At 40.6% G+C, this 141,852-nt stretch overlaps 3 protein-coding genes across 4 annotated transcripts; 2 read left to right on the top strand and 1 right to left on the bottom strand.

The window, feature by feature from the left end:
* The first annotated feature begins 13,674 nt into the window (after positions 1-13,674).
* Positions 13,675-50,808, top strand: FAM124A (family with sequence similarity 124 member A). The gene is made up of 4 exons (XM_052670860.1): positions 13,675-13,786; positions 24,522-24,553; positions 41,070-41,809; positions 48,635-50,808. The coding sequence occupies exons 1-4, from the start codon at positions 13,722-13,724 to the stop codon at positions 49,436-49,438; spliced, it is 1,641 nt and encodes a 546-aa protein (XP_052526820.1). The 5' UTR covers positions 13,675-13,721; the 3' UTR covers positions 49,439-50,808.
* A 24,188-nt stretch (positions 50,809-74,996) lies between these two features.
* On the top strand, positions 74,997-92,271 carry SERPINE3 (serpin family E member 3). The gene is made up of 7 exons (XM_052670864.1): positions 74,997-75,268; positions 79,859-80,092; positions 81,832-82,029; positions 87,296-87,494; positions 88,023-88,123; positions 89,560-89,646; positions 91,974-92,271. The coding sequence occupies exons 1-7, from the start codon at positions 75,013-75,015 to the stop codon at positions 92,168-92,170; spliced, it is 1,272 nt and encodes a 423-aa protein (XP_052526824.1). The 5' UTR covers positions 74,997-75,012; the 3' UTR covers positions 92,171-92,271.
* Positions 92,272-94,769: 2,498 nt separating this feature from the next.
* Positions 94,770-136,921, bottom strand: INTS6 (integrator complex subunit 6). 2 transcript variants are annotated; one of them, XM_052670829.1, is made up of 18 exons: positions 136,516-136,921; positions 136,246-136,323; positions 135,496-135,645; positions 117,555-117,644; positions 111,083-111,266; positions 110,033-110,158; positions 109,328-109,482; positions 106,484-106,636; positions 106,211-106,343; positions 105,634-105,728; positions 105,119-105,229; positions 103,329-103,544; positions 103,094-103,220; positions 101,746-101,888; positions 101,110-101,344; positions 99,985-100,353; positions 99,442-99,535; positions 94,770-95,340 (listed from the first exon to the last, which is right to left on the bottom strand). In XM_052670829.1, exons 1-18 carry the CDS (start codon positions 136,624-136,626, stop codon positions 95,247-95,249), a joined length of 2,664 nt encoding a protein of 887 aa, XP_052526789.1. In that variant the 5' UTR covers positions 136,627-136,921; the 3' UTR covers positions 94,770-95,246. The 2 variants fall into 2 exon arrangements, with proteins under 2 accessions (XP_052526789.1, XP_052526790.1); XM_052670830.1 differs by lacking the exon at positions 103,329-103,544.
* Positions 136,922-141,852: the final 4,931 nt, after the last annotated feature.

Raw genomic sequence — 141,852 nt, 5'->3', positions numbered from 1 at the left:
ACTCTGTCCCAAGCCTGTAGTGTTGCCTGGGGTTGCTATGGCCAAAGTGCAGAACTCAGCACTTGGTCTTGTTGAACTTCATCCCATTGGCCATAAGCTCAGCTATCCAGCCTGTCCAGATCCCTTTGTAGGGCCTTCCTGCCTCCATTCCAGGGCAGACTGACACTTCCTCCCAACTTGGTGTCATCTACAGACTTACTGAGGGTGCACTCAATTCCCTCATCCAGATAATCAATAAAGGTATTGAACAGGACAGACCCAAATACCAATCCCTGTGGAAAACTACTTGTGATTGGTAGCCAGGTGCATTTAACTCCATTCACCGCCATTCTCTGGGCCAGGCCATCCAACCAGTTCTCTACTCAGCAAAGACTGCACCTGTACAAGCCATGGGCCCCCAGCTTCTCTAGAATACCATGGGAGACAGTACCAAAGTATCAGCAACAATACATCAACAGCCTTTCCCTCATCTACCAGGTGCATCATTCAATCATAGAAGATTGTTCAAACAGGACCTACCTTTAAAGAACCCATGCTGGCTGGGTCTGATTTCATGGTTGTCCTGCACATCCTCTAGTTGTCCCAGAGAAATGTATGTATCTACCTAAAATTCTCCTTTTCCCTCTGAATGTCTTTAATGCCAACTGGAATGATTGCCTGCACACTACTCTCTGTCACTGCCCAAATTGTGATGGGTACTGTTTGATGGAATTCTTGTTAATACATGCTAAAATTGCTGACACAGTGCCGTTGACCCATTTCATTCACCAGTACAAACGCTGCCCTTAGAGTGAAGGCTCAGAGCTGATATAGATAAGCTAATTCAATTGATATACATACTTTTATTCTCATCAAGGATTTTGTCAACACTAGTACAAGGTTAGGAAAGAAAAATTCTGTAGATTTATTTTCTTTACACTGCCGTTTGCAAATGATCTGTATGTGATAATAGCAGCAAAATCAATCCTCTAACAGCCTTCACAGACATCTCTTTTCTCTTGAGGTTTGCTTGGTTTTAGGATTATGCTCCCATTATTCTAGCTGGCATTAATTCATTCTGTTCATTCCAGTCAACGTTTCACAGTCCTTCTTGGTTGTATTGGGTATCCTTTCTGTGAATTGAGGTAGGCAGGGGAAGACACTCCATTACTGTGAAGCAATCCATTGTTATCAGCAATACTAATTGTTTACAAGAAGAGAAATCTCTCCTCTACGAGCTAGTCCACATCGTATATATGTATTTCTCAGTGGTACAAACTACTTAATGTCTAAATGCAGTATGCTTGAACTTTAAAAAGACACTGTAAAAAAATTACTTTTCCTGGAAAATTGCTTGTTTGGTTACCACAAGTAACACTGGAGATTATTGTAATTGAAAGGAATAGAAAATCTTGGGTTTGGGCATGGTTTCATTGTGCATTTTGTTCCTATTTATTCCTTGTGGGGTATACCATATGAGTTAGGATGTGGTCCTGCAACAGCTGGAGGTTCTGGCTAAGATCTCAACTTCAGCATTGAAGGACAATAGCCTGAACTAATAATATACAGCTTATATTTATATTTTATATGGTAATGAAGAAGAAGAATCTATAGCAAAATCAAAAAAAAAAAAGCAATAAAAGCACAAATTGGCAGGAATCTTTGGTAACTGTACTAGCTTAAAATATTTTGAATTTATTTCCCAAACCAAATGTATTTTAGATTGCCAGTATTTTCAGAAGTGCCATCTAATGTGATTTGGAAAAAAGAAGAAGTCTCATGGATAATGGTATCAACATGGAATAAAGGATAATGTCACAGCATTTCATCATTTTATTTTTTGGTACTGCTAGTGTTTATCAAATAGAAAGCTGCAAACAGCAATTATGCACCATTTTGTAATATGAACCACTTTCTGTTTTTGTGACTTGCAGACTCCTGTGATTTTGTCAGTGGAAAATTAACACACAGAGATTGTAGACTGGTGTATGGAAACAGGCAAGGATTGCAATTTGATGGCTGAAATTTAAATTACTATTCAAGTTGAGTTTTATTCTAAACTATAGTTATAACACAGTCGTGAACATTCATTTTCCTGGCCAAAATGTTAAATGTATTTTCTTCCATTAATGAGCCAGCTGCTGCCTAAAGATATTTATCATATTTGGTATATTCCAAATAAGTCCAAATAAGTCCAAATAAGTCCATTCCTTAACTGTTTACTAATAACGGTTGCACAACTTTTTTAGATTGCTTGATTTTTACATAGTTTATACTTTCACTAGTCAGAAATATAACTCAAAGTCTGAGAAACTTGCACTGGTTCCAACGTCTGATACAATTAGGTTAATGGCATGAAGCCATTGGAGTGTGGAGATGCAGGCAGACTGTTCTGTGCCCAGGAGCCAGAGCCAGGATCGTATTTGTCCTTGCTGTCAAAGAGAAGAGAAGGGCAGTGACAACAATGGCTGGAGGCATCTTTCTGGAAATAAAAATTGTCAGCCTCCCCTCAGTTTCTCATGCCCATAGGCAGCTATCCTACAAAGTACTCACACTTTCTAGAAATTTCAGCAGGTTCTGCTGGATGTGGGGGAAGGGAAGGGAAGGGAAGGGAAGGGAAGGGAAGGGAAGGGAAGGGAAGGGAAGGGAAGGGAAGGGAAGGGAAGGGAAGGGAAGGGAAGGGAAGGGAAGGGAAGGGAAGGGAAGGGAAGGGAAGGGAAGGGAAGGGAAGGGAAGGGAAGGGAAGGGAAGGGAAGGGAAGGGAAGGGAAGGGAAGGGAAGGGAAGGGAAGGGAAGGGAAGGGAAGGGAAGGGAAGGGAAGGGAAGGGAAGGGAAGGGAAATCTTGGTCTAAAGAAAGATGTGAACAGCTGTGCTCCTTAGGCCTGAGTTCTTCCTTACCTGAACAGAAGAAGAACATAAGGAGATGTCAGAATGAGGCCTCCCTGCTAGTGAGAACTCATTTCAGTGTACTTACAAATTCCCAGTATAGTCTCTAACATCTGAAACCTCCTGAGACAGTCATCCTAGTTGTAGGAGATTTCTCCCCAGTTCTGTCCTGCTCCTTGCCTCCTTTTTTGTGGAATTTTTTTTCCTAGTGTCTACCAGCTTGCTTCCAAGCTAACTTTTAATTTAACTATACAAAATAAGTACTGAAATGAACAGCATACCATCCTCCTTATCCATTGTTCTGGCTTTTCTTTTCTGTGGAAAAGAGCTTTTGAGTTGCTGCAGACTTTTGCTGTAACTTGAGTGTTTCCACAAGTCCTGAAACAAATAAATTCTAAAGATTTTATTTTATAAATGAATTCAGATAAACACAAAAGCATCTCATCACTCAAAACCTGCCTTCTTTGCAGCACTTTCCTGTTTGCCCCAGCCACCCTGCTGGAATAGATCAGTGACCAGTAAAGATCAATAAAAAATCACACAGTAATTGCATACAGATTCACAAATCAGCATCTCAACAAACAGCTTATCTCGCCATTATAGTGCATGTCTTAATAAAGACAATTTCGAGATTCCGAGGCATGAAATCAGCCTTGCAAGTCAATATAGGGTCTATTGATTTCACCATTTCAAAGCAGTGAAATTAGATGTTTAAGATATCAGTTACTGTCAAAATAAAGTTCAGTAGTGTAGGTGGAAGAGAGCAGAGTCCTCTTGTGCTGATTCAGAGCACCTAGTTCTCTTCACTGACTTTGAAGGGAGTCCAGAGAGATAAGATCCCTAGCCTGGGCATCTAAACTCCAGCAACCAGACCACTTCCCAACAAATCTCCAAAAACCTCTGTTATGTGGGAGGCCAGGGTGATCTCCTGGAGCACAGCCACGATGGCACCATATCTCCAGAGCATGTAGGGCAGCATGGGCAGACAGATGGAGAAAGCGGACAGGCAGCCTGTGGGTAAGGGCCTTACTGGAACAGCTTTAGAGAGATGTAAGGACTACCTCTAGTGCATTTCTTTACTGCATGGAAATAGAAAAGAATTCCAAGCTGGAAGTGAGGAACAGCCCTAAAAGTAGTTCAAAAAGCAATGGAATTAATTTCATGGGAAGGTTTCCTCTTATAATCAGAATGGTACAAATGTTGGGAAAAGCACATCGCAATGCATTTCCATTGCAGCGTAAGTAAATACTCAGCCACAGAGGATGCTGTTGAAAGTAGAGCTTTTGCTTAGCAGATAAAGTAATCAGATTACCAGCAGGATTCATTGCTTTCAGTTCTACTAACATACACAAAATAACAGCCAACATTCTTCCAGCATTTTGTATTATCATAAAACTGTGTAAACATAATCTAGTCATAAATACCCCTACAAACCCCAATAGCTTCTCTGTGTCCCAGAAAAACCTGCCTTTATCCAGACACCTGCTGTGTTCCCCTCTTTTGCCTCCCCTACAGGATGAATAGATGTGGCTTTGGTCTTCTGTCACTCACACTAGAAGGGGAACCTAAAGTAGATGGATCTCTGTGTAATTATCAGACTGTAAACCACTAATATCTTTTGTTAGCTGGTGAAATGATTCAAAATCCACACTCACTTCCCTAAGCCATCCACAGTTACTGCAAAATTGGTCAAAGCTCTACCATAAGCTTCTACCATTATCACCCATTGAAATTCTTCCACACTTACAGAATGTTTAAACGTGTTATTATATCATGGCTGATATAATTATGGCTGACAATGTGGGTGGGGAGGTGAATAAGACTTTTTTGGTCCATCTACTTCTTCCAAAAGCCAAAAGCTTTGCCAAAAATGCAAGAAAGGAAGCAATCACTCAGACAGTCCAATAAACATTTTCTTCATGTGGTTGATCTCACAATACAGCAACCACAGTAACTAAAATAATTACGAAAGGAAACTTCTCTGCCCCAGATAAACGATCTAATCCCACAAGAAATGTTTGTCTGGCAGAAATAGTAAGCTAACACAACTACACTAACTACAGTATATTAGTTAGTATTACAAGGTTTCTTCATGAATGAGGAATTTGTAGGTGTTAGTCTACATAGAAGATTAATGTTATAAACCTGAGCACAATTTCCCTACCACCCATGTGCAGATTTCCTCTGTAGCAGTGTAGAAAGACCATGAGTGGTGTGAATCACTGTGAGGGTGCTTATCTTTCCCCATTGACTACAGAAGGCAGCTGACTAGGTCACGTAAGCTCCTCATCAAGCAGTGCTCAGAAGAGTGCCTAGAATTAAGCAAAATGCACCCCATACCTGTTTGGTGTCATCGCTGTTCCCTTGGACTACAAAATGAAGCTGCACAACAGGCACTGCCCTCTGTTTTTATGCCTAGACAATCTTTATTTTCCCTTCTTTCAAAATTTTCTTATAGATAAATCCGTCCATTTAATCTTTTCAACAAGTAAAGACAAAATGCAGATAAAAGTAGAGGAAACCTCTATCCTATACTTGTACTCTGAGCTGGTGACTGCATCTGCCTTTTGTTGTGCGTAGAAGTGAAGATAATTAAACTACCTTGGCAAAAAACTGTCTTTTTCTCTCATACATTCAGCACAGACTCCTGAAGAATGAGTCTGGAAGGAAATCACACTGCCCATGTTTACAGCAGTACTGATTTTTACTTGTGCTGAGTAGTCTCTAAACTTCATCCGACTACTTAAGGATGTGAGGCAGATACTGGAAGTAAGAGAGTGAGGCATTTTCGCTATGTTTTCTTGTGAGCGCCATCAAAAAGAAGTGGATTTTTGAGAAAAAGAACAGAGAACCTGAGCTAAAGAAAGTTAGTCTGTAGCAGTTAATAAAACATACTTTCAGAAAAATAATTGCCTTATGGAAATTAGACAAAAAAAAGGAAGGACAAACGATGACAATTTATGAATGAAAAAGTGAGGAAAATAAATGGATGTTATAACCTTGGATAACAAGAAGATCCTCTGTGCTTTTTCATTAATCGCTCCATCCTGTCTTACATGCTTGAGCCCTTCCTTATCCTCTGTAACCAATATTTGAACCAATGGCTCATATTCAGAGCAATGAAAGAAATGTGATTTTTAAGGAAGGCTGAGTATGCACTGCCCATGGATGGTAAGCTCTGAAAACCTTGTGAGTTTTATGTGAGATCCTAAAGAGGGATACCTAATACAGAACAGATAGGCTTGAAAGTGATTGACTAAATGCAGGATAAGATTTTATTTGACAAATCCCATGTTTATAAACTTGGCATCTGAATCATTACACTAGGCAAAGAACTTCTGGAGAGCAGTTTTGGGATCAATTTCTGGACAAGCAGAAGGAACTTGTAAAATGTATTTTCCCATTATTTGAACAAAGGCAAGTGCTTAAAGTAATTTATTTTGCTGCTTCTTTTGACAGACTTGGAATAAAATTTTTATAAGTTTTTTAACCCTCAGGTATTTCTTAAGGGGTTTTGTATCACTTACAGCTATTGGTATTATCATGGAAAATAGACAGAAAGTATTTAAAAGATTTTGGAAATACAGAATACTGTCTGTGGTGCATATCCAAATAATACAATGCACATCTATAAAATACCATGCAGTAATAGGCCACAATAAATAGTCTTAGAAATGCCAAAATGCACACATACATGTGAGGGTATAAAAGATGTATGCGTTCAAAATTAAACTCAACATTTTTCTTATTAGTGCCCATTTGGTGAGCAGACAGAAAACAAGGATGAGGGTGGTTAATCTTAACAGTGTGTTTTCAGACAATGAAGGTTACTGTTTCATTGATTTCATGCATTTCTATTTTGCCCAGAATCCACGTCTAAACCATTTCATGACAGTCACACACCATTTCTTCGAGCATAAACAACATTCCCCTCTCACAGACAAGAATATGATGACCAGCTTTCCCATGAACAGCTAGATAATGATGATGACTTTATTCCCCATTCTCTGTGGATTGGCTTTTTTTTTTTTTAACATGCTGACATGCCGTGATAAGCACTTTATGATGCATGGCTGACTGCCTTTAATGCCACTTGATCCTTCATAAATTAAGAGGCAAGAGGCTGCAGCCTATCATGTAACTCCATTACTGGGATTTGGATTAAGAGTCTTGCACATGCTATTGTCTTTCTTTTAGCTGCTACACGTCAGGTGCCTTGGGAATAGCTGTAGAATCCTTTTCCTGCACATTTCGGCCCTCCTAAAGGTTGGCCAAGGATATATTTGCTAGAGAGATGTGCAGACCCAACTCTGGGGAAAAATCCAGCAATCAACACAGAAAAAGAGTAAGTTTAGAAATAATGTTTTCCATTTCATTTCCATCTGTCTTGCAAAAGCCCGTCCTATTTAGCAGAGTAAATGCTTTCAATTGCATAATAATTTCTAGGTTCATCCTGTAAATATTTTACCTATTAGCCTGTGGAAATAGCTGTTTTTCCAAGAGATCTGTTATTGCAGTATCTGTTAAATAAGTATCTGGCCCATACCTTGGGGGAGTATTTCTCCTCCTTGTAAGTCCCACTGCTTTTCATGGTTTCTGTACAAGGCTGTGCTTTCATTCCTTGCCAATTTTTAACAGAAGCTGACATTCATATCAAGCAGGATTTATCTTTCCCACCTGCCTCTCCCCACATTGATCAGTAGAGATGATGCCTTTGAAGCAAGATGTTCTTGGCTCACAATGCTTCACTGGACATCATCACCTCCTAATGCTTTTAGCACAGGTAGAGGCTTCATGTATACAAGATTACTGCACAAGTGAGCGAAAGGATATTTTAACATTTCTTCTCCCACCACACCAGTAAAGGGAATGGTTATAGACTCGGTCTAATGAGGGTGGGGAAAGGAAGTCTGCACACCCAGCAAGACACAGCCAACGGACACTGGATCTCCTGCAGCATCAGCCACTGCAAAAAAAAATTAATGTTCCCCTCAGCATCCATAAATCTACTTTAGGTTATAGATGTCAGAAGTAGAAACAGACACAAATATCTTCTAGGAAAAAATACTTAAATTTTATTTATGTGATCTACTTTGTGATGTTTACCATGGCTTAGATTATGCACTAAGCAGGCACTCCTGATGTTTACTTGATAAACCAGTTAGTAAATCCCATAACTACTGAATGAAGAGTTTTAATAAAAACATTAAACCCAATAAGCCTATCTGATTATTAATCTTACGATTAAAAATTCAAGTCACAGGTAATTCAAAACTGGATTTTTCAAAATGTGGTAAAGCAATTCAGAAATAAAATCTCCCTTGGAGATCCAACAGTTTTAAATGTAACTGCCTTACAGGATGTTTTATTGTCAGGACCAGATGCAATAGAAGAAAAAAAAAAAAAACCTGAAGATCATTTTTCCCTTCAGAAGTGTCTACACATAAAAGCTGCTATAATATTTAATACTGCTGCCACAGGGGCTCAGTCCTTGGTCTTTGAACACCAGCGGGTACAAAAGTGGTACTTCAAAGCAAATGTTTCCTCTGCCTTGTAAAACATGCTATTTCAGGGAAAACTTTGTTCAATGGAAGTCGCCATGGTTACCAGCATAGGAGCGCATTTGTCAATACTATGATCATTTCTAGTAGGGTAGTGACACTGAATATATGTGAAAAGCTCTAGACGCTCCCTAGAAGCCACAGCTATCTCACTGACCTCAAAAACTGACATGAGGTCTGATGTCTGCTAGACTGTGCTGATGCATTCTCTTTTGTGGGGCACCAAAGGAGAGGTGTAGTGTAGCACATAGCATCTCTGACAGCTCCTGTCCCTGCTTTTGAGCTTGATGCCTCTTAGCAGGATCTGGTGAAAAAGGGGAATTCAGCTGCACACAACCTGACTTCCACATCCCTTCACAGAGCTGTAGCAGGTAGCTGATCCTTGAGCCTAGGGAAGGCAAATCCACTGATGATTTAATCCACAGGGAAGATCTGGCTGACTGGGATGATGTGCAACATAAGAGCAACAGGAATGTCTTCTGATCCAAAACTCCAGCTGGTTGCTTACGCAGTGATGGGTGCATTTCTGCTCCCCTTGTATTCCACACTCATTGAGCCCCAGGCTTTGGGATGATACAGAAAAGGACTTCAAAACACTCAAGTTCTTATAGCAGTTGTTACTGAGTGCTAGAAGTTTTCAATAAAAAAGTAATGCACTAGAATTCAAGTTAAAAAAGAACAATTTGCTAATAAAATACATATTTTCTGTGCTTACTGTGAACTTTGGTAGGAGTGCATACTAGGAATTTCAAATGAAAATTAAAGTAGTGGGACCTGAAACCAAATTCCCTTAAACTGCACTGAAAAGCCTTGCTGGTGCTTTGAAGAAACAACTTTTTATTGCACAGTTGTATTTTACCTTAAAACTGTAGAATTTTAGGAGGTTGGGTGTCTTGAGACCTACCACAAATGAACCTGACCTCATCATAACCCTTAAAAAACCCCAAGAACCCAATAGCCTATGTGAGAAACTGCCACAAATATTTTGGCATCATTTACCAGTCTGAAAGTCAGCCTTTTTGGGCTGACCTAGCATGAAGACAGAGCCACATGCCAAGTTGTTACTCCCCTCCTCCTTCCAAAATTGTTATTGTCTTTATTTTATTTTTAATCTACGACCCAGCACCTTAAGTCTAGTGCAGAACGTTAACAAGGTCTTGACCTGCAGGGTGCTTATTTCTTCCGGGACCACTGAAGAAGGAAACCTTTTCTACAAAGGCGAGATTCTGTAGACTAAAAATTTCCTTGCTGCAGCACCTAAATGGGATGGAAGGTGTCAGGAATGGAGTTCAGAATTATTGGTATGTTTTTTCCTGTATTAAGATCAGGATTCTGTGAATGGAGCAAGCATGGGTATTGTCCATTTTGAGAAAATTTAGTTAGGAATGAAAAATCTATTCTTTAGTATCTTGCCTTTATCAGCAGTCCAGAATCCTCTAAGCAAGGTGTCTTTTCTTGCTTTCAAGAACAAAGACTCTGTAATTTATGATATAATGCCAGAAGGAACTGCAGTGCCAACTGACCCTTTTCTTCTGGAACATCAAAAAAAAAAAAAAAAAAGAGAGAAAGCCAAAATGCTGCATGAAAAGAACTGAATTGAGGACACTTCTTCCCAGCAGAGTGCCCCTGCATCAGAATTTACATTACATCAGATGAGACATATTTTTGCCCTCTCTCTCTACCCTGTAGTAAAGTTCTGCCTCTGTATAGAAAGAAATAAAAGGTAGAGGCTAGAGATATCCCATACACGATACCCTGATCAGTAGGAAATCCATATGCATGTGAACACAGTGCAGCCACCTCTTTTTCTCTTACTCTTCTTTGTGCTGAGAGCCAGCCTTGAACCCTACAGCACGCACTCCATCCTTCCAGCTCCTGCAGGACAGATGATATAGCCCAGCAGGCAGAGAGTAGAAAAGAGATTGAAATCTGAATCCAGGTGTGGATACATCAGGGAAATTGATGCTTTGCCTCTTCCTCTGTTTTAGCTTGCGTATGAACTGATACGGGTCAGCTTTCAGGTTCCCACTCTGCCTTCATCTGGCTGCAGCCAGCGCTATTCTGCACCCTGCTCTTAATTGCTCAGACCAGTGCATGAGCAATGAGGAGGAGGTCTGCACATCCTCAGCATCACTTTGATTTCAACAGGAGAGGGTTTTACTTCTTTGGTTTCTTTGAAGAATTCTGCTGATATTTTGTGAGCACTGCTACTAAACCATTCTAATGAATGGCTTTTATTATTATCTTTATCTTATTTACCTTATCTTTAAACCAATATCACAGCCACATAAGTGCAAGAAAGTCATTAAAAATTAACCTCTCTTTTCAACAGACCATACAGAGGACCTAATGTGAAACATAGGTAACACAGAAAAGCTAACGAAAGGCTAAGACTTAGCACCTCATTCATTAAAATCTCTGAAATGCTTGGAATTCGATGCAGAAAAGTCTCCTTTTCACCATGGCTATGTTAGAGACAGAATAAAACAGAGTTAAATGAGGGAAGTGTATAAATAAGAGAGCCTGGAGTTTGCGGTAGTTTTACTTACTATCTTAATTATATATTTCCTTAGAATGATTCTTTTTTCCCTTTCTGGGACAGATGGGATAAATTAATTTTAAATGCAGCATAAAATCTATTCCAGATCCTCTCATATGCCAGTGCTCAAACATTACTAACTAGAATAATAAAAGTCAGAGATGGAAAAGATCTATTAGCTGACCACCTAAAATTTAACGTACAGAAATGTATCCCTTTAACTAAACCTATTTCTAAATATTTAAGGAGGTTTGGTTACATCTTAAATCAGTTCAACAGTGGCCACAGTCAATTTATTTCACTTTGAAATCATGTTTAAAAGTGAGTGGAAGTGACCTGCTTTTAAACACCGTTGCATTAACTAAATAAATGTACGTGTGTAGCCTAAGTGACAGCAAAGTCTGTTCAGCCCTGGTAATAGAGAATAATATAAATGCCTCCAAAACACGTCCTAAGGGGGCTCAGAATCCTCCATCCCTATCGCAATTATTGAAGAATAAATATTTAGCTATTCCCAAAATAGAGGCTCAAGATGGGAATCAAGATTCACTGGATTTTTGCATCAGTTCTGCCAGTCTCTTTCCTTGGATGAATCATTTAGCCACACACAATATCTGAAAACTTACCAATGCCTCTTACCTGAAAACAATGATTCGACAAGCTGAAAGTACAGCATTTTGGTCCCAATCCTAGAAGAAATTGGACGCATTTAATTTTACGTATGTGAGTAAATTGATTTAGATGGAAGGCAGTCTTGAAGGACAGAAGTTTTTTCCCTATGTTCTGAAGGACAGCAGAGTTGTGTATGAGTACTTTTTACAGCATTTTGTCCAAATAACTTCAAGTAAATTGGCTGGGAAAAGACTGAATAAATACTCTAATCAAAGGCGTTTATTCTATTACATAAAACCATATATTTATTGCAAAATTTACATGAAATCCTTCATATAAAGAATATTTTTTACTGCTTTCAAAACGACATGCATGCAAATCAAACCAGATACTCAAAATTGTTTAAATACCAAATTTCCTATACAACAGACCATTTTATTTTCTAACTGCTGATGAACTGTAGAGATTGAAAGTTTCTTCTAAAGACCATGGAGATGTGGTGGATTGACCTGTGATTCTGAGAGGCCACAAGACTGCACACAAGCTCTGCAGCAAGATTTGGTAGAGATACCATCAATTTCACAGTGGGCAATCTGGGCTAGGTATATTGCTCCTACGGCATGCTAACCCAGCTTTGCAGCTATTCTCAAGCTGTTCAATCTTCCTCTAATTTCACAGAACTCCCACCTATGTATAGATTATTTTAGAGAACCATGGGCACAAACATCTGGAGAAAACAGTTGCATGAACTATGCCCTGTATAAGCCCTTCATTTGATCACTCTTCATTTGAACTACTACATGCATGCAGTATATATGACTGTATACTTGCATCACTGGCAAGCACAAATGTATCAGGGACATTAATGTTGTACAAGTATAGTATAACTTAAAAAGTACTAATGGAAACCTAGCACTTCTTACTCCAAAATAAGATTTATTTTGTGTGGTACACTTCTTCCTTCTGGTCCACTCTTGTATTTTATGATTTTGAGATTTTCACAATTTTTCTACTTTAAACCACGTGGATTAAAGAATGATGGATTATTTTGCCAAGCGAGATCTCAGTTTATACCTACATGGGTGAATATTTGCACTTCAGTGTGAGGGAAAAACAGGGAAGTGTTCCCCTCCAGATATGCTGGATGTGGGGAAGATGGGAGCTGCCTGCAGTGAGGTGATCCTTCTGCTCTACTTAGAGTTGGTGGCAGTGCATCTGGAGTACTGTTTCCAGTTCTGAGCCCCCCAGTACAAGAGAGATCTGGATATATTGGAAAGAGTCCAGCAAAAAGCCACCAAGATGAAGAAAGGCCTGGAACTCCTCTCCTGTGAGAAATGGCTGAGAGAGCTGCGGCTGCTCAGCTGGAGAAGAGGAGGCTCAGGGATCTCATCAATGTCTGTAAGTACCTGATGGAGTGTGCCAGAGCCTGGAGCCAGGCTGTGTCAATGCCAGGACCAGAGGCCATGGGCACAAACTGGAGCACAGGAGGTTCCCTCTGAACACCAGGAGCCCTTCTGTGCTGTGCAGTGATGGAGCACTGCCACAGGCTGCACAGAGGCTGTGGGGTCTCCTCCTTGGGGATCTCCCAGAGCTGCCTGGACGTGGCCCCGGGCACCCTGCTCTAGGTGTCCCTGCTGGGGCAGGGGATGGAGTGGAGGCACCCAGAGCACCCAGCTGTGCTGTGATCTGTGAACTTCTCACTGCAGTCCCACCTCAGTGCATATGGCTGCTGGTAGCCTTTGCTACACCGCTAGCTCTTCACAGTACTGGTTTTGCACGTGGTTTCACTCCACGTACTGGTTTTGCACCGCCTCACTTTCTCATCGTTACTGCCGCTCGGACAACCTCTGCGCGCCTGTCTCCACGCGCAGTTTCAAAGCGATCACACGAACGCGGCCACCGAGCGCCCGGTAAAGGCACTGAGGGGCCCCAGCGAAACCGCGCGGCCCGCCCCACGTAGGCCGCAACCGCCCCCAGCCCCGTGGCGGCACCCAGCGGGCAGCCCGGCGGCGGGAGGCCGGGCCGAGGGAGCGGCCCCGAGCCCCGCGCGGGCGGGCCGGGGCGGGCCGGTGCCGGGAGCCACCGCCTCCCACAGACGGCGGCGGAGCGGCGACGGGAATGGAGCGAGCCGGGAGCTGGCAGCATGCAGCGGCAGCAGCCCCGCGGCGGCGAGGAGGACTGCGGGGATTCGGGAGCCGAGACGGGCGGGTGAGCGCGGGGCCGGGCCGGGGCGGCTCTGCCTTGTCCTGCCGGGGGCTGCACTCGTTGGCCGGCCGGGGGAAGGGCTTTGTGTGCCGTACGCGTGTTGCCTTCTTCCACCGCGCCGCAGGATGCGCTGGGAAGCCGGGGAGGGCTCCTCCTTCGGGTGATGGGGAAAAAGTCCCCTCAGTATACGCGTGGGGAGGAGGATAGTGCCAGGCTGTGGCCGTGAGCTTTCGGTTGAAGCCCCGCAGCTCTGTGTTCCCGGAGCCATCCCTCCTTCCCGGGACAGCTCGAGATGAGGATAGCCGGCAGCGTGCCTTGCTGGGAGCAGTGACACCAGACAGTCAGCTCCTGGGAGGGATCACCACAGAGCCACGGAGGAGCTCAGATTTGTGGGTGCTCACCATACCGACCTATGAAGTGTTGTAAACTTTGCAGGTAGTTAACCAACCTATGTGTCCTGTAAGTCCTTTTTACCTGAATCCGTGACCCAGCAAACAGAGGTGTGCTCTGCTTGTGAGCTGGGTGACTTCGAGCTGCAGGCATTGCCCGTGGGATACTCGTTCAGCTCCTACTTCTGCAGGACAGCAGGAAACTCTCTGCAGTCATCCCACATGGTACTGCTGGCTCATCTTGTTGGGAACAGCAGTGAGCCTGTGCTCGTTTTCTGGGTTCAGAAGGACAAATCCCTTGATGCTGTTCTCTTCCAGGTCTGTTCCCTGCCTTCCAGCTGGATTCTCCCAGCTCCTTGTCTGGGATATCTTCACCTTATTGCATGGGCTGTACATACGCGCTGGTACTCCCCTTTGTGTAATGTCATGGAATTATAGAATATCCCAAGTTGGAAGGAACACACAAGGATCACAGAGGTCAGGCAGACTTCCTATTCTTATTGACTTTCTCCCTTATTGCTACTGTAGCAGCACGTGCTGAAATTCAGGGAGAAAGACAGTATCTTGATCTCAGACTGATTCTGGTGAGTAACAGCCCCCACTGGGATGCACCATGCTGGTGGTGCATGAGACTGAGAGCGTAACAAAACTGTAAAGCTAATGGTTTGCAGAATGATATCAGGTGTTCAACACCCAAACTGAACTAGCAACATTGCAATTTAAAAAAGTAGACATCAAATATGGCAATCTCTTTCATTTATCTAGCTATTAATTCGAATATGTGTGTTTTAATTCTTCTGTGGTCGGAGAAGTGAAGGACTTTCTCCATCACCTTACATAGTTGTCGTATTGCAGACACCTGACAGTGAAATTTTTTAAGTATTTTATAAGACCTGAGCTTAAGGACAAAAATCCACACTTTTTTAGTTCTTGGGACAACAGGTTTTCTGTTCATCTTTGAGGAATGTGGGTAAAAAGGAATACAAAATAATCATGGCTGGTTCAAAGCTCAAAGCATCCTTGATGGGCCAAGTCACTCTTAATTTACTGTGCTTATCCAGAACAGGAAAACCTGCATTTCCTCAGGAGGGGCACTCAAAAGGATTTGCCCCAGATGGTGATGTGAGCCTTTAAACTGCACTGAGCAGCATGACAGCTGCTAATGCCTGATGCCAGTGATGTGTTGATGATTTTGTAAAGCGTCCCTGTCACTGGCTTGACACTGGAAGGTGCAGCTCAGCATAAAAGTGTCTGAGAAACTTTAACAGGAGCATATGGCAATTAATAGCTGCAGTGCGTTGCAAAGGTGTTCATTCTGAAAAGCAGTAGGTCCCTGCACTTCTATTCTTATTTTTAGTTCTGTTTAGCATCTATTTCAGTCTGATAAACACTTTGCGTATGTCTCTTTCACAATGTTTATGTTTCAGTTTTCTCACCAAGCCAACTGCTCCCAGCACTTGCCTTTCTGACTTACCAGACGATCTGCTTTGTGCTTTGTCTCAGTCCCATCATAGATATTGCCGAACTGCTACATTGAGCTGTTTTCCTTTTTCTCTAACTACTCAATGGCTCAAAATAAAATTAACTATTTTGATGTTCAGCCACGGTCCTATGAAAGTATGGAGAGCGGTCAAGTGATTCAGTCAGGGGTTTACATGAAGCCTCCCTTTCTGTCTCTGAACAATAGTGTGCAGTGACTGCGGTGAAGCCAGGTGCTGCAAGACACTGTCATCTCCAAAACTGTATGTATTGTTGTGTGAGCCTGTACCATGGAAGTTGTGTGTAAAAACAGGCCAATCTCATACATCAGGTATTCCATATGTCTCGTAAGGTTTTGCTGTGGCTTTCAGCTACAGAAAAGCTCACTTACAGTTTTAAACCTTCATTTTCCTAATCTGCTAGAAAATCTCTCTCTCTTACTGCATTTGCCTCAGTAAACACGGCTGGCAAAGAGGTCACAGAACAAAATAGTGTATTTTAAGTGACTGAATCCAATCAGAATGGATTGAGCTGTTGTTATCAAGTACCTAAATAGAGTGAGGAGAACGTGTAAGCCAATTAGTTTATATTGGCTATTTATTAATGAGATTTGAAAGTATTTGACCATCCCTCATCTAAGAGATGTTATGTACTAAGTGCACCTTTTGGGGAACTGTGTTTTGGAGCTTTCTAGTAAAAATATTTATTTCATTTACTGAAATCTTTTAGCCCAGAAGTACAGGGAATGAAGAATTTTCTGCTGTAATGTTTTGCAGTGGTTTTGTACTCTTGAGACCTGAAATTTTAGGAAGAAGAAAAAGGTCTTTTGAGAGGGAAAGTGGTCTGATTAGAAAGCAAAGAGGGGGGAAAACAATTGGAAGAATTTGAAGGGAGGAGAAATCTTAATATTTAAAGAACTTACCAATTATAAAGAAAAGCAAAAAGGATGGAAAATTCATACTAAGCTGTTTAAAATGAGTTGCAGAAAAGTACATTGTTCAATCTTCTTGATTTTGGAGTCTTAAATTTTTTGTTCCCTAGATTTTTGTGTTTGGTTGTTGTGTTTTTTTTTTTCAAACAGGAGGAGAGCCAACTCTTTGAAAGGGTAGATAATGGCAGGACAAGGGGAAATGGTTTTAAGTCGAAGGAGGGAAGATTTTGGTTGGATGTCAGGGGGAAGTTCTTTACTATGAGAGTAGTGAGGTGCTGGAACAGGCTGCCCAGAGAGGTTGTGGATGCCCCGTCCCTGAAGGTGTTGAAGGCCAGGTTGGATGGGGCCCTGGGCAGCCTGGTCTGGTATTAAATGGGGAGGTTGGTGGCCCTGCATGTGGCAGGGGGTTGGAAATCCATGATTCTTGAGATCCCTTCCAACCCAAGCCATTCTATGATTCTATGACTCTATGACTCTATGATTCTATGACTCTATGATTTGTTAGGTCCAGTTAGCTGTGTTCAGGAATTGCTTCAACAGGAATACTTCCTCCTGTTCATTAAGTGCATACACCCTAATTGAGCATAACGCTTTAGTGAGATCAGTGACATGAGTGATTTCAATATATGTGACAGTTCCCATCAGAACTTTACGTGTTCCCTCACACAGCTCTAAGGGTTGATGCTGTAAAGGTTTCACACTTTAATCGTTAGCCTGCTAACAGTGCCAAAGTTTACCTAAACTCTTCTTTTTTCCCTTCCTTAGTAAGTATTCATTTAAAGTTTTGAAAAGTTACAGCTTTTAAATGATTTGGATTTGCAACTTGAGCCTTTCCTTTTATACCTCAAAAGGTTTATTCATCTTTTTAGAGAAAGTGGGAAAACCTGACGTTTTCCCAATACACCAAAATGTGGAAGAAGTTTTTTCAGTGTAAGTTAAAAACCTAAGTATTGAGATTTTGTTAATGATGCAGACTTCATCCACTGGTAGTTAAATGCTGAGTGGGTGATGAATTTTAGGAAGAAGGAAAACTGTCCTGTTTCTTTGGTAGTAGCAAACTGTCAAGGAACAGTTCAAAGATATGTAGAGAAACAGCCAAAAGACTGCATAGGCTTTGGACTCTGTATCATCTAGCAGCTATCTGGAATGTATATTTAGCAAAATCAATTACTATTTAGTTGAAGATATTGTCTTGGGGTTTGATCCATTCTTTTCATTTTCTTCTGTCTATCTTCCCTAAATTAATTGCTGTAGAGGTTGTCCTAACTTCTTGGGTGTGCTATACGCATTCACTGCTTTTCCTTGTGGCTCTCCCTGTTTGCCCATGTGACCCTAGATCAGTCACAAACTCTCTGAGCCTCTTTTTCCTTATCTGTTAAGCTGATTAAGAAAAAAAATCTTTTTCTCATTTATTTATTTATTTTTTGGTTGCAATTCTGTAAGCTTTGTGAGACTCTGAAACAGCAAATACAGTTGTTAATGAAAGACAGGACTGTATGAAAAAGAGGGTGTTCATAACTTAAAAATATTAGGAATATTATAGTCCATTTGTGTCCTTGGTGAGAATGGGCTGCTTAAATTACCAAATGAATAGATGAACTGTTTATTTGCTCAGGAGGAGTTGCTGTTTATATGTCTGTGTCAGATGGTTCTAACTTAAAGGGTTTCAGTACTTAAGACTTTGTCATTTTTGTCATCTGTCTGGGAGTCCTTCAGTATGACAAGTCAGTTTCCTGTCCCAGATTTCATCCATGTGTGACAAACTCACAGAATACAAACCACTGTTGCTGAAGCCTATTTGTTTTGTTTTTTTTTAACCTTGGGGGCTTTTTTTTTTTTTTTTCCTGAAAATTTCACTTCCTATATATCCATCACTCTAGATATGTCAAGCTACAGAATTTGCCTTATTTGACATTCAAACAATGTAAACTTGAGTATTTTGTCACAAATTGAGGCTGAAACACCATTTCTGATCAGATTTGAGTGAAACTATTTTGTTGAAGTTATGGTTAGATAGACCTGATGGTTGGTAGATAACCCCCTGACTGGGGCTGGGCACTGAAAGCAATTCTGAAACAGATATGGATGTAAATCACATTCTGCTGACCAGGAGAGTTGTACTGATACTCACAATGGCTAGGTTGCAGTATGAGATTCCTTTCAAGTAACTGTGGCTTAACAGGAACAGAACCCCAAGAAGATGACTTTGTACATCAAGCCTCATCAGGTGCATTTTGGAAGGTTTGACGCAATAATTCATCCTGATATTTTTTACTGAGAGAGTGATGAGATGCTGAAAGAGGTTGCCCAGAGAGGCTGTGGGTGCCCTGACCCTGGAGCGTTTCAGGCCAGATTGGATGTGTCCCTGGTCAATTTGATCTAGCACTTGATCTAGGAGCTGGCAGCCCTGCCTCTGGCAAGGGGGTTGGAATTTGAAAAGATCCTTGAGGTCCCTCCCAACCCAAGCCATTCTATGGTTCTATGGTTCTATGATTCTGTAATATGCTGATATCAGCAGTGATGATGATGATGACAGTGAGAATGATGACAATGCTGATCTCTCTCAAAAAGGGGCCTTAAACATAGTTCTTGGAAATAAGCTCTTGAGTATGAGCTGAGCTGTGGGAGTCCATCCTCTGACTTCATCACTCTACTGGGAATCCAGAGCAAGGTGTTTTGTGATGAGTTGCTCCCAGTTATTTCGCTGCAGCCAGCTTGATTACACAAGTAGAAGTACAACGAAGGTAATGGGTTTGTGTTGGATCGATATTAGTGAAACAGATTGCAATCTGACCCACGGGAATTTGGTGAGAAGAAACCCAAGACAGACTAAAAACCTAAATCTGACTCACACATTGTGCTTTAACTGCTATAAAATCCTTCTGAATGCCCCGTGGAGCAATTTCTGGGGGAGGAAAGGCAAAGAAGCTGTTAAATACAGCTTTTATATGGAACAGTGAAATTTGAAACAACTGTAGGTAAGGAAGGCAGGGAAAAATGTGACTACAGCAGGCACCATACCATCAGTTGTAGGCAAGCTAAGGATGTAGACAACAGAGGAGCTACTAAACTTTACAGAGCGGTGGTTTTTGGTGGGTTTTTTTTTCTGAAGATTTAGGACTTTTGGCAGTGGAGACCTTGGGCAAAGCATAGTGTTAAAATAACTAGAGAGGTGTGTTCATTTGTTGAAATAGCTTGAGTGGTATGTTCATCTGTCACAGTAAACTGCCTTGTGGAAATGTTGCTCAGCTCAAAAACTCTAGTTCTACCTACACTAGTCTATTATACAATATATGAATGTGTTCCTGAGGTCAGGGTTGTCTTTACTCTTGGATATTTTAGATGATAGATGGCATCAGTTTAGATGAGGCCATCTTGTTCTCCCGTGGGATTTCTAGATACATTTAACCATGTTAACATGAGCCAGGGGCCATTGATAGAAGACTGCTTACTAGGCTGGATATCATGAGGCTTGAATAGTACAAGTGCAGACTTACACAGCAGTTGGCCTCGGTCCCACACACTTCTTCTGAGCACATCTGTTTATTAGCATAGATGTTGCCACTGTTGCCCTGCTGATGTCTTTCTGTGATGCAGAGACATAACACAGCAGCTCTTCTTCCCCAAATAAACAGACTTACTGTGTTTTTATGTATTACACTCAGAAACTTCAGGTTGTGCTAGCAGCTACTGATATTCAGTGTCTCTTTCCCCTTCCTGGGTATTGTAAGGCTTTGCATTAATAATCATCAGTGAATAATGCAGTCTGACCTCGAAGGCCTGCTTAGGATCTTTTATACTTGGGATGGTCTTACACTCCTTGATAATACACACTCCTAATGCTTCAGCAGCTCTGGTGGGAATCTTAGTCCTGCATTTATCTCAAGCTTCTGCATTATTACTTTAATGTCTCTTGACATGTTCACAGCTCCTCTTTGCTGCTGGGCTGACTGCTGGACATGGATTCTTTGCCCTCCTTTTCAGCACCTCCTACTGTTTCAATGTCCTTTTTGATCATTTTTCCCTCATTATGTGCCTGTAAAAGTAACAGTTGTCCATTTGTTTGATTTCTGTCCTGAATGTCTCTTTCCTTTTATCTAAACTGTAATATCTATTGGTAGCACAGAGGAAATAGCTGGTTGCAAGATCATGTAATTGTCTGGGAACCTCTGGGCAATATGGCTCCAGTCTTTCACCATTAAAGTCAGAGAGTGCTTTACTCTTGAGTTATCCAAATGGGAGAGTTTCTCCCAGGGGAATTGGTAGGAGCAGAGACTCAGGATGTTTATAACGGGGATGGAAAGAATGGGGAGGGATAAAATTGCTTTGTGTCCATGGAGTCCACATGACTCAGGAGTTGTTTATTTCTGTAGTCTATTTAGAATTCAGTATCCTACAAAAATTACTATAAGAAAAAAATATTTTCTATTTTATAAGTCACTAAACCATTACACACCATGAATCTGAGTGGTTTGTGCTAATGTGCTGAAAATATTAAAAATTCTACTCACTGTCATTTTTGCTCTCAAGGACTAGATTCAAGATAAAATAGATTTGGGGAAAAAATGGAGTCAGAGGGAGGACAAAAGGCAACGTGTATGGTTTGAGAGTACAAAGAGAGACTCATATTCATGCCGTTAGGTTTTAGGCAAGTAGCTGGGGGTCCTTCAGTATCTTTTCCATACAAACATTAAGGGAAAGACACACTTCAGACGTCTCATTATCAACCATAGGTGGAGCTAAGGGAGAGTGCAGCCCTTATTTTGTCATGTGAGGTTGACATAAGCCTTTGTGCTTAATTATCTTTTTTAATTTTTTTAATTCCATGCATGTCAGTTATGCAACAAACATGAATTAAATACTAGCTTGAACCATATTAGAATTACAGAAGGCCCCCAGTACAATTCTGAAGCCTATTAAAATGCATCTGTGCAATTAGTCTCTGAGCACACTGTTGTCTCCTCCCTTCACACTCCCCATCTTTTTATTTTTCCTCTTGTCTCATTTTTCATGGCCTGCCTGTATGCAGAATGCCAGCTCCTTGGTTCGGGACTCATTAATTCTCCATGCCCAATAATGCGCCTGCAGCACTTTGGGATAATAAAATAACAGTGTGAAGGAACAGAAAGCTGCTTCCACTTGCAGTAAGTGGAAGACGAAGCATTGTCTTGCTCCTCTATGAAATACAAGCAACGCAGATTCATATGGAATTAGCTATGAACTACTGAACACAGACACATGCAGGGACAGCCCTGGGCTGTTTACTAACAGGAGTGCAGATTAAATGAATCCTTGCTCGGGACGCTTGGAGGCAGCTGGATGGATATTGCTTGCCTCTGGGCTTATGAAGAAAGAGGGCTGTGTTAAATTAACGGTTTTAACACCTTCCCAAATATACACGCTGCCAAATGATACCCACATGATTTTCTTCTGAAAATACCCCACAGCTTTATGCCCCACACAGCACCAGCCCCTGCAATTGTCTTATCCACTTGGAAGTTGAAAAAAGAGCATCTCCCTCTCTGCCTGTGCCATTTCTACCCCCACCTTTCCCAGCTGTAAAAGGGTCTGGGGGAGGTGTGGTTGAGAGGTACAATTTATTTGTGAAGGAGATGCTGTGCAGAAGGGGTGCATGGGTATTGTAAAAAATTCAAGGGAGTCATTTTTTACTAGCCCTTCAGGATGGGGTAGTTCCTTGTGCACCTGCTCACCTGAACAAGCAGACTTGGCATCTGACCTTCAGGTTACTCAGTGCTAAGCATGGGACTGTGAAATAGAGGGATGACTGTTTTTGCTTTGTTTCCTCTGCAGAGATAAGTTCATATCAGAACCCAAATCAACTGCTATAGATGTTGGGGATTTATTGCTTATATTCCCTTGGATGCCTGAGAGCCTGGATTGTGAAGGTATCCTGAGAATATGCTTACATGGTATCAATTTCCAGAAAAATATCTTAGGAGTCAAGGCTCACATGCTTTTTTGATTTAAAGAAATATTGCAAACTTGTTGCAATTATTTATATAAAACAAGCAGTTAGATTTGGATTCAAGAATTGTGTTTTGGTTCCCTAAACAGTTTGCAGGGCACTGCAGGGTAAACATGCAAGAAGGTAATAGTGGCAGAGCGTTCTGTGGGGCTATTCTGGGGCACTTGGAAAATAAGGGAGTGGAGGATCCATGAATGAGCTCCAAAATCTAAACACTCAGAAGTCATCTGGAGGGACTCGGAAATGAATTTATTTGTTTGTTGGGTTTTTTTAAGTGTATTCAGTGTTGACATATTTGTTTTGCTTCATTATTTGTGGATCTTTGGGAAACAAATGGGTCATGTTTGTGACTTTTAAGCAGCACAGAACAGAGCATTCAGAAGTTGGGTGTTATTTGTACGCAAAGTTTTTTGCACTGTTGCTTGAAATACTTAACAGCTCTGACACTGGTGTATGAGAAGTGGCACATGAGCCAGCAGTGTGCTCTTGCAGCCTGGAAGGCCAACAGTATCCTGGGCTGCATTGGAAGAGGGGTGGCCAGCAGGGAGTGGGAGGAGATTGTCCCCCTCTACTCTGCCATCGTGAGGCCACATCTGCTGCCCCAAACACAGGAAAGACGTGGAGCTGTTGGAGCATGTCCAGAGGAGGACTACAAAGATGCTCAGAGCACTGGTGCACCTCTACTGTGAAGAAAGGCTGAGGGAGTTAAGCTTGTTTAGCTTGGAGAAGAGAAGGCCCCAAAGAGACCTTGTTGTGGCCTTCCAGTACTTTAAGGGAGCTTATAAGCAGAAGGAGGAACAACTTTTTACACAAGTAGATAGGGATAGGACAGAAGGAAATGTCTTTAAAATAAAAGAAGGTAGATTTAGATTAGATGTTCAGAATACATTTTTGACAGGGTGTGATGAGACACTGGCACAGCTGCCCAGATAAGCTGTGGGTGCCCCATCCCTGGAGGCACTCAAGGCCAGGTTGGATTGGGCCCTGGGCAGCCTGAGCTGCTGGGTGGCAGCCCTGACCACAGCTGGGTGTTAGAACTAGATGATCTTTAAGAACCCTTCCAACATAAGCCATTCTATGAATCTGTGATTCTACAGCGTTTTCATGAACAATCCTATATGCACTGACATACGACCTCTAGCCAATGGTTTTGCTGAGAGTTGTATTGAAGAGGGAAAGGGTTTCCTAGAGCAAAAAGCCTTATAATGTGTTCAGAGAGGTGAGGTGAGAGAGGTGATCCTGCCTCTCTGCTCTGTGATGGTGAGGCTTCACCTAGAGTATTGCACCCAAATATCCTCAGTACAGGAGAGACATCGAGCTGTCGGAGCACATCCAGAGGAGGGCCACCAAAATGATCCAAAAGATGGAATTCCTCTCCTACAAACATAGGCTGAAAGAGCTGGGGCTGTTCAGCCAGAGAAGAGAAGGCTCCAGGAGACCTGGTTGGCCTTTCAGTATTAAAAGGAGGCTGTAAAAGACTGTATGATAATCTAAATGCTCACAGTTCTCTCTTTTGGTGTTCACTGCCAGTTGTATCCAAAGAACAATAAAAATTCTACTTTGCAAATAGAATTCTCTTCAAAAAATACATCACAGCAGCTTGAGAAGAAAGATGAGGAATAGAGTCAGAAGCAGGTGGACTTTTGTTCCTAACCTGCCTCTGAAATGGCCTATTTATTTCCTCAGAGGGCCTCCTAAACTTTATCTTTATACCTGAAGAGCAGTAGAATGTTTGCCACTTCCATTCCTAAAAAAAACCTCAGTGCTTTAAATAAATATTTTCAAAATTCATACATAATATTTGTTTTTCTGAGGCCATGTTCAAAACTTGTTCCAGTTGTTATTACCTTAGTGAAAAACAAAACCAAAAACAAATGGTCTCAAAACTAATTTAATATGAAACGTGAATTAAATTTGGTACATTTTTAGTGATCTTTTCTATTTGTCTTGCAGGTCTGAGTACAGCCGCATGTCCTCTACCAGCAGTGAGTACAACTTTCAGACTTTTTTTGTAATGGAATCTCAGCTTCTTGTTTTCCTAACTGCTACTATTTATAAATATCAGCCTTATGTTATGAGAGAGTTCATACTGACACCGTGAGGCCCCCATTCCAGTTCTTCTTGGATCTATGTCTAGAGGCAGCATATAAATTAAGCTAATGGGATGTTCATGACTAAAATACAAGCCATGTGTAAAGTCATAAATATTAGAGGTGATACGAATGGAAAGCAAAATGAGAACAAAATCCGTAAATATGGCTTGGCCTATTTGAATGGGTCCTGCAGCCAAATGAGTCTGTACTGCTGAATGACATTAGAGCTGGGGGATGTAGAAATAATTTAATGCTTTTTGCAAGCTGATGCCAAGGAAGTACTTGAGAACAAATCCTAGGAAGCTTTTCTTTGATTTCAAAGGCAATAGATAATCTAGTGAGTGTCACAGTCTTTCTAGGTGTTTAGGGTAATTGAATTTCAGCTTATCTTAGTATCTGGATTATTTTTCTTTCTTTTTTCACCAAAGCAAAATGGTGTTGCGAAAGCAATATCAAGTGGCACTTTTTCAGTCCTCTGTCTTCCCACTCAAACCATTTTCTTAGTTGTAGGACATACTGTACCTCACACCTGCATACAGTGCAAGATGATACCTGTCTCCCTGGTACACACATAGACTACAATTTTATTTATGCCAAGTAAGCAAATGAAGAATTCAGAGATGACAAATTGCATTTTATAATCTGGATCTTTATGCACCATGAAAATCAGAGGAGAAGAAAGCCATCAGTTTTTTTTCAATCACACATTTGTGCTGAAGCACGGGGAGGTTTGTTTTCCATCTCCCACGATCTTCAATGGAGGGCTTTTATTGATTTCAGCAAGGGCTGGATCAGACAGTGTTCGTAATGTCTGGCTCCTGAGCTGATGTGACTAGCAAGGAGCTTGCTGCCTTTTCCCTATCTGCTCTGTTTGTGTGCGTACATCTGAGAAAAAGAGTTCAATGCAGCTTTTTCCTGAACTTTGTTGTTTAAATACATTTCTGGCTTCCCGCTGGAAGACAGAATTTGTGAAATGATTGAGAGGTAGAATCCAGCCAAATAACTTTTTTTGTATTTTTGGAATTTGCCAGGTTAGCGCAGTTGTGTGCCCTTCCTCTCAAATCACACTTTTGGCTGATCATTTGGGGCTGCCTAGTAAGCATGTTTATTTGGCAATTACATTCAGAAGACAAGGCTTGAGAAAGTCAGTTATATCCCATCAGGTTTTGTCCCTTACAATTTTAGTGTGGCTGCTATGTGTTTTACAAATAAAGGTAACACTAAGTTTGTAATTCTTCATTTTTATTAAATTAGCAGTTTGCACTTGTAATGTTTAGTTGTATGGCAGCTACAGTTTGCTATGCTGAATGTTGTCACCTCAGTGTCTTGCTGACTGGACCGAGGCTGTCCATATGAATATGTGAGGATTACAGTTGCATTTCATCACTGGTGATTTGTCAGTACAAGGATGTTTATCATTCCAGTACAGACATAAAAGTTCAGGAGACAGGGCTGTCTCTTTCTTCTTCTTTTCTGCTTCCAAAGCAAATTATATTGTTACAACTTCACAAGTAGCAGTATTTAACTTTGCATTTTGTGGTGTTTGTATGGTCACTTTGGTCAGACAGTGAGAGAGAAACAGTAACATTGATGTAAAAGAAGTTAAGCAAAATACAAGTGCTTTTGTGTTGGAGGCTGGAAGACAGAGAATGCATAATGCATTTGAAGAAAGGATTACTGGGAAACAGATATTAAAAAAAAAACACACCATGATTAACCATTTTAATTTATGCAGGGAAAAGACAGATTCAGAAAATGGCTCCTCTTGTAATACAGAACCAGTGTAATCCATGGTGCCATCAGAATCTAAGTTAATACCAAATAAGCTATAAAGTTAAAAGGTGAAGAGTCTCTATTATCTAGCTGCTTCATTTGAAGTTCCTATTCTAATGAAGTGGAGTTTATCTGAGCTGGGAGCATTACAGGTTCACTTGGTTTTGCAGAGGTCTTATTCTCTGGAGCCAACAAGGATCTGATTTCAACATTTAATAAATGAATAATCCTGTCTTGTGAAGTTCTGGATAAGCTCCTCTGTACAAAGGTTTTACACAGATATGCCCAAGGAAAGGATAGGAAAGCTCTGGCAGGTGAATTGATAGATGCCTTCACTGCTCCCTGCAAGGACAGCAGCTGAGCAAACCAGTGCCGAGGCCCATGGGAATGCTGAAGCTGTGGGAGAAGGCTCTCCCAGGTCAGAAGTGAGTATCTTGGGCTGCTTTGTGGCAATGGAAGAAGCATTCTGTACAGGCATTATTTAATTTTTATTTTGTTTTCCTCAGGCAGTTTTTGTGAGAGACATTTACCAGTTTAAAGGCTTCACTGGTGTGCTGTGTCAGCCTTTGGTCTAAGGCAGCATCTCAGTCCTTTTGTTCTTTGCCATTGCGATCCGGCTTTGGGTAACCAAAGAATGCTCTTCAATTGTCTATCGTTGGTGTTTTGTATAGCAGTTACTTTGGGACAGAATGCTGAAGTTTGTAGAGCACATCTGAGGTAATTTCTCTAGGAAAATGGGCCACTCGTTGCCCATGCCGCTCCGGCAGCTCTGGCTGTAGCTGCAATGACGGTGGGCCTTTTCCCTTTTCTATTCATTGAGCAGAATAAATAGTCCAAGAAAACCTGCTTACTAGATGCTAGATTGTGAGGCATTATGAGGCTTTGAAAGGTTCAGCAGTGTGATTTCATAGAAGGTAAGTGCTAAATTAATTCTAACATTCTTTTCCTTTTCTGAATTGTAATGTGCATAACCCACGTTTTCCTTTGTTCTTTAGCAGGAGGTGTGCTACATCTCAATACGATGTTTTGCCCGTTGGTGTGCTCTTCCTTAATCTAGCAAATGCAATAAGCTTTTTTTTGCTCATATTTTCAATTACCTTTTCAATTACAGTTTTCAGTTACCGTTAGGGGATCCCTAATCCTATATAAGAGGCAATTGTGTTAGGCATTTTACAAACACAGAATAGACTTATACCCAAAGTGCATAATAGAGAAATATAAAGGCCATTGGCAGCTTATGGATGCAGGTAGTTGAATCACAAAGAGATAATTAATTAGTGTTGGTCTGCGCAGTGAGGAACAGTCTCTGCACATCAACACTATGATTACTTTCAAGTTGCTTTCATCTGTACATTTCAGGGATGACTTTCAAGCAGGAAGAAGGCTTCGATGGAGCCTGCTTACCTGCTCCTCTGGGCAGTCTTCACTTTTATGGTAACAGAACTTCAGAAAGACTCAAACCAGAAGTAGGCATTTTGAAGAAAGATTTTTGTGATTTGTAACATTAAGTATTCCACACTTAGGGAGATGTGGGGGACAATTTAACCAGGATGTCTTAGAAATAACAGTAAAAGTAAGTAGTACTTTCTACACCACTGATGTTATTCACCTAGGCAATCAGTAGGGAACTACTTAGATACACTTTGTGCTGTTTCAGCTGAGTCATAAATGAAGCACAGGCTGGCCCTGTGGGAAAAGACACAAGCTTGTAGCAGATTGTAAAGCATTTGAGATAACAAAACCATGTAGCAACACAGTGCTTCATGCTATGCAAGGTAAAAGAGGCTTGTCACTCGCCTGCTTTGCTGTTGGAAAGCTGGTAATTCACCTTCCTCTGCTCCTTTCACTTAGCAGCTAGGAAATAATTCAGTGTTTCTGATATAGTTTAGTGTGATTTGTATTCCACCTATGAGCTGGACTAGTATTATGTTTTTTCATGGTGCATTATTAGAACCTGTGGTTCTAATAATTAAGCACAAGATAATTTCTTTTAGCAGATTTACAAATATGTGGGGTACCAAGCATGTTGCAGTTTTTGTAAAATTTACCTTTACCACATTTTCTGTTTGTATTTCATTCCTATGCCAGTATAAATTCAGGTATCTGTTTTGGGATTGAATCAGTGTTTTCTAATCTCCACCTGTATCAGCTCACCTGGGCTGTGTTTGCTCTGTTTTCTCTATAAGTAGCAAGAGTGCTCATCTGCAAAACTGCAGCCTTTTGTGTGAGGTAGAAGTGGTGATGTTTCTCCTATTCTTGATAGCAGAGGAGGTGGCTGAATCTTACCTCCACGCAAAAGAAGTGCATTGAAGTAGGCTGCCCTACTTGGACAGCAGATTTTAATCCCTAAATGACAATTGCCTGAGAATATTTGCCAGTCCCAATACTTCATCCTTCTCCTGTCCTGCTTTCCCATTACTGGTTTACAATATTACAGGGCCATAACAGAGTGGGTAACATTCTCCTTTTGTTACTCTTTTTGCTTTTTTTCACCTCTCAATCATTGCATTGGATCTGGTTATAGGGAACAAGTGATCTCCAGCATTACAGAAAAAGCTGTTTATGAAAAAAGCCTTGAAACCTCATGTTGGTGCACGTGCCATTCATTCATCCAAGACATCATATTCAAATCAGTGCTTTTTCCTTCAGACTTATTCCCAGACACCTAACAACTCTCACAAACGACAGGGTAAGTTAATGGCATGCAGTCAAGTCACAATTTCCAAACAGGAAAAAAAAAGGATTGCCCAAAAAGTAGTGCTGTTCTGAATTTGAGGTAAGCTGTTATGGTTTTTCCCCACATTACCTCACTGATTCAAAGCTCTACCAGGCTGCTTTCATTTTGAGCAGCTCTATCTTGAACCCTGCAGTGAGGCGGCTGCACCCAGGATTAACATCAGCAGTGAAATTTAGTTGTTGCATGTGCTTACATCCTAAGGACCTGGCAAGTGCTTCTTGAGTACAGATGTCATTTATCAGAGCGTAGGAAGATAGTATGAGGCCACCTGTCCTCTCCACGCCCAGAACTTCCCGAGGCACAATTTTTATACCATTTTCATCCCATATGCTTATAACAATATGCTACCTCTCTTCTTTGCTCCTTCCTTTTTTCTCTCTTTTTTTTTGCCCCCCATGTCTTCTGTATCTTGATGTCACCACTGAATAATCTGACTCTTCCATCTTTGTTCATGTTCTTAGACTTTAACCATTGTCAGAAGGAAATGTAAGGAGGAAAAGTACCCCTAAATAGAAAAGAAAAAAAAGTGTAATATCCAGCCAAAGGACAAGGTCCTTTATACAGGAGAGAAATGTCAGTGTCATCAGAAATTCTTTCATTTCTAATTCTTAAAAGTTTTTATTACCAAACACTCTAGGGACTGAGGGATCATATCATTCAAAATAGCACTTAGTGGAGCTTTGTCTAAAGACAGTAGCCATCCTGGTTGCAAAGATAATGAGAGCTAAAGGAGTGTGAGGACCTATAGCATTGTGCAGATTTGTAGGTATCTTCTAGCAGTAGCATATGAAGAAATGCCTTCTTGCTACTCATGTCTCATTTCAGTATCTGCTTGCCTTCACTTAACTGTTAAAGCTAGTGAAAACTAGCCAGGGGCAGGAAGGGGATGAGCTATATTTGGACTTCTAAAAAGCTGTCAGAAAGATAAAAAATAGCACTGAAGTTGTGTGCTTTAAGTTCAATTACTTGAAACCAGTTCTGTCCAAGACACTGCTGGACTGAGTGTATTGCCAGTATACGTCTCCAACCAGTGTCATGTAATATGTGTAAGGACATAACTGAATTATTTTACAGCAATATGAAGATATACCACAGTATTATTTCCATAGAGAACTGAGATGATTTTACAATGGCTGGCAACAGGCTCTATTAAATATTAAGACCAGTTTATGATGGGCTTTCCAGCATCATGCTGTATTTCCAGAAGGTGTCATAAAAAGAGTGCAAATCAAAGTGTAGGGTAAAATTAAACTGGAAATTGGGCCCAAACTGTGTAGAGCTCTTAGCCTGTAGCATATGCCAATGTTGCAAATTCAGCTGTTTTTTATAGTGGTGAAATATAAAGTGGCAGCTCCATGGAGAAATACAGGGAGTAGCTTCTGTGTGTGTTGCCTGGCCTGTATCATGTTGCTGCCTGCTGTGTGGCAGCCAGTGTCATTACTACTACATGCCACATGGCAGTAGTCAGCTGTGTGAAACATGCTGGTGCTACTGCTTGTCATCCTGCAGTGAAGGAGCAAGAGCTTGAATATGAGCTAAAAAATGTGGCACAGAATCACAGAAAGCCGAGGTCAGAAAATGTTGTTGGAGATGATCTGGTCCAAGCCTGTTGCTGAAAGCAGGGCCAGTTAGAGCAGGTTGCTTAGATTCAGAATATCCCCACAGCCTCTCTGGGCAACCTCTTCCATTGAAAGACCACCCTCGCAGTATAAAAGAAAAAAGGAAAATGTTTTTTGTTATGTTAAATCAGAATTTCCTGTATTTCATTTTGAATCATCTACCCACAGCAATATTAGCAGGCCAGCAACATCTTCAATCCCTAGTTTGCCATCTCCACTGCATAATGCTTAATCAACTTAATGGCACACACTCCAAGACCCACCAACATCACAGCTTCATCCACAAACATCCATTTCTGTCCTAGAGGAGGTGCCATTGGAGCCTGGCCTGTATTAGTTTCTGCATGGGGTCATCACTGCTGCTGTACCATTACCTGGAACCACAATAGAGATGTTCACCTTTATAGAAGCTGTTAGAGTGCTGCTTTTGTAGTCTAAATGTTCTATATATTGAGGATGGTCTTACTGCATGTGGTCATTTAGAAACATAAGAATTAAGAGGAAAACATATGCCTGTAAAGGTACAATTAAAAGAACTGAGACACAGTTGTGTAAGGGCACACACACATTTGCAGAACTATGCTTGAAATCAGATCAGATTTGATTTTTGCCTGTGAGGTATGTGGTGTTAACCACAAGCCACATGTAAAGGCTGAAGTTCCTCTTTAAATGTTGGAAAAATTCATGTTCTGGGTTAAGATCAGAGTTTCACTCTTTAATATCATTTAGCACACACCCAAACATGTGTTCCATGTTTAAATTACTGACTACTGGCTTAGTGCTAGCTTGAGTTTCAGTATTGAAAAAGTGTAAGCATACCCTACACAATTACTAGACCAGAGTTATCAGAACTCTACTTCTGTTGATGCTCATATCACCATTGTGTATTATTTTCTTACCACATCCAGTCAGTTCTTTTTCCTGTCATATAGATATGGCAGAATAAAACTGGAAAAATTATAAAGAAAAAAATGGGTTATGAATGACAACCTGACTTCTTTTCTAGTTCCTGTTTTAGGCACACATAGCCATAGCCAAAACCACATAATCAAATCTTTCCTCTTTCTCTTTTCCAGATGCCATTCAAAAGCACAGGAAAGCTTTGATGAATACTGAGTTGTCAAGTACTGCACGGTTCTAGTAAAAAAATTACAGGAAAAATTTCAGAGAAAGTTGAGTTTGATTATTAGGTGTTGTGGATTGTATTTCTCTGTGTGGAAGTGTTATTATTTGCTGTCCCAGAAGGCCACAAGGAGCTCGGCAGCTGTTTAGTAGGTCTTTCATTCAGAGCAATGGGTTGCAGGAAAGATTTTCTTGCTCCAAGTTCAGTTTGTACACAGTGATGAAAATGACCTGAAAATTGTCGAGATATCTACCTAAGATGTTAAAGCCCAAAGAGAGAAGATAAAGAAGTAAATCTTTCCCATAATAACTTGGGAAGGCAAGTTCTCACTCAAAGGCACTAAGAAATAGAAAGGGAAAAGCTATCTAATTCATTGAGTCAAATGACAAAACACACATGAAGGATGAAGGAGGCAATTTCTACTGCAAGAACACCATGTTGACAATGCCAGCAATTCATTTTCTCATTGTATTGTTGCCTCATTTTCTTTTACTTGAACTCTTTGAAATAAATAAATAGAATTATTTTGCTGGTTCAGTGGGGATCTAGGGCATTTGCTAATTGGTGTGGTACACATTCCAGAGCAGTAGATATCAAATGCCTGCTTTATTTTTGTTGGTGTCTTTAGAAAAAAGCAAATGTACTTCTGTCCATAATTTCTTAAATGTCCAGAATTTTTGCCATGTTACTTCTGGCTGTCACTGTATGGGATCAAAATGAAATAGTGACCACGAGAAATGCTATCTATTACTGCTTCCCTACTTTTTCCATCAGCTGGCAATTGAATGACACCCTCCTGTCAGCTGAAAGGATCCTGACAAAATGTTTTTGAATTGGAAAGTCTAAATGTCCTTTTGCCATGAAGATGATTGTCTAGAGAGGCACAGATATGGCAAATGATTGACCATGCCTCAGAGCTTGATCTCATGTTTTTATGAGATGCATCTCAATTGTAGGTGCTTTGTCATGGCTCCTAGACAGGTTTCCCTGCTACCTCCTTGCAATAACAAGCTGATTAAAAGAAGTCTTCCTGAAAATTAACATTGCTAGCCAGATCAGTTCTCTGACTGCCACTAGAAGACAGCGTCCCGATTATTCTTGTCTGAGTTTTTCTTTCCAATCTGTACAGCAAGCTGTTTCTACTTGCATCTAGATCTGACACATGGGAAGCAGTGGAAACACTTAGCTGGGAATAGTAGGGGGAAGAGTGCCAGCTGTGAAGTCTTAAATTGTCTTAAGCCAATCATAAAATCACACTCTCAGTTGACTAGAGTACATTGTGTGAGGTATGGAGCTCACTGTTGGACCAAATTTGACAGCTGCTCAAGTGTACAGAATTTCTTGTTTTTCAAACACTGTGTTCTTTCTGTTCTTTTATAAAAAATGTATTTTTGAGAATCTCAGCTTTATATAGGAGTTGGATTTTAAGAAAATACAGTGCTTGCAGTCATAGGACTTTGAACTCTGTGTTGTTGCTGGATGCAATTTGAATGTCAACATACACAGTAGTGATTGCTGATGAAACTTTTACTGAATTACAGCACCTTACAACTCTGTCCAGAGATCTGAAATGAACACCAAAGATCAGCATCTGGGTTCTTGCCCAGTGCAATAATCCATGTCTTTATTTAGGAAAATTTTATCATCAGAAAGGACTTATATCTTTGTAAAGCTTGAACTGTCTAAGCTGGAAATCTGGAGTCATCTGGAATATTATGTTCAATCTCCATTTCAGTTTCACACCCTCTTCCCTCCTCTGGCCCCTTCAGAAAGAGGGGGAACTCTTTTTCAGTTCTATATGTGGTGTAAAATAATGATAAAACAAATTCATGTAATGGTTGAACATTAATAGTTAATGCACTTTTCCTCTATTTCTGCACTGGAGTGAATGTAATACAGGCTGCTACGTAAAGCTCCATGCTTTATCCTAATAATACAGGCTCGTGCCAGCAGCATCACAAGCTCACTTGGGCAAATCTTGTGAGCAGAGCTCACTGCTACGATTGAGTTCCCCACAGGGGCTTTTCTGATTGTTGTTTCTGAGAGATGCAGGATGACAATTGCCAGCTGTTTTCCACAGATCGGTAATATTCTGTCAGTATTCAAAAAAGAATTTACTGAACATTTCTTCTGTGGGTATCAGGTCTCATGTAACAATCTCTATGAACTGGAGCTGTTTGAGCCCCTAGATGGAGAAATGGAGGGAGATTGTGGCTACTGAGTGAAGACAGGTAATGAAGATGCCAAATCACGAGAATCCGTTTTGTGGTTTGAACACACATGCAGTGCAAACTGGGCTGAGACTCTCAAGATAGCTTTTGAATTGTGGTGAACAGTGTGGGAGGGAAGAGGGGAATAAAAATAATTGGCTTCCAGGAGAATACCCTGAATTCCTATAATAATACTTTGTGCTAATCTTCCCATCCTGGCTTATGTAGATGTTCAGTGAGCAGTTGCTGTAGACTGCTTTGTGTGCTTTGCATGCAATGAACTACAGATAACAACTGCAGAAGCTCAGCACCTCAAACATCTCTCTTCAGGGTGATTTTTCCTCAAGCACTGGGTTTTGTCTGCAAACTCTAAAATGATTTTTATTCATTCTGATTACACATAGCAAGGTGAGGATGTGAGACGTGCTGAGGAGCATAGTGAGTGTGGGGTGAGCATAGATTTGATGCCATTGAGAATGAGAAGCTGGCATCTCTGACCAGAATGAGGGTTTTGTGCTAGGTTTGGGTTCACCTCAGAGTGCTCATGAACATATCCAAAAGTACAAAAAGCTGTTTTGCTTCAAGTATCAGCAGTAGGTAAGTATGGGTTGAGGACCGTGAGTTGGGCTGACAAGTACTCTTAGAAAAATTGTTAAGGAGATCCTGGCACCGTCATAATAGATGCAAGTGTAACCAAGCTGGGCTGGCTTAACAGTGTTGCCAATTTCTGCCCTTTTACTGCTAGCCTTGCTTTATTAGTGCCTGCCTCAGAAATGTGTGAGTACATCAGCATTTTGGCATTCTTGCTTTTTGGCAAGTTTGTAGCTAAATCTGTGGTTGAGGTGAGTACTGAAGTGAGACTGCAGTTCTCTCCAGGGAGTAAGTAGATGAAAAGGATTTTTCATTTTTTTTTATATTGAAACACTATTTCTAGTGCAGCAGTTACCAATGTGAAGTATGGTGTCAACAGCATGTTTTAGGGGAGGAGAACAGATTGCAAGGATGACAAGCAGTATGAAGAATAAGGAGCTGATGAAGGAGACCACAGCACTGGTGGGAAAATCTGTATTTGGGGGATATTTGAGAGAAATGGCCAAGTGCTTTTCTTGATTATAACCTCTGTCTGAAAGCACCTACCATGGGTACTACTGTTTGGCAGTAGAGTTCTGGACTCCAGATTACACAGCTAGAAGAACAATGTGGCATTCCAGACCTTTCCTTTTTAGCCTGTTTTGAAAATAAATGTGATACAATTGTGCCGATTCTCTTCACAGAATCATTTTTTATCCCCTTACCCATGTTCAGGGAATTTCAATGGAGAAATAAAGATTATGTTAACATTCCACAGGTTTCCTCAGAACTGCATGAATGGCAGAGGGACAAACTTTGGCCTCCAGGGATTAAAAAGACTGCAGTTTGAGTTCAAGGTGTATGTATTCTTAACCTCCAATTGGAGAGTCAGCCCACAGTCAACACAGGTATATCTTTATACCAAGTGTGAGCTGTTTCTTGTCTGCCAGATTGTTAGGGCATGGGTGAGAAAGCTGAAACACAGTGCATAAGGAGTTGAAAGAAATAGGGAAATCCATCAACTAAAGAGCCTTTGAGTGTTCACCTTGGTGTGGTGGTCAGCAGTTTGACTAAAAGAATCTGAGTAGTTGATTTCAGAGAATGTAAACACATAATTCAAGAGTATTCATCCCATAATGACTATCACATCTCATTTGTTGACAAAGAAAGGCTACTAGAGCAATGATCTTCAAGGTCAAGGATATAGGCTGACAGGCTTTTCCTCTGAATTGAGTTACGTAGCTGAGGGGTTAAGATGGAAGTGCAGTTACTCATCTCCCACCACAGCTGTAGACAGTGGAGTTTGGGGAATGTCATCTCAGGTTTGATTCTGTGTCTCAGCTTTGACTACAAAAGGAACTGGGATAGCCCACTTCTTCTGGAGGGACATCTGTTAGGCACCTAACCTTCCACAGAATGACAGTGGTCTGCAGTGGCTGTGATCCAAAGAAGAAGGGGTGAAGAAGGGAGCTGTGTGCTTCCTGAGCTTGAGGTTGTATGCTAAGCAGAGCATGCTGAGAAAGAAACACGTTATCCTGCAGTCCTGCATTTGTCAGATGCTATTAAACAGTGGGGAAAGACAATGGAGGAGCTGGTGAATCTGTCAAATCCTTCTTGTTATTAATGCTGTATAATTCATCAAAGCATGACCTAGGAGTGGATTCTGCTGCTAGAGTTGGCCACTAACTGCCTCTGTTGCAGCTGCCCAGAGAATGATGGTCCTTGTTTCTGAAAACAGCCTCTGCCTTTGTGTTTGTCCTAGAGCCTTTCAATTAACACTCCTAAAAGGCTCAGTCTTGCGTTAGAGTCAAATGAAATGCTAAAGTCCTGTTCAGTGAGAAATGTTACCATTTCACCATTGCGTTTTGGAACAGAAATGAATTAGGGAAAAACTGAAATGATCTGTGCAGCAAAAATCTCAGGAGGTCTCTATTAGGCAATATTAGGTTTTCATTTTTTTTACTAACGTTATTTATATAATGGACTTCATTGTTTTCTTTTATTCTTTTTTTCTTTTACATTCCCACAGTTGAAATATTTTGATTTATTGTCAATTAAGAAAATTTGCTGATGTTCAGTACTAAATTATTTCATTATCTTCCCTCTAGCAATTATTTCTTGATAATGAAGTACTGCTTGATGGGAGCTGCAGTTGTGGAGCTTGACGTATTCATTCTGATCCCCTCTTGATGCCTGATTTACGTCTCCTGTAGCACATCAGGCAGTTTGGTCAGAATTTCAATCTGAAATCTTACTGTCTGATGTAGTGTTAAAGGAGTCTACTCTGTAAGGCATAAAAGACTCAGACTTTGTTCCCATGAAGCAGTATGCTACAGCAGGGAAATGAAAGGCCATGATGCAGTGCTGAGATTCAAAATGCAAAGTTGCTGCTCAACTCAGAATATTATGTCAAATATTTATAGTTTGAGTACTTCCACTCAATTTCTTTGATATAAAATGAAAATGTAGACACAGAAGATTGAAAATATCTGCCTCTGTAAATGTACTTTCCCATGAAGAAATTGGGGTTGGGATCCAGTCTGTTTAAAGTCTCCCTTTGTTCTAGACTCCATCCTACTTCCCATATTACCAAGTTTGCCCAATCCTGTAGGTAAATCTTCATGAAGTATCACCTGATGAGTCTCAGAAGCCTGAAGGTCCCTATCTTCATTCACCAACTCAGGCTTAGAAGAGATGGAACAGACTGGCACAGGCTGCCCAGAGAAGTTGCAGATGCCCTATCCCTGGAGGTGTTGAAGACCAGGCTGGATGGGGCCCTGATCTAATGCCTGCTATAGCGGATGACAACTCTGCATGCAGCAATAGGACAAGATGATCTTTGAGGTCTTTGCAACCCAAGACATTGGGTTCTTTGATTCTATGATTTTGCGTTTCAGGAAGGCAGGCGCTTATCTCCTTCCTAAGATCAGCTATAAGCTGAATTTAGCAATTCCAGACAAGTCCACTGGAGAAGCCAGGAAAACCAGGTGTCAGTCTAGGCTGTTGATGGTGACTTATGAAATAAAGAAGTGTTCGGAGCCCTTCCCTGAAAACGAAGAGACCTGCATGCAGAACAGCTTCAGTGAAAAAAAGAGGGACCAGCTGCCAGGCTGTGGCTTGATAATGAGGGACCATTCTGCTAGAGCTGAGTGTGCAAAAGTCCTGGGCCCAAAAAGCAAAAACAAGAGGGAAACTTCTCTAACCTAGGGTTATTCAGCTGTCAGGTAGGGAACCTCCTCTTACAGCTTCCAGTGATGTGATGTATCTCGTGTTTTAATGTGAAATGCAGGCATGTTCCATGGGGGAGGAGCTGCAGCTCCAATTGTGTGTATTCCCAGCTGGGCTAGACTACTGGAGTCACAGACCTAAAGGTACTCAGGCAGCTGTGGCATGGTGTGCCCTGCATTCCTGGCCAGCCTCAGCAAGAGCTGAGTTACCAGGATACCAGGCTCTGAATGCCTGGCATCTCACGGGGGCAGCGCCTGTCCCCTAAACCTTAACTGTCACCTCTCCAGGCTGACAGTGCTACCTGGCAGAGAAGCAAAAAGTCTGGAAATGTGAAATGTTCTTTTGTTTTTCGGTAGTGATTACCTCTAAGCAGTGTTGCTGCTTTGCTAAGTCAAAAAGAACTAATCCCCTTCTGTCATGGGGGAAAAAATGTCATGGCTGTGAGAACCACGGAGCTTATGTCCAAATAGATGCCTCAGCGTTTTGATATTTTCTGTGGGATTAACCAGCAATGCAGAAAGGCTAATGCATATGCAGAGCTTTCATTTGCTTCTGTGACAATTTGCCAGGGGGCACACTGAACTTTGTCATGGGGAATGGTGCCATTTCCCCTCCTTCCCTGTGAGGGTAAGCAAAAAGCTTTGTTAGTAACATAGAAACACTTTGCAGCTTATCATCAGCTCTGGGTAGTTTTTCTTAGCTCCTTGCTTCTCATTTCTACTTTCCTTAAATTTCTGTTTCTTTTACTAAATCAGAAAGGGTAGCTTGCTGTTTTATAAGGAGAGAAGCTACATAATGAAAGGTGTGAAAGTGGCACCTGTACTGCAGTCAAAGCATCTTTGCTGACATAAAATAGACACTGAAGAGCCTCTCTGCTGATTTGAGGCTTTTTTCCTTTCAGCATTAGCTGCTTGTAGCTTAAAAGAAAATAAATAAATAAAAATACGGTTTTCTGTGCTATGTATGTAAACCTAACTTCTAATGATGGTTTTGAGCAGTGCTTTTGTGTCCTTCTGAGGCTGCCTCTGAGCATCTGGTGCTGATGGACACAGGCATCAGTCGCTGCAGAATACTAACGCTGCTGCTGGCTCCTCCTATGGCTCCTCTGCTGAAAAATGCTTTAGACTATTCAGCATCCTTACACCATGCTGAGCAACAGGATGGCAGAGATGCCATGCTCAGGGATTTTTTTTTTTTCCGATTCAGAGCAAGAAGACTGCAACAGTGATGGCTCTTTGTTTTGCATTGCTGTGCCCAGGCTCCTTTTGAAGCTGCAGTCATTTATATGCATAAATATCAAGCCTGTCATTTGTTGCATGCTTTCATAGCATTTGTGTGACAAAGGAAATGAAGAGAGAAAAGAGCTGAACATCTTCTATTCCAGTCCTAAGAAATGAATGGCTGCATAGTTATGGTGATTATTTTCTTTCTGGTTTTATTAGGTCAGTGTCCTCCACAATTTGTTTTCCTTCCTGTCCTGCTGTCCCACGTAAAGGACCACAAGAGGACCTCCCCTCCTTCCCTTTTGTCTTTCTCCCACGCGGACATGGGATATCTTTCACAATACCTACCGGTAACAATTGTCACAGCAGAGCCTCTTGCCATGGACTGACACAGATTTATTTTGCCTCATTCTTACATTAACCATCTGACAAATTCACTCTGCATCACCGTTTAATGCAGAGATTCAAGAATTCTGCTGTAATTGTATTTTTGATCATTCCCTTGGGTTTTCTCTGTTCGCCCTGGGCAAAATGCATGCTTGTTGTTTGCTCTGAATGCTGTGTATTTCTGCATCTTCTAGATTGATGCTATATTTACTGGTCATTTCTGGAAAGCTTTCTCTGTGTTTTAAAAGACAACTAAAATATGCTACTTGTATAGTGCAGGTTTTGCATTAAAGCAGTTGCTAAAGTATCACAGGAATGTTGTTCTGATGCCAGGGGGGAGGAGGGAGAGCTTAGTAGAATTGCCAATAGGAGAGGGGGCAGCCTGTGAGACAATCCCTCCATTAAACGTGGTCTGCACAATGAAAAGCTTGGCAAGCCTTTCTAAGCCCTCACGCACTTAGGCTTTGTGCCCAGGCTTGAGGTCTCAGACATGTAGGTAGTTTCTGAACACCACAGAGAGGGAACCGTTTCAGCAAATTTATCCAGATTACCTGGATGATTTATTGAACTGTCTTGGATCTTTGTTTGCATGCGTCTCTCTTGGCATGCGACTCCAGCAGAACAGAAGTGGTAATTCCACCCCTGCCCTCCATCCAGCCAATGCTGCTGAACTGTCAGAGAGGTCCTGGGGACAGCAGCACATGCAGCCCCTTTGAGCACTCTCACTGCTAAGCAGGGATTTCTTTTTTCTCTTGAGTAAGGGTGACTTTTTGTGCTTCCTGCTTTTACCACTCTTCCCTAATCTTATAAAAACCTCGAAGCAGTAGTATTGTAGTTATGATGGTCTAAAGATCTAAACGGTGCAGGATTTATAGGAAGGAGTAATATCTTTTCCTGAAGAAGGGCTTGTGTGCCTGAAGGCTTGTCTGTTTTGGTTTTTTTTTCCCAAATGTATCAGTTGGTCTAATAAAATATATTGCTTCTGCCTACGAATTTTGCCTTACTTATTAAAACCATTGCCTTCAGGACACAGAACACTTTTAACTTGGTGGAAAACTCCAGTGTCAAGGTGATAGAGTGAAGTTCAGCAATGTAATTTCCATGTCCCAAGCCAAGTGGTACAAATTAGAACAAGTTGGGGTGAACACTATCCACCCCAGTTGTTCTGCACATCGTTAGGGGTCCTTTCATCCCTGTGCTACATCAATATTTTGTCTTTCCTGCATCTTAGCTATAAGAGGCAGCTCTTTTCTAACACTGAAATGCACTTTGGATAATGTGTTCTGTATGCTTCCTCAGTAGAAAGAGCAACTGTTATGGTATGTTTAATGAAACTTCTCTGTCTCCTGGTTATTTTCTCAACTGATACATATCTGCACATTGGTTTATTGTAAGTGAGCTTGAGGGAGGTGAGAAAAAAGCCCAGTGGGACTGAGTTGACTGCTTTTCTGTGAAGGATCAGCTCAGTGTTGACAACAATCAAGGAAATTACTACATTTGACACCTTCAAGGGCTCTTTTTTCTTTTTATACTCACAGGTGAACTTTCTGTGGAAGACATACAGGACCCATTCCTTGTCAGTGTACATATTATCACAGACCCCGGTGAATCCAAGACTCTTCAGCAAGCGATCGATAAGCTTCTGGCCTGGATCCATCCAGAACTCCAGCTGTTTCGAGTCTCAGAAAGACGTGTGTCCAAGAAGCAAAGGAAGCCAGATAAAGCTGGTGTTTCCCAGCCAGCCCTCGCTGTCATTCTGTTTCTGCAAGAGGAATATGGAGAAGAACCCATCTTGCAACTCCACGAAACCTTTCAGCGGCCACCTTGGCATTACCACCACACAGAACGAGTGCATGGGAAGTTCCTCCCTTACATGCCATGCAGCCAGGACTTTTACACTTTGGCTCCAGAGACACCTCTGTGGGCTATTCGTCCAGTGCATTATGGAAAAGAAATTATCCGCTTCACAATATACTGCAGAAATGAAAACTTTGTTGATATTTTGAAGTTTTATGAGTTAATACTGAAAAGACCAGTATGTCAGAAAAAAGCGGACTTTTGTGTTTTTCCTGTCTATTCTAACATGGAAATAGACATCCAGTTTTCTTTAAAAAAGCTTCCAAAGGGCCACACGCCAATGCCAACTGAGTCAGCGGTGTTGGAGTTCAGAGTGAAAGATGTTGGACAGCTTGTTCCTCTCCTGCCCAACCCTTGCAGCCCAATCAGTGAAGGCAGGTGGCAGACTGAAGATCATGATGGAAATAGGATCCTTTTGCAGGTGAGCCCAGTACAGAGTGAAACAGAAGCACAGTGATTGACTTTGTGCAGAAAACCTTAGCCTACTTCAGTAACAAGAAGTGGAGGCTCTCCTACTGCTCTGTGCTAGATGAAAGAGCCAGGACATTACTGCTAAAGAGCTCAAAAGCCCTTGCTGTGTGTATAAATACTCAGGAAGGCAGTTGGTGATACTATCCAGCTATCAGTCAACCTCAGTTTATGCAAAGAATGATGTGAGATGAGGTAGCTGTTTTAAAGAATGAGGAGAGAGGGAATTATGAGTCCAAGTAGAGAAATGATGGCTGATGAGTAAAGTTTTATAAAAAGTATACACACAGAACTGATAGTTCTGTACAGTAGCTCTCAGCTGTGAGATTTTTGTGGGAGACAAGAAGAATTCCTGATGTTTTAAATTATTTTCTAGCATCAATTTGAAAAAAAAACCAAGGTCACAGCACCTGTATTTTGCCCAGTGATTATCAGGATGGGGAGAAAGGAGGTAAAGGAAAAGAAATGCAACCTGGAGAGCAGCCTGGGATACAGATTCACACAGATTCTCCTTTCAGAGTAATCTCAGGTGCTCATAATCAAGTCCTAGAAGATGATTTGTTCGTTAAGACATCTGTAGCCATGATTTCTGGGCAGCGTATCAGCATGCATCACCTCTGAGGGAGTTAGGCAAGAAAACAGGAAGGAAGTTTTAAACAGCCACCTGCTCTGCAAAGGGTTTGTGTGGCAATCCTGAGTGAGGTTCACCTGCATTCCTTCTCTGTGGAGGTGAAGGCATTTGTTGCTGCTTGGCATATGAAAGAAGGAGTATAGACCTTGGGAAGACAGTTGTTCAGTTTCTGAGGAAGAATGTTTTGGAGTGTATTTCATTTGTGAACTCAGCTTCCTCACCCTTCTGCCAAAATAAAGAAGGTTACTCATCACTCTGTAGGCATATCTGTGTTTGGTTGAGATAGCCTGTTAACCTGAGCCACCACCACTATACCTTTAGACAACAGCCACTTTCACTCCTTTTCCTTTTTTTTTTTTTTTTTTTGCCAAGTGTTTTCTAAGTGATATAACTGGTTTATGGGATCTTGCACTGATTTCAAGTAAATTCAGCAGAAGGCAAATAAATAAACAACAAAAAAATGGAAAACACACTACAGGCCTTGTAAATAAGGCTTTTAATTTCAAAACAGTAAATTTTCAGAAATAATAGGCACCACACAATGTGGAGGCAAAGTGAGGCTTACCAAACTGCAGACTAAGATAAGCCTTACAAAAAAAAATTAAAACAAGATTTTAATTATAGGCATCAAAAGAGAAGAATGAAAGCCTCCCAGTGCAAGATTTTCATTTCTGTTTTCAGTGAGGGTGATAATGTGAAGCTGAACTGCAAGTGGGAATTCAGTTAAAGAAATGGAAATCATCACATAGAACCGTAGAATCATCTGGGCTGGAAAAGGCTTTCTGGGAGTGGAATGAAGCAAAAGAAGTTCAATATGAGCAAAATAGGGGGAGAGCAGAGGCTGTAAAATCCTGTAGTAAAGGTTCCATTATACAGGTTTAAGAATTTCATACTATCAGGAGAGAAATCAGGAAAATGTCTTGTTTGTACTCAGACATATTGCAGCCACCCCATGGAACAAGCACCTGCACAAGGTGCTGCAGGTCTCACATGTGCTTGGCCTCCAGAAAGGCAACTTCAAAGAGGTGCACATGCAGGGAACAGCTCCCAGTGTGTGCAGAGGAGCAGTGCTAAGAAATAGAAACTGCTGGAGTAAGGCCATGGGAGTCAAGCCAAGGTCAATCTGTTGGGACTGTGCTCTGAAAATACATCAGAAGGTGAACAGCAGGAATGGGAGAAGGTGGTTTCACCTGAATTACTCTTCTGGCACAGGAGCAAAAACCTGTCAAAAAGCAGATTTAAGTCAGCCACTGTATTGATAGCCACCTTCATAACAGCCACCCAGCAAGTGCAAACAGGTTAACATCTTAATTCAAGGCAGGGTGGTCATTTAAGGAAAAGGAATTATATGATGGGGCATGGGTTATAGGAGGCATTTGATTTGGAGGTCTGTGGACTTCTTTATACTCTTTGAATTCTTTCTAACTTAAAAGCAAATTATTGTCTACCTTTTAAAGTAAGATATAGGACTACCTTTCAACTTCTTGCAGAGTGGTGTTATTAACAGTACTATCAATACCACACCATTAGTAATAACTTTCACCTCTTCATAATTCTGCAAGTCCAAAGAATGACTGCACCACATTTTTCAGCCTGGACATAAGTTGGTGCTTAGTGATTAATGGAATGTTTTTATTTACTAGTTATTGGTATTTGTACTTTCCTACAGATTACAATAACTGTTATACTTAGAATTGTAGATATATGACCCTGTCAATAACAGGCAGTGATTAATGTTTGAAATTGGAGCATGATTCCATGATTAGATTAACAAGATGTTAATCTTGTTAATCTTGTTTTTCTTTGTGCACTCACAGGTACTCAGATACTTGCCAGCCAAAATAATTCATATTCTTCAAAACTGCATTTTGCATATGGAATTATCAAAGGGCTTAAATAGAGTCAGTGCAGGAGAAAATAAGGTTATTTACGAGCAGGATAAGTCTGTTTAATATCATGGACTTTGTTCCTTCATTTGCTTGGAAGCCAGTTAAAATTGTTTTGTCACAGTAACTTTTGCATGTTGGCAAGTTAGCTCCAGTGGTCTACCTGTGTACCAACCAATGCTAAGCAAGAACTAAGAGCAACACTTATGGGTAGGAAGACACCCACTCTGCTTCACCACTGCTAAGCCCAGAAGCAGGAGCTGTGGGAAAAATATGTAAATATTGTGGCTAAGATTATACCAGTTACTGGTACACAGAATATACTGCTAGTTTCATAGATCTTATCCAGATTCCTGGCTGCCTCTGGGCTTAACCCTCACAGGGCATCTGAAGAGCTGATGAATGTGCATACCTGACAACGCAGTGTGGGAAGCAGGAGAGGTTAATAAGTGATGTGCTGGCTTAGTCTTGTGTGGCTGGCAAGCTAAGGCTAGTGAGCAGAAAGTGCACAGGTGATAGACTCTTCAAATTAGGAGAATGTCTTCAGATAAGGTAGAAAAATAAAGGAAAGAAGCCCAGTCTCACTACGAATAGAATAGGATAGAAGCCTATCGCACTATGGCAGTAGAGTTCTTAGTACTAATGATTAGTTTTGGTGGGGACATAGCTGAGTCAGTCTATAACTCGGATGGGAGCTGATTTCTCAGGTTTTTTAATCTCTGTCTTCTTCATTGATGCAGATATATTTCATGGCATAGTAAGATCTCTGACAACTCTTTACATCTAGCAAAATCTCTTGACAAGATACCTATCAAGTGTTACAAGACACTCATTCTAGTTTTGTAAACATACAACATACTACTTTTCAAATATGATCAATTCAGATTTAAATTGCATTTGTGGATTTTGTCTTTTTATATTCTGTCCTGAATACATTTTACCTCACAAGTAAAACTTATTATGGTGATGATAAAGACTAATCTTTGCTATTTTTTCTCAAGCTGATTTTTTTAAAATATATTTTATTTCTGAATCAATCCCACTGGTTTAAATTCACTGATTAAACAAACACCATCATGCTCCTATTGAGTAATGCTGGGAAAACCTGTGTTTGCAATAGTGACATAATTGCAGTACAGCCCATTCAACTGGTTCTGATCTGTTTTCTTTATAAGCAGCTAACTTAAAGTAGGCTACAGGAGCACTTGTGGAATGCTTGTCCAGTATGGGCAGCCCATGTTAAGCTGAAAGTATTTCTCCGTGAGGTTCACCCCAAGTTTGTTGCATTCCTGGATTATGTTTCATGAAATTCTTCTACAACCTATTGTAATGCATAAAGACTCTAAATCCCTCCCTGCTTCACAAAGATTTGTGCAGAGATTATAAATGAGTAGCAGATTAGCATTAGATGAGAAAGCCTATTCTGTCAGAGAGCTGATCAATTCATTCTACAGCCAGTTTTGATGTGTGTGTTTTTGACAGGGTCTGGCACATCTCTCTCCCTGAATTTGGAGTTCCTATCAAAACCTACTTTCTTGGTGTGGTGGAAGCTGTGCACACCTGTTTAGATCAGGTTTTATTGTCTTATGAGGCTGATCCTTCTTGCCAGCATCTCCACCAAGCTTGCTCCTGATGCCAGCAGTTGGGTCAGGCTGTGGCAAGACAGCAAGCAATGAAGAAATCAAATGGTGAGAAGGCTGAAGATAGGTAATTAAATAAAGGAAATAATTCAGAAAGAAATTCAGCCCATGGAACTAAAAGGTCGAGAGAAGAGCTGAGAAGCAGAGAGGAGGCTAAAGAGCAGCTGAATGGGCATGACATAGAGTCATAGAATGGCTGGGGTTGAAAAGGACCTTAAAGATCACAAAATCATAGAATTCTTAGACTTGGAAGGTTCCTTTAAAGGCCATCTAGTCCCACTCCTCCGTGATGAACAGGGACTTGCAAAGCTAGATTGGGTTGCCCATGGCTTGATCCAGCCTCACTTGAAAGTCTCCTGGGATGGGGCACCAACCACAACTCAACTCCTGCTGATTCATCACGAGTTGTAACTGATTCCATGTGGCATATCTGATATCAGAGGTACTGCATAGAAAAAAGGAGTATCCTTGATTAGTGCAACTAGCAATATAATAAAGAGTGCTATCTTGTATAAGCCCATCAAAAGAATGGGGTGATCTGCTTTATAATTTCAGAGTGCCATGTGATCATTTCTGGGTTACCCAGAAGTGTCTTCAATTAAGAAACTGCTGGTACTTTCTTCATGGACACGAGTCTTTTATCTTGTTGAGAAATTTCTTAAGCAAATTAACTCATCAACTGTGTAAATAAACTGACGTTGCATAAAGACATCTAAAGTGACTTCCAGTCATATCTTGTTGACAGTTTAACTCATTTTATTTGATTCTTTTGCACCCATGAATCCCTATCAGTTTATGAAACAGTGGTTAGTTTACTCATGAATATGTTTAATTCTTTATGGCATTAAAGCAAACATCTTATTTTGTTAAACAGAAATAGGTTATGGATTAACACACTTCATTACAGATATACTGGAATATATATTTACATTCATCAACAATGCCTAATTGAATTCCTAAGGATTGGCTGTCCTGTAAATCACCTCCAGACAGGCAATCAGAAACAAGCAAAAAAATTTTATAGACATGAAAATTCTTTTTATCTTGTATTTTCCTCCTGTAAAATCACTGCAATGAGAAAGAGAAGATTGTTGTGACAGATGTAGGTCACTAAGATAATATGATGTGCACTAGCAAGATTTTTGAAGCAGCAGTGTATGGAGTTCTTTTAGAGAAAGGGGATAACAAAATGACCTCCGTGGCTGCCGGGCCTCATCCATTTCTGTCATGCCATATAATCTCTTTTGTAACATGATCAAGCTCCATCTTTACCATTACTTGCCCCAGAAGACTCTTCTGATGCGATTAGAAACCCTTTAGTAGTTTGTCATACATGTTTCTTAATGGATAATTCATCTTATCTTTCTTGTTTCTTTTTGCCTGCATCTTTTTCAGTTTGAATTTATTCTTATTCATATAGGGGTGATTTAAGGCACGTGCAGCATTCTGGATGAGGCCTTACTAGTGTTGTATGCACTGCATTAATTATTCTTTACCTAACTTGAAACTGCTCAGAGTCATGTTTCTCACAGCCTTGTCACTTTGGTAGTGCATAGTGACCAAGATCTCTAATTCCTCCTCCTCTGTTATTTCTGACTGACAAGTCCCACAACTGAGACAATGTTTATTTAAAGGGTTTTTGCAGTTCGTCCCATTAATTCCTCTCTTTTGGGACTGAAATCAAGCATTTTGTATTACATGAAAAATTCCAGTAAAAAGAATCTCAAACAAACTTTTTAAAATGCAAACTTCTAAAAGCCTTGCTGAGATGAGTGGAATGATGACAAGAGTTTATAATTGCTGAGACACTAGGGGCTCAGTTTACTTATCAGTGTCTAATCCTATATGAGAGTCACCTGGCTTCCAGCTACTCCTTGAGGACATTGGCTCTCCACATGTAACAACTGTTCAAGAATCCAGCAGGTAGGCAACTGAATTTCTCTGGAGGGATGAGATTTGGAACCAGATTCAGATCGTAACCATCAGCTCTCTTTGTCGTAGGTGTCTACAAGCAAGTTAGATGTCTTAAGCTGTCCTTAAAATCCTTAGGAGCTATCTTACTGAGCAAGTGAATTCTGGAGTATTCCGCTCAGCGAACTGGATGAAAGAGATAATGTCCCTGTTGAAAGAAGTGGTATATTCCCATTGAGATGACAGAGAATTAAGTTACTTGCTAAAGGCTTTTTGATGTCTCAGAGGAAAAATAAAAACATTTGCACCACAGTAATAAAGAAATGAGGAATAATGGTAGTACCATACATCTCCCATTTCTTTATTTTTGTTCTTTAGCTCTCACTAGGGTATTAATGTTGGAAAGCAGAATATGAATGACTCTGAACAAGTCAATATTATGTGAGGATTTCAAGCTAGTGTAATTCAGCCTGCAAGGCAGGGATCCTCTTCCATTTATTCTTGTTTCCTTGAAGGCTCCTTATGTAAATATTTGGGATTTTGGCAGGGTGATTTCTCTTTGTTATTGAAGTGAAACATTTGCTGTGAGCATACTGAATGAAGTGTGCTTCGTAATTATTTGCAGTAACAACTCAGCATCGGAGACTTACATTTGTAAGACTGCCAATTCTGTATTAATATGATCTTCTTTTCTCCTTCTCCTGCTGCAGCAAGCACGCAGTTGGTGTAGGAAGTCTGCAAAGCAGAACAAGCATCCATATCCATCTGTGTCAACAGATTCCCACTTCACCACTTTGCCAGGCTTTCATCCTCAGAGCCACCAATCTGTCCCTGAACCGCCAAAAGAAATGAGTCAGAACAAGGTGCATCGTGCAAATGGCCTTGGCCATTATCTTGGTTTCTCCCAGCAGGACCTCAGACACAGTGATCAAGAAGACTTCACACGCAGATCCAGCAGTGCCTCCAGCATTTTGTGGTCATTTCAACGAAGCAAGTCTCTGTTCTGCTTGCCTACAGTGAGTTCCTCCTCAGCCTCAGAGAATGCTCATTTCAGAGAAGCGTTTCAGTTTTTAAATAGTGAGTCACCTGCAACCAGGTTAAAAACATGGAGATGCAGCCCTAGGCTTAACATTGATGACTTGGAGGATGCACAGGAGACTGATGTGGACACAGGGAGGAAGCTGTCCTTCTCAGATCTGTCTGTGGTCTCTGCATACTCTGCCCTTAACAGATTTTGCAATGACTTGGAAGTCTCTCTTCCACCATGGAAGCAAGCCTGCAGAACGAGTGCAAAGGCTTCTACCAGCGGAAGGCCTGTATCCTCCGTGTGCAGTACCTTTGATCCCATGGATGGTTCTCTGCCATCTCTCTCTGAGTGGCCATCCAGCTCATTCATGGCAACGTCTCTCTCTAAGCAGCCCAAACAGTCTTCAAGAACAGCCCCTTGCTCCCTTGATGATTGTGGTAGCATTTTCCCAGTTTCACCAACTAATGACGAAGAATTTTACATCTGAGGTTTCTCTGTCTCACACCTTCTGGGACAAATTTCTTTTTGTGATGACTGGGCCCTACTTGAGCTTACAGGATTTTTCTCATGGAAGAGAAGGTGATGCAGAGAAGTATGCTAGATGTTTGAAGAAAGCTCCTGGATCCCTCAAGAGATGAATGTTCCCAAAGAATGTACCATAAAGCAGTCTGAGCTGGTGCCCAGTACCTCTGCATGGGGGGAGATGATCTGCACAAAGGCTTTTCCGTTCCAGTGCAGGGCAGAGGGTTCCTATGACTGACCCTGAGACTGTTGGTGAATAAAATTCCAGAAAAGATGCGTAATAATCCAGTTCTCCTTGATACAAACTGAAGAGTGATTTGTGACACCAAACTGCTTTAAATTTTCAGAGAAATTCCCTTAACTCAGAAAGATGGGAGTACAAAGAGATCTTTTCTGCTTGCAAGTTCCAAAGGTAGCTATAAGGATGCAGTTCCCAGTAGCGTGTCTCCAATAGGTCAGAGAAGCCTGTGAGGTTGCCCATCATTCTGTCTAATATCTGAGAGTTTACACTGCTGGGAAGAAAGAAGCTCCATTCCTTCCACAGGGAAGAGGAAGCTCCACTGGATATCTTTGCTTTGACTGTACAGAGAGTGCCAAACTGGAAATTTGATGTAACTTTTTCTACTCATCTGCACATGCAACCCGTTCTTTCCAGCTGGGACTGTAGTCTGAACTGCTTTATATAAGCCAGTGGTAATTCAAGTAAACAATATTTACTACCTCTAACTCAGACAATTCAGAGTTTACCTTTTTGGAATACAAAGCAAGAAAAATAACCCAGCATTTTTATACCTTGCACCACCAATCCAAAATATATAACAACTTCATTTTTTTAAGGGTTGTTATTTTTCTGTAAAAATAATTGATGCAAAGATGTATTCTTCTTATTTCCAGAGCAAGCATATTTGTTCTTCTCATACAAGTCTGTCCAAAGGGAAAACAAGTCAAAATTTACTGGCTTTTAAATTGTGTTTTTAAAATACATATTCTTGATAACCCGTTTTGCTACAATTAAATTGATATTCGAAAAAGAATAAATTGTAAGTAAAAAGCCATTAATATGGCAGCTAAGTGCAACTTTAAGCTCAAGGAGGGAAGGTTTAGATTGGGCATCAGGGGGAAGTCTTTTACAGAGAGAGTGGTGAGGTGCTGGCACAGGCTGCCCAGAGAGGCTGTGGATGCCCTGTCACTGGAGGTGTTCAAGGCCAGGTTGGATGGGGCCCTGGGCAGCCTGGTCTGGTATTAAATGGGGAGGTTGGTGGCCCTGCATGTGGCAGGGGGGGTTGGAACTTGTTGATCCTTAGGGTCCCTTCCTACCAAAGCCATTCTGTGATTCATTCTGTGATTCACTCTACATCAGATTTATAGATTGGATCATGCAGATTCTGAAAACTTAATTTTGTGCCAGAGAGAAGTGACACTGACTGCAGCTTTAGTCCAGCCAGTAAGAAAATGGCTGTGTTAAAAGGTGGATGAAGTTATATGAAGGCTTACCTTGATGGCACTGAATAAAAATGCATTTGTGAAGAAAAATGTTAATATTGCTAGGGAGTCTCACTGTGAAGAATTGCTGCTTTAAAGGAACAAACAAACAAATATAAATTATCATGCACATAATCTAAATAATAGTTGTGAAATTTGGAACAGATCTCCTGGCCCATTGTAATTATTTCAGTAAATGCAGTTTGTGCAAACAGTTCTGGAAGAAGGTCTGAGGGAAACTGAATATGTGTTTATAGTGGAAGGAGGGGAATTCCATTAAACTTGTACCTCAAATCCAGATGAGGCCTCGATATCACTCCTTAAGACTTCTTCTTTTTGCTGTTACTTTCTCCACATAGAGAAAGACATCAGGCTTAAGTGCAATTCTCCTCTTTGTGAGATGCAGTCGTGGTGTGTACCAGAGGTAAGCTGGTCTTCTGTGCTAAATATGATGTATAAAGAGGAAATTCTGTTGAGGCTGTAAGAGCATAGGAGGTTATCAGCCTTCTCCTGTCCTCACAGCTGTTTAGGTTTGCTGCGATTTTTGGTACACCATTCTCTTAAGGAAGGTCTGGGACCAGAAGTAGCACCAATGAAGGATTTGTCATGATATACATGTGTTTCCTTGCTCTGCAGACAGAATTATGTGTTAAACACTATGAGGTTTTCCAGTAGCTTGGAAATCACTCTGCAAGCAGCAATGCCCAGGACAGACAGGCTCCATAGATTTGAAATTATGATTTTCTGTCATATCAGTGATAGTACAAAGAAAAATGATGGACTAGAGATCTATATTTGTTGGACTGACACTTTCTGAACACTGGCCACTTCTAGATAAGGCATAAAAATGGTTCGAATCTGTTAAAATCTTGGTATTTCTTATTTGGAAGGGGGGGGAAAAGAAAAGATCATTTCAAAATATTTCAATAACACAAATAGCATTTGATCTGGACATGAAATCAAAGTATTCGGAGAATTGATTTCAGCTGATGTGTTTATTAGATCCTGGAATCAGACCAACATCCAAGCTCTTGAGAAAAGCTGATTGGGTTACCTAATGAAGAGTGGGCTTTGAAATGTCTTTCAGCTTTGCAGGAAGATGTTCAGTGTATCTGGGGTCATCTCTTGACACCACAGGAAACACTGGTGCTGGAAGTCTACAAGCAGGAATAGGAGAGCTCAAATGACAGCTGTGATGCTTATGTGTGCTATTAACCTGGAGCTCCTCAATCATCCGACCTTCAGATTTTATCCCATTAATCTTAACAGGAAGAAAGCCAAATGAACTTCCACAGACTGAATTAATGGTGTCTCCACTGATTCTGTCTCCAAGTATTTCTGTTCTGTTTACTGATACATAACTAGAGATGAAAGCTTTCATTGTTTACATTCATGGTGCTTGAAATAACTGAGTGTTTTACTGTCAGGAAAAAAACAGCAATGATGATGTACATAAAACATTTTGTTTGTAATGGAGAAAGCCTGAAGTTGAAGAGTGTTTCACTGAAGCTAATATTCATTCTCTTTCCATTATTTAAGAAGGCACTGATCTCATCAGAAAGCTAAATATGCACAGGTTTTATGGTATTTACCTATGTATCATTTTGTTTAAGTTAAATTATGAATAATGTCATTGATAACTGCAGGTTTTGCCTGGACTTTCTCTCCTTCTCACCTTAAAATGTGTTGTTTCTGTTAAATAAAATAGAGACAAAAAGTCATCTGTGCTTATCCTTCTGTATGCTCATTTATGAAGTATTGCAGACTCGCTGACTGTATTAACTAGGCTTCAACATGAATGCAGTGACACAGGCTCCCCAGCGCCTGTCAGTGGGATAATTGCAACAAAAGCATAGCAAAAATATTTTTATGTTAGGCTCATCTTTGCCACTGCAGACCGGATCTTTTGTTTCTCATTGTATTATTATAAATCATTTGCTCCAGTAAGGATGAAAGATGAAATAGGAACTGTGACAAACATTGCTATCTTGTGTGCTTAAACCCCATCTTGCTTTATTTCTACGTTGATCTTCGTAAGTTTTCCTTTTCATTTCCATCTGTGTGGTGATATCCAGTATATATTCTTTTATTCCTCTTGTGAGATTTGTCTGCATGCCAGCGTTACATTGTACAAGCAAAGCTATGTAGGTTTGGCTTTGTTTAGTTTTCCTGGCTTTCTGGTTTGACCCTGTGGTATCGGCCTAACATATATGACAGTTACAGAGCCACAGAAACATCAGGAGTGGGTAGGGGCCTCTGGGCCTTGTCTAATCCAAAGCATCTTCTCAAAGCTGTCGTCATAGAGTCATAGAATATACTGAGTTGGAAGAAGGCTCAAACCTTTAGGTTCCAAGTCAGATCAGGTTGGTCAGAACCTCATCCAGTCATGTTTGAAAACCTCCAAAGATGGCAATTTTGCAGCATCTCTAGGCAACCTGTGCCAGTGTTTAATGGCTCTCGTTGTGAAGAATAATTTCCTAATCCGCACTCGGAATATCCCCTGCTCTCTGTAGCTATTCTCAATCACTTTCTTGTTCATCTTGTGCCTGGAAATGAAATCTGAGGAAGATTTCATTATTATCTTCCAAGAGATTGATGTTAGATTGATCAGCCTGTAGTTCCTCAAATTCTCGTTGCCCTTCTTAAAAGTTAGGACGTTTCCTTTCTTCTAGCCGTCTGAGACTTCACCAATCGTTAGTCTTTCAAAACTGTCAAAAAAGAGTGGTGTCACAATGATCCTTTAGCACTATCAGTAGTAGCCCATCCAGCCTTAAGGGCTTGTAAACGGCCAGCTCATTGAATATGTGATGCAGTCATTCCCTAAAGTGAGTAGTACCTTTCTCCTTCAAGCTTTGCTACTAGCCACAGGTGCCTGGAAGACCTGACAGCAGATCTTGTGACTGAAGAGCTTGTGTGTGAGGACTGAGCATTATCCAGTTGACAGCTTTCTTTTCATTTACAGAAAACTGTAACAGCTCTAGTCCATTGTGAGCTAGTTTCCACTTGTTCAAAGGCTTTGTCCATCTTTTCTTCTTGGTTGAGTGAGTTGTAGGACATGCCCACAACAATATCTCTTATTAGCTTCTCCTGACTTATGAGCTCTCAGCTGTCTTGTCCTCTGTTCCCTGGCAAATATGCATACATTTGTGTTGCTCAGCTGCCCATAGCACAGACTCCATCACTATCTGCCAGTTTTTCCTAAAGAACTTGTATCCAGCCAAGGCAGCTCCAGTTGTGCAACTGTCCCATCATGTATCTAATCATGTTTTTACTTCTGAAAGTGCTGAGATTTTTTTTAGAAGTTTTCTCCAGGTTCATCAGCCTGAGGATTTGATACTGGCCATCCCATCTGCCCAGCAGCATGGAGCTATCCTGATCTTTGTCTGTATCTGCTGGTCCAATCCTGTCTCACCAAAGAGTTTGGGAGGCAGAGAAAAATTGTGGATGTCTAAACAATGGAAAAAGAAATCAGAATACTGAAAACACCACATTGGTATCAGCAAAGAGATAAGATCTTGTGATTCTTTTCAGAAGCTTTTTAAGGTGCACAGCTTCATGCCTAGGTTCTAAGTACTGCAGTGGGCAAGCCTGTACACCTGAGCTACCTTCATAAGAGCATACCAAAGGCTACCAAAAGTAATTAGGGTGGTTACATTCTGGAACAGGTTGCCAAGAGAAACTCCAGAGATACCTCATCCCTGGAGGTGTTGGAGGCCAGGTTGGATGGGGCTTTGTGCTTCTAGAGGAAGGTGCCCCTGCCCAAAGCATGGGGATTGGAACTGGATAGTCTTCAAGGTCCCTTGCACCCCAGACAGTTCTATGTTATGTGACTCTGATTCCTTATGCCTGTCTCAGGAAACCCTGTGGTGACATCGATGGCACTTCTGTAAATGTTTTTCCTCCTTTGCGTTCAGTTGCTTTCTAATTTATTATTGGCAGCATCCTGTGAAAGGAAGTTCTATTGCCTAACTACATGTTTACAGAAAGGATCATCTCCTAAGCCTGCCCACTCTTTACACCCCTTGATAAATCCAAGATTTGCTGCAGGGAGAGATACTCCATAACCTTCTCTTGTTCACCATTTCCAGAATACTCGTGTTTTTATAGGTTTCTATAATATTGCCCTCCTGGGAAACCACTCCGTGCTTTGTTTATTCTTCTTACCCCTCTGTATTTTTTTCTATTCTGCTGTGTGCTTCTAGATCTATTCACATAGATGTGAAGATCTGTCCGTGTCAATTTACAGAAGGGTTTGAAGTTGTTTTCCATTTTGTTTTCCATTACTTTCCCAGTAATTTGTAAAATGTGATTTGTTTCATTGACAGCAGCTGAGCACTGAGCTACTTTTCATAAAACTTTATGTAGTCCCAAGGTCCATTTCCAAGTAGTAAAAGTCAGTTCAGAGCCAGGTATTGTTAATGTAAAAAGAGAGTTATTTTTCAACACAATTTACTTGAGAATTGGCTAGACTTTCATGTACAATTTCATCTACCATTTTATTGCCCAGTTGCTGTGTACTGTAAGGCTCCTGTGCAGCTTCCCCAGTTGTCCATCATCCTTACTATCTTGAATACTTAATATCCTCAAGACACTCTTTTTTCATGAACCCACTCTTTTTCCAGCTTTAAGTCATGCAAAACAGTACCAGCTCTCCCTGCGTGACTCCACTGCCCACCCTACTCCAGTGTCAGAACTATTTATTTCTGCTTTCTGTTTTCTGTTTCTAATCAGTTATTTATTCACATAACCTTACCTCTTAAACTATCGCAGCATGGTTTCTTCAAGAGATTATGAGAAAAGGCATTGGAAAGCTGTTCTGAGCTGTACGCATTGCTGATGCCTTCTGAAGTATCTAATAGATTTATGAGGTTTAATTTCCCCATATAAAACCATGTTGACTCTTCCCCAGACTGACTCAACATGGTTTCTGTTCTGATAAGGAATTTTCTCAACAGTGTCTGTGTCCTTTGAGCATAGAGCATCCCTTTCCAGCTTCCAGGACTCAGCACAGTGTGAGCTGGAGAGTTTACACAGGACCTATATACTTCCCGAGCCAATCCTATGTTCAGATCACTGTGTGACCAACTGTTCTGTTGTGCTACCAATGGATTTATCCTCCATGAATTTGTCAAATTCCCTACTGAATCTCTTGTCATTCCTCCAATTTCCACAGCACCTTATGGCAACAAACAGCGCTGCATTTGTATACTACTGAAAAGATGTTCATGTTTATTTGCAGCTTTCACTGAGGTCATTTATTGAATGCTTCCTGTGCCAGGTGAGCTCAGTGCAATGTTGGGTAGTGTTATTTCAATAGCTGGGAAGGATCTTGCCGCCTTGAGTCCAGGAATGAACAGGATGAGAGATCATAGAATCATAGAATCCTTAGAGTTGGAAGGGACCTTTAAAGGTTGTCTAGTCCAACTTCCCTGCAATGAACAGGGACATGCACAGCTAAATCAGGTTGCTCAGATAACTGGAAGGAGACACCTGTGCATGTACATGAGGAAGACATCCAGGTGTGGAATGCTCTTGTCAAGGTGTAAATCTCGTGGTGGGAAATGTCTACAATGGTAAATGGAAGTGGGCAAAAGTTCAGACACTGGCTTCATTATCACTTCTTGATTTTTTGCTCTCTTTTGAGCCTCCTCGAGTATCTTTCCCTAAGATATTACCTGATGCCTTTCTTACCATGGATTGTTCCCACTAAGAGGCTACATCAAGGCTGCACGCCTCTGTTTCCAGCATTGTCCCATCAGTGGGTGATAGAGTACCAGCACAGGCCACAAAAAAAGGCTGTAGGGTCTCCTTCTTGGAGATCTTCAAAACCTGCCTGGACATGATCCTGGATACCCTACTCTATGTGTCCCTGCTGAAGCAGGAGTTGGAGCAAACATCCCTTTCTGCTTGAACCATTCTGCAATTCTGTGATCAGACTTTGCATCTTCCTGTCTTCCCACTTGCTCTTGGGTATCCCGTGGGGCATGAAACACATAACATCAGGATCACGCTGTAAAAATGCTTCTTGCACCATCACAGACAGCAGCCTCTGCTGCTAAACAGAATAATGGTGTCCTAAAGCCATAAATATCCTGCCCAGGAGGGAACCCAGACCAGGTGCTGGCTAGTATGTGACCAGTGGGTCACAGCAATGCTGGGCTGGCCTTGGAGCTGGATGTCAGTATTCAGCCCATTAACACGCAGATAGAATATGTTGTTTCCAGCCACAGAAAGAGCATCTGAATGAAGTCTTAGAGAGAGATGAATAACTGAGCATATGCACTCAGCCTCTGCTTTGACTCAGCCTTTTGAATTAAACATGGCTCACTTTGGAATCACTTGTCCTTTTTAATTACTTTCCTCCTGAATATATGAGACAAAAAATGCAAACAAGCTTAGTAGACGGAGGCTGTTAATTTAACTTTCTCAGCATAAGTAATAACTGCTGACCATCAGTACACAGTAAAATGGCGACTGAGATGGTTTTAGCCAAATCTGACTGGTTAGTGAGAAAAATACCCAACCAGCTGTAAGACCAAGGAGAGGTGGCTGTGGATTGCCTGTACATTTTCTAAGGGGATCACAGCACTGCAGCATGTTTTTTCTAAGCTATTTTCTACCTTTTTTTTTTTTTTTTTTTTTTTTTTTAAGCCACCAGCCTGCAAGAGTTACTAGTGCCATCTCGTGGTCCTTGAGCACAAGTGATGGAGCAGGGAGCTGCTGTCCCCAGCAGGTGGTAACCCCAAGGCCCGCATCGGGGGACTGGGTGACCCAGCATGGTGCCCCCAGCAGAAAGCAGCAATGCCATGTCTGCTCCCACGAAAAGCATTGGGTGCTTTGAGCCGAAATTCCCTGAGGAGCACATTGTGTGAGTGGTGACACTTGTTTCAGAGGACAGTAGACCTCAAGCCTTGCTCCAGCCAACCGCTTACCCAACTCTGCAATGCATTTTGGTTTTGTGCTAGGCTCCTGCACAATCAACTTGCTTCATTGCCCTCCTTTCACTCCCAGAACTGGTGAGCCTCATCACCACATTGCTTGGTGACCTGAATGGCTCTGCCACGGCCTTTGGCTTTGCTGAGGTTGGAGCTGTGCTGGGACCAAGCCGAGCATCCGCTGTGAGCCAGCCCTAGAGCGCAGGGCAGTAAGCTGGTTGCCTGTCACAAATTCCTCTATTACTTGGATGGAAATTTCAACCCTCCTGGTACGGGGATAATCTGCTAAGTATGACCTGAGTCCTGCCAATACAATACTGCCTGTCAGGCCCAGCACCCAGCAGTGCCACCAGCGCTGGCTGGCTCCGTGACAGGGCCTCCAGGAACCCGTGTGCGTTAAGAATGCAATGCATAGCACCAGTTCCATAATTCCTCCTACTTTGGTGAATTAACAGCTGTGCTTTTGTAGCTCATATGTGCTATTGCATAGATATTTTTTGAATTGTAATTATGATTTTTTTAATGGTTTCCCATCAAAGAGCTATTTATTCCCCCCTCCCAGTCTGCTGTTGTTATTTTGGCTATGAGAAAGCAAAGCTTTAATTTATTACTCTGCTTATGGATTTTGACTGGTTGCCAGTGTTGCCTCGCTGTGCCACGTAAATCCACAGCAAAGCTGCCTCTGCCCTCTGCATCTCTCCCAGGCACTGGGCTGCTTCCTTCCAGCAGCAGTTGCTCTCATCCGTTCAGACAGAACCCAATTTGGGGCTGAACCTGTGGTGCAATGCTCATGAGGAGCAAATCCCACCTCTCTGCACATGGTTGCTTGTTGCCTGATAGACACAGTGGCCATAGACACATCTTATCTGGATGCTGATGGATGGTCCAAAGAAAACCTGTCTGCACTCAGAAGTGACAGCTAGCTTGCAGCCTGACATGAATGAATAGCAAGATTGAACAGATTTTTTGCCCCAGGTTTCCTCTGCTGATGTGTTAAGTTTGGCAGCATAGTTTGGAGAAGTGGCAGAATCTTACTGGAGTTGTGTACAAAAAAGACCAGGGAAAAAAAAGAAAAAAAAAAAAAGAAGAGATGTGTGAATTCATGTTGATTATTTTGAAGCCATAAACAAGTGGCATCAGAAAAGAATCTGACAACCATATGGACTTTCAAAAGTGTGAAATCTTCTGAAAATGATATGCGATGATGTAAAGACTTGAATGAATAAAAAGAAGACTTGAGACATGCATGGATGGAAAGTACAGACAGGGGACTGGAATCTGCAATATAGGAGCTAAGATTCTGAGTAAGATTCTGAAAAGAATGCTATAGAAAAATCAGCATGTAAAGCAAAGTATATTAGAAGTTGTCACATAAAAGAATTCTCCAAAAGTGATAGGAATAACAGTCAGCCCTGCTTCTTATTTCTGGTTTCCAGAACTCTTCAGGGAATTGCAATCTCAGGGATTGAGCACCAGCTTTTCCATGAGACAGCCATCATTTTCCTCAAAGGCTCCAGTGAAGATTCCATGTGTAATCTGAATTTCATGCAGGGCAAATACGCAAGTAGAAGAGAGAGACTCCCAGCTGAAGGGAGTCACATTATTTCCACTGAGTTTAGTACCTCATATGGCAGTGACAGGTTTGGCCATCAGTGTTCACTAAGGGGATACTGCCTATCCCAGAGCTTTGGAGGTGCTGGCATTGCCCCTGAGAGGCAAGGATGACAAGAAAACTGAAGTGCACGTGTTGTGACTTTGGTGTAGTGCATCTCCATACACTCTGTGTGTGTATGTAGCAGGGACATCTCCATGACACAGGGCCTGACAGCTGAAGGTGCATGATACAAAGTCACCTGCGTGCCAAATCCAGCCACAGGAGCTTTCTGACTCATAAGGTATATCAAAAGTCCAAAAATCAAGTGCCTGTGGGAACTAGAGAGAATCCAAGCAAAGGGTGCTGATGTGCCCCAATGTCTACACTGAGCTTTGAGTGTCATGCACCTGAGTCTGGTTAGGAGGGGAGAAGGAAAGCAGAACGATGAAGAGGAAGGGTGATGAGTGTTGAAGAGCTATTTGCAGGGGCATCTCATCACATCCAGACCAGAGCCAGCACACTGCGTGAGGTCTTACCTGCTAGGGAAAGAGAAACTTGAGGAGGCTGGGTTCTGTCTCAGGGTCTAAGATTAAATGCTAGCACCCTGAAAGTCTGATGCCTTTCCCCTTCAAGATATCACAGCACACAATACTGAAGGACAAAAAATAAATTACAGCAAAATCTGTTCCAGTTTGATTTATAAATGGCTCTGATTTGTCTTTGATTTCAGCTTCTCATTTGGCAGCTGTCCAGGCCCAAATACAGCAGAGAGAAAGAGAAGTGAAAAGCCGAAAGTAGAGAACAAACTGACTGTGCCATCCTAAAGAAGCTGAATGCTCAGGGAAGAAATGGTCTATCATAAGAAAACAGATCAGAGCAAATAAAAGGTGTTCATGCATAAGTAGAAATATATGATGAAATGAAATGTATGACGTATGTGAAATGAATCTACTGGCATTGTTTGAATATTGATTCTGACACATCAGCAGAACTTTGGCTGTGAGGACAGCGTGGTTTGGGAAGAGAAAGATGATGCTTTTTCTCCTATCCTAGAATGCATATGACTGCGGCTCACCAAAACGCAGTGGGCTAAGTCCAAAGAAATGCAAAGATGATCAGTGCAGGAGATTCCAGAATGAATTAAAAGATCCTAGCTTCTCTCTTGAGAGAGTATTTGTAGTGCTTTGAAAACCCGTAACATGTTTTTGTTTAGTTCAGCAAAGGTGTGTGGGAGTTAGTAATGATCTTCTGCAATCAAACTGGCAATGGCTTTGTAATTGAATGGAAATGCTGCTACTGCAGCCCCTTCTTGTTGGCATCCTTCTGGGAAGGCAGCACCAGGCAGAAGTAGCTGTTCCTACCTCTGCCAGTAACAGACATTCCTTGAGCTGCAGAGAGAGCTAATGATCCATCTGCAACATGGTGCATAGGCAGGCACTCATGTGAGGAGTTCCCAGATCCAGCTCCCTAACCTAACAAATTTCTGAAGTGGTTGGTTCAGTACTACAGCCAGAGCAGTGAGGAAAGGGCTTGTGCACCCAGCAGCTCCTCTCAGCTCCAATCATTGATGGATATCCTGCCTCCCTACAGGCTTTGTGGGTATTCCACAAAGTGGAACATTTCAGCAGGAGGATTCCCTTGAGCAGCTCAAGGGAGGACACAGGGAGGGAAACAGGAGCTCCTACAGAGCACCTACAGCTAGATCACATTGCTGAGAGCCTGGTCCAAACTTCCCTTCCATTACACCATTGCAACACCCAGCAGTCTTTTGTTGCTTGTTGGCATCAGCACAGTCACCAGTGAATATAATTTCCCACACTGCACCGGTCTCCTTCCATCCCTGATGTTGAAGGTGGAATTTGAAGTTAGTCCCAGGAGGGATCAGCAAGAAACCCAGTCTATTTTCAACCCAGGTCATTCTATAATTTTATGATTCTATGAAACTGACACCAATGGGATTGTGATGGAATTCTTAGGGGGACAAAAGGCTCCTTTGCTATTTAAAAAGGAAACTCTTGAGAACAGTTTAAAATGCCATAATCTGTATTTTCAGACTGTGGAGTGACAGGCCCAAAGAAAAGCATATCAATACCTTCCTTATTTCTTTATTTAATGAGGAATGGGGTTTAGCTGAGGAATTTAAATGATTGACTGATAGGTATTTAGAATTCTTGAGGGTCATAAAGATCAAGGTAAATGGATCAATCCAAAATAATTAATTTTGACACTTGGATTTTTTTTCCCCTTCTTGAAGCACAAAGTAAAGAAGAATCTTATTTTACAAGGAACTGCAATTTTAAACGTCCCTGTATTTGACAAGTGCGCTTCCAGGCAGATGTAGCTGTTGTATCTCTAAAAGAAGAAAAAAAACACTGAAAAACAGCCATTTCTTAATTTCATGATTCATTCATCAGCTGGTCCTTTGACACTTTCCCTTAATTAATAGAGTTGTTAACAGGAAAAGCAGCAAGAGATACAAATTAAGCAAGAAGAAAAAAATCCATTGAGAAATAAATGTTTGATATTTAATTACAACAGTCGTGCGATGAGCATATGTGCTATGCCACATCTCAAGCAAAATCAGCACATCATTGTATCCTTGAAGAAGTGACCTTCAAAAGAGCAATTAGCTTTCTAGCACTTTTCTTTTACTGATGAAGTTTCTGGTGAAGCAAGATAGTTTAATGGTTGAATGTCATCTTCTTCCAGAACAAACGTCTGGCAGGAGCTGGGAATATAACAGTGCTAAGGGTCCTATTGTGGAAGGCATCTCAGGACAAAAGTGCATAGAGAACAACTCCAGATGTGGGGATTAACCTGTAACACCAGCAGACATTCTGTAGTTAATAGCACATACCATTTGCATGGCTTCACACAGGTCTTTCTACCCCAGAGAAAAACCAGGTGCAACAACACTGAGCCTAGGCCAAATGTCAAGCTGCATACAACAGAGAAACCTAAACAAAACAATAGTGTCTTTGTGGGTGCAAACCCCATCAGACTTTGATGTAAAGGAGGAGAAGATACGTATTTTTCTCTAAGGAATAGGCCTGCATTACAGAGCCTTGGCATCTCAGCTTGCAGCCAATTCTCTACTCTGCAAGACTCCAGTTACATCACAGTGAGCCCATGGCTGGATAAGAGCCATCTGTACAAAGATGAACCACAGGCAATGAATCGGAGGCACCACAGCCACTACCAAAGAAAGCCCACCAAGCTCTTTGGTGACTTTGCTTAACTGTTAGTTGCTTCAGGATCAGCAAAGTTCCTTTCAAGATTCCTTTACTGGGAGGTTTTTCTCCCTGGCTTTTACTCTGCTGTCTCTTCCCTTTTTCCTTCTGCAGAAACATCTGCAGCAATACAGAAAACAATTCAGTTTCAAAATCATTTCCCAGCACCCAGAGGTGATCCTATCATCCTGCCTCGGTGTGACCCAGAAGTCCCATCACAAATGAGGCACTATTACAGAGGCAACAGTCCAAGGGGACTGAGAGTTTGTGAATAGCCTGGAGACAAGCTGCTTTGCCTCTTGCAAGCATTAACATTCATCATTAAAATCGTGTAAGGCATATCTTGGCTCTGTAACAAGCTTTTTCTGCTGCTTGTTTGCTCAGCTTTCTCTGTTGTCTCAGCAGATAGTGGGCAAACCTTGGCAGAGATTGCAGCATTGCTTTCCAGTGCCAGTGGGTAGGATGATGCTGTGCAAATCAGTGCTTATTCCCGTGGGACTGAGATCCATGTAACATCTTCAGCCCTAACTCTTCGGTGAGAAATATTGCTCCTATGGTTAAGATCCTGGTGCCAGAGATCAAATACTGCCCAAAGCCTCAGCTTGTGATAGGTTAGGAGGGGAAAAGGCTGGACAACTCCCAACAAAGCTGGGTCATCGCAGAAAGGCAGGGGGGAGAAACTGATGGCATAGGGCCAGCCTCTGGCAGCAGACTCAGGTGGATAATTTCTTCAGCTTTTTCCTGAGGACTAAAGAAATTCGCTGTGCCTACTAGTGAGAAAAACCCAGGGCTTATTCTTAACAGCTAACTCTCTCCCAAACACAGCTGAGGCGAATGGGAGCTGTCCTTCCAAGAGACAAATGGTACCTTCAGATGCTCCATTGGGAAGGAAAGGACAAAGTGGTCTCAACAGCTGTACTGACTTGTTAAGGTACTGCATGCCAGCCCTAGGTTTCTGTTGGTACAAACCTGCTCAGGCCTATGAAGGATATGTGCTAGGGCAGTTTCCTTGCTGGAAAAAAAATATATGTATAAAAATGCATGCTATAAATGCATACATTCTTTATAGAAAACTGTCAGCAGGGAAACAATGTTGTATAACCAGGAAGAATTTGCTCTTGCAGAAGGCAGTGGTCCATTTCTCAGCCGAATCAGCTACATTGCATCAAATTGGATACCAAGAGGAAGAGCAACCCACCCACATTGCTGTAAATCAACGCTTCATTGCCCTTTTTTGCACTGACTTTGATCGTCCTCAGTTACCAAAGAGGTATTTTCATTTGAAGGAAGATGCCAGTGCCATCGTGAATGTACTTACTGATCCACTTCTGGCTCTCCTGCTTTACCCTTGTCCTTATCCCCTAAGCTGACCTTGCTTCTTCTGCAGCATGACTGCTCATCCCAGTTCAGGGCTGTTCGTTCAGCTGTTCAGCTGTCCCAAGGACAGTCTCAGAAAGCTGAATACTGTAAGTCTATAGGGGCAGCAAGCCAGAGGCTTTGCCTGCCATCAGCTCATAGTGCTGCAGGACACTTTGGGCTGATCCCAAGGGGAGAGCAGGATCTGGCGCCAGGAAGGCTGTCATAGGCTTTCAGATTGCACCAGGACACCAGGGAAGTATCAGCCTGAGTGTTTTGCTCTTGTCCTGGTGCTTCTCAGAATGTTCTTTTGCATCTCCTCACACACCTTGAGCAGAAACTTCCTCATCCTCCTCAGGGCACTCTTGCTACAGTGACTCAAGGATTTTGCAGATGCCAGTGGAAGTGTCTTCCCTTGCCCACCTTGCTCCCCATGCAGTGTGCTCCTTTTGCTTTACAGGCTGCCATGGGGCTGCCTGGGGAAGGCCATCAGTGCTGTGCTGTGCTCTCCATGTGGAAAGTGGCATTCAGCTGCTCACTCCAGGGACTGCAAGGAAATACTGAAGTCACAGTAGAGAGCATGTAACGACAGACATGCTAGCTCCTGCCATCCCTGGCCTCCATCAGAAATGGTGCTTGCACATGGGAAAGAAAAAGGGAGACATCTTAAATCCATAATCACATTCCTTTACTGATGAAAAAGAAGAAACTATTCTTCTTTTTGGATTTCTGTGCTTTTTGGGTTCTGCCTTGTAGCAATGCCAGAATGACAAGGGCTAGGTATAAAATAGAAACCTAGTTAGAAAGCCATTCTGAAAAGACCCTCCAGTTCATGCTTTCCCCTCTCGCTGCCCCTCCAGCTCCACGCAGCAGCCTCTAGGCTCTGTGCTTAAAGCCGTATCTGCCTGTAACTCACTCCCAGGGCTGGTGCTAGACCTCCCTCTGAGAAGCACATGCACCAGCAGATAATCCAGATCAATTTACCTCTGTGTACCTGGCAGAACGCTACTGTGCAGCGACCAAATATCAGAAGAGTTAGTGGTTAATTAGGATCAGGTTAATCCCTGCTGACTGCCTGTTCCTGTGCAAAAAGGGCACTAGAGGTTAGAAAGTATTAAGTGCCTTAAATGTCTACTTGCATAATGTGAAAACCAAGTGAAGATCCAGACTTTGTGCTCGGAAGTGTTGATGCAAAATTATTTACCCCAAGAAGCATTTAAACATGCATTCTATCAAAGCTAGAAAATCCAGTTGAAAATTTCTCAGAGGAAATGTAGCAGATGTTTGGTCACAGAATAATCACCCAGGAACACAAAGGAGGCATCTACAGAAAAAAAAAAAAGCCTGCCTTAAAGACTCTGAACATTCCTTTCATCTTCAGCTTATGAAGTATAAGTTGTGTAACTGCAATAAGACTTTTCTGGGATACAACTGTACCCTGTTTTTCATTTCATTTGTTCCTGTTCATCATAAAAATACAACAGCTAAGAATTAGATAGCTTTGCATTTACACCCAGTCTACGATACTCCCACGGAGCCTCGCTTTACAGAACAGACACATTTTCTTGCTAATGTAAAATTATTTAATAGATTCCTGGCAACAAAATATAGATTCCAATTTGTTTCAATGCTTAACTATTTCTAAGCATGTAATTCTTTAATGGCTTATCAAAACATGGAGATCCTTTGTGATTTCTTCTTTTTTAATGTAGCAGATACTTTAACTGAGCAAGGATCTTAGAGCAGAGAATTGGACAGCTACTTGAATGCAAATAGTAGTAGAATGGTTTTTAGAAATAGGACATACTAGTAAAGGATCTACAGGCCTATGAGAAAATGGCAAATTTATTTCTTTCTCCATATACACTGATAGATTTTTGGCCACTTCTTCCTTTTTTTTTTTTTTTTTTTTTTTTTTTTTTTGCTATTAGTACATTTATGTAAGGGGCATTTATGTAATAACAGGACATTAGCTCCTTTTGAGGTCATCTGTTCTCGTGACTTATTCCCCATTTACAGTCATAAACTTCTCTCGTGATATCACCTTGGCCACTGGGTCAATGTCTATGATGTCACCAAAAGGGATTATGGTGTCAGGTCAGGTGTAAACTGCAAGAGCAGATCAGCTCCCAGAGAATAAAAGTTTTGTTTTGCCCTGCAAAAGGGAAGCAGCCACTGCCCACCCTTCCTCCTCCACCTGTCATGGCTGAGCAGGACCATCACAGTTTTCCTAGCTGGAGCTGGCTGGTATTGAAAGGACCCTTTGCTGCTGCCACAAAAAGCCAGTGAGGTTCTGCCAGTGGAGCAGGGCTGCATTGGGCCCTTGATGTTTGGGGCATGCACCCACACTGCTGCTCTTCAGTACTGCCATGGCCACATCAGAATGGCAGGAATACAGATGTCTACTTAGGAAAGAGAGGGGACCAAGAGGGTCTGGAGAAATACTGGTTGTACAAGGTCATCATCTGTGAACTGGATCAGAAGCGTGGGTGAAGAAACACTGAACACTAGGAGCAGGGTATGTCTGCTCTGACTGGGTTTGGCAAAGCATCATTCAGCCTGGATACACCTGGATGGTTCAGGCCACATGAGAAGCAAAACCACGGGTGATGAACTGGTTGGTGCAGAAATGCCCTGAAAATAGTATTTTTCCACTGTGGAGATTTCCATTTGGTATCATCTGTCTCTTGCCCACTCAGTCAAATCCCTCTTTCTGGGCTTCTTATAAGAAGTCAGCTCTGCAATTGGATAAACATCTTTGTGCTATCATCTTCTGTTTTGTTCACTATAATCCCAGCAAGATCAGTGGCAGAAACTGCATTGGCAACATGCTCACATGAAGACCACTTCCAGTGTCATTTCCTTGGCATCACTTATTTGGAATTGTAGGAGACTGTAATAGTAAGTTAGATAAGCATTTGGGGGGGTAGTGGGGGAGGAATCTGAATTAAAATCAGCTTTTACCACACTTTCTATTCCTTGTCAACAGCAAATATATTTAAGTTGTCAACTCAGATAGCCAGCTGGAAGAAAAATGTGCCACCATGTTGCTCCCCAGCTCTGCTTATGGTTCACTGGCTTGTCTTTATCTGAGTGTGAATTTCTACCAGCCCCTGGTGCTGGGACTACTCCCTCCCACATACAGTCTAAGTATACAGATACCAAAAGGGCAACAGTTCACTGCAGAGGTGACATTTCACAGAGTGGCAAGTAAACTCTGTACATGCTGATGCAGCACCTCTGAGCTCCTGCAGACAGCAAAGGGATTGATCTCTGACCACAACCATCACGGGTCAGCTGGCCACAGAGAAAGGGTCATAAGACTCTTATCACAGCCAGAGGATTGTGGATGATGTCTCTCTGTCTATGTAGGACCCCAGTCATGAGTGATGTCCTCCAAGGGTCCATCTTGGGACTGGTTTTCTTCAGTGTCTTTATCAATGTCATAGACAGTGGAATCAAGCATATCCTCAGCAAGTTTGTGGATGACATCAAGCTGAGCGGTGCAGTTGACACAGTAGAAAGAAGGGATGCCATCCAAAGGGATCTGGACACTCTCAGAAACTGAGTGCACATTAACATAATGAGATTCAGCAAGGCCAAGTGCAAGGTGTTGCACTCGAGCCAGGGCAATCCCAGATACATGTATGGGCTGTGAGATGAACTCACTGAGAGCAGCCCTGCTGAAAAGCACTTGTAGGTCCTAGTGGATGAAAAACTGGACTTAAGCCACCAGTGTCCACTTGCAGCCTGAAAGGCCAACAGTATCCTGGGCTGCATCAGAAGAGAGGTGGCAGCAGGGAGAGGGGGGGGATTGTCCCCATTTGCTCTGTTCTCTTGAGGCCCCACCTGGAGTACTGCAACCAGTCTTGGGGCCCCAGTGCAAGAAAAAGGTGTTAGATCAGGTTGAGAGGAGGGCCACCAGATCAGAGGGCTGGAGCACCTCTTTGGAGAACGGCTGAGGAAGTTGGGCTTGTCAGCCTAGAGAAATGAAGACTGGAGAGATCTCATTGTGACCTTCCAATACTTGAAAGAAGCTTATAAACAGGAGAGAAAAAGGATTTTTACATGGATAGGTAGTGACAGGACAAGGGTGAATTCTTTTAGACTAAAACAGGAGAGATACAAGTTAGACGTTAAGAGGAAATTCTTTACACAGGGAGTGGTGAGGCCCTGGCACAGCCACCTAGGGAAGCTGTGAGTGCTCCATCCCTGGAGACACTCTAGGTCAGGTAGGATGGGGCCCTGGGCAGCCTGAGCAGCTGGATGGCACTGCCCAGGGCAGGGGGTTGGTACTGGATGGTCTCTAATCTTCCAACTCCAGTTATTCTTTGATTGAAGAAGGCCCATGAAATGTGGAAAAAGGGTCTGACTACTTGGGAAGAATACAGGAATGTTGTCAGGGTCTGCAGGGATGCGACAAGGAAGGCTAAAGCCTGCCTGGAATTAAATCTGGCAAAGGGGATAAAGGATAATAAAAAAGGTTTTTTCAAGTACATTAACAGTAAAAGGAAGACTAGGGAGAATGTGGCTCCCCTGCTAAGTGACGGGGGTGTTCTGGTAACGGGGGATGCTGAGAAGGCGGAGATACTGAATGCCTTCTTTGCTTCTGTTTTTAGTGAAAAAGCTCCCCCTCAGGAATCTGAGACCCTGGAGGTTAGTGAGAGGATCTGGGGAATGGAAGACCTCCCTTCTGTCAGGGAAGAGGTGGTCCAGGAGCGCCTAGGTAACACCAATGTTCACAGATCCATGGGACCCGATGGGATTCATCCACGGGTGCTGAGGGAGCTGGCAGAGGTGATTGCTGAACCGCTTTCTGTCATCTTTGAGAGGTCTTGGAGGACGGGGGAGGTGCCTGAAGACTGGAAGATAGCCAATGTCACCCCGGTCTTCAAAAAAGGCAAGAAGGAAGACCCAGGCAATTATAGGCCAGTCAGCCTCACCTCCGTCCCTGGAAAGGTGATGGAACAGCTTGTGCTGGATGTCATCTCCAGACAACTGGAAGAAGAGGAGGTTATCAGGAGTAGTCAGCACGGGTTCACAAGGGGGAGGTCGTGCTTGACCAACCTGGTAGCCTTCTATGATGTTATCTCTGGCTGGGTGGATGGGAGGAGAGCAGTGGATGTAGTCTACCTTGATTTCAGCAAGGCATTTGATACTGTCCCCCACGACATCCTTATAACAAAGCTGAGGAAGTGTGGGATAGATGAGTGGACAGTGAGGTGGGTTGAGAACTGGCTGACTGACAGAGCACAGAGGGTCTTTGTTGGTGGTGCAGAGTACGGTTGGAGGCCTGTAACTAGTGGTGTTCCTCAGGGGTCTGTGCTGGGTCTGGTCTTGTTCAATATCTTCATCAATGACCTTGATGAGGGGATAATGGCCACCCTCAGCAAGTTTGCTGATGATACGAAGTTGGGAGGATTGGCTGACACGCCTGAAGGCTGTGTTGCCATTCAGCAAGATCTGGACAGGCTGGAGAGCTGGGTAGAAAAAAACCAGATGAGGTTTAACGAAAGCAAGTGTAGAGTCTTGCATCTGGGGAGGAATAATTGCATGCACCAGTACAGGTTGGTGGATGACCTGCTGGAGGGGAGCTCTGCGGAAAGGGACCTGGGTGTCCTGGTGGATGACAGGTTGGCCATGAGCCAGCAGTGTGCCCTTGTGGCCAAGAGGGCCAATGGCATCCTGGGGTGCATTAAAAAGAGCGTGGCCAGCAGGTCGAGGGAGGTGATCCTCCCCCTCTACTCTGCCCTGGTAAGACCTCATCTGGAGTACTGCGTCCAGTTCTGGGCTCCCCAGTACAAAAAAGACAGGAATCTCTTGGAAAGAGTCCAGCAGAGGGCCACAAAGATGGTGAAGGGCCTGGAGCATCTCTGCTATGAGGAAAGTCTGAGTGAACTGGGTCTGTTCAGCCTTGAGAAAAGAAGGCTGAGAGGGGACCTGATCCAGGTCTATAAATATCTGAGGTGTGGGGGGCAGAATGGTGAGGCCAGACTGTTTTCAGCGGTGAGTGGAGACAGGACAAGGGGAAACGGCTGGAAATTGCAGCATAGGAACTTCTGCACAAACATGCGCAAGAACTTCTTTACAGTGAGGTGACGGAGCACTGGAACAGGCTGCCCAGGGAGGTGGTGGAGTCTCCTTCTCTGGAGATGTTCAAGACCTGCCTGGATGCCTACCTGTGTGACCTGCTGTAGGGAGCTGCTTTGGCAGGGGGGTTGGACACGATGGTCTCTGGAGGTCCCTTCCAATCCCTACAATTCTGTGATTCTGTGATTGTACTGTATTTAGAGTCTACATGGAACAGGCTCTACCGCTAAGATCTTCATGCAGAAAATGTATATAAAGCAGGATGCTGAACTGCTGAGATCATCTCTTTGAAGCTCATGCATTTATTTTCCCAAACAGAACTTCTAGCACCAATTTTCCAATGCTAGCCCATCAGCCCTCACACCTCACAGGGCACCAAGCTCTTAGGTTTCTCACAGGGAAGAAAGCTCCAAAACCTCAACACTGTGCTATAAAATCACTGCTCTGCTGCTCTACTCACAGCAGTAGCAATACAGAAGAATGAAAACACACTTTGTTCTGCTGAGCTTCTCTGAAAGAGAACCTCTGCAGTAGTCACCCTTTGAAAAGCCAGGTTTTGTCTTTAAGCCCCAACAGGGGAGCAGTGCAGGAGGCAGAGGCATTAGCTGTTTTTACGTGGCATGTGGATAGCAGTAAACAAATTCACCTGAACTTGCTCAGCTAGGTGTTTTGAGGCTCTGCAGCTAATCACCTCCCCACAGAATAATCTCTGTATTCTGAAAAGATGATGCAAATTATTCTTATCCTGAAATTCAGCACAATCTCCTTCCTAATTGAGCAAATGTGTGTGTATTTTGCAGTGAGAGCTCTCTAGTGCATCAGAGATGTAAGCAGGAGGCAAGCTGGTTTGGATTCAGTTTAATTTCCCAAGGGTTATATATTTTAAAGAGTGTAAGCACAAAAAAAATGGCACTGATTAAAGGCTAAATCTTATTCTCATTTACAAAGGGGGTGAAGTACAATAATTCTGCTGATACCAGGGTTGTGCTGGAGTGAAAGGAAGATTGCTGGAGACTCCTCTGATGCAAGAAAGCAAATGAGGGGGTTCTGAAGAAGAACATCTGCTTCATGCAGCCTGTCTGTGGGCTATATTCTGCCCTGAATTGCTATGTAAAGTCAGTTTAGCAGGAGCCCAAGTTGACTGGAGCCTAAAAGCAGAACTGCTGCCCCTCTCTTCTAAGTAGTCTAGCAACAGCAACAGCTAGAATCAGTTTTGCTAGAGCCACAAATATCACACCAGAGAAAACTCCAGTTCTGTAGGAGAGACGACTGGGGAAAAAGAGTCCAAAGGCATCTCCCTCACCCACAGTATACGTGTTCCAGGTTGCCATCTGAGCACCGCTGTGCCTTGTCTTCTCCGAACAACTCCATTCTGTGCCTTTCCTCACTGCCCTCAGAGGCAGACTAAGTCATCTCAATGTCAAGAAGCAGCCCTCAAAAAACAGCTGTTTTTTTCTCTTTCTGTCCCTGAGGAGCGGAGACAAATCAGTTACTTTCTTAAAAATAAGCTTTTCCATTTTTTTCAAAGACAAAATTTATCAATAGTTTCCTCAGGACCTTGTGATTCTTATCCAGATGAAGACTCAAAGAAGGATATTATGCCCAAGCTAGGATGCAAGTAAGTCAAAATTCCCCAAAAAGTTGTTAAAAATAACCAACCAGAGACCCTTTCTCCGCAATGGCCCAACCCTACCACCTCTGCAGATCCAGGACACCTTACTTTTTGGCATGAAATTTCTGTAATTGGCCTGGCTGGTTTGCAGCCCCTGAGTTGTGTCCCCTTAACCACCCTCACATTAGCAGCTCAGGGCTTGGCTTCCAGATTTACAAGCACAGTTTTCTGATCAACCCCATGGCGCTCCGTTTTCTCCTTGGACACCCAGTTCCAGAATTTTGGTCCCTGTTTGGGAAAGAGAAACTCAAATCTTAGGCTGCTAAATTGAATGGGCGTAAGATCTTTAGTTCTATCCTCGATCACAATAAATGTTCTATCATCCCCTCACTTTCATTAATTATAGTTAAAGAACATTTGTTATTCCCCACACTTTCTTGGAACAACATTGATTTATTTTTAGTTTTCTGAAGTCCTTGTTAATAAACATTACTTTTCCTGACCAAGTTCCTCCATTTGATTTCCTTTCCTAAATTAGGTGGAGGGAGGAAAAGTTTGAAACACACACACTCCAATTTCTGAGACCTTCTGTGGTAAACCAGAACGTATTTTGCTCTGATTTCCACAGAAACGATGCTGTGTTCCGCCATATTTATGCTGGGCCCAACTTTCAGTTTTATGTCCCATGAACACTTACCCCAAATCTGAATAGCAACATTGGCTTAATTTTTGCCAGGTGAAAGTTTAATATTAATTTTTGATAGCAATGTCTGAAGCCATTAGGGACTCACTATCCTTTTTCCAAATCTTAGTTATTCTACAGGAGAATATCAGGAAGGGCACAGAGGAAATGCCTCATGTTCTGGTGCTTCTGGGAACACCACACCAAGCCAGCTGTACAGTCATAGAATCTTAGATTCATAGAACAGCTTGGGTTGGAAGGGACCTCAAGGGTCATCATGCTCCAACCCTCCTATTGCGTGCAGGGTCACCAACCTGGCACCAGGCTGCCCAGGGTCCAATTCAACCAGTCCTCATCCATGACCTGAAACACATTAAAAAATGATGGTGGCAAGCCCTTCAAGAAGCCATCTGGTGTTCTCAGCTTAATTCCCTTTGATTACATCTCCAGCCCAGTGGAACCATTAGCAACTTCAATAGGGAGATCCTCTTTAAGCAGAACTCTTAAGTCCAAGTGCACTTTTCAGTATGAGAATACTGCCACTGACTTTGATGGCAGAACCTACAACTATGCCTGTGGTCCTAACATGGGACTTGCCAAACTCAAGCTCTCTACCAGTCCTAACAGGAATATGGTGCAAACCCCTGGATATTGAGGCAGCTCTTTGTACCAGGACCTATTCTGTCACTTTCTAAAAGAAGCAGAAAAGGAGGATCATTTTTGTTGTTCTCATTTGGGCCCTAATTCAATTGAGTCACTGCTCCTCCGCTGCCAAAGGTGGAAAAGGAGGGCTTAAAAGCTATTTTTTGGTTGTAGTGACCTTGTGATTTCTTTCCCAGAGGCAACAGAGCTGTACAGTTTAAGATAGCCAGGTACCTGTGTAATGTCAAACACCATGAAGTTCATCGAGCTGCAGCTTTACGAACACTTCTAGACCACAACCTTGTGTGGCTGTGAGGAGGCTGTGAGGCTGAACCTGTGAATGATGAGCAAGGTTTGATTCTGTCATGTGAAGAAAGCCATGAGCCACTGAAATTCCCTTTAAAGTGATCTTTGGAGTGGTCTCCACCACAGCTGTTCTGCTCCAGGTTCATTTCAAAGCAACCCCATCCTTATTTCCTCCCCTTTAAGGCACCGGTTTGTTGTTTCTTTCCCCCTGGAAACTAAAGAGTAAATGAAAATTTTCGTGTTTGAGATGGCATTAAGAAAAAAAAGAGAGAAAAAAAAAAAAAAAGGGCAAATAAAGACATTTTAATTGCATGGGATTTTTTCTGCATAAGATTTCAAAATAGGGGGAAAAGTAGCTACGTGCCTGGTACACAGTGAGCCCTTTCTCTTCCCCTTTGTGGCAGAGGAATCAATGGAATTCATATAAAAGCAGGAGGGGGTGGGAAGAGAGATAGGAGATGCCTTGCTCGGTACCAGCAGGTCACAAGCCTCATGAGGCTGGGGCAGTGCTTGGAAGGCAGTTGCCGGCTCTATCTCCATGTGTAACTTTTTGTTCCTTGCCTTGGATTTGCTGGTCAGTGGCATGCTGCTTTGCCTGGCTCTCTATAGAGCTTGTAGCCTACAGGAATTTGGACAGAGTGGTACAGACATCGCCGACAGAGACTCTGATCACTGACTATCCCTTTAAATGCAGTCTCATGACTTAGTCTTTACTCCACTACCTATTAAAGAAGGAGACAAGGCGTACATAGACAGCTTCAATTCAGACATCCAGAAGGACTCAGAAAGGCAAGACAATTTAACAGAGCTAACTGTGAGTAAATGCAAAGAATTAGAGGTGATCTCTAGAGCAAAGGGCATGGAGAAAGATTTGTAGGAAATCCTCAAGTGAAAGAAGGTGCAGTGTTTCCTTAAATGTGTTTGCATACGTCGTTCAAAAGGTGAAATTCCGCAAAAAGAAAGAAGCTATTTTGTTGTTTTACCATTTTTCCCTTCAATACAAATCTAAGTGTATCTTAATATAATGTGAACAAATTCTTGATTTCCCATAAAATTCCAAAGCAGTGATTTTGTGCTGCGGGCACCAAAGCCTTTTGCAAATGCACCTTTTTATTCCTTAGTATGAACTGCACAGGAGGAATATCTGGGTGGGAAATTTGAAGGCAGCCTTTTGCAAACATGGATGGAACCTCCAGGCTGGAGCCTGCAGTTGAACACCTGCATCTGTTGAGGGGTGGGCTTCCTTTGGGGAGTGCTGGAAGTGACTCTTTCTCTGGGGATGGAAAGGAGCTGGGGATGCTGGGCAGTGTGGAGAGCACAGAGCTTTCACCAAGGGGTCCCTTCACATTGCAGGTCACTGTTTTATTAATTGAGGAGCACTGTGTCTCCATGTGCTGCACTGACCAACCATCCTGTATGGGTACAGCATACTAGAAAAGCTTGATTCTTGTTACCCAAGAGTAGTCAGTGTGTCCCTACACCTTATCTTTTAATGGCAACCGCTACTGACTAGATATGGGCAGGTGCTTTACCAGTTATCATTGTCTAAGTACCTCTGTTATTAATTGCAGGTATGACTATCTGGTAGAGTGCATTCTCAGCTCACCTTCATGTTGCCCATCATCTTCTTTGCATTCATCCTTACTTGGTGCTTAAACAAAGGCAACTGCATCTCCTATGATGAGCTGAAGGACCTGAAGATTGAATTTGCAATCAATCTCTACCGCCGTGCCTCTGAAGCAGACAACAGAACCAACTTGGTCATTTCCCCAGCAAGCGTGGCCATTTCTTTGGAGCTGCTGCAGTTTGGAGCTCAAGGAAATACCTTCATGGAGCTGCAGAATGCTCTAGGATACAACGTTCATGGTAATGTACCACATTAAAATAATACTGATTTCCCTATGTTTTGCAGGAAAGTCTTACTAAGGAGATGACACTTGTACGTGTCTAATGAGTTATGTTTTTTTCTACCTCACTGCAAAAATGTAATTTGGAAGTGTTTTCTCTGGATTCGACAGGCAGATGTCAGCATAGACAAAGGACACTCAGTAGACACGCATTATTATTCCTTCTTTTCAAGTACTGCTTACTCTTTCACTGAAGTACAACTGCTCCTAAAGAAGATTCTTCCATGAAAGCAAAACTGATCTTGGTTCCCTAGGGCTTCATGGTGCCTGCTGTGAGCTGGCCTCTACTGTGTCCTCTGCACGGAGATGTGGAGGAGACAACAGTCATTTTGTCTCCTACCCTAATCTCAAATTGAGAAACTGAATTATCTTTAGGACTTATGCCTTTATCCTAGTGTTATTATAACTGGCTGAAAAAATGAAAATTTTCATCTTCTAGCAAAAAAAATTAGAAGAAAATTTAGCAGAAGGTGACTGGCAGGAAATGAGTTGTATGGACAGGTGGATGGCATGATTACATCTTCCCATGAAAGCAGACTAAAATAAAAGGCTCTCTGGGAAGAGATATGGAAAAGGCAGATATCTTACAAGCCGGCATGAATCAGCTGAATTTAAGGATGTTGTCCTCCTTTTAATTGTGAATTATCCTACCATCTCACATCACATGTCCAAAACTGTTTGACATTATGGGCACAATGTTTATAAGTAGATGGCTGTCTCATCTTCAAAATTTGTAGCTTATATACAAGACTTATGTAACGAGATAACACTATTATTTCTCAGCATAAAATTTACTTTCGGTATATGAAAACTAAAGATAAGACCTACAGTAATTTCACTGTCCTGTGCTGTAACCTACCTTAGTCATCAATGCCATTCTTCATATCATTGCTATTCAAAACCAATATAGCAGTACAAGCTAATTCTGGCTGATACACTTTCTGTAAATTCGGTAGGGTGATTCTAAACAGCATTAGCTCAGACAGGGATTTTACCTCAGCAATTGCCATGCTTTTTGCTGCATAAAGATTCAATTATTGAGGAGAGAATATTAAGTTAGATAGAATATTGCACATTGAAATTCAAGCACAAATCTCCACACAAGATATAACTATGAGAAGTATAGATATTATTAATGACCTGGTGGCTCTTTTGCACTGTCCTCCTTTTTGTATGTCGCGGAATATCAACTAGACATTCTATCTCTACTTTAATTTCTCTCTAGTTTATGGCATTAGCCATGCGCATTAAGGCTTTTAGCAATATTAATGTATGAATGTGAGAAAAAAGTAGAATTGGATCCATTGTTATTATTCATGATAACACATCTACAGTGGGGGAGAGAGAAATCGTGTCCTCCAATGGTTTACATCTAATAAATAAGTACTTAGCCCAGATTTCATATGAGTAAAAGCAAACTGCTTATATATATATTTATATATATATACATATACGTACAGAGGGTGGTGATGCACTGGAAGGGTGGACCAAGGAGGTTGTGGATGCCCCATCCCTGCAGGCATTCAAGGCCAGGCTGGATGTGGCTCTGGGCAGCCTGGTCTGCTGGTTGGCGACCCTGCACATAGCAGGGGGGTGAAACTAGATGAGCATTGTGGTCCTTTTCAACCCAGGCCATTCTATGATTCTATGATTCTATGATATTCCGTTTTTCCACTAGATATTTGCATTCATATTTTAGTTGGTCCTTCTTTCACAATAATGAAGGATGTGGTTAAAATCTTGGCAGTCTAAAAACAGTGAAAGCATTGATGGTTCATGCACCATTCACAGAGAATCGGCTCTTACGTGCATCCCTAATCTTCTTTTATCACTTGGAAGATTGATTCACCTTTATTCTAATATAAGAAAAGCGGTGTTTAAAGGGATGTCTTGAAAAAAATATAGACAAAATAACACAAAAATGTTTTCTCCTTGCTGTTTTATGTGATCCATAGTAGAGTATTTTAAAGTAATTTTGAACTGCTTTCTGCGTAAGAATTCAGGACTTTGGTTAGCTAAGTGCTTTGATATGACTGAAATTCCAAGCTCAGGATACCACACCTCACATTAACATCTGCTTCCAATTTACCATCTTTGATTTCTTTCGTCCTCCAGAGAGCTTGCCAAATGCTCCCACACTAATGCAGAACACACAAGAAAAACGCTTTACACCTCAAACTGTGTGAGTTTTCTTGACATCTATTCAAGGATTTCAATATTTTATCCCTTCAAGAGTAATAGATCTAAGCTTTAATACCAGTCTTCATAGAGGTGATGGGTCTCCTTGCAGGTTATTAGAGGAGCACTGCTAGACTAGAAAACCCACACACTGGATTCTTGGGTGGTAGAAATAGGAAGACATGAAGACATTAAACTTTCCCTTTAGCTCAGCACAAATCTGTACTGATGCAGTAGAAGTCTTCTGATGAGGTGAGGGACCTGGCTGGGAGCTGGAGTGTCACAGTGACATTACCTTTGGCTCGATGCTCAGCATGGGGCAGGTCAGTAAAAGCAGGATAGATCCACCAAAATTCTCGCTGGATTACCTGCCCCAAATCACTCATGTCCAAATCTGCCTACCCTCAGTGCTGCCTCTGGGAAACTGAGGACTTCCTTCAACAGTCTCCCTGGGGTCAAAAATAACAAAAAATAATGTTTCTAACCAGGACCATAACAGTGAGCCCCGCTGTGCCCAGAGTTCCCCAGGCATTTGGCCAAGGCAGAGGAGCACCAGAGCTGATTGCAGCACTCTGCAGAAGCATGGAGCACAGTACTTATCTCCCTGAAGATGGTGGCCAATAATTTGTATGTAACAGTGAAGACATGTGATGACTATCCACCTAGGGAAATCAGAAAGACCTTGTTGATCCCACAGACCCAACGGGCAATGGTGTCTTGCTGAAGAACGGCAGTGCTCTACTCCTCGAGGCAGGCTTATTTATAGGAAGAACAACCTGGAGGAAGCTTCCTACAGGGAAGTGAAAAAGTCTAAAAGATGTCATTGGGTGGATGTAGATAAGTCTTCTCCAAGGGCTATAGGAAAGGGGCTAACCCACACACTTGGGAAGTCTGAGGCGACATGGAAAACATCAACATTGCTCAGACTAGGTGCAAGTGCTGAGCCTCAGGCAGCCACTTCAGCATGAATTGTCTCATCACAAACTATTAAAGCAAATTAATGACAAGAAAAACAATTGATAAATCACTCCTTGGGGAAAGCTGTTAGAAACATTGTCATTTTAGAAACACACTGTCCTCCGAAGTTTGGAAGACCCACATCCTTGCTACAACATAACCTTGTAGCCATCACACCAACCCCCACCATTGGCCCATTGTGAGTTGCCCAGTAACTGGAGACTGGGGCACTGTTCTGCTGTTTTCATTAGTATTTTGGTCAATCCACTAGGGAATACATTATTGAATCTTTGAATATTCGTAGTTTCTACAAGCATTTTTGAAGGCCTGATTAAAATTTAAAAGGATCTTAGCAAATCAGAGAAATGTGTGAAATGAATAGGACATAATTCAGAAAGCATAATTCAAAGTTCTGCATTTAGAAGGAGCAATCATCAGCTCAGGTAAAGAAACTATGAGTTAATGAGCAGTTTTTTATAAAAGGATTGGAATGGCTCATAAAAATTAAAATTTAAAGAAAAATATTGCATGAAAAATATATTTGTAATTCAGAAAGAACAGAAATTATTGTCATTTGTATAAGAGTCACTTGTGACAGACATCAAGAAATGTCAACTCTATTTAGCATTGTCAGGCCTTATATACAATATAGGATCAGTTTGGGACAGTGACCTTCAAAACTGAAGGGTTAAGAGTAACAGACAGAGCTGGAGCAGTCAGGGAGATACTATTCCTAGGTTGGATATTCCTATTCTTAGGCTGGATATCAGGAAACACTCATTTACGGAAAGGGTTGTTAAGCACTGGAATAGGCTGCCCAAGGGGGTGTTTGAGTCTCCATCCCTGGATGTGTTCAAAAACCATTTGGATGTGGTGCTCAGGGACATGATTTAGCAGAGGGTTGTTAGAGTTAGGGTAGTATGGTCAGGTTGTGGTTGGACTTGATGATCTTTAAGGTCTTTTCCAACCTGAGTGATTCTATGATTCCTGAGATGGGTGGCACCACTGACAACATGAGGAAGAGATGTATGTCAGTATTGTACCAACAGCAGCTCAGCCAGTCACTACTGGAGGATCTCAGTCTCACAGATGAGAACTCAGAGAATGCCCCAAATGAATAAAATTACTTATGAACCACAAGAGCTATATTCACATGCATAACAGTGTGATCATGACACTGCATCAGCCATTTGATATATCTGCACTAGAGTGACTTCTACAGCAGCACGAAGAATTTTCTACGCCCATTGTGTCATTGTGCTCTACAGGAATACCCTATCATGTCAAGGTTACTTCAGCTGTGAAAGTGTTTTAACTTTCCGAGGACAGTGGTGCCACCAATAGAGGTCAGAGCCCCTGAGATCTGATGCTTCAACATAATAACTGCAGTTATTCCTTCTCTCTCCCTTGGCAGATCAAAGCGTGCAGGATATGTTACTCAAGGTGTATGAAGGAGCAGCTGATTCTGGCCAGGGTGCTGTGGTGCAGCTGGCATGCTCCCTCTTCACACATACTGGTGTGCAGCTCTCACCCCACTTTGCTGCACATGTCACGCACTGGGCCAACAGCAGCCTTCAGCAAGCTGACTTCACCAACCCCAACCAAACTGCAGCCCAGATACGGGGGTGGATCATCGGTAACATTGCAGGTAGTATTGCAACCCATGAGAATGATTGCACATGAATAAAATGTAAAATAAGAATAACGAGAGAACATTTATTTAACCAAGAATAAAGCTTTTTGCCACACTCCACCTTGCTCAAACCAAGACTCTTAGCTTAGAGAAGAGAAGGCTCCGGGGAGACCTCATTGTGGCCTCCCAGTACTTGAAGGGAGCATATAAACAGGAGGGGGAATGGCTGTTTACAAGGGTGGATAGTGATTGGACAAGGGGGAATGATTTTAAACTGAGACAGGGGAGATTTAGGTTAGATATTAGGAGGAAATTTTCCACACAGAGGGTGGTGACGCACTGGAACAGGTTGCCCAAGGAGGCTGTGGATGCCCCATCCCTGGAGGCATCCAAGGCCAAGCTGGATGTGGCTCTGGGCAGCCTGGTCTGCTGGTTGGTGACCCTGCACACAGCAGGAGGTTGAAACTAGATGAGCATTGTGGTCCTTTTCAACCCAGGCCATTCCATGATTCTATAATTCTATGATTCTGTGATTCTGTGATTCTGTGATTCTGTGATTCTAAGACTAATAGCCAGGAAATCTCACTCTTGTGCTCATTTCTAATGGGAGGAAGGAGGAAGGAGCCGGAATAAGTCTGAATCTCTGACTGTAAGTTTGCAATATCAAGCCATAAAGTTCTTGGCCTTATTCCTCTAATTTTTAAAATGGGAATCCTTTTCGGTGCTCTCAGTTTTAACGAGGAGCAGCCATACTCCCCTGTGGCCAAGCTTGCTGCATAGAGCGCTTTCATGCTGTGGTGGGGAGCATGGAGGGCTGTAAGCCAGACTCTGAAGTTAAAAAGTCAAAATAGGAAATGAAAAGAGCTCCACACAAGTAACAAAGGTAGTGAAATTAAATGTGTGTAAATGAAAAAAAAAAAAAAATTAATTAAAAAAGCAAGTCCTTAGAAGCAGTAAACAAAATAAATCCCTGATTTGCCCCATCAACTTAAATTACTTGAGTGTTAATTTGGGCACTAATACATAATGTGATGTTGAAAATATACATTAAAGCTGCTAGTCCAAAAAAATTCTATCCTTCTTAAATGAGCTGTAATAATTGATCCAACTTTGCAATAAGAAACTTCCTCTAGAAGTAGACACTAAAATGGGAGTCCGTGTTGTGGTACTCACAAGAGTGTCATAGAATCATAGAACTATTAAAGTTGGATAAAAACACAAAAATCATCTTGTCCAACCACCGTCCCTTCCTCATCATGCCTGCTAACCATGTCCCTCACTGCCATATTCACTCTTTCCTTGAACACCTGCAGAGATGGTGAGTCCCCCACCTCCCTGGGCAGCCTGTGCCACTGCCTCACCACTCCTTCTGAGGAGAAATTTTTCATAATATTAATCTGAACCTCCCACGGTGCAACTTCAGGCCATTCTCCCTTGTCCTATCACTGTTACCTGGGAGAGGAGGCTGACCCTCACCTTGCATAACCACCTTTCAGAGAGTTGTATATAATAAATTAAAAGTGAATCACACTTCAGGACTCTGAGATGCCCAAAGCAGACCGAGGTGAACTACTAATTAAATTAGAGAGGGGCAGAATTAGGACATGAGATGCAGATGACTTAGTTACTTCATCAGGGGATCTGTAGTCATGGGTTGATTGCATTAGGAATTTCTGGATCTAAAGATGAAAGGCAGCAAAATATGCACTGGCATGTTTATGTGAGAAAATCATCTCCATCTCTCTCCCTTGCAGACAGGGACGTGCACGGTGTGCCTTCTGAGGAAGCTGTGTCACCGCTCAGCCAGGTGGCTGTGGTGAGCACCATGTATTTCAAGAGCACGTGGCTGAAGAAGTTTTCCTTTATGGATACCCAGATCTTGCCTTTTACCACGGCAGAGAGCTCAACCCTGAAAGTACCCACAATGCATCACACAGCTGAAGTTAACTACGGTAACTGCTCTCGTTCCAGATTCATAGAGATAGTGTTCTCCTTTCAAAGGTTTGAAGCATATGGGCTCTGACACAACAACTTGTGCGGTGGGCTTAATTTTCAGCCATGAGGAAATTTACAACCCTTTTTAATATAAAAAGCTCCTTTCCTTCTGCCATAAATTTGTGAGCTTCGCTTGGATAAAAAGCTTTCTAATTCCAAGTCTAAATTTCTTCAAGACCAATTTATATCTTAGTACTGTGCAAGACATGTCTTCCAACTTAAATAGTTTATTTCAGCTTTGATATTTACTCCTAAACATATTTATAAATAAATAATGAAATTGGCTAAAATGAAGATGCCAGGCTCATCTAGTCTTTTCATTAAATAGACACTCAAGTTCTCTAGGACTCTTTTTATGTACTTTTCCAATTCACGTTAATCTTCCCTGAAAGTAAGGGATAAGAAATTTATATCATAATTGTAATGGGTCATATACACACTCAGTATTTTGCTCTGTCTAGGCACTGGAATGGACTGCCCAGAGAGGTGGTGGAGTCGCCGACGCTGGGGGTGTTCAAGGAAAGGCTGGATGTTGTGTTGAGGGACATGGTTTAGTAGGAGCTATTGGGAATAGGTGAACGGTTGGACTGGGTGATCTTTTAGGTCTTTTCCAACCTTGGTGATTCTATGATTCTATGATTCTATGCTAAAATGCACTGTTTAGCGCATTGAGTGGTTACTCAGGCTGTACCCTACCTGTTCTGTTCTCCCAACATGCCATTTTTTCTTTCAGCTGATGAGTCACAGGTAAATTAAGGGCAAGGAAATCTTAATAAATGCATGCCTTTTGTGTTGGCTTCTTGGACACTATGGGATTTCCACCATCCCGGCCATCAAGGTAACCTCACTGTCCATTTTTGATGAAAGTCTTCAGTATTGGCAAAGCTTTGAACTCTTTTCAGCATGGGAACCCCACTTTCATCTTAACTAATCTTAATCTCCTCTTCAAGCAGGTGCATTCTATCTTCAATTTCATTTCATTTCATTCATTGGTTCTAGCGACCATCACTTCTACCTGTTAGTAGTGCCATAGTGAATCTGTGTCTAATGTTCTTCCTTAAAATCAGATGGCTGGATCTGTGCTTTTTTACCAAATCAATTACTCAACCAGAAAGACACTGGGACCTGCCTGATGTTGCAGTTTATCTCACTTTCTGTATCCCCCTTTGACTTGTCCATTTGTTTCTCCAGTATATTCTAAACTTTTTCACATGAAGACCTAAAATTTCCCAGACTACTCTATTTTCCTTTATAAATACACTTCTGCTTTCTAGACTCTCATCTAGAGATGCAGACTGACTCTGCAGGTTTCTGGAAAATCTTTGCTAACACACTTTCAATTTTCACATTCATTCTCTTTGAATTCTAAAGTGGTAACTACCCAAGACCCAGATTTGTCTCTCTGAAGTAGGTCAAATTTCATTTGCACCCCTGGCATTGCAAGTCCTCTTGTTCTTTCCTCATTCCCTTAGGTACTTCACTGCTCACTGTTATTCAATAATTTATCATCAAGCTAATGCTTTTCCATAATTTCCCGCAAATAATTGGAGATAAATTTAAAAAAAAAAAAAAAAAAAGAATTCAGTGTTCAGCAGCACCATTCTTTCTTCTTTTTTCTCTTGTTTCCACAGCTAAAGCAGTTTCCTTTTCTGGTCACATCAAGCAGGCAGTTGGCCATTCATTATTTCTACAGCTCTTTATCTTGGAACCCACCTGTCTGAGGAATCATTCTTTTCCACTTTGCAAGCGTGCTTGTATTGCTGTGGCTTTGTCTGTGTTATTTCCTCTTCAAGAAAACCCATGGTGTGTCCAACACACTTCTTTCTCCCGTCTCCCGAGGATCACCCGTTCCTGAACACACTCACACTTCTGGCTTGGAGTGTTCCTATTCCTCTGGTGCATTCAACTCTTTTAGAAGGGAATTAACTTCAATTTCGAATGCAGAATTTCCTTTTGCAAAACCCAGTGCCTCCTCATCCTCATCACTGAGCAGTGTAAACTACTACATCAGCTCATGGTCAGTCAGCCCTGGGTGATGCTGTATCCCCAGCTAACTGCAGGGTACGTGGCTGCTCATGTAGTCTAAAACTACATCACTCTTTGCTCCTTTGTTAGCTATCCAGTTAGACAAAATGGGTTTCTTGGTACTAACACATACCTGTCAGCTCAGGAGCAAGCCTTTTCTCTGAATTTTTAGTGGGGTGAGACATAAATGAGAAGTCTAAAATGTCTGAGCCAAATTCTTTGTCATAAGAAATGCTACAAATATTTCCGACTAATTTGTTTAAAAGTCATAAATTCAGAGTCATCTCATCCAAGCACCAACCCATCCCCACCATGCCTGCTGACCATGTCCATCAGTACTATATCCACTCTTGAACACCTTCAGGGACAGTGACTCCACCACTTCCAATACTTCACCACTCTTTCTGAGAATAAATTTCTCCTGATATCCAAGCTAAATTTCTCCTGGTGCCCCCACCTCACCACAGCATCCTTTCAAGCAGTTATAGTGATAAGGACTCCCCTGAGCCTCCTTTTCTCCACACTGAACAATCCCAGTTCCCTCAGCTGCTCCCCATAAGACTTGTGTTCCAGACCCTTCACAGCTTTGTTGTCCTTCCCTGGTCATGCTCCAGGGCCTGGCCAGGGACTGGCCTACTACAACAAAACAGAGATCTGAAATAACTTTCCTTCATTATCAAATTATTGCAGATGTCCACCACCAGGATCGAAAACAAAGATCAAGAAAGTTTAACTGTGGACAATGTTGATCATTTACAGCATTTTTTATCCTTTTAATGTTGCCATGCAGAACAAATCAGCCTGGGATCTATCAATGATGCTAAGAAAGTGTCAAGATTACTATTTGTGCTATATTACATGTTCTTTTTTTCAAGCAATTTGTTAACTATATTTGAATACTAATTTAGTTGTATACCATTCTTATGGGATGCTAAAAATCAGTTCAAGCAAGGAAGGCAAAACATCCCAACTCAATCATACCAAGTCTTTAGTTTTCTTTTTAATTAACAAATAAGGTCTGTATAATCTCTGTAGACATAACAGACTTCAAAATATCATCATATCCATGAATTAAATCACTCCCATCCCGTGCAGAACACAAATCCTCTCTGCAAACCAGAAGAGAATTTGTTTCCACCAAAACAACCCATGTGCTGGGAGATGGTTTTACCAGAGCAGTTCCTTCTCAGCACTGCATGGTGGGACTGCTGATCTAAGAATATAACATTTCTAGGTTCTAGCAGGACTACCAGCATGCACTGAATGCTATCTAACCCAGATTTGCAAAACTAGCAAACATTTTACATGAAATATTTAAGACAATCTATATCTCTGTGTTTATGAGCAGATATTTAGGTATGATGAACAATAACTAAGTATATTCCACTATTTATAAAACTGACTCAAAAAGCATGAGCATCTACCCTCACAAGTCACAGCTACTACAGTTCAGTTGGAAGGGAGTAGATTATTTTGAATGGTCTGCAGCAATGGTAATCATAATTCATTTGCTTGTAACCTGTATTTAACTCTTTCTCTGACAATTGATTCTGTGTTTTCCTGAAATGCTATCCATTGGATTTACAGGTGATAAAATAAGAAAGGAAAATAGTGATAATTGGATCTATTCTACTGTGTAACAGTCCATTAAGAATGCTTCGATTATCTGTTCATTGAAATGTGGAATTAAAGTCTTTGTTACCACACGTCTAAATAATTACAGGATTGGAAGCCAAACAGCTTTTACCTTTGAGACTGTTTTTTAAAACCTTCATCTGTTTTTGATAGGTTTTTCAGTTTTCAAAATGAATACACTGGGTGCCTTTATAAGTACATGCCCAAATGCTTTACCGTTTAATATAGCTGTTGGCCTGAAATAAGATTAAAACTCAATGTTAGTAAAGAAGGAAATATAAGGAAAAGGTTTCAGTTAATTAAATAGTATATATATATATTTTTTTAATTGTTTCTTTCAGCAATTAATTTTTAGTGAAAAATACTAGAGGGAAACTATAAGGAATAAAGAAAGCTTATTCAAAGAACAGGCACTGCAGGAACTGTCACCATTCAGTTATTGTCATAGCCTGGCTAATAAACATAGGATAGTCCAAAAGTAATGCCTCCTAATTATTTCCATGGAAACTACAACAGGTAAAAAATAGCACAGTAACGCTATTTGATAGAGCAGATTTTGATAAACCAGATGAGGTTTAACAAAAGCAAGTGTAGAGTCTTGCATCCATAATTGCATGCACCAGTACAGGTTGGGGGATGAGCTGCTGGAGAGGAGCTCTGCGGAGAGGGACCTGGGTGTCCTGGTGGATGACAGGTTGGCCATAAGCCAGCAGTGTGCCCTTGTGGCCAAGAGGGCCAATGGCATCCTGGGGTGCATTAAAAAGAGCATGGCCAGCAGGTCGAGGGAGGTGATCCTCCCCCTCTACTCTGCCCTGGTAAGACCTCATCTGGAGTACTGTGTCCAGTTCTGGGCTCCCCAGTACAAAACAGACAGGGATCTCTTGGAAAGAGCCCAGCGGAGGGCCACAAAGATGGTGAAGGGCCTGGAGCATCTCTCCTATGAGGAAAGGCTGAGTGATCTGGGTCTGTTCAGCCTTGAGAAAAGAAGACTGAGAGGGGACCTGATCCAGGTCTATAAATATCTAAGGTGTGGAGGGCAGAATGGTGAGGCCAGACTGTTTTCAGTGGTGAGTGGAGACAGGACAAGGGGAAACGGCCGGAAACTGCAGCATAGGAAGTTCTGCACAAATGTGCGCAAGAACTTCTTTACAGTGAGGTGACGGAGCACTGGAACAGGCTGCCCAGGGAGGTGGTGGAGTCTCCTTCTCTGGAGATGTTCAAGACCTGCCTGGATGCCTACCTGTGTGACCTGCTGTAGGGAACCTGCTTTGGCAGGGGGGTTGGACTCGGTGATCTCTGGAGGTCCCTTCCAACCCCTACAATTCTGTGATTCTGTGATTCTCAGCTACAAAACACTATTTTTCAGCCAATCAGCTCTGCTCACATGAGCTGGTGCAGTGAGCTATAGGTGACCTGAGCTGAGCCCATGCATCACAGACAACTCCTTGCAGTCCACTGGTGTTCTGGACCATTGGCTTCCCCACGCTTGTTTTTTTGAGGTGTGACTGTTGTTTTCTTTTTTGTTTTAATGATGACATAAGATCTATATTCACATAAATACAGGTCAGTTCCAGACAACGACTCAGGATGCTTTCAGTGTCGTTGAGTTACCCTACCTAGGGGAGAAACTCAGCATGTTCATAGTGCTTCCAAGCCACAAACGAACACCTTTGTCCCAGATTGAGTCTCATCTTTCTGCCAAAACCATAACACTCTGGTCCAGCAGCTTAAAGAGGACGAAGATGGATATTTTTCTACCGAGGTAAGCAATTCTGTTCCTCTGAGATGACTTCACTACTCCTGTTGCCAGAATTACGTGTGATAACAATGACTCGCACAACCTGCAGGACGGAACCAAATTAGGTGCTTTGGTTCGCAATACTTTCCATGCGAAAGTATCTCTCATAATACATTCTCCACGTGAAAAACAATTTGTACATTAATACTCATCTCCTCCAAGATAATTTTCAGAAACAATTCAAAGAGCCCTTTTGCTACGGCCAAATAGAATGTTAAAGAGAGTGTGTTCAGGAATACGTGAAGTTCACATGTCGAGAACATTGAGAGGTAGTATGATTGCAGTAGAGAGAGGTGAGGGATTCTTGCTGTTAACGTCTTCAAGTGAAGAGCAGTTGCTTCTCTGGAAAGTGTGCTTAATCAAGAAGAAAGCATTGGGCTCACGCTGAAAGAGATGAAGTGCAAAGGCTTGAAATAAATTGCACGTTCCACCTTTTAGCTTTATGAAACTATGAATCCTGCATTTAAATTACATTTTTCATCTTAATTTCAGGTTTAGTATTCAAAGCCTTTTTGATCTAAAGACAGTTTTTTCTGCCTTGGGAATTAGAGATGCATTTGATCCCACCACTGCTAATTTTAAAGGCATTTCAGGTAAGAGGCTTGAATGAATACAAAGTAATAATTGACCCAACACATATAGACTCCGAGATAATAAGACTCAGATGTTCTTTATTGATTGTACTTCTTTTTCTGTGAACTCCTAAACAAAATTCCTATTCAATTGACCTACTTTATTATTGACAATTGCTATTGGCATGGATGGCCTGGGAAGAATATAGGGGCACCGTCCAGATGTGCAGGGAGGGATAGGACTAGGAAAGCTAAGGCACAGATGGTACTGAACGTCTGGAGGGGCCTGCAAAAAACGCAAGGGATTCTTTAGATACATTGGGTACAAGAGGCTGAGGTACTCAAGGAATTATCTGCCTCATGGCCAGTCAGGCTTCTCACACCTGAACTTCTACATGTATGTGTGTGTGGAGGGGCAGGGTGGGAGGCAAAATCCCTCCCACTGTAAGAGCAGAGCAAGACTGAGTCTGCCTCATGATGCTGATTTGTGTACAAGCCCATGGGGCTGGATGACATGCAACCCAGGGTCCCAAGGGAGCTGACTGACGTGGTTGTCAAGATGCTCTCCATCATGTTTGAAAAGTCCTGGCTGTCAGGCAATGTCTGGAAAAAGGGAAACATCGCTCCCATTTTTAAGAAAGGAAGGAAGAAGGATCCAGGGAACTAGAGGCCAGTGAGGCTCATCTCTATGCTTGGGAAGATCATGGAGTAGATTCTCCTGCAAGAGATGTTAAGGCACATGCATTGAATACACCATTGTCCAAATGGTGGGAAAATATCTATACAGACTAAAGAACAGACAGATGAAGGTAAAAATGAGAGAGAAGAGTATTCACAACAGTGACTTAAAGTTTCCTGAAAGTCTCCCTAATCAAAGAGGCACACAAATCTGTGTGTTCCTACTTATGGTCTGGAAGTCCTCATCTCTCTCCATCAGCAATAGAGATTTGCTGTCTTCACTAGAGTAAAGTAACTTGATGTTGCCTTCCTCATGCACTGTCTCACTTTAAAGATGTTTCTATATTGTGTCAAGTGATGTTCTTCTGCAGCCTGAACATGTAACAGAGGGTATTTCCAGGCAGAAAGACGCAAGACAAACACAAAGGGTTTTGATTTACTCTCCAATTTACCTGCGCTTGGAGAATGCTGATCCAAAAACCCCACAGCCCTATTATTACAGCTATGGACTGAGCAAAGAAATCCCTGACATAGACCTGGCTCAGATGTTTGGGCTGTCTGTATTTATCCCTGCCAGACACATGCATGAAAAATCCTCTGGCCCAGCTCACCTTTAGCACAGTTTAGATTCAACCTAAGACCTCTAGATTCTGCAGGAAAAAATAACAAAAACTAAAAAAGGTAAAAGCGTTATGAATGAATAAAATAAAAATGGTGTTCACAATAAAATGCATGACAACATTATTAATATTCACCTGTTGGGTTGGTTTGTTTTGTAGAGCAAGCTGGCTTTTATATTTCAGAAGCTATTCACCATGCAAAGATTGAAGTAACAGAGGATGGCACAAAGGCATCAGGAGCTACAGGTAAATCATACATATAAGTGTTACTTTTCACCCCTGCAGCTTGTCACTACAGCAACAACTGCTCATCACAAAACTGCTTCACAAAAGTATGTCAGCATTTAGAAGCACACCCACTCCAAATGCAAACATTTGTATTGAACATTTCTATTTCACCTTTATAATTGCACATAGGAACTCTTAAACCTCTTCCCATTCCATGTTTGATGTTAGACTAACATGCAAATGCTCAGGTGAAATCCAACTTTACCAGCCCAGGAAAAATCCAGTTTAACAAAATAAAGCATTTTTTCTGTTGGTTAAACAGAATCATAGAAAATCCTGAGCTGTATAGGACACACAAGGTTCACTGAGTCCAACTCCTGGCTCCACACACCACCACCCAAACCAATCTCTTTGTTCAGATCTCAAAAATCAAAGCATTTAAGAGGTTATTATCTGTTCATCTATAGCTTCTAAACTGTGACAGGTCCCATTGGTACCTTGAAAGTTCATGAAGTGAAAGTTTTGTCGTCTTCAATGCATTCTAGGCTTTTTTCTAACATCAGAACAGTGATATTTGTGCACAGACATTTGTTTCCCAGACACTTTACATGTGAGCAGTCAGGGCCAGTTCAGCAGGGACATTCCAAGTAAAATCTCAGCTCTGGACTACAGAGTTAATAACTCACCTCTGTGAGCTAAATGACATTTTCTTAGAAATCCTCCATCACAACATAAACGTACAACAGGGAAACTGAGCTGTGCAATCCCCATTTCCTTTAAAGAAAAACAATATTAAAAAGTCACACGAGCTATATTGAAGTCCCTTTAATCTTCATCTTTGTAAGGACTTCAGTGTTTTCAGTGCTAATATTTTCATAGAATCACAGAATCGCAGAATGGCCTGGGACCACAATGCTCATCCAGTTTCAACCCCCTGCTATGTGCAGGGTCACCAACCAGCAGACCAGGCTGCCCAGAGCCACATCCAGCCTGGCCTTGAATGCCTCCAGGGATGGGGCATCCACAGCCTCCTTGGGCAACCTGTTCCAGTGCGTCACCACCCTCTGAGTGAAAAACTTCCTCCTAATATCTAACCTAAACCTCCCCTGTCTCAGTTCAAAACCATTCCCCTTGTCCTATCACTGTCCACCCTCGTAAACAGCTGTTCCCCTCCTGTTTATCTTCACCCAGTTTGTATAAACACCTGGGATTGCCCTGACCCAAGTGCAGCACCCTGCACTTGGTCTTGTTGAACCTCATTAGATGTTCAAGGGCCCACTTCTCCAGCCAGTCTTGGTCCCTCTGGACTTAGACATCATTTTTTTTCCAGGAAATTCCTATCTTCTAGGCTTCCATTACATACCAAGGAGTAAGGGCAACCTGACCTAGTGCCGGAGCTAGTGGGTGGCAGCCCTGCCCATGGCAGGGGTTGGAACTGGATGATCTTTGAGATCCCTTCTAACCCAAGCCATTCTGTGGATCTAAGGTTAATAGCAGTCAGACAGCATTACACCTTTATTCCATTGAAATCAATGCTGGAACGTCCATGAATTCCCATCAGACCAAGCAAAGAAGCTGGTTTACAAAAAGTCTGACTATGCTCATTGCTTGATATTAGAAACACAGCATCCAGACACACAGTGGCTTTGAAGTTGAAGTTGCTTTTTGTTTTAGGAGCACTGAAATAGTGCCACTCAAATTCACGTTATTGAGCCTTACTCAAATTTTCCATTGAATTCTGTTGCTTTAAATGCTCATTACAATTATCCAAGTTTTCAGTTTTGTCAATATAGTCAATACTACATAGCTGCAAGGCAGAGTTGATTTGAACAAGGCTTATAATTGCTTCTAAGCCATCATAATTTTAGAGACTATTTAAGCACTCCCATACGGCGCTTTGAAGATACTCAGTCTTTGCTTTGAGCTCCGGCTGATTTCAGGAAGATATAAGTATTTATTTGCTGTTTCCATTTAGAAGAGGGGATTACATTTGTGCCTTGCTCATCTTTTGACTGGAACAGCAGGGGTAGGGATTGGCTTAAGGGTAACAGCACAGCATGACTTGGGCAGAGCTACAACTGTGGCAACAACAACAATTGTTACCTTTGCAATCCAAACCAGGCTGACTCACCTCAGCAATAAGCATGTGTCCCATTTGCTCACAATCACACGACACGACTTGTTCATTCATCCCCACTGATTTATCTACAGGACAAAATCACTGGTTTACTCTTAGAGTAGCAGCTCAGGCTCTGGGGTTTGGTACTGTGAGTTTTGAGGACACAGCACAGAAGATGGAATGAAAATTGATGCATTTTACTAATATCTTCTTAATTGCATTACAGCAATGCTACTACTGAAAAGATCTCGAACACCTATTTTCAAAGCAGACAGACCTTTCACTTTTTTCCTGAGACAAGCCAACACAGGTATGTACACATGCTTTCTGATTCAGCAGCAGAATCGTTCACAAGTAGCACCAAAATTGGTAAGAAGCTTGTCGTGCATCTTCAGTCCAGGACATTTCAACAGCCAGGACTAGTGAGTTTAGATTTTAAAGCACACATAAGGAATAGTTTAATTTCCTTTAAAATATATAATAAAAAAAGGAGAGTCAAGTCAGGAAAGGCAAATTAATTTCTATCTCTGTACATAGATTAGTGATAGGACAAGGGGGGTGGTTTTAAACTAAAGGAAGGGAGATTTAGAAGTCAGGAGGAAGTTCTTTACTGAGAGAGTGGTGAGGCACTGGAACAGGCTGCCCAGAGAGGCTGTGGATGCCCTGTCCCCAGAGGTGTTCAAGGCCAGGTTGGATGGGGCCCTGGGCAGCCTGATCTAGTACTGATCTAGCAGCTGGCAATCCTGCATATGGCAGGAGGGTTGGAGCTTGATGATCCTGGAGGTCCCTTCCAACCCAAGCTACTCTACGGTTCTATGATTCTATAATTTCTACTATGGTAAGCACCAGAAGTACATGAAGACCTTAAATGCCCCAGCATGGGAAACAGAATTCCGCAAGGCAATTGAAATCCCAAATGGGCAGCAGAGGTAGCTGAAGTTAAAATACGATTTTTTTCCTCTACAAAAGAAACTTATTCACGCCTGCACAGGTGGCACGCAGCAAATTGTCTTCTGAGCACAAGCAGCAGGACTCCACAGCCTGAAATTCCCTGTTTTAGCACTACCTCAGCAGTATGAAGGGGCGTAGCTCAGCAGTTCAGCAAACAGAAGCCTTCCACCCAGCTACAGTTCCAAATACACATAAGTTTCTCTCCTCTTGTATCGAATACCAACATCTTTGAGGAGACTCTTCTTCCCTGCTTCACGTTCTCCTGAAACATCCAGGTTCTCAAATGCCATGGAAGCGCACTGGATGTCACTAACAGACTGAGACCATAGCTCTGCAGAAAGCCTACAACTTGTGCATTCACTTTGGCAATCATTTTCAAGATGCAGTAAAACAGTTTGGAGCCTGCCTAAAAAGATGCGAGGAAGTTATTTTCCTTAATTGCTTATAGCAGATAATTATGTTCATTGCCTGTAAATGCCCATGTAATTAATACTCAGCTTTACAGATTCTGATAAATCAAAGCATGTGTATTAAGCAAAGGCAAAAATTAGGAAAAAAAGGCACTGAAGTAAATCCGGCCCACAATTAAGGACTCCTCAGGATTAAGGCCAAACAGTAATTTCAGGGAATAAATTTGCTCACTTTACAGTATATGGTAAATCGCATGAAAAGGAAATGCAATTGTACAATAGGATCCTTACGTGATTGAAGTGTATGTATTATTGTGCTGCAACTCAAAACTCAGAAGTATACTTAATATTTCCAATGGAAAAAAAAAAAAAGAAACCCAAAAACATTGTCATTGTATTTGTTCAGGCACAGTAAATGAAGTTTTTCCACTGGGAAAATAGCAGAGTTGTATTATTCTGTTCAGAAGGGATTCTTTAGGATGTGTCCTGAGGATCAACCTGGTCAGGTTACTATTTGGAAACACTTATCTGTTTTCAGTACAGTAATGGTCAAATTATTCTAAGGAAAGCATGTCATTGCTAAATCAATTTTTCCATATAATGAAGAATTTCAATTCTGCTACTTCTGTGCTTTGAAAACTTGGTCCCAATTTTAACACTCTTTTCTTTTACAGGCTCAGTACTCTTTATAGGAAGAGTTACAAATCCTTCATAATAAATTCTAGTCAAATACCATCTTCTGTTCTTCCTACGGCGAACTTCTCTCGGATGAAATTAAAGGCTACATTATATATGTATTTATTAAAACATTCTTGCTTCTTGCAAAAATGTTAAGTCCTCTGCTACATTATTACTTTATACATACTATAGTAATCATGGAAAGGCCTGGGTTGAAAAGGACCACAGTGCTCATCCAGTTTCAACTCCCTGCTATGTGCAGGGTCACCAACCAGCAGACCAGGCTGCCCAGAGCCACATCCAGCCTGGCCTTGAATGCCTCCAGGGATGGGGCATCCACAGCCTCCTTGGACAACCTCTTGTTCCAGTGTGTCACCACCCTCTGGGTGAAAAACTTCCTCCTAATATCTCACCTGAACCTTCCTTTAGTTTGAAACCATTCCCCTTTGTCCAATGACTATCAACCCATGTAAACAGTCATTCCCCCTCCTGTTTAATACACTCCCTTCAAGTACTGCAAGGGAACTTAGATCTGTCTGGAAAAAACTAGCACCACAACTACAGCAAAGACTAAGCATACATCTTAGAGGAAAAACAGATTTCACCACTGAACTACTTAAGAACCTGGGCCACAGCTTCTGCTTGACATCGTCTTGTTGGCAGATGCTGGGCTAATCAGCCAGACCCATTCAGAATGCAAGGGATCTAAAAGGGAATGTTCCACAAGAAAGAAGTTAGGAGCGTTTAGCAAAGATGAAAAATAGGGCCAATAAAGTGATGCTGTATGCCCAGGATGGCTGGACTGTTCATCCTACCATAGTCACAATCCTGCTCTCACCTCAGTAGCTTTTAATGAAGAACAGAATATTCAGTGACACAAACCTGCTCAGCATTCAGTATCAGGCTAACACTGAAAAATGGAAATTCCCTGAAAGCAAGGCAAAATGAACCATTCCAGTATAAACTGAACTGAATCCCACACAAACATTAAAATAGAGCTTTTATTGATGGAATAACAAAAGTGCTTTTCTTAAATATTTTTCAAAATACATTTATACAACTTACAATAATATATCCAAAATAACTGTATATACAAAACATCACCTTGTTTTATGTATGTGCTTTTTTTTTTTCTGAAAATTACAAATCAACTTTTTGGCAAAGTTCAACCTTAAGAGGTGATAGTTTTGAAGGTTAGAATAAGAAAATAGAACCTGAGGGAAAGTGACACTTGAGTCCATGGACAGACAAGGAGTTCTCCATTTAGTTAAATAAAAATGTTTTAGTGATATTTTTCACATTACAAAAATAACAGAAAAGAAGAAAAAATGATGATGGATGCTTTTCTCATCTTCTTACAGAGCAGCTTCTCATTCTTTCATATACAGATAAGAGTGCATGTCAAAAATGAATGCAAGTAAGAACAGCAGTGCCCTGCTGTGGTTCTGGTGTGCAGTTCCTTAGCTGCTGTTGATATGGTTGACCTGATTGGATCTGCGATGGATTTCTTCCAGAAAACTCTCCAGCTGTTCTATCAGCATTCGTTTTTTAAACCTGTATTCGGAACAAGGCATTAATGAATGCACACAATACATCAAGTATCATTAGCAGAGCTTTTACTGAACTATCCTTTTAGGTTCACTGCATGATGGCATTGCATGTACTGCTGCTTACCAGAACTTCAGGAAACTACTAACTTGCTTCTCCATTTTGTGAGAGAACACAAACCAGGGTTACTACAGATCTGTCCTATTGTGTGGTTAAACATCACTCAGCCTTCATAACACCAGAAAAATATTGTTTTCTATTTCCAGAAGTTCTAAGGTAAAGAAAACACATGAAAGAACTACAATCCCAAAGGTAGCAGCAGCTTTTAGGGATTATTTGCATGCCTTCATGGCACAATCACAGAGGAGACTTTGGTTCTGATGGCAAAATAGCCATCACACAGCACAGAGCATGTTTCAAGATGATGAGAAAATACAAATAAAAAGTTTGAGAGAAACTGAAGAAAATATAGATGTAAACCATACTTGGAGTCTCTGTACTTTCATTCCCCACAGAGTACAGAAATTTGAGCATGAGAACATTGTCTCCTTTGCTCAAACCACTGTCTTGCAGCATGCTGTTCCTTGTTGCTTCCAGCTAACCCTACCCTTGTGACATTTCTGCATTCAAGAAGCAACTTCTGACCAATGCTTTGGCAGCTCAAAGCAGCAATGAAAGGATCACACACTTTCTCAACTCAGCACTATTCTGAACTGTACTCTGAGTTCAGTACTATGATCTTATTAAATTCTGCCACAAGTATGTGGTTCCCAAGCAGGCCTCCCAGTCCATGCCTGTTCCTCACAAACGTGCATCTGCCCTAATTCCCAAAGTGCAGACTTCCCCACAATCCCAGTTGGACTATGGGGAAACAGAACTCCCATTCCCAATCACTATCTCTTGGAACATCCATGCTATAGGTATTTTCCCATCCTTTTCATCATGGTTCCCAGTAACTCATAACAGACCCACCCTCCGAGTACCGCTTCACTTCCATTCATCATTGCTTCCCTAACTGATTCTTATTTGTTGCAAAGTATCAACCTGGGAAACATGGAACTAACTCTTCATTTGCCCAAATAAAAGCCAAATAATTCAAGCTAATAGCAAAGTACTTTGTTATATAGCATATCCTAATAAAAATTCAGCATGTTTATATTCAGTGTCAGTACTCTGAGAAGTAACAATGTTGAAGTCCATTTGAAGCAGCTGTACAAGCTAACAGGAGATACTTCCTAGAAATTAAGCCTGGCGAAAGGTGGGAAATACAGACTATTAATTTACCACATCAGTGTGAATCCTTGTGCCAACAGAGCAGCACACTGTGGCCAGCCCTACAATACATGTCCCAGGCTCTTCTTCCAAATGCTAAACACTATATAGCATGCAGTTTTCTCAGGACAACAGAAATATTTCACCATAGCAACTGATACTGTAATTAACATAATTAAGCATCAACTCTTCCTAACTTACCTGTCAACTCTGCCAAAAAATGCAGAGCTTCCTGATTTTTCTAGGTAAAAACTTCTCAGGTAACTGCAGCTACTGAGCATTAATGTTCATTGTTATTTTGAGGTTGCATTAATTCTTTCCAGCACTTATACTACAAATGGATATTGTTTAGCATTTTCTTTAGGTAGACACATTAGATTTTGTTATGTATTTAATAGCTTAATATTCTCTGTTTAGAAAACAAAAGAATACTGAGAAGTTGTCAATTTGGAGAATTTTGATCCACATTTTGTCAGTTTTTGCTCTAGACTAAAGGGTGCTGGATAATCTCATCTAGATTTCCTTTTCCCACAAAGTCTGGGAACCCTTCGAAGTCACTTCCAACTTAGGCTATTATATGATTCCACAGTTCTATTTAGCAGTGAGTATTTAGTGCTGAGACCATAAATAGATTGTTATGCCAGCTCCAGAAAATATTGAGGACCTCTCACTTTCCCTGTCTGATTCCTCCTATTCCTTTGCTATATCACTTTTTCTGTGCTAGGTTCTAAAGCCATCTATTAGCAATTTGCTGTTCAACAAGGACTCCTTACAATTGCTACTCATACCCACCCCCTGCTGAGCCAGAAGTTTACCACCAGCTATAAAAGAGTCAGCAGAATCGAAATTTGACATTGAGATGTGGAATCTCCTCAACATTTCACAGTCAACCGGAAAAAATAGAATCTATTATGCCCCTCACCTTGGTTTTTGCCTTTTAAAAATGATAGTTTTATTTGTTCCCAATTTCTGCAGCATCTTTTGCAAGATGCATCCCTGACTTCCACTAAGTAGTAGAAGAACTACATGGCAAACCATTCCCAAAGGAAGAAGAAAACCCTAGATTATTTTAGACATCTCCTCTCATAACATTCTTTTGGATTAAGTTCCAGAACTGAATGGGAACTGTTTTTAAACGCAAGCTTTCTTGCTGCACTGCTCAAGAACTTTCCTTAGTCTCTGTTATAACAGAGCTCCTTGGAGCAGGGAAACAGACCAAGCACTCCAAACTTGAACTGCATGCTGTGTCATCACAGGAATCAGCTACCAGTTAGCAAAACTTAACCATCTTAACTGCAAAGAACTGGGACATGTTTCCTACAGGGAGCAGGGAATTTTGGTTAAGAGTGATAGCTTGCCTGGATAAGGGCAGAAGCACCCAGAGACAGAACTGCACAGAGATTGTAGGTAGTGTTATCCAGGTGGATAACATGACTGCATTATAATCACCTAACTTAGGAGAAAAAAAAAAGGAGGGAAGGATTAAGCTGCTCTTACATACAAACTAATAATATTTACAACAGTCCAAAAGAAATCAAATTGGCAAGTTTTTCTACCAGTAGATAGAAAAAACTGTTGGCTATGGTGACAGACAGGATTTAGATCTGATGCATCTGACAGCAAGACAACTGCTCCCAAGTTTGTAGGCAAAGAGTCAATGTGAGATACTGGAATAGACAAGCTGTGCAACAGAAACAAGAATTACAGTGGCTCCAAAGAGTCAAATTTCAGAGGCACAAATATTCCAACCTCACTAAGGGCTGCCAAAGACTACAGGAGAAACAGTATCGTATTGGTGACAGTAAGGAAGCATGTGTAATCTACAGACTATGGAACAGCTTTGACAGGTGATAAAACATGAGAGAGATCAAGCAAAAGCACGATAAAGAATTACTGCTAAAGGAAAAACATTATCTAAATCAATATGACCCACTGTGCTGGCAGTAGAAGGCTAGAAAAACTCTATAAATGTCCAATATTCAGTGTACATTGAACTCCCAAGCACAGTTTTACACAACTATCACTGATTTTTATTTAATCGAGATATGAGCAATAATGCCACAGGAAAAAAAAAAAAAAAGAGAATTCTATGGAAACACAGGAGGATGAAAAACTATTCACTCAAGCAATCCTCAAAGTTACACAGCCTAAATAATGTTTAAATCCTTAATTCCTTTTAAATCCAACACTCTTGATTCCAATCATAACTTCCTGTTTTTCCTTTCTCTGAATGGTCACATAGCAGGGTAGGCAAGTACAGTCTAAGGACACCTTAAGGACAACTGTCTATCTGGTTTAACAACACGCGTTTTAAAACTCCAAACTCTTTCCCTATGACAAATTACCACCTGAGGTTGTAGAAATAGAACTACTCTATTCCTAAAGAAAATCTGAAGAGCAGACACATCTTCATAGAGCACATCTGGATCTCAGAACCGGACAAGATTTTGAGTCGATGCAGAATAATGAATTTGAACTGTTTATGAAAGTTTTATTCATAGTAAAGCACAGTGTCTTCAAGTTTTCAAATTAGCAATACACTCTCATTTGAACCCCAGAAGTTAAATGATTTTCTAATTACTTTTCTTCCTACACCACTGTTCACTTAATCTTGTGATGATTTAGCAGTTACAGCTACTAACATTAAGACAGTATGAAGCAAAAAGCATCAGGAAGCTTGTGTATTTCCAGTGTTTTTTCTTCTACAAAATTATTTACCCACAGTACAAAGCATTGTGTGGGAAGTTTAAGACAAAGGACTGCGTGGATGTCAAGCTGCTACGAGTAGCAGTAGATGGTGCAGTTTTATAAGATTAATACAATTCAGTGACCTACCTTGAAGCTTCTTTAATAACATTTTGCAAAAATATCAGTCTGGTTTGTAAGCTTCCCTGTACATGCTTCAGTAAAAGGAAGATTCTTTCATATTCTTAAAGAAATAAGAGCAAAAACAGTTAAACAGATGTCTGGTATAACATTTTGCTTCATGTGAACAAGGGCAAGAGAATTAATTCAGCTTCTGCGAGATTTTAAGTTAGATCATCTAAAAACAGGCTCATAACAACACATAAAACACACAGTTTTATCAACATTAACTTTAAAAACCATAATAAGACGGTGGTGTTTAAGGTATTACTGGGATACCTCTAATTCTAGTATCAATAATGAAGATCATTGCTTACATGAATACTGACAGATTCAGTGATATTTTAATCATTCATCCAGCAAGTTTTTATAAGATGCTTTAAAACAAATCTATCTAGCTTTCAATTTTGTTTCACTCTCACAGTTTAACATTTTTCTGAAAAGGTAAAACAATGTTAGTTCTTTGCCTAGCTCTCATGCCAGTCATTTAATGAAGGAATGTGGAATACTTACTTCTTCCTGGCTTTCGGATCTCTTTCATAATTTGTGCTCTCAGCTCCATATTAATCTCTCTGGAACTTCTGCAGGGCACTGTTTTTTTCCCTTTGCTGGTTGAAGATAGTGGCAAACTATCTTCAGTATTTTGTTCTTTACTACTCGATTCATCATGATTCTCCAAAAATCCATCAACATTCAAGTTATTCCCTATATGCTCATGGTCTGCACCCTCTATATGAGCTGCTGATCGATCCAATGAATTGAATGGAGAAGACATTGAAAATTCAGAATCCACAGCATCTGGGAAATCATCTGATGAAAGTGAGTCTGTAACATGATTCTCTACCACATCATCCATTGCAATCTCATTATTAGCTTCTGATGCTAAAAACAAGTGAAAAAAATACAATAAAAACCAGATTACATTTACAAATTCTACCTTCTTTATGATCTGATAGAGGTCACTGAAACTATAACAAACATCAATACCTCTAAAACTATGCTTCTGCTTATCTATTATACTTGCCAGGCACAAGAAAACGTTGGTTGTTCTTTCAGGGTTGTAATAATGAGCGCATTAGTTTATTTCCTGTCAATTAATGGCTTAATAAAATCACAGCTGTATTCTTCACATGAAAGGGAAAATTGATAAATGTATTATCAACAAAGCAAAGAGTGAACCTGTAAAATGTACTTTTACGACATACTTCTCTTTCCTTATTAAAGTGAACTGACAAACTTATTGAACAACTGTTGCTCACTGAACAGCGAGAGCAAGACTTTTACAGAGTACCTCAGCTCAATGCTAAGAAAAATAAATTCACTGCACTACAGTGAAATTCAAAATAACCTCACGTCGTGATAACTTCTGGAGCTTGTAAACCTGCAGGAAAAAGAACACCCTTTTGTTTACATTGTCTCCTTATTTAATACAGGAAATACATTGTTTATACTGGAAAGTTCACATAAGAGAGACTTCAGTCTGAAGGGCTATGTGATAAGCCCCCACTGCACACTTCAATACTTCATTTCCAAAATTTGCCCTATTTGGGAAATCAGCCAATGAGTTTTCTATATAAACAAGCTTCTTACATAAAATTAAATAAAAACCAAACTCTCTACATACAAGAATTCACTTACTTTTGTGAACAGCAATAGGTTTAACAAGGTCAAGCTGTGCTTGTGTGATTGGTGATGGTGGTCCTTTTCCTCCAATGTGGTTATTCACAACTGGAGGAGTTTGTGGTCGACCTCTGAGCAGGGGAGACATACAGCGACGCCTTTTTGGAATCCCTTGCATACTTGGTTCTCCAGGTCTTTTATGCTTATTTTGAGGTCCTGATACAAACTCATCTGCTTCATCTATCATCATTCCCTGTATTAAATGGGTAGAATGCTTAGAACTTCAATCCAGAAATACATAATATAAAATGTTGTGAATACTGATGCGGTGATGCTTATAAGGCAATAATGAACAATATGCCACTACTTATCAGCTTCTCAAATGGCAAATGAAACATGATTAGGTATTATCTATACTACAGTGACAAATATTTCATTTATACAGCACTTTGAAGGCATAACACTGGTTTCTAATAAAGACTGCTCTTCATATGATAGCACTGATGAAAAACACCTGAGGAACATCCTTGTACAAGATGCCTTCCCAAATTGGGAAATACTTGGAAATACTTCTCCTATACTTTACTCTTTGAATAGTCTAACCAGCAGCAGACACAACAGTAAGTTTTTAAAAAAGCTGTATGGAAAAGTCACCTTTTTGTCCAATTTGAATGGATTGCCAAATGTATGGAGCCTTCGGGGTTGATCAGGATCAAGCTCTCGGAGTGGAGAAGGGATTTGTTTTAGATATTCCTGGTAGTTTCCCATTTGTGCTATAGGTACACTGTGAACTTGATCTGTTGTAAAAGGATGATTTATTAATATATTATACTAGTGTCATGGGAATTCAGCCTATATCCACATTAACATCTCAGATTTTCAGTCTTTTATCAAATGCATTAACAGAGTAGATATGCAAAACTCACCATTATTCTCACCTAATTGGTATTTACAACATCATGCTTTGAGTGCAGAAAGCTTGCTTAAATGAATCTGTCGTGTATTCCATCATGACATGGAAAAAGCAATAGCTGTCATGCATGGATTTTAGTTTTCCAGAGTGTCCCATAGCTTTTCAACAGGTAGATGGGTGGAAAAAAAAACAAGACTTGCAATAAATTTTATCTAAAACATTACTACAAACAAAACCTACAGTACTGCAAAGTAGTAATGCCATGCTGCACATAGCTTTGATAGACATCTATCCAATTTTGGGTACATCACATGTAATTGTTGAGACTGGCACGTTCTTGAAGCTACAGTGATTTTTTTGCCACTGGAATCAAAGTCTCGAAATCTACAGGACCTGAAAACTTACAAATTTGAAGTTTCTAAGCCTTTCATCAAGCTGAACACAAGCCACCAAAAACAGCAGAGAAAATAATTGTAAAGTTTTGATGTGTTTGAATCCCTTCACCAAAGAGCAACTTGATTTCAAATGATGTTCTCTCACTACTTAAGTCAGATGAACAACAGTAACCAAGTGATAATGCAACTTTCACTTGCATTACCCATTTTCTCCACTTTTTTTTAATCATCTTCTATTCGTTAGATGCTCTAACATAGTGCCAGAAGACATAAATGAAAGTGAAAATGAAACAATTCTACAACTCCTGTTGACCTAAAGGGTGAAAGAATCACACTGACAGCACCTAGTGAGTAAGCTCATCTTTCCACTGCTCACAAAATACTTCCTACATAGAAAAAGATCTTAATGTTCAAAAATCCCCTCAAGTTTTCTTACATACATCATGAAACTTGGTGAAAAAAAATAAGTGAACAAAGAATCCATAAGTAAAAGGCTAAGTCTCCTAAGACTAAAGGATAGAGCAGTGAATCTGCATCCTCTGTCCCCAGCTGTTTTTCTTCCAATTAGCTAAGGAAAAAAGTCAAGTTTAATGGCAATGGCTGCTAAGCTTTTATGAATAAATATTTGTGGAGTTTTCAAAATTTAATAAAAGCAATATCACAAAGGCAAAAAAAAAAAGTAAACACAACTAACCTTCATCTTGTCCTTTGAGGAACTTCCGAGTACTCTTCAGTAAGTTAGATCTCATTCGTGTTAATTGATCCAAAAGATTTCTTCTAGGTATATCATAAGCATTTCTAAAAGTTTGAGGTTTCAAATCCTACGGTTTCAGCAATTAAAGTTTCAATTAACACAATGTATGGAACAATATCTAGCATTTCAATGGTAGTATATTGAAAATAACAACATTACACACAGTGGTGCTTACCTTATTCAGCAAAGCTATTTGGAACCCAGCATACTCCTTCATATTGAAGTCTAGAGGTCTATGAGGAATTTCCCCAGTAATCCCCTGTAGCAGATGTTGAAAATCGTTCCTATGTGCCATAGACAGGTTGTGTGATCTGCTTCTGACCTTAATTCCAGTCTCTTGCGCTACCTTTTTGCCTACAGAGCCAATGACTCTATCGGACTCTATTTTGGCCTTAATTTAAAATAAATAAATAAATAAAATTGACAATATGCTCTCAAAAGAATTAGTCACTTATTCATTTTAAATTCCTACCTAGAAGATTCAACAATGTGCTAACACACTATGACGACCATAACCAGGATGAGTGCTTAAGGAGTGCTTAGTACAAAACCACTTAATGTTTACTACAATTTCAAATATAGTGAACAGTTTGTGCCTAGTTTTCTGCATATTTCTCCCTCTGCTGCCCATTACTAAGCACCAATATGCATGCAATGCTTTTATTTTCATAAGTCATAATTTGACTGGCAATTCTCTGCAAGTCTACCTGTACTCAAACTGTTTTCTGCTGCAAGAGCTAAATGCTAGCTTTCAAGACTGATTCTCTCACAACTATAGTTGTGATCAGTCATACAATGGTATCACAGCTTTCTAAAAGCTCAATACAGTCATAACATTAAATAAAAAAATAGGAAATACATGAAAATACCCAATCCTATTTGACCAGACAGACCTCACCCCCAGCACTGTTAGATTTGTACCAAAATTAAACATGTTCATAAATGCCAACTTTGGGGCAGAATACAGTTGAACAAAGAGCTAGAATTTGCCAAGACAATTTGCCAGTGTTTGTTTTGCAGCTTTATATAAATTTGCAGACTACTCAAAATCTGAATTTGTACTTAAGAATACTGTGCCTGTACTGATAGAATCTTTCAGAAGTGAGAAAAGCTTTGTGTACAATTTGCAGTGTATGTCATAGCATCTTAAGAGTCCACAAAGGCTAGATTGAGAGATTAGTTCATTTAGTAGAACACTGAGCAATGTGACCATGATTTGCTAGAATATGCTCTAGAATTCAAGTTTGCTCCCCTGTCAAATAATAGCTTATATCCACTTTTTTGTTGTTGTTTTAATAAAAGCTGATCTGTAAGAACTTGTTAGCTACGTGAGAAGTACTTGCGCTACTATTAAATTTCAAGCCTGTTGCATTCTTCCATTATGTTGCACATGAAAGCTTAACATGCACAGCTCAACAAAAAAGCAAAGGTAGCAGGGCAGAAATGCCTTAGCTGGGGCAGGGGACTAGGCAGAGATACATGCACTATTCTGAATAGCATCAACAACTTCATAATTTCACAAAAGGTCACTTGCAACTTTTGTATGTATACTTATTTGACATTATGTCAGTTCAGTTTTCATTTACTGAACACTTTCCATTTCAAAAGCCACATTCTGATTCAGATGCATCTAAGTACAAATCCCTATTTTCAGAAAAGATGCTGGAGTAAGATAACATGTTTTCTTTTGGACAAAAATATGCTACTAACTGTACACGTAAAAATGTTCCTTAAATACAGGAGATCTTAACATGTACCTCCATATCTATCTATACAGCCCACTCTAAATTTATCTTAAATGTTTTCTTTCAAATCACAGAACCAAAATACTTCTTTATTAATTGCTTATGGGAAGGCATTAACTTGATCTTCCTGCTCTTTTTCCTTGAAAACTCTTGAACTTGAGTACTTTAAGATATTATCCTGATATTACAAGTTTTTACTGCTCTTGTACTTCAACATTACCTGCTGACTCAACTTTTTGAGATATGAAATGACACTGTAACTAAGTCCATATTCCACATTGTCAGCTATAAGGTTTGGTGCTCCCATCATTCTCACAGCTTTCTTCAAAGGCTGAAACATGGAATATATTGCAAAGTCATGTTTAACTTTACAAGTGTTATATACATACTTTAACTGCCCCAGATAGGACATGAAGTCCTTAAAAACAAAAGACAGATTTTTCAGGACAGGTTTTTTTTGTTGTTGTTTATAAGTATCATTCCATTCACGCTGAATCAGTCATGAACAGAAATCATTTATTAGTTACAGTTGTTGAATTTTATTGCTATACTCAAATTTCAAGTCTTCTCACAGGACTACAGTGAAAAGAGTATCACTGTACATAGAAGTCCAGTTATTCTCTTAAAAATATATATTCTACTTGAAATAGGTTAAAAAAAAAAAAAAGCACCCATACTGGAAAGGTAACTATAGCTGTTTAATAAAATAGAAACTTGAAAACCAAGTCATCTTACCCCAAGATAATAAGGAGGCATTGTCTTCAAATAGCTTTCAAATGACTGCAGCCATTTTAATGTTGGCTTTGCCTTGTGTACTTTAAACAAGTCATCTGATGGTTATGAAAAACAGAGACACAATGAAAGACGTCTGGTTTTTTTTTTCCCTAATAGGAGAAATGCTAAGAAAATACTAATTCCTTAATGCTTAACTACATTATTTTAACATATATACAACTAAACCAAATATACACAAAAGATCAATACATAAAAGATAAAAGTTGCAGCCAAAAGATGGAACCTGATCAATTTAATAAATGAGATGATAGATTGAGAATAATAGCTACCAATATAAAAGAAGTGAGACTACATTTCCAAAAGAATGATTACATAAATTATTCTTGCACTTTCAGCACAAGTCAGGGACATCACAACAGTTGTTTAGTAGTGAAATAAATATTATCATGGATGAAATTGCTTAGCATTCTAGCTTTCTGTAGGTATGACTAATACTGTCAGCAGCTGGATAAAACTCTTTAGACCAGATCAATTTTTCAGTTGCTTACTACTAAAGATTTTATAGTCTGGTACTTACCTAGCAGTGGAAGAAGAACTGGATAATTATAAGGCATCACAAATAAATTCACACAATTCAGGGCTGTACTAGCTTTCAAGTAACCAAAAGGATGACCGAGTTCACTGTATTTTGCACTATTGCTCACATACACCTGCAATAAAACACATTACAAGTTAAGCACATTTTGACGTATTCTGTAAATTTAAAGTTTTACATCCTAATTTGATTCTAGAGTAAATTACATGACAAATAGCTTTATAGAGACTTCATTTAAGTGTGTATTCTACTTGCCTGCCAGCAGGTCTGAGGGGATTTTCTTTCCAGGATAAACTGGGTCAGTGGTGAAGGCTCTAACTCATATTTGTCAAAAGGCAGTTTGTCAATGACCATCGGTTCACAGTCAGTGCAGGAGAATTTCACCACAGGATGAGAAGTGCGAGGTGGCTAAACATAAGCATTCCACTGTTAATGAGTCTGCATACAATGACTAAAGCTTCTTTGTACTGTGACAGCCAAAATAGACTATTTAAAAACAAACATTTAAGGAGCCTACTGAATACAGGATTCATACTTATAAGTCCTAAGCACATCATTTGACATTGGCACTGTCGTGAAACATCTTGGAAATTAATTTTCTAAATATTAATCATTTTACCTACTAAATTTACAACAGTAAAATTTCATACATATACACAAAAACTGTACAAATGGAAGTAAATCCCTGCGTGGACTTCAACACTACTTTGGGGCATGCCCACTTTGACCCTGCAGAACTAAGCTTTGTACTTTCATATTTGTTGATTTTCTCTGTTTAACAGCACGTCTCCTTCTGGGCAAATTTTATATTTAACAATTTCAAACTGAATTACAGTGATTCATATGAGAAGAGTTTATAGCAACTCACATTTTAACTGGAATTGAGGCAATTTAATTGTAATCTTTTTATTAATTACAGGGAAAAAGCCTTTCAATCTCAAGTTTCAGATATAAGTTGCTAACACTTGTAATTTCTTTTGCTGAACAGAGGCAGCAAATTTTTATGTCATGAAATTTGGAACCACATGCCTTACTTTGAAGGACTTTCAGGAGAGGAGCTAAAGCTTTTATACTTACCCTTAACCTCCTCCAAGGCTACTAGAATCTGAGGAAGATCTCACCTGGGAAGTCTCCTTCCATTTAGTCTCTTTACAAGAAGTCAACTAATAAATACGTAAAATGAGCTACGGAAATACGGAGTTTCTTGGACCTTCCTAACACCTCACCTTGAAAGTAATTTTTCCTACAAGTTTATAAACTTTAGTCTCTTCCTTTTAGGATGAGCCAGCCAAATGTTATCTGTCCACAGAGTTGGTCTTGCCTTGAGTATCTCCACTCTGAGGAGGCTGTACTGTCCAAGTGCACACAAAACAGGAGGCCCACTCAATTGAAGGAACTGCAATTCTCTTGAAAGAAGATGCCTCCAATAAATAGTTGTAGCGGAGTTTCTGACCAAGCCATGAAGCAGTTATACTAAGAATAAAAAGGCTGCAAAAGAAGTTGAATGCTAAGACTTGAGTAGTCCCATAAGTTTTGACTGGACAGCAAGACTATTTTTTACCTCAAAGCAGTGAGAGCAGCCATTTACATGTTGATGTACCAACAGAATCATTAGCAGACTTTCGCATACATTTAAGAATGCCTTGATTGTACCATCTACATTATATGAAACAGTTTTGAGGTAGCCTATTTCAGATAACTTCACAGTGTATCAGGGGGCAAAGCAAAATGTAACTACAAATTCTTAAGTAAACAGGATGTTAAGTTCTAGCACTATATAGTCATAAAAGTCAGAAAATACAAGTCTTGAAACACTATAAGCAAATGTAGCTCCCTCACATTGCATAGGGAAGGTTCAGTTGGGAATTTCAATTGATATCTACAGGAATTTAGCTGCATGTGCAGTAATCCAATGTTTTGTGCAGTTATGAGAGAGGTACACACACTACGAGAGCAAAGTATTTTTTCACATCTTCTTGCAATTTAGCTTCAAGTTTTCAGTGATTTGGAACGATAGTTCTTCACTTGGCAAGATCTATTTTAGCAATGTCAATCAAGATCCACAGTAGCAGACAAATCATAGAAACTTTTCACAGTGAAAGGAAGCAGATATACCATTACTGACAGTGATTACAAGAAGTACAGAGGGCAGAGCAGTTTTTTCTGACAGCAGTTTTTTCAGTATCCAGTGCTGTGGCTTTTTGCTTTTTAAACGACTACAAGATTATATTGGTTTGCTTTTTTGTTCATGGAATGGGGACAGATCCCAGCAACACCACATCTACAAACTTGACTAAAATTTCATACTTGCATCATTCTACAACAACCTGTATTTCACAGTAAATTTTGCAAACATAATATAATTTTCATGAGCAGCTCAGTGAGCTAATCAAACTACTTTTGGATCAAAAATCAACAAAAATCATCATGAAAGACAGGGAAGAATTATACAATTCCACACAAGTTCCACTTTAATGATTTTCAAAGATAAATAGAAATAAATATTTTATACTAAAGATTAGTCTTCATACCATACAAAAGGCACTGGCATATATTATTTATGGAAACAAGAACAAGGAAAACTAATTCTGTAGATAGCACTTTAAAAAAAAGGCAAGTTTCTCTACTTGGGATAAGCTAGAAATATAGTTGCAACAAACAGTAGATGAAATTGCATCCATCAGCTACAGTGCAAACAGAACTATCTCAAGGATGCAAAACTGGTAAGATCATACAATCTTCTTTCTATTAACATCATGTTAGGTAATAAAATTTAGTAGTCCATTATCAGACCAAGTGCCATCTGATTTCTGGCTTGGTACTTTAAGAGTTTTGACAAAGTGTGCATAGACTAGGTTGACTTACTAGGTTGACTTATCTGCTACAGTCAATTTCTTAATGCTTCAAAGTGAATACCATGTTACTTGTTCATGAGCAAATTATCTAACATAACAGCAATATGGATTTTCATGTGACATTCCTTAGTTCATAGAGCCTTTACAATGGCTCCAATAAAGCACATCTCTCAAGACTTAAAAATAATTAGGTAGGAAATTCAGGAGTACTCCTCCTCTTATTTTATCTAACTTCAGTACTTACCAGCGTTGGTGAATTCTGATCTGGCCAAAAAGATTCAGGAACAGGCCAGTGACCAATAGGAACCCCAGTTTTAGGGTTTGGTCTAACATAAATGAGTTTATGACAGCTGTGCCAAGGCTGGGGTCCAAAGGGCCTAGTTATATCCACCTGTCCATCTACAAAGGAAAAATGCTTTATAAATCAAAATAGTATTAAAACTCAAAGAGCATTTATCAGCTTCTGTGAAGAGTTCAAGAACTACGTTCCCAGGGATGATACTCCTTCAGTTAATATTATTTTCAAAAAACACTTGTGCAAAAAAGTAGTAATGATGAAAAAACAAGTGAGCATTGGATATTTACAGAACCACAGTTGAATTATCTGGAGCTCTTTATAACCATTAGATTGCCTTTCTCATCCTATTATTATTCCCAGTTAACCTTCATATCTCCATGCTTAAAGACAATACTTGATACACACAGTTAAGACTATTGGACTAATGTATTGCAGCAAAGGAAGATTAGAAAATCCCACAAAAGCCTCCCAGGAACATCCCAAAATGGACCCAGGCTACATTTAGAATGAGAATTTAAGGACAGCAGAGTTATACCTGCTATTCTAAATTTCAAATTTTCCTTTGGTTTTGCAATTCTTATATTAACTTCACTAAACTATACTGACATCATCATTGTCATCTGATATCAAAGTGTGAAAGACATCAAATACCATCAATCGGCGAGGGATCTGGTCCAGCTTTTTCAAAATTTATTACCACTCCACTTTGCACTTTTTGCACCAGTGATTCAAGACACTGATTCAGCATTCTTGGAGAGCATACACAGTATGATCGACCTGGAACAGAATAGCCAATGTTGAAGTCACTCAGTGTTCTGCTCTTACTTTAACTTAAATGGATCAAAGCCGCTGTTTTGTTATACTTAACAAAATAGGTATAGATTACTGATTTAAAGCATATGCCAAACACTCTAAGGACCAAGGCAGCCTAGTAAAGCAGTGATAGTGCTACCTGCATCTTATCTGAAATGCTTGGGTTCTAGCTCCTTAATGACATTAGCTCAAATTCCTGGTTGAATCCATGGAAAATGGGCTCCCCCTTGTGACGGACATCAACACAACTGTCGAAAAATTTCAGTCAAAGCACTACTTAGCACAAGCCTACGTTAGCCAGGAAGTAATTGAATCAGATTCTTTTGGAATGTTTAAAATCCTTCTGCTTGCTTTCTACCAAATCTTCTGCAATGGATCATAAGTATCACCACATTTCAGCATGCAATCAAAGCATTTTACATAGGAATTAAAAAGCTAATGCCCAAATTTGAATATAATTTCTAACAGGTAAGAGTTACAAAGGCAAGAAAAGCAACAATTCTGCAGAATTCCTCTGCATTTTACACTGCAGAAATCCTGCACTGCATTGTGCGTTCTCTTAAAAAAAAAAAATCTTAAAGCAAGCCAAAAGTATGGGGAATGTTTAAAGTATGACAGAATATACTACAGAATCAACTGCTATAATTTCTAATTATGATACTGAAGAGAATTTTAAAAAAGTTTTTCCAATAAAATGCTAAAGGAATTAGATTCAAATTCTTCCAAGACAAGTTACATCTGAAGCATTAAACCAGGGTCATTAGATTTATTGTAATCAAGTCCTGAGTTTTCAGCAAGTAAGAGTTCACCCCACACACCTGATTAACAAAGCCATGTTCAATTCATTTTCTAAGTCACTGATTTGTCAAAGGAAGCCAGGGCACCTACCTCCTGTGACTTCACACATGGGTGTGATTGCAGAGTCATCCACTGGTACCCCTGCCATCTGCTCTGATTCTGGTGATGAAACACCAGGCAAACGAAGCACTAAAGCAAACAACCTCTGATCCCATCGAAAGGGTTCCTTAGTCAACTCGCTCCCAGGCAGAGGGGAATTGAGAGGTAAGTGGAGCTGAAAAGGAATTTAAATCTGTGAGTAGCTACTTCAAAAATAAATCAAGTTACATAGCGATAGCAAATCTATATCCACTTATAAACACAGCTACAACCAGCTATTTATGATTCTCTTTTGCTACTGTACAAGCAAAACTTAATGTAATCAGCACTTCAAAGAAATTTAAGGACAAGATGAGGCAAAAACTTGAGAACCACAAGCTGAGTGGGAACCACCACCTTCTGAATATAAACTTAAGAATCAACAGAATATCTTCTTTGGAATTTTATCTGTAAGAACTAATTTTCTGCAGAATAAGCCTACTGTCAGCTATCTTCTGGTGGATTCTTCAAGTTAAAAGGCACAGCCAAGTGAAAAGGTATTTTTAACTTAAGCCTACTAGAGAAGAAGCATAACGTGGGTATAGCTGCCGAAAACAATCCAGCTACCATGACAATCTGATCCAAATAACTTCAAGCAAATCAATGTGGTGGTTATGTTATAGCATCAGAAAGGAGTGACTTTAGCTAAGTTGAGTACATCCCTCAGTCATACTCAAACTTTCTCAGTGCTCTAAGTAAACAACAGGTTGAAATCAATACCGAAATCTAAAGTGTTCTTACTTATACATAATAACAATAGCTGCAGCTATCTACACAAGGAAGAACTGTCTGCTGTGCCATTGTATTGCCTCTATCTGGAAAGAACTAAATGATTTTTAGTTACTAATATTAAAAGATACCACCCAGGGACACAGAATAGATGGGGATCATTCATTTTGCTTTAGGTACCAGTAGAAACAGTAGCAACTCAAGAGTTTCCAACTTTAAACACAGTTCACTAATAATACAGCAAAAATATTAATTAACAAGCAAAGATCATCAGAACATCTCAAATTCCTGTACAATTATAACTAGAGTTAACTGAAACAAGAAAACAAATCCATGCTTTAAAAGGCATTCAGAAGACATCACTTTTTGCGTACAGTTACCATATGCACAAATTAGTGGAGCAAAACATTTTAAAGTTTTAAAAAATAATCAACCCTAGAAAATTTGTACAGATAAACTAGGCTTATAACAAGTAATTACAGGTTTCAGAAAAATGAGACAAACCCCCAGCAGATGTTGCCACCATCAGTACAAGCAAAATCTTTGTTTTATTAAAGCAATGTAGCCACGAGGGTAGGAAAAAGTCCCCAGAACAATGGCCAAGTAGTACTAACAGTTCCATTACCTCATCATGTGAAAGGGTTAAACCCAAAAGCAGAAACCCAAGAACAGCTGCTAGGATAAAACTCAAATGTTTTCCTTCTAACACAGCATTCAAAAAATTCCAAACCTGCATCTTATCTCTACTTCAGCATCAAGTTTCAAAATTTGATGCAAGTCCACCAAAGATACATTTTAGTTCACAGTGACTGGTTAAAGAGTTTGCAAAAAGTTGTTGGAAAATGCTTCGGGTTTTTGTTTGTTGTTTTAAAGTTTAAACTGAAAGCACAGATCTTAGTTACCAAATCAGAAACAAACTATTTCTGCTTATTTATTTGCAAGCATGTCATATTAGGAAAAATACATGCCTCCACCTTCGAAGAATAATTACTTTATGCAACCTCAAAGCCAGGTAGAAATGAGACAAAGCCATTCAACATGTCAGCAGGAATCAGAATATTGCCTTCTCAGAGCACCTCATAATTCCTCCTGAATCTGTTTTTGCTGTTACGAGCATACAGCATGTTGAAGAGCACCATTTTCCCCAAATGTTTGATGGGAAGTTGCTCAAGGGGTACTCAACTATATATGTGGTTTATTACTGATTCATACATGCCCTCCCCCTTTTTATGCAAACAGAACCCAAAACCTGCTCAAGAAAGGAAACTTACAGCTAAAAGAATAGCCAAGTTCTTCATAAATAGTGTCCAATCCCAATAGTAAGATTCAATTGTAAGCACCACAAAGTCATCTATTGGGACTATTATTTAGGAGTCAATAAACTTTCCAACACAGATCTCAGCCAACAGATGAGTAAGATTTAGTGGTTCTGGAGAGCACATTTCCTTGGCAAAACATACCTTCATAGCAGCACTATATCTCTCCAGGCAGCACACATTACAAGGTTGCTGTCTGACCCTGCCCCAGTGCTATTCTGAGTTCAGTGCATCTCAGACTACAAAACCTTCTTTCAGCTCAGCTGGTTATAAGTGAGCAAACCCAAAAAAACAAAGCAGGTCACAGCAGCAGACCACTGCAACATGCACAAATTACTACCAGAAATGTTTTTAAAATCTCAGACCACATGCAAAGCCAGCAGTATTACATCATATGTCCTCACTCTCTTCCCTACAGTCTAATTTTGTTAAATTTAACATCCATGTTATTGGAGAAGTTGTAGATTCAAACCAGGCTTCATACTCCAGAAATGTTGAGCTCTGTCTTTTCACACTCAGCACTGTTCATATGTTTTGTTGCTGTTGTTTTGAAACAAACAAAAAAAATCCTTCAAAACTAACACGTATTTACCATAGCACCACAGCAACTGCATACCTAACAGAAAATAAAGTGGGCCGGAAACCCGCAGCTTGCATTTTCTTTCCCTGCACATTTCACATCTTTTCCTATTTTATCTTTCATTTTGGTTGTTGAGAGAAAGATAGAACGAACAAGTGAAAAAGAAGTTATTTACCAACAATGGTCTTCAAGGTTGTCTGTGTTGAATAACACACAAGTGCCCTCATAACCTTGTAACTTAGTATTGGGAAACAGATTTGTTTTTATCTCAAGACTTATTTGTAAGAGTATACACAAACTCTACTTTTTCCTGAAGGTTTTTGTTGTACCCATGACAAGTAGATCTGTAACATTCCAAGCATACTCAGTATTCCACCACTAGAGGACAGTAGGATGAACAGCCAAGATTCAAGCCCAGCTGATAAAAGTCCTTCAGAATATCTACTTCAGATCATTAGGAAATGCCAGCATCGGTTTCCTATTATTTTCTGTATTATCATTTGCAGTTAAAACAGAAAACCACTTCTATAGGACATAATTTCAGATCACAGAGACACCATCTCAATGACATGACTGATTTTGCCGTTCTAATGCTAACTATGTTAACTACAAGCAAGTGCACACTCAGCTAATAGTTGCACAGTATTCTCATCTCATCTCAAGTGTTCTGGGCCTTGGCACCAAATACTGAAAACCCACCAACTGCTAAGAGAAATAACTTGGATGAGGAAGCATGGGAACACACAGAGAAAGGGATACATCACCTACTTGTTGCACAAGTAGATTAGAAACCCATATTGGAGTTGGAAAAGCTACTTTTAAAAATACTGTTGAGTATTTACAGCTCTTGATTACTGCTGAAAGTAAGGAGGATCTTGCCACTCGTCAAAGTTATTACAGCCAGGATTTAAAACAAATCCTGGAAGGGCTTGATGTAGCAATGCCAATGGCTTTTGTGATGAAGAGTCCAAAATTACCAATTCCTCCCATAAGAGTCTCCTGTAGCAGGAAGAAATCATAAGAATGGCAACATATAGAGGACAAATAACACGACTGATGCTGTCTGTTTGCATAATCATGCATCAGTACATCAATGGTCAATAAGCCAGTTTCATGCTTGCAAATGGGAGTTTAATGCTTCATACTAAAATGAAGTACATGTAGAAGGAAGATGTGGAGAGATATCCCAGAAGCTGCAAAACTTGAGAAGTATGATGTCGGATTGACTAGCCATTAAATTATAACATTCTGTAATGTAAAGAGGAATAAGAAATCCTTTCAAGCAATTGAACATTTTCTAAGGGAAATGTCAGGAAAAGGCAAAGACCAAATCTGAGGGACCATGACAGAAGTGAATGCCACTTCCAAGATTTTATAGCATCAGGTTTATAATTAATGATGGTATTCAAACAGTGCAAGTCCCTCAGTTCCTTAAGTTATAACTGAATAAAAGTGAATCAAAGGAAGAGTCTGCTCAACATGCCTCGCTGAACGTAGAACTGATGCAGACACTTTTCAGTACCTCAGCACTGGTTCATTAGAAGTCAGTGTTCGAAGGACTGAGATTCTTAAGTCCTTTTAATTGGTGTTGGTACTGATGAGAGTTGCATAGACTGCACCGTTTGTCTTTAGTCTGAGACAAAGTGTTAAACTCCAGAGGGAAAGGACAAACGAAGAATTCAGCCAAGAATTCAGGCTCTGAAATAAAGTTTGACAGCTTATAGTAGGGCAAGTGACAATGTTACAACAGTAATAAAGCCAATTTCATTGGTAAGAATGCAAATGTCCATCTGAAAGAAAAAGTTACCTTCATCTTTCCTACTGGCTTCACACAGGCAGCAGTAAGACAGTCCCCCACACTTAGGCTTCTCTTGTAAAGGCTGAACATGTGCAATTTTCAACCTCGAGCGCATTTGCTTTAGAATCATAGAATCACAAGGTTGGAAAGGACCCACAAGATCATCTAGTCCAACCATCCTCCCAACACCACTGCTACCACAAGCACTAAACCAAATCTTGCAGCTCCTCATCAAGACACCTCTTGAACTTTTCCAGGGGCGGCAACTCCACCACCTCCCTGGGCAGCCATTCCAGTGCCTGACCACTCTGAGACAAAAAGTGTTATGTTTAACCTAAACTTCCTGTGGCCATTTCCTCAGGTCCTGTTTGTTGCCCAGGAGAAGAGGCCAAATCCCTCCTCATTACAACCCTCCTTCAGGCAGTTGTAGAGTGCAGTGACGTCTCCCCTGAGCCTCCTCTTCTCCAGACTGAACAATCCCAGCTCCCTCAGCCACTCCTCATAAGACTTGTGCTCCAGACCCCTCACCAGTTTCGCTGCCCTTCTCTGGACATGTTCCAGGGCCTCAATGTCTCTATTGTAGTGAGGGGCCCAAAACTGAACACAATACTCGAGGTGCGGCCTCGCCAGTGCTGAGTACCCACTGATCACCTTTGATGTACCCTCACTCCACGATGTCAGTACCAGATTTTACAGCTTTGTCATTCAACATTGAAGTTGCTCATCCCCAAGGAAGGATTTACATGATTATTTGACCAGTTTTATCTTTCAAAAATAAAACACAGTATTCTGCTGTTAAGAGTGCTGCTACATACTGTAGAAAGCTTGTCTTCTCTTTAGTTTACACTTGCTCACCAAATTACAGTTAACACGAAGTTGCTATTCTACTTCATAACTTAGAAGGTTAAAAAACACAGTAGAAGTTTTATAAAGATAACCTACTTGATGTCTTGGATCCAGGCATGCCTTTTCAGTTACTGGCTATGTCTATTTGTTAGTAGTCCATATAGAATTATCAAGTCATTCAAGTGTCTTCCTTCTACGTCAAACACGTTACAAAAATGCTCAAATATCACTTTCCACACAAGCAACTTCTGTAAGTGTTATCAGAATGCAATATAATAGAGTATTAACAGAGTAGAAGTTCAAGAAACTGATGAACAATAATGTCTGATAAATTACTCTGTATACTCAAATGTGGTGTACCACATAAAAAGTCTGAATACTCCTCTTAAGTTTCAAGACAGGCATTTGAAAATTAGCCTTGCCCTTGAAAGGAAAATGAGTTTAGAGTTTTGTTTTTCTACTGCATGAAATAGATACTAAGACAGTCACACAAAGCCATCCTTCCTTTTTTTTTTTTTTTAACATCTTTTTAAGGAAATAATTCAGTGCAGTCATTAAGCTAAAACAGTCTGGTGTCTCAGCATTAACTGATTCTGAGTTGGCTAGATATTCAAGCAGATAATCCAATATATTAAGGCCTTTTAGTGCTTTAAAAACTGTACTACAGATTTAACTTGAAATATATTTCTTCCACTCTTACTTTTGATTATAAGGATATTACTGATCAGATTGTAATCACTTTAAGAGCCTTGTGTGAACAATGTATTTCATATACTGCCCAGCAACAATTTTCTTTGGGAAATGACTACATTAAGTTGGATCTATATGTACTTACATTTAGATCAGTTAAACATTTAGATGTTTCGAATAAATCAGTTTCTTCCACTAACATATTTTAAATGAACTCACTTGAAATAAACAGTGAACTGAGTCTACTATACAGACCAAAGTTGCACTACATGCTTCTGTCACGTGATAAGAAAAAAGAGCAATTTAGATTCTGACAGTACTATTGTATAAAATTACTTCGAGATAAAGGAAAAAACATGCAAGTTTAAGCTATTAATGAATGCACCTTACAGTAGGATCATAAGTTTCTCCTCAAAGCAGTATTCAACTGTGTTTAGTACGCTGCAAACAGAGATCAGATCTTACCTCTTCCTGTATTCCACTTGTTGTAGTTAATTTACTCCCATCAGTAACTGTTATAATTATTGCTGGCTCCAGAAAAAATGGGTTTCTTCCCTAAGAAAAGAAAAAAGTAACTTCATTTAAAATGATGCAACAAATTCATAAGTTTTGGTTCATTAAGCAGTCATTGACAAAACAGCAAGTGTTATTCTCATGTATGGTTCCATGGGTTTCTCAGACTTTTTACAGTTTGGCCATAGAAAGGTAGACAACACATCTCTACTCAGATAATACAAACAAAATATGGCAAAAAATGATTAACAGAGGACTGGAAGAATAAGACTTACAGCAGTATTCAGACAGCAGCTATTCAGAGGAGCAACTTACTCTCCAAATCAGATATGCCCTGTTCTACCTGTTGCAGTTGATCTTACGCTTGATTTAATTACTGCGTGACCAACTAAAGCATTTTCACAGCACCTTGTGATAATGATTCTAGTGTTAACAAGTGTTCTATATATTAAGGAAAAACTTTTAAATGAACAGTAGTAGCTACTACTTCTTTTCCACTCAAGGAGTTCAATCATGCATGCAAGAAAACTTCACAAGAAAGTTCTTGAAAAAAAATAAACCTTCTATAATGAATTATTTAAGATTCAAACATACAATCTGAGGCATTCTGTGTTCCAACCAAGTCATTCAACTGATTTATAACAAAAATATGTTTGGTTTGCTATTGGTACTTCCTTTTTATCTATTGCCAGTATGCTAGGAGTCTTCAGGCCCTTCTGAATAAGAAAGAGGATCCTAAATTAATCCACAGATGTGTCCACTCCAAGAAAAGTTAGTACATTATATCCTAGCCAGGGTTACAGACAGAATGGTCTAAGGGCCAGCACAACCTTTTGTTTAGTGGGTCCTACTCTGTACGTCCAAGCTTAACACCTCATTTTTTCTTCAGAAAACAGCAAAGATAATGCCAGACCCACAGCCTAGTACCATTTATAAACAAACCCTCTCATGAAGGATTATAATTAATTCTGAAATAGTGGACATAATTAAGAGCTTTCAGTAAAAAGATCATTTAAATTATCACTTATATATATATAATGGTTTTAAGTACTGATTGTTTAGATCAGAAATATCACTTCACTGAATTTGAAATCCATTTGGTAAGGGGCATTCATTTTAAGCAGCAACACCTTTACCACGGACAATTTACTTTAGGCCAACAGAAAAATGAAAAAGCTATTTGCTCTGTTTTCTGAAGCTTAGTGAAGATTATAAGATTTTCTTTTAGAATAGCACTACATACAAAACCTAAGCAAAACCAGAAATTAAACAGTGAAGATCAATTCCTTCTATGATAGGCAAGCTGGTTCATTATCTAATTTAAATAGCTACATGAACTTAAGGATTCCTACCATACAAGTAATTTTAATTGAAAGCAATTGAGGAATTTTTAGTCTCATTTAACTATGAAGAACACTTACTTACTTTGCCAACTAGAATCATAGAATCTAGAGGCCTGGGTTGAAAAGGACCACAGTGCTCATCCAGTTTCAACCCCCTGCTATGTGCAGGATCGCCAACCAGCAGACCAGGCTGCCCAGAGCCACATCCAGCCTGGCCTTGAATGCCTCCAGGGATGGGGCATCCACAGCCTCCTTGGGCAACCTGTTCCAGTGCGTCACCACCCTGTGAGTGGAAAAACTTCCTCCTAGAACTTCACCACAACTACAAAACAGCAGCAGGAAGCTAATTATTTTGAAGCTGGAATAGTATTTGAAAAAGGGTTTCTAACTCAAGGAAAATAATATTTCTCATGAACATGGACTTCTAAAAAAATACTTTCATCCTAGCTCAACAACAGATTATAAAAGGTGAATAAAAACACAAGATTTTAGATTTAGAACATTATGGGTTATACTCTTCTAGGTCAATATTCTGGTGTTCTGGCACAACTACATGACGTTATGACGTGGAATACCAGTAACAAAAATCATAAAACCACAACAAATTCTAAATATAATTATGGAAAATTTAGTCTCTGACATCATTAACTACAGTTCCTTATTATCTTAAGCGCTTTTCTGTAGCCCAATTATAATCTCCTAATCTTAGCCATCCAAAATTTAAGCCTTAAATTTAGAATCTTAGAATTATGAAGTTCTGAAGAAGGAACAAAAATTGCACCTCCTCTAGAAAAAGTCTGAAGATTATAGGCAGAGTGACTTCAGCCTTAATCTCTCATAATTTCACATGATAATGATCAAGATACTGTCTAGAATGCAAACATAGCAACTTATTTACAAAAGCTTTTTTTTTTTTTTAAACCAAAAAAGAGCAACACACATTTATAGCCAGAGTAACAACTGATTTGAGAATTTCAAAGACTAAGTAACTCTTTTCACACCAGGGCTAGATGTGGAAACAGTAGCAATTCACTCTCACAGAATACTTCATATCTATGTAAGTACTAAGGGAAAGCTTTCCCTTGAAATCTCTTCACATGTGAAATTATATAACCTCAAGTTCATCAAAAGAGCTACATATTATCCTTATGAGAAAGGATTTATGAAATGAAGCCGAACTACACGGCTCACCAGTGAATTAAAGACATGAGTTTGCCTAGTTGCACTTAAATTCACAGCCCCATATAATTTCCTCTACATTCCATCTAGAGGAAAGAAAAATTAATTAGAATATACCAAGGGGAAAAATAAATATATCAGTAACATGCCCACTGTTTTTGACCAAAAAAGTCAATATCCTTAATTCTTTAAGACCCTCCAGCCATACTCCTCACTTAGCCACACAAAGGCATACAAAGCCAGTATTATCAGGCATTCCTAAGAACAATCTCTCATAAATAAGCTTTCAAAACTCATTCAGTTTGGCAAAATGAAATTCCTGAAGACATTTACAACTTTCTTTTTTTTTTTAAAGAAAACTGTACAGTTTGTTCATCAACATTTTAGAACTTCATCTCAAATATAATTTTTGATTGCCTTTCGATTTGAAATATGCTATTACAACAAAACATTGACTTTCCACATCTTAGAAATACCATGCTCTTGAAAATATCTAGCAATCTTATAGCAGAAACTCCAAAACAAGAATTCAGGGTTTCCCATTTCTTAAATAATATAAAGACAACTCTGCTTCAGTATAAGCAAACTTTGAAAACAAGAGCCTTGCTCACTACTTAAGCTAGCATTATATAGGCCTATTCCAACAAAGTAGAAGCAAAGATATTTCTGTTCCTGTGTTCTGCTTTCGGATAAATTACAACCATTGACAGGATATAAACATTTCAGAGTCTATAAACTCTATTGTTACATTTATACTGTGGTAATTTGAGTCTCAATTTGTTCAGGTTACATTAAATAAGTGTTTTAAACTCCTATTTTAATAAGATTAAAAAAGTGGGTTTGTTTATAGATAAGTATCTTGGAAAAACTAAATATTTTTCTAGCTGAAAATTCATCAGCAACTAGCTCCCATAAGGTCTCCACCTAGTTGTATCATATTTGATACATACTAATTTGCTCATGCAGTACCCCTTTTTAATTCAATTAGCTCTGTTACCCAACTGCAAACTTCTCTGAATACAGCCTTCCTTATGAAGGCTGTATTGTGTATTTCCAGTGGTGGAAAAGCATACTGAAGAACCAGCACCTGAGGTTTTAGCAGCTGACCTATTTAACCACCAAGTACTGTGAAGTACTACAAGAGACGTGCCCTGCATTTTCAAGAGATAGACACTGATGAGACCAAAAAACACAGTTTTAAAAGAAAACTTAAGAATAAATATTAGGGCAATTCTGGAGGCTTGCTAGGCTAAAATTGGATAAGCAAGAAATCCAAAGCCCGAAAAAAACCAAACTTCTGTTATGCAATATGCATACTTCTCAACAGCTGATCACTTGAAGACTGCTTGTTCCAAACCACAAAGCAACTCCAGTTACATTAGATGCTATTTCTCCAAACAAAGTACTTCTGTGCTCAAATAATGCAAAACAAAGAAAGAGCTGTGAACACCACGAAGCTTCTCACCTCTCAGTTCTCATAAGGCATAGCAAGAGACATGGCTAGTTCTCCCTGTCTTGTGTGTCATTTTTAAAAGGAGCCTTACACTGAGCCAGAAATAGATGAAATTATCAAGCCCAATTGTCTGGTTAAGACTGCCAGGACCAAAGATTCAATTTCATAGAAAAGTTTAGTAACCACTTTCAGAATGATTAATATGCAGATGGATTTTTTCTTCTCCAAGTTGTACAGCTAAATCGATTCTAGAACAACCATGACCTGCAGTTGAACAAGTGTACAGTATTTTACACTATTGCACTTGCAGCAAGAGAATATTTACTTAAGACTACCATCACGCATACATTTAAATATTAATTTCAATGTCATAAGTGTTGAAAAAATGAAAGAAATAGCTGAACTAGAGACATGACAAAAAATACCAAGTCAGAGACTAAAAATGGCATACCAACCAGGAATGACTACTAAATATTCCAGATTAGTGACTTAGAAAGACTCGTGTAAATTCCAGAGGCTAGAAACTGAAAAATATGCAAACTGAAGAGACTAATTTTAAAAGAATGTGTTAGTAGACATCAGAAAGGGAGTTCTCACGGAAAATTCTTCTCACGCTAATTTTCATATCATTATCAAGTTCCTGAATGCAAATATGCATTCATTTCAGTGATTCCTAAAGTTTAACAGCAGAATGAAAGTTCCATTGCTTGTCCATTACACATTTTTGCAGTAAATCCTTTTTATTTTTATTTTCAAAAATAACAGCCCTGACTGTCAGTAAAGAGATCTCAGTCATCTGTTCAGGAAATACAGGTGTGCACTTTTCAGCTCAATCCTCTTTTTTTTCTTCCTTCCAGATCTTAAAAGGTCAAAATTCTCATAAATGACAATGAGCATCTGTGAACAACCGTGGTGCAAAAACAGTTGTTTCAAATGAGATCTAAAAAAGACAATTATGGTAGAATTATTAGCAATTACACTGGAAGATCTGCACCTCCTACACTGGTAAAGACTTAAATACCAAAATGCTGAACTTGGATTTCAGCAAAATAAATGATCCTATCTATCATGTTTTCTTCCCCTCTCTTCCATATCTTCGCAATATCAATTATGCTCTAGCGTAACTATAAAGTGTTTAGAACATGAACACTGCCTTTACTGGAGACTTTTCATTGCTCAATGAAAAGATCATTAGAGAAACAGACAGGTATTTAACAGCTGCTCTGCACCAATATCTACACAAGAACAGCAGCATCTTATTCAACTTTTATCAGCATTCATTATCTTCTATTATCTCTGCAGAACCAGTTAGTATAGTCATGCAGGACTATAAATTCAATTCTATTTTATACATTACACAATTGTTTCTCAAGTCCCAAACACAGTTGAACACTCTGACATCAAACTAAAGTTTAAATGAACTCAAAATCAGCAATAGAACTGTTCACTGAAACTACTTTGCCTTACATTCATTTACAAATGAATGTAGTCACACTACAACTACACACATAAACATACACACTACAGTGCTCAAGAATAAGCTTTCTAGTTCAGTAGTAAATTTTCCTACTACTTGATAAAAAGCAACACTGCTTTAAACTGAAGCTTTTTCTGGTATTACACACAGGATTAAGATCTCTGACAAGCCAGATTTCATGCAAAAAGAGTTGCTAGGTCATCTGTTTTGCTACCTGTAAGACTCTAATATAGTCTTGACCCTAGTGATCGCTGAGAAGACAGTGCAATAAGACCAATTTTGTTACTACTAGAATAGCATATCTGTATCACACATGAATTTCAAGATCACTTTCAGAAGCCTAAAAAGTTTCATGAAAGCTAAATTAACAATTTCAAATTGTAAACAGGACATAAGTGGTTGAAGACTTATGAAGTCTCTGCTGATATCCGATTAATGGCAAAGAGAGACAATCAATAACAGAGTGGAATCTTATGAAGTTAGGAAATCCAGGAATTCCACTACCACCAAAAAAAGAAGCACCCAGTATTCTTCTGAAAGAAACACAAAGAAGAGGATGAATTCTTACCATTAATTCTCATTCTATAGTCTATGTAAGCATCTGCAGTATGGACATACATTTTCTATTAAAACATCAAAATCTTTCTCATCCCTAAAGTATCCAAGATGTGAGGATTTATGTTCTACCTCCTCTGAAGCTAGGCAGTTGAGAATACTACTTCACACCCTTAGGTACAAGTTTCAGGAAGAACAAGGTAAAATAATCGTTGAAGGTCATTTGAGAGACTCTTTAATAGCACCACCACCACACCCTTCCCCTCCCCCCCAAAAAAGAAGAGTTCCACATCCTGAAATAAAATTGAATCAGAAACATAATAGTAGCAGACATACAGTAACTAAAAACACCAGTGTGTCTGACAGAGGGCTGTGGGAAAGAAAGAGGCTTGCCAAAAGAGTTTTGATTGACCTCATGACAAACACACGCTAAGAAGAAAACACCAATTTCCAACACCTCTCCCGATTCCCACATGTTAGGACTAGATTGGTTTTTATTGTACTTCCACTCCCATAAAGTGAAGTATCTATAAATCGATGTTTGGCCAAAATAAGTGAGATACTTACTCTCTAATAGGCTATGTTATCTAGTATTTTTACTCTGCAATTAGAAAGCCAGACAGCAGAGGGGGCACAAGTTACTAAAACCTCTCCTCAGAAGAGGTGATCGAGGAACAAGGAGATAAATGAGAGGCATGCTCTTTATGAATACTATCTCAAAATACATAGCAACAACTAAACACTCTTTTCCTCTGTGATTGCATATACCTAAGAAAAGGCTGAACAATTGTATAAGCAGAGATAAGCAGCAGCTGCTTACTGGATCCTAGCCTCTTGATCAAACTATCTTAATCTGTTAGCTCATGGTTTCTAACACCAAAGACAGTACACACCATAAAACCAATTCTGTTCTTTTTGTTTGTTTTGGTTTTTTTTGTTTGTTTGTTGATTTGGTTTTTATTGCTGTCTATTGCTCTTATTCTACTGCCCATCCTTTGGAAGCCTCACTCACAACATTCAATTATATTCACCCCACACACTTTCATTCTGAAGATAGGAAGAACTATTTTATCTTTCGGACAAAACCTTAAGAGCAACTTTAAGAAACAAGTTTACTAGAACTTATCAAGATTTGAACTCACGCTTCCACTAACTCATCAGGAAAATAATGTTCAAGCAGTCACGTTTTCTCCTGCACTCATTCACTCTCTGGAAGTCAGTATATTGATGGCTATGATTTTGCAGTAAGAATGGATACCACAGAAGAGCTTTCCTTTGTGATGTGATTTCAAAACCTGAATTCAGCAACATACAGCTATCCTTCTCTATAAGCTACAGGGAAGATATTACAGGCAAAATGATTTTTCATTTCCTAGAAAACTCTTCTTTAGCTAACTATGTTACAAATAGCTAAGAGTTACTCTTCTCATGTACAAGGCATACAATAAACAGTTCCTTATCTGGAATGCTTGCAAACGATTACGAGGTAGTTGAACAGCTTTTCCTTCATCTCTTACTGGCACTATAGATTAGCTGTAAACTGAACGATCTTCACACATGCAGGATATTGATTCTACGGTACAACTGAAGTTTTCTGTATTTCAGGTGACTGGGAAAAAAAAAGGAATTGCAGGTTAAACAAAACAATTAGCAAAGGAGAACACAAGTGTAACTTCCTCCTAAGCCATGCCAGAAATTACACTTATTAGCACAGCAGTTGCAAAATATAGGAATGAAGGGGGCATTCTTAAACAGGTTTTGCAGTTCCACTTAAGAAAAGGAGATGGTCAAGACCTGCCTGGATGCCTACCTGTGTGACCTGCTGTAGGGAACCTGCTTTGGCAGGGGGGTTGGACTCTATGATCTCTGGAGGTCCCTTTCAACCCCTACAATTCTGTGATTCTGTGATTTAAGGTATTTAGTAATATATATATATACATATATATACACACACACACACATATATATATATATTTATATACACATAGGATGAAAAGGTAATTTGCACCAGAGTAATTATTGAATATATCTTAAAGTAATATTGAAGCTGCAAATATATTCTTTCATCTTTTCTGTCCAGCTTGGAAGCCCCACAGCAAACTTCAGTGATCCAATAAGATACTACTTACATACTACAGGGACAAAACTACTGAATTACATAAGAAATGAGATACCAAACTCTTTGTTTAAAAAAAAAAAAAAAATCACAGACTTTTAATATATGATATATATATATAGAAGTACAAGCGCTCTGCTTACTCTGCATCCTGCCCTTGCAAGGATGAGTCCTATAAGCAATAACTGCATTGTATACCTGTCCTGAAACGTGCAATGAAGTTATTCTGCAATTCTAGTATCATTTTTACAATGCTCATAACTTCGCAAATTCCAGGTTCCCAAGTCTAGCACAGAATCTAGTGAAGACTAATGCATACAATACTACCTAATTATGCACACTCAGTCATCTTGGAACTCTACTCAAAAGTTTGTCCTAAGAAGAAAACCAAGATTAACAGCAGAAAACACCAAAAAGCAACTGAAAACAGCCTAAGAAGGAGATTCAATGCAAAAGATTATTCTGGAATATAAAGCCTCCACATATGAAAACAGAAGGGAGATTTGTCAAGGAAGCATTTTTATAGACTTGGTACTGAATAATACAAAAATAATGAATACACAGTAGGATTAACTAGGACAGCAGACTATGAATCCCAAGATTCACAGATATTCTAAGTTCATAAATCACATAATTCCAAACATTTGTAAATCAGCCTCAAAAACATCACTTCGTTACAAAATTTTGCCCTGTTTCTTTTATCTAAGAGTAAATTTAATTGAGTTCTAAATAACATGTTATGTAAGTTATAACTTCTTGATTAACTTGTAAGTGCTCCAATTTAGGTTAGGTCCTTGATAAATTTCAAAAACTATTAAGTCCTTGAATCTTTCACAAATTATGACAGGTAATTTAACATGATATTCTCAAAACAACAAGAACTACATGATGTTCTTCATATACAGTCAACTCCAGAAAGTAATAGTGAGCAACAGCAACAAAACTGAAAACAACAAGAAGAAAAGCTACTAATATTTTAAACACGTTAGCACCAAACTAACCGATTCAGGAAAATCCCCCAAATGGAAGAACTAATTCTGCATGAAATTGAAATATACAAAGAGGAAAACAACTGTGAGTATATCTTGCACCTTATTTTTAAGGTAATGGAAACTGTTACTTAAAAATAAAGATGCACCTTATTAGTTATAGATCTGTAAATGAATTGCTACTGGAATCACACTGAAGTTGGATAAATCAGCCAACAAATCCTGGTGGCTTCCAAAGTTGTTTGGCTAAATACAGTAAATACAAGCTGCTAAAGAAACAGCTTATATTTGAGCCTTTCATACGCTTTTTAAAAACAGCTGATATAACTGTCCATGCCAAACATGACTTGATCTTTAAAGCCAATCCCCAAAAAACTGGGTTTGAAGATCATTTTGCTCATATTTTCTAAAAATATTTCTGAACCTTTTATTCTAAAAATAATTGACCTTGTCAGGCTTTGGATCAAGTCCCTAATTACTGCAGCCTTTCTGCTTCACAGCAATGATTTCACATAGCTAGGCCTGGTTCAGTCAGTGGAATTCACAGGGCTAGGACAGACCTGTGTCCTCCATGTACTGAAGTAGCAAATTTCGTAAGTGCCAGCCTACTGAGCAGGGAAAAATCAAATAACCAAAGTGGAAAAGCCAAATAGATGCATACAAAATCACCCTACCTTTTTGTAGGTTATCAACTCAGGTTAAAGACAATCTGACCGAAGGTAGAGTATTGACTCATGAATATAGGATAAATGATTGCTGCCCCAACACTTCCCAATGATTCCCTCTTGGAGTTTATCACCACTACAGTAGGAACAACCTGGCTGTTAAAAAATTGATTCTGAACCATTTAAGTTCATAGTTCAGCTTATTAACGTATCTGAATCAATCACTAGTTTAGTTTAATTTACTTCATGAAGTCACAGTCACAATTTGCTCCTAGTTTGGCATAACTATGAGTCCAGAAGTTCAGGAGTGGAGCAGAGCACACAGCTAGGATGGGTGTCACTTCAGCAGTCTTACAACAATGCACAAAGTGAAGTGAGTGCTCTGGGATTTAAAGTCCATGGGTGGAGTATTTGGTGAAGGAAAGATGAACTCAGAATATGAGAAATGCTATCTTCAACTAAAGCAACGATGTCAACACCTTAAATTGATTCCAGTGACAAATATTCTGGATTTGTCCAATGCAGCCTTTTGTCTCAAGGAGACACTGGCAAAAATGCACAATATATTCAGATCATTTATCCTCAAGCACAGTTACTGAATGAAATCAGGTTAACACCTGGCTCTCCACAAGCAGGCGCAGTTACATGCAGACTGAAAAAAATCCATGAATTAAAGGGAATGGACACTGGACAGATACCAAATATGACTTTCAGACAAAGGTTTACTGGATGAGTCAACAACTGGACACTAAACATGATTTTCAATATTTATGTCCTTGAATAATTGTCAGAACTGCATACTAGAGAACTACTCTGCTCCTGCTAGATCAGTTTTGTATAACATCCCCAAGCTTAAAGCCATGGAACAACACCAGACATAAGCAATACTTATCTGCTATTCTAGTTATCTAGTCATCAATGCTGCCAGGCCCACGTTTTAGAGTAGGATTGGCTTTTGACAAAACCTCTCATCCTCTCATTCAAATAGAAGCCTTATCGATTCAGTTTCTTAGTCATACTCATTCATATTTCCAGACTAAAGTTAAGTTGCCATCTTAAAATTAAATAATTTCTATTTTTTATGTGTGTGTATATATATATATATATATATACTATAATTTAAATATTACCTATTTTAATTCAGCTGTAGGCACAAACTCAATTTCCCTACTGAAAAAACGTAGGTTTAAATCTACAGCAGACTGCAGATTTATGTGAGCCAGGGCAAATCAATTAACTGAGGCAGAGGCACTACCTCTAGAATAAAAACAACAGGTGCTTAGATAACATTCTTGAGTCCTCATTATTTTAAGATAAAAATTGCTATATGTTTTTGAAAAATCTAGTCCATTAGGGGTCAGCTTTACAGAACTGGGATTACAGGCAGCCCTTCTTAATTTTTAAGGTAAAGCATACAAGCAATAATAAGCACCTGAAATCCTATTTGCTTTCAATATTTGGCATTAGACTAGTATCAACACATTGATACATAGAAAATACTTCATAAATACACACAAACCACTTCCTATCTGATGTCATAGCTTTTCTTGAAACAAGACTGGGCTATGCTTAGGAGAACAAAAATTAGCACCATAATCACATAATGCAAACTGCACACTTGATGGAGTTCTGTATTAGCCAGATGCTAATGCTCACAAATTTTATGAAATTCCAATCTGTTGCACAAACAACAGCTGAAAACAACTTGATTAAAGGGCCACACAGTATGATGCTAAAAATCGCAACATGGAGTGCAAACATTAATACGTTCTCCAACTGGTAGATGCAGATATGGAAATATTCCGTGAACCAAAAGACACACTGTGCCATTACAGGCACAAATACACTACAAAAAGCAAAAAAAAAAAAAAAAAAACAAAAAACAAAAGCAAAAAAAAAAGAAAAAAAAAAAAAAAAAAGCAAGCAGGGCTCCTAAGCAACACAATTAGTTCCAAACGAACCTCAGTCAAAGTCAGACACATAACAAACAACAGCACTTCCCTTCAGACTTCAGAGGCATGGGCTGTCCAACTACTCAGTAAAAAAATAAAAACTTAAAGAGAATGCAGTGATAAACACTGGGGAAAAAAAATACTTTGTGTTTTATAAAATGACCAATCTCTGCCTTTGAACGTCCCTGGCAGTTGGCTTCGATGAAGCACAAGCATAAGGAATACTTCACCTAGAGAGGACACGTACCTTTAAGCACCTAAATAAGAAGGATAGGATATCCAGGGAGTTCATACTGAGGCAGAAATGAGGTTCAAGATAAAAAGGCAAGAGATACAATATTGAAACTCCAGACTGTCCTCTTCTGACTTGCCAGAGAGGCCAAGGAGCAGCCTGACACAGACACCTACAGCAGCTGCTGAAGTGCTGGCAGCCTGCCCCCACCTGATCCCTAAAAATCAAAGTCACTGCTGACATATTATGGCACTGACCCTTCCAAATCCAATTTATTGAAATATCAAGCACTTAAAGAATCAAAGCAGCCAAAGCATATTTGATATTCAGAACATGAGGAAGTATCTCAATTCTTCCTGTTAATGAAAGAGATGGATGAGATCATTTTAACCAGGAAAAGCACAGCATTCTCTGTAAGCTTGCTTTAACTTTTGATTCTTCCTTAAAAATGTACTGGATTTAAAGTAGATGAGTGATTTTAACAACACCTAAGTCTGATGTGATTATTACACCTGAGACTCAGTGAACTTTGTGAGTCTGGGAAGGCTAAAAAGAACGCAGCCCCCCTGGCAAGTGGAAAAAGATGTCATAGTGCTCACTAAAAGATATGATAAAACAAAACTACCTACAAATTAGAATCATTTTAAGTATGGACTAGATAACAGACTCGTAAATTACAGACCAAAAAACTATAAATTAGGAAACTGTGCTTAACTTCATCACATAGGAGGTGAAAAAGATTGATTTTCACCAGCACTTCAAATAAGTCTTCGACATAATAGGCATTAAAATCTATGCTAAGGCCATTTCTACTTTATAGGATAATTCAGAGTCCTGTATTTTCTTTAAGTATTTCTGACATTATACCTCAGTTTGCTATGTTTTATTTCTGTTGTCTGAAATTCTCCCCTTTATGTTTATTGGGAAAGGTGAAAGAGAATGGGAGATTTCCACCAGGAGTGTAAAGATCTGCCTCTACCAACATGAAAAGCAAAGCGCTGTGTAACCATGCAAGCATGACAAAGCAGGAAATGCTTATCTAAACTTTGGTTCCAAATTTGGATGCACATTAACACAAGCCACTCCAGTGCAGTGTTTGTGACCCCAAAACGCCAAGACAAAAGGCATGCTTGATGGATTTTGACTTTTGGAAGCAAAGAATTCCAGTAACAATCCTCAAAAAATAATCAGAAAATAAAACTATTCAATAGAACATGTCACTGCAAAAGCATAACATATGTAAATACCAGGGACAAGCGTTTCATGCTCTTTTTAAGCTCAGCATGTTTTAGGGCACAGACGTGCAACAAAGAAGACAACCTACAGTGTGTGACTTAAAAATTGAAGTGCACCTACAAGCACAATTAGAATTGATCTCCTAGGCACACTACCTACATGTACCTGGAACATAATCATATTTAAGCTATTATGGCCAAACGTGTCTCTAAAAACCAACTGTAAGCTTCACTACACATCAGCACTAGCTCCACCCTAACTGCAAATGAGCCTAACCTTGTGTTCAGAGAAATGCAGAGCAGCAACTAACCTATGCCTAGATTATTTGATGTATTGTATGAATAAAACCTCTGGGGAAAAAAAAAAAAAAAGGATTAATTAATTAAAGTCATTGAATGCAGGGCACCTTTCAACTTCTAAATCAGAAATGGGTGTTTCTAATCCTTACTGTATTTCTAAAAAACCCATAAACAATTCACTTCCACTTGGATTTATGTTAGTTTCAAAATGTCTTAATATACTTTTCTAGGTGAAATATGATGTAGAAAAAAAAGCTCTCACTAAACTGGGCACAAACAGTTTAAGACACCAAAAATGTAATGCATTTTTTAAAATAGGGAGTGTACCTTTCTCATCAGTGGGAATGAAAATTACATCGCTCACATCCACTTGGAAGTATTATTGTTGGCCTTGTTGTCTCAAAACAACTATGTTAGCATGTGCTTTTGTACCACCGTGTTTAACATGTGAAATTCAGCCCTAAGCCAGTTTGTCCATATCAATAATTACGCTGCTGAAGAAACGTGCAATTTGAATTACTGAGATAAAAAGCTCATTATCTGCTATTGAAAAGTTTTCCACTAGCAATATTGAAATGGAATTTCATCCCATAAAAGGAAAAATAAGAAAAAAAAAATACCAACACAATGATTTTGAAAACCCTTAAATGCATTTTATCCTCTCAAGCGTCATTTGATATAATACTGAAAAAAAATACTGAGACCTTCATTAAGCAAATAATAGAGAAAGTGAAACACGGGGTTTCAGATAATCAGAGTTTCAGCAATTTCAAACATCTGTCAGATTCATTTTCAGTAGTGCTGTGTTGGTCCTTTGCATGCAAGTTTCAAAATACCAGTGATGCATTTCACCTACCTTAGCTTTATTGCTCATTCTTAGATACTTGACTAGAAACTGCAAACTGAAGTAAACAGCTGGTTCAATTCAGCCACTTGTTTGTATTTTGCTGTGTTATATAATAGATACATTTGTGTTTTCTGTTTTCACAGAAAGAATAACTCCAGAAACACGTCACTAGTGTTTACCCTTCCATTATCTCTAACAAGCTGCATTTGTTTGTAACACTCAAAAATATTCAGTTAAATTGTAACTACACTGCTGAACTTGTAACTCATACCTCGGAACAAGTCATAGCAGTAAGAGTTAGGAGTATATTCCAAAAGGATGGAAAATCTGCTAGAAATAGATTCAGTTTTTGCCTACCCAAAACAATGGGGAAACTGAACTGGGGAAAAGATGGCAAAGGGAAGTCAATTAGCTAAAATCGGGCTAACGAAGTACTATGCTCTGTGTGATATGACAGTGAGCCTACTGAACTGTGCATGTTTAAATTGGTTTCTTCCTAAATATACCAAAATCTTGTGAATTTTACCAAATTTTTCTTTTCCTTTTCTATAATAATGCAGGAGGTGAAGAGGATCGTTATTTTCAGCAAAAAGTTGACACCTTGTTTGAATGTTCAGTCTTTTGCTATTATCAGGACAAAACATAGTATGTGCAAGAAATTATTACTGGACTCAAGAAATATAAAACAGTTCATCAGTCTGCAAGTGCTGTAAAAATTAAAGGAATACTCACCTGAAAATATTTACTTCCAAAATCCCTAATAAGCTGACTGTTAAGAATATAAAACTATTTTCCTTTTGTTTGCTTTACTGCCTCCTCATGTGTGCATGTGTGTGCTGCTGACAGAAGCCTTCAAAATCTGATGTAAAAAACCCCTAGTAAGACAAAGGGCTTATAAAGACATACTATAGCATTAATATCAGAAACAGCTTTTAAAGATATCTTCCAGATTCTTGATAATCTAATGATGCTGACTGTGTCTCTTTAAGATCTGAACACGAGATACTATTATCAGCTAATATAGCTGTATGCTCAATCATCATGAGCAACTGAGTACTTATTTACTGAAAAAGTAATAATGGTAAATACTCATTAGACTATAAACATTAATTTTCCAAGAAAACATGAAAGAGATTTTTCTCAATTTCAGAATGACCAGTCATCACTCTTGTTCAGGAAGTCAGCTGATGGAGAACTCTGGTCTACTTAGAAAGAAATCAAGCATAGTGAGTCACACTGCCATTTAAACAAACAGTACAAAGTTAGTGGGGAGACAAGACATCATGCTGCTGGATGACTTCAGCAAACAACCCATTGTGTTCATAACGTGCCTTGTCATTTTTATGTATAAGTATTTGTTTTACAACTCACTCACGTGAAACAAATGGAAGATTGTCCACACAACCAAAAACCAAGCACATTAGTGAAAAGATGTTGAGATTTTTTTCCAGATATAAGCTCAACTAATGTTTGGGCTTATTACTTCACATAGCAACACACCTAAAATAATATAAAAGTTGCATTTCTCTAAAATTATCTGCTCCTCCACTCTAAGATAATCACCCTCCATTTCACTACATTTAAGTAAAATACTCAAATATTCTATTATCTTAGTATTTTTAATTGACAAAGAAATAAGTGAATCTGAGTTTTAAAAAAATATATTTTGAATGTCACTGAGAATTCTGGTGATTTTTATTATCCTGACTTCATATGCCTCTCTTAGCACATACGTTTATATACAGATTTCTCTTAAGACATTCAGGTAGTAGACTTCAACAATAAGAAGTCTAATGGATAACATGAGCTATTACTCAAAGGCCAATGTGAACTTGAGGCAAGTGAACTGGCCTGCATCTCATCCTGTGAGTGCCGACAGACCAGCAAAGAGCTACAGAATTTAATTAGATTTATGAAAATCTGCTACTTTGATTAGTAGAGCCAGAATGGGAACCAGACACTTCAGCAGCAGATGATCTGGCACTATTTTTGCAGATGCTTAAAGTCGTCAAAGTTCTACTCAGTCACTTGACTGTGCATTTGGGCACCTCTTCAGCAGTCTGCTCCATGCATGGAACAGAGCAAATAGCATGCCTAACCACAGCGGGTGCAAGCACAGAGAAAGACCCCCAACCAAAAACTAGACAAAGCTACTGTTTCACAGACAAAAGAGCATCAACTTGCAATAATGAGAACTACTAACTGGCCAAAATAGTCACGACCACTCAATTACCCACTTGACTAAGTACTCGAGCCTAGCTGGTTCACTCAGTGCAAATTATATGACATGGATTTCATGTATTTTTTCATTATCAGTAGCAATGGTAAAGAGCACGTATTTCATGTATGTGTCTACTATGGTAAATGTTCCAAAAAGCTTCACATTGCTAATGTAACTAAGAAAAATGGCAGAAAATGGGAAAGATTAGCACACAAAAGAGGACAGCAGATGGTAATTGACAAAAAAAAAAAAAAAAGCTGTGTATGGAACTAGCACTTTTTTTTTTTTTTGAAGTTTCATTACCAAACTGGCATTTTACAAATGCTTACACTCACTTAGTCACCTAGTGGCAAAGCCATACAGTGCAACATGAGAGAGATCTCCTTCCCAAACAAACATGGCGTGTTATCAGAAACTGCACTCAGACTGGAAAAGGGAGAAAATGGGGACTTATTTCCACAGCCACACTCCCATGTTAAATACCAAGAGCAGTAACTAATCCCCAGAGAGCAGATGAAGCATTACATGAGAACAACAAACGAAAAGGGGAGATTCACTTGAGTACATCCCATGTGAAAAATACGGGATATACCTTGCCCAGTACTGGCAACATCTTCTACGCAAAACAAATCCAGGGTTTGATCCAGTGCCAGAAAGAACTGGGTATGCTTCTTAAAGTGCATATTTAACCTAGAGTTACTGGCTTGTAGCAAGTCATACTACCAAGCAAGGGAACAGTGGCCCTTCCCAGAAGTAGTCCTGCTTTAAAGGGATGGCTGCAATACAAGCATTTGAAAAGCAGAGCTTTTGAAGGTTCTCATATAAACAAAAAGGAATATGAAAATGAGGGTATTCAGAGAAATGTTGAAGTAAACTCACTGGAAAATAAAGGATTGAGAAAGATGTGCTCAGCTTAGTACTTCAGGTGTTTTAGCGCTATCAGAAAAAAAAAAAGCTCATGGCCCAGATTGTACTTAACTGATCATACAGCACTGTATACAGAAATCGAAGTTTTGAAGACCTCACTGGACTCATCAGTTAAGGTTCTGGAATTTGTTACAAAAAAAAATTACAGTTTAACTGAGAAGGTCAACTTGGAGCTTAGTCCGTAGTTTTAAATAAAGAGTAGTGAGTAAAATAGGAAATAACAATTGGGCACAGAACTGTAGTCAGTACCTAAACTTCTTCAGACTGTCTGAGCTCTGTTTGCTTTTGATGAAGCCCCTGTATTTAATACTTCACGAAGACACTACTTTGGGCAACAGGTTAATTGGTGCCTGTGGGAAGCTTGTGTCTTATGATTTATCCACCTATTACCAGTCAACCTACCTGCCCATAGTTGTCTATGCCAGTTACTAATCTATTTAAGTTTAATAAATCAAAAGCTGTTCTTAGGGACTGGCCAAGAGTTGTAAGTCCTTCAGCCTGAAGGTTTTTCAGTTCATTCATGAACGTCGCATGGTTTTCCTTCCAGCCAGCCTGAAAAGAGAAACGCGAGAAGGCTTATTGGTGGGACGAGCTCGGGACAGGAGCCTCCTACGGGATCGAGCTTTTCTGTTGGCTAGAGCATCTCCCTTTAACGCTAAGAGAACACCTCAGAAGTTACCAATATTCAGTATCACGAGGAAAAGACGGACTTAACACTCCGCGCTCATCGAGTATTTGTTAGAAGGGACGGGTTTCTGCGAAGCCACACACACAGACATGAAGGTACCTCCACACAGGGCTCGCGACCCCCGCAAGGCGATGCCCAGCGGCTTCAACCCCCGCGTCCCGCAGCCCCCGCCCCCGGAGGGTTCTCCTCTCCCGCCCCTTCCCCGCCGAACTCTCCTCGGACTTGCTGTCACTTCTCCCAACTTAAGCACACCTCCCCCACAGTTCAGTGCCGCTCACACACACCACACGGGGGATATAAAAAAAAAAAAAAATGTCGGCCATGTTGATGTCAGCGCCGCCGCCGCCGCTGCCCGAACCCGTGCGTGCGCGGCGCCGCGCGGCCCGGCCCGACCGAGGGGGCGGCGCGGCGGGGCAGGAAGGAGGGCCGGGGGGCGGCGGGGAGGGAGGGGGGAGTGGGGTTACCTTGATAGCGTACGGAGGCTCCTCGAAAGTGACCAGCATGTACCTGTCTCCCCTGCTGGCCGGGTCCCGGGCTCGGAGCTGCGGCGCGGGGACAAAGCGGAGGGTGAGGCGAGAGGAGGCACCGGAACCCCCCCGGCGCGGCGCGGCGCTGCCCACCCCCCCGTCCCCCCCCGTCTCACCCGCAGCCCCCCGCGCCCCCGGCCCGCAGCCCCCCGCCGCCCCCTCCCCTCTCGCTCGCTCTCGCCTCCTCTCGCCAGGCAGCGCCGGTACCTTCATGAAAGTCTCTACAGCGCCTTTGGCTATGTCCAGATAGGTGGTGCCCAGATGGGTGCGCTGGTTCATGGAGGCGGACGTGTCTATCAGGAAGAGTAAGATGGGCATAGTGCGGAGGGGCCGGCGGCCGGGCGGCTACATGGACAGCGGGCGGGAGGGAGAGGCAGAGGGGAGAGCGAGGGGAAGAGGAGGAAGAGAGGCAGCAGGGGTCGGGAGAGGAGCGAGTGGCTGTGAGTGCTGTGCACGGGAAGGGCCTCCCGCTGCCCCTCTGCCGAGGCGGGGGAAGGGGGCAGCGCTGCCTGCCCTGCCCTCCTTTGTGTGAGGGGCCTGCCCAGCCCGGCACGGGCCGGGTGCTGCGGGAGCGGCGGGGAGGGCTGCGCTGCTGCTAATCTTCCCCCCCGCCACCACCGTCCTCCTCCACCGCCGCCCGCCCTCCCCTCCCCCTGTTGATGTTACTCAGAAGTTTCGGGCGGACCAGCCGCAGCCCGACCGCCCCGGCACTTTCTCTCTCTGACTGAGGCGCTTCCTCGCTCGCCGCCCGCTTTTAAGGGCGCCTGGGCAGGTCGGGGCCCGCCCCCGAAGGACACGTCCCCGCCCCACGTGACCGCCTCCCGGCCCCGCCATAGGGCTTCTGGCGGCCGCTCTATTAGCATATTCAAATCGCCGGGGGAGGGCGGGGCAGCGCGGGGGGGGGGTTGGCTGGAGCCGCTGTGGGAGAGGGCGGTGGGGGAGCGCGCGTCCGAGCGCCGCTGCCGCACATGCGCAGTGGCGGTGGGGTGAGGGGGGTGACAGAGGCGGCGATCGGGGGGCGCCGCTCCTCCGAAAATGGCGGGAGGGGGCGCCCCTCTGCCGGGCTCCGGGCGGACAGCGCCCCGTCGAGGGGCTGCGGCCGTGGGCGGGAGCCCGGCTGGGACCAGGGCGGGGGACGGCGGTCGCCAGGGTGGCGGGGTTGGCCCGGGGGACCGCAGCCCAGCGGGGAGGGGACGGCGGCGGTTTGTCCCCGCGGGTGAGTCACGGTGAGGGGGGAGAAGGGGCGGGCGTTGCCGCCGCCGCTCTCCTCGAGGCCGCGGGAACGTCCCCGCGCGGAGCGGAGTCCCCGCCTGCCCCGGGGTGGGGGCTGAGGGTCGGCGCGTTGATCCCATTCCAGCCCAGCCCCTCCAGGCCGTCGTTCGGCTGTTGCTTGAGCTCGTCGCCCTCCGAGGCGTGAAGGGCGGTGCTCTCCGTTTTATTTTCGAGGGGGTTGGCGGGGTCCTGCACAGCGCTCAGAGCCCCGGACCGCCCTGCGGGCTGTGAGGGGACACCGGGAGCCCGGGCACGGACCCGCGGGGCTCAGCGCCGGGCTCGTCGTGTGGTGAATTCCCAGAGACCCGCTCTGGTCTTTCACTTGGTGGAAAAATAAAGAAAAAAAAAAAAAGATGAAAAAAAAAAAATTGGCTGCCCTTAGCTGTGACCTTTTCCCTACGCGCAGGCAGAGTTTAACACCGGTGTCCCTTTGATCCGTGCTTGGGCACTCCGAATTTACTTCCTATAAATCGCATCACTGTGGAGTGTTTCCAGCCAATTAATGCCTAAGATTGAGCTCTCCGTCCTTTGGAGGTTTCTGTTTGTTTTTCCCCACAATTGTGCCTGCGCCTTTCCTGCTCTCCCAGCCTCGGAGAGCTGACTCCAGAGCCATTTCTGAACATAATCTGTTCAGGAGATTGCTCTGCTTCCTCTCTGGCTGATGTTTTCCCCCAATCCAGCTGATGTGCTCCCACAGCCACTGCTCTAGAAGGTACGAAGCCACTGTACTCCTTCTCTCAAGATAAAATTGGCAGTGTCCTGGTTTGAATCATTTCATTCTTCCAGGCAACATTTCTGTCTTGTTAGGCAAGAGCTGTTTTTGGCTTTTTTTTTTTTTTTTTTTTTTTTTTTTTTTAAGACTAATGAAATATTAGCATTTAGTTTCTAGGAAGGCTGGAAAGACAGAGGAGAAATCACATTTCCATTACAGGTTTATATACGTCCTTATTGCTGTGAATAGATATTTTGGCTTTCCTACTGGCACCTGTGACCTGTGCCATCCATCCCGAGGCACTGGGGCAGCGTCAGGGATATTGTCTTTTATCCTGGTCGCTGCTAGGAGCCACTAAGGAATCTCCAGCCTGTAAGATCTGTAAAGGAACTCTCATGTTTAGAGTGGAGGGCTAATGAAGTTTGGCAACTATGTTTCTTCTATGGTAACAGCCTGTGTCATGAATATTTTTCAGCCTAGTAAGAATGGCGAAGCTTGTCTGTACTCGCTGATTCCCGAGCTGCTTGTTTCTTTCCAGCCATTCATTTTCAAAGCTCTAGCAGCAGTCCTGCGTCTTGTGACCAACTGCAAGGCTGTTCTGGTCTGGGTTCTACTGGTAAACCCAAACCTCTGCTTTTAGGGGAAGTAAACCAGAAGATGCTGCCAAGGCACGTTGCTGGGTTGCTCTGGAATCAGTTGCATGCCAGGCCCCATTATGCAGTTAAAACCTCTGGACTACTGGAAAGACTTGGTTCACAATCTTTTTGTGTCCACAGCTGTATTTTGAGATGTCCTTCTTCTTTTCAGCTCTTCACAGACAATTGTGTGCATCACCTGGTTCTCTGTCAGGTGTGCAGCTCCTGAGGTCAGCAGGATTGGCTGCTGTGAGGCTGGTGATCATCTTGAGGTGGTGGGATTCAAGTTAACTGAAGGCCGTAATGCTGCTTTAACAAATCATGCCTTGGGATTAGTAGCTTCACTTGGGAGTCAAGTTGACTGAGTGTATGATGTTGGCCTCTTAATTGGCTTTCTTTTAAATCTCTTACAGGCACGTTTTTCAGACATGCCATCTTCTCTCCTATTTGTGTATCAGTGATGTTTCATTGACTGTCCTAATAAAAGACCACCTATTTTACGTGTCAAGCATCCATTTTCTTGGAGAGCATTCTAAAAATGGAAAGCTTCTGGGAGGTAGCCTTCTGCGAACTGCAGGGGGAAAAAAAAATTAAACAAACAAAAAAAAAAGTAAGGCATTTTAGAATACTTGCCATACCAGGAAAACATGAAAGGCAGCCTGGGACATGGAGACTCTGTGCAAGGCCTGGAAGGTCATTTGGAATTTTTATTTTTGTTGCCAGTAAATGAAAGAGTGTGCGTGGGGGTAGGGAGTGAAAGACATATTAACTGTTAGTAGCAGAGTCAGTCATAAAATAGCAAGAATTCTGAATTGACTTTGAAAGTGGAAGCAATAGGTACACTGTGTTTTCCTTACCAACATGAGAAGAAGGTGGGACTGGAGCATCTGGGCTTACTCTGCCCCGGTCTGCTCAGCCCCACTGATCATCACTGATAAAAGAATCCCACAGACAAAACTCACGCAGCTCCAATGGGATTTATACAAGCAGAAATACTTTGTGAATTCTGTACATGCTTTCTTTTTGCTATTATCTTTGAAGCCATTTGGAACATTGAGTTCTTTCTGTGCATGTTATATTAGAACCATATTAGATCCCCTATAGGGCAGAATGAAGGGTAGTTTTGTGTTGTCTGTAGTAGGCATTACTTTTCTGCTGGGAGCTGGCCAATTTGATTAATATTGAGAAAGATTCTTTCAAAGATAATCAACCCAAGCCTAAGTGTGTATCAGCCTCTTGATGTGAGAGCCATAATGGCTAGTGCTGCCATCAGAGCCACATTTATAAATCTGTACAAGGGACTTGCTATGAAGGAACAAAACCTAGTGATATTAGTGCTTATGCTCATTACTGATACAGCTGATGCAGCTGAGCAGCAAGAGTGTGAAACTATCACTGAAAATAGATGCATCTTTCTTTGATTTAAGCCCTTCTACATGATGGACAAAATTATACCCCATGCACAGGCTAAATGAGCTTGTTCTAGCTTTTCTCCTAAATCTAGGTGAATTAATTCAGCATGGTTCTGTCTGAAGGAATAATCTTGTTGTACCGACAACGAAAACAATTCCAGCTTCTTTCGTTCACAGTTTTTGTTTATTATTTTTCATGCATCCATAGGGGATTATGAGAGTACATCCACATCTAAGAATACTCATGTACTCATCTTCAGAGTGGGCATTGTTCATCTGAGGACAAACAGAGCAGTATTAAAAGTGCAACTTTCAGTTAAAATTGAAATGCTAGCACTGTAAAGCAAAATATAAATACGAGTATGAATATAAAATACGAGCCAGAAAATAAAATTATTTAAAAATAAAAAAGGCTTTTGATATACTGTTACTGTTTTGTTTGTTTGTTTTTTCTCTTTTCCTTGAAGATAAACAACTTCTCCCAGTGAATATTCACTGTTCACTTTTGTTATATTATCAGAGTGTTAGGCTTATTTTGTCCTAAACCACAGGCTTGAAGTACAACTGGCAGTTAAACTTTAATATTTTATGTATTTATTTGTTTATTTTAAATTGCCTTTCTCCTCCTGTACGCAGAACAATTTCACAAAGATGTGAAGATCTTGGTCTGCTCAGGTTTTAATGACACAGGTAGATTTTTCAGAGCTTCCTTTAAAATCCCGTTCCATAGCCTTGCAATTTGTCATTTCCACACTTTTTTTTTCACAATTGGAAGTTTTAATTTTTCCATTGCTTAGTTTGATGCTCATCACTAAAACATATATCCTTGTATAGCATTCTGAGTTTTAGTGCTTGCATCATATTCCCTTTCGTCTTCCTTTAGTCAAGCTCTGTGCATTTGGTTTATTTGCTTTATTTATAAATAAAATGATGTTTTCCACTTGTCCTGAACTTGACTACATGGGAACTTATATTGTTAGATGGATTGTTTTTCTCTATTTTATATTCAGAGATTTTTTTACCTTACTCTTTTTTTCCCCCTCTTCCTGAAATTGTTCCCAAAGAGAAACTGTAATTCAGGTAACTATAAAGCTCTGAGAAGGCTCAGATAAGATGTTATCCCTAACATTTTTTCAGAAAAGTGACATTAAGATAATTTGATCTCAGTTTTTTATCTATACTCTAGGACTTTGACCAAGAATGCCTATTTTTCTAAATTTTGCAGAGGCAGCTGTCTGCCTTCAAGACTGTCTAGCACCTTTTAGAAGCCTGTACTTTAGCTTTCCCAGCACAGTAAATTACGCCACTCTGCAGAATGATGACCCCTAGAAGAAGTTGCATTCTGGCTTCTCTTGGCCCATTTTCAAACACAGCTTCATTTTCATTGCTTGTGGATCGGGAAGCCCAGAGGATAGCTCTTGAAGCTTCCTAGGGATTTTTGTATTCCCCACCACTACTTCATTCATCCAAATCCCTTGCTGTTTCCTGGCTCAATAGCTCGGAGCACAGAGAA

The sequence above is a fragment of the Tympanuchus pallidicinctus genome, unplaced genomic scaffold, assembly GCF_026119805.1.
Source record: "Tympanuchus pallidicinctus isolate F22 unplaced genomic scaffold, pur_lepc_1.0 scaffold11, whole genome shotgun sequence".
In the NCBI taxonomy this organism is placed as follows: Eukaryota; Metazoa; Chordata; class Aves; order Galliformes; family Phasianidae; genus Tympanuchus; species Tympanuchus pallidicinctus.
This window is presented reverse-complemented; position numbering and strand designations above follow the sequence as displayed.

Excerpts from the sequence above, each read along its gene's own strand:
- SERPINE3 (XM_052670864.1), top strand. The coding sequence starts at position 75,013 with ATGTTGCCCATCATCTTCTTTGCATTCATCCTTACTTGGTGCTTAAAC. Across the intron at positions 75,269-79,858 it reads TCTAGGATACAACGTTCATG|ATCAAAGCGTGCAGGATATG; the intron begins GTAATGTACCAC and ends CTCCCTTGGCAG. Across the intron at positions 80,093-81,831 it reads GATCATCGGTAACATTGCAG|ACAGGGACGTGCACGGTGTG; the intron begins GTAGTATTGCAA and ends TCTCCCTTGCAG.
- FAM124A (XM_052670860.1), top strand. The coding sequence starts at position 13,722 with ATGCAGCGGCAGCAGCCCCGCGGCGGCGAGGAGGACTGCGGGGATTCG. Across the intron at positions 24,554-41,069 it reads CCGCATGTCCTCTACCAGCA|GTGAACTTTCTGTGGAAGAC; the intron begins GTGAGTACAACT and ends TTATACTCACAG. Across the intron at positions 41,810-48,634 it reads GAAATAGGATCCTTTTGCAG|CAAGCACGCAGTTGGTGTAG; the intron begins GTGAGCCCAGTA and ends CTCCTGCTGCAG.
- INTS6 (XM_052670829.1), bottom strand. The coding sequence starts at position 136,626 with ATGCCCATCTTACTCTTCCTGATAGACACGTCCGCCTCCATGAACCAG. Across the intron at positions 105,230-105,633 it reads TGCCTCCTTATTATCTTGGG|CCTTTGAAGAAAGCTGTGAG; the intron begins GTAAGATGACTT and ends TCCATGTTTCAG. Across the intron at positions 103,221-103,328 it reads AAATAGCTTTGCTGAATAAG|GATTTGAAACCTCAAACTTT; the intron begins GTAAGCACCACT and ends CTGAAACCGTAG.